At 44.5% G+C, this 121,217-nt stretch overlaps 1 protein-coding gene across 1 annotated transcript; it reads left to right on the top strand.

The window, feature by feature from the left end:
• Positions 1 to 36,860: 36,860 nt before the first annotated feature.
• On the top strand, positions 36,861 to 105,108 carry LOC120039123 (Krueppel-like factor 7). The gene is made up of 5 exons (XM_038984649.1): positions 36,861 to 36,968; positions 37,089 to 37,291; positions 90,753 to 91,392; positions 100,505 to 100,628; positions 104,426 to 105,108. Exons 2-5 carry the CDS (start codon positions 37,190 to 37,192, stop codon positions 104,475 to 104,477), a joined length of 918 nt encoding a protein of 305 aa, XP_038840577.1. The 5' UTR covers positions 36,861 to 36,968; positions 37,089 to 37,189; the 3' UTR covers positions 104,478 to 105,108.
• The last annotated feature ends 16,109 nt before the right edge of the window (positions 105,109 to 121,217 follow it).

Below are 121,217 nucleotides of genomic sequence, written 5' to 3' on the forward strand. Positions count from 1 at the left end.
ACACGTTGCTCTATGTAGTAATTCTAGTCGCTTTGGGGAGATTTGTGATGGTGGCTGCAATTGCAAACTATGATTTATACCTGAAATATGCACATTTTTCTAACAAAACCTATGCTATACAATAAATATGTTATCAGACTGTCATCTGATGAGGTTTTTTCTTGGTTAGTGGCTATCAATATCTTTATTTGGCCGAATTGGTGATAGCACCTGATGGAGTAAGAAACTGATGGAGTTAGAAAAGTGTTGTCTTTTGCTAACGGGGTTAGCTAATAGATTTACATATTTTGTCTTCCCTGTAAAACATTTTAAAAATCTGAAATGGTGGCTTTATTCACAAGATCTGTATCTTTCATTTGGTGTCTTGGACTTGTGATTTAATGATATTTAGATGCTACTATTTAATTGTGACGCTATGCTAGCGATGCTAATCAGTGTGGGGGGGGTGGGGGGTGATCCCGGATCCGGGATTGGGAGGAACTAGAAGTTAATCCACCTATCGTGTCAGATTTTTTAAATATGCTTTGTAACGAAAGCAATCTAAGCTTTTGTGAGTGTATCAATCAATGCTTGAACAGTTAGCCTTATATTAGCTTGGTTAGCTTGGTCACGAAAGTCAGAAAAGCAATAAAATTAATCGCTTACCTTTGATAATCTTCGGATGTTTGCACTCACGAGACTCCCAGTTACACAACAAATGTTCTTTTTGTTCGATAAATATTACTTTTATAACAAAAAAACGCCCTTTGGGTTGTGCGTTATGTTCAGAAAACCAAAGCCTCGTTCCGTTCGACGAAAATTCCAAAAAGTATCCGTAATGGTCATAGAAACATGTCAAATGTTTTTTATAATCAATCCTCAGGTGGTTTTTAACAAACATAATCGATAATATTTCAACTGGACCGTAACCTACTCAATAAGAGAGAAAAAGAAAATGGAGCGCTACCCTCTCGCGCGCAGAAACTAATCTGAGGACACTTGACTACTTTTGAAAAATCTCGCAAATTTTTCAAAATAAAAGCCTGAAACTATGTCTAAAGCCTGGTCACAGCCTGAGGAAGCCATTGGAAAAGGAATCTGGTTGATACCCCTTTAAATGGAAGACGGGCCAGGAAACACAGATAAAAAAATATATATATCACGTCCGGGTTAGATTTTCTCAGGTTTTCGCCTGCAGAATCAGTTTTGTTATACTCACAGACAATATTTTGACAGTTTTGGAAACTTTGGAGTGTTTTCTATCCTAATCTGTAAATTATATGCATATTCTACGATCTGGACCTGAGAAATAGTCCGTTTACCATGGGAACGTTATTTAAAAAATAAATAAAAATCTGACCCCTAGCGTCAAGAGGTTTTAAGGTAGAGAGAACATGAGGGTCAGTGTATTGTTAAGGTAGAGAGAACATGAGGGTCAGTGTATTGTTAAGGTAGAGAGAACATGAGGGTCAGTGTATTGTTAAGGTAGAGAGAACATGAGGGTCAGTGTATTGTTAAGGTAGAGGGAACATGAGGGTCAGTGTATTGTTAAGGTAGAGAGAACATGAGGGTCAGTGTATTGTTAAGGTAGAGAGAACATGAGGGTCAGTGTATTGTTAAGGTAGAGAGAACATGAGGGTCAGTGTATTGTTACGGTAGAGAGAACATGAGGGTCAGTGTATTGTTAAGGTAGAGAGAACATGAGGGTCAGTGTATTGTTAAGGTAGAGAGAACATGAGGGTCAGTGTATTGTTAAGGTAGAGAGAACATGAGGGTCAGTGTATTGTTAAGGTAGAGAGAACATGAGGGTCAGTGTATTGTTAAGGTAGAGAGAACATGAGGGTCAGTGTATTGTTAAGGTAGAGAGAACATGAGGGTCAGTGTATTGTTAAGGTAGAGAGAACATGAGGGTCAGTGTATTGTTAAGGTAGAGAGAACATGAGGGTCAGTGTATTGTTAAGGTAGAGAGAACATGAGGGTCAGTGTATTGTTAAGGTAGAGAGAACATGAGGGTCAGTGTATTGTTAAGGTAGAGAGAACATGAGGGTCAGTGTATTGTTAAGGTAGAGAGAACATGAGGGTCAGTGTATTGTTAAGGTAGAGAGAACATGAGGGTCAGTGTATTGTTAAGGTAGAGAGAACATGAGGGTCAGTGTATTGTTAAGGTAGAGAGAACATGAGGGTCAGTGTATTGTTAAGGTAGAGAGAACATGAGGGTCAGTGTATTGTTAAGGTAGAGAGAACATGAGGGTCAGTGTATTGTTAAGGTAGAGAGAACATGAGGGTCAGTGTATTGTTAAGGAAAAGGGAAGGGACTCTCTGTCGTTAGCAAAGAGGACACACTGAGTGAGTTGTATCTTTTAGTGAGAGGAGGAGCGTCGGTTGTGTTCAGGGTGGCCTACTTGACTTCCCTACAGAGATATTATCTGTTTTACACCTCATCTCTTTATCCCCTGTTCCCCTGTTGGACCTCGCTGGAGTCTCTCTATGGTACTCAACCTCTGTGTGATGGACACACACATGTTATGTGTTTATTCTGCCTCGGCATGCACTGTTTGGGCAATCCTTACTTACACTGTTTGTCTACCTGTCTGTCTGCCGCCACAACACTGGCTGAACTAAAAGCTAAAGCACAAACATTCCTAGAGACCAGGCTATTGCTTGTACCATTGCAAGACTGGAAACCAGTGATCTATATCTGACAGTAGTACATGTACATCCCACCACCAGGGATGATCAGACAGTCATTGATGAAGAGTCTCTGAACCAGGGACCACCAGGGATGATCAGACAGTCATTGATGAAGAGTCTCTGAACCAGGGATCACCAGGGATGATCAGACAGTCATTGATGAAGAGTCTCTGAACCAGGGATCACCAGGGATGATCAGACAGTCATTGATGAAGGGTCTCTGAACCAGGGATCACCAGGGATGATCAGACAGTCATTGATGAAGAGTCTCTGAACCAGGGATCACCAGGGATGATCAGACAGTCATTGATGAAGGGTCTCTGAACCAGGGATCACCAGGGATGATCAGACAGTCATTGATGAAGAGTCTCTGAACCAGGGATCACCAGGGATGATCAGACAGTCATTGATGAAGAGTCTCTGAACCAGGGATCACCAGGGATGATCAGACAGTCATTGATGAAGAGTCTCTGAACCAGGGATCACCAGGGATGATCAGACAGTCATTGATGAAGAGTCTCTGAACCAGGGATCACCAGGGATGATCAGACAGTCATTGATGAAGAGTCTCTGCACGACTACGGCAACAGCAGTTGAATTATTGATACCTGTCTCCTCTGTTCTCCCTAACGCAAGGCTTTGTCTGTGTTTCAAATGGCACCCTATTCTCTTTCTAGGGCCCATAGGACTCTGGTCAAAGTAGTGCACTATGAAGGGAATAGGATGCCATTTGGGACGTTGCCTTAGTGATCCTCAATCTTCCCATCCTAGCAGAGAAACAGGAAGAAACATGGAGGAGTGCTCACAGCCGTTTGTCATGATACCCCACTGGTCACAGGACTATACGATTGGCTTCGTGTGTGCATGCGTGCGTGCGTGCGTGCGTGCGTGCGTGCGTGCGTGCGTGCGTGCGTGCGTGCGTGCGTGCGTGTATGTCAAAGGCTCATGCAGCAGCAGCAGTAATACTATCAGTGAGCTGTCTCCCACTGAGTACTGTCTTTATGACATTACAGACTGACCACTGATGTCTAACACTGACCCATAGACTGCAGTTAACACTGACCCATAGACTGCAGTTAACACTGACCCATAGACTGCTGTTAACACTGACCCATAGACTGCAGTTAACACAGACCCATAGACTGCAGTTAACACTGACCCATAGACTGCAGTTAACACAGACCCATAGACTGCAGTTAACACTGACCCATAGACTGCAGTTAACACAGACCCATAGACTGCAGTTAACACTGACCCATAGACTGCAGTTAACCCAGACCCATAGACTGCAGTTAACACAGACCCATAGACTGCAGTTAACACAGACCCATAGACTGCAGTTAACACTGACCCATAGACTGCAGTTAACACTGACCCATAGACTGCAGTTAACCCAGACCCATAGACTGCAGTTAACACTGACCCATAGACTGCAGTTAACACTGACCCATAGACTGCAGTTAACACTGACCCATAGACTGCAGTTAACACAGACCCATAGACTGCAGTTAACACAGACCCATAAACTGCAGTTAACACAGACCCATAGACTGTTGTTAACACTGACCCATAGACTGCTGTTAACACTGACCCATAGACTGCAGTTAACACTGACCCATAGACTGCAGTTAACACAGACCCATAGACTGCAGTTAACACTGACCCATAGACTGCAGTTAACACAGACCCATAGACTGCAGTTAACACTGACCCATAGACTGCAGTTAACACAGACCCATAGACTGTTGTTAACACTGACCCATAGACTGCTGTTAACACTGACCCATAGACTGCAGTTAACACTGACCCATAGACTGCAGTTAACACAGACCCATAGACTGCAGTTAACACTGACCCATAGACTGCAGTTAACACAGACCCATAGACTGCAGTTACCACTGACCCATAGACTGCAGTTACCACTGACCCATAGACTGCAGTTACCACTGACCCATAGAGTGCAGTTACCACTGACCCATAGACTGTAGTTAACACTGACCCATAGACTGCAGTTAACACTGACCCATAGACTGCAGTTAACACTGACCCATAGACTGCAGTTAACACTGACCCATAGACTGCAGTTAACACTGACCCATAGACTGCAGTTAACACTGACCCATAGACTGCAGTTACCACTGACCCATAGACTGCAGTTACCACTGACCCATAGACTGCAGTTAACACTGACCCATAGACTGCAGTTAACACTGACCCATAGACTGCAGTTAACACTGACCCATAGACTGCAGTTAACACTGACCCATAGACTTCTGTTAACAGAGATCATGATATCTAACACTGACACGTAGGCATGGGCTTACATGCTGGGTGGGTAATGCGGCTTGCTTATTAGCCTTGATGCATAGCTTCAACACACACACAGAGGGATGCACACATACACACATAAGCACACAAGCACACACACACACACACAAGATCGCTCACATACACACACACCCTCCTCCCCAACACACACACACCTCTCCTGTATCCCGTGTGGACTGTTGCATGACCAGCGAGAGTCCCTGTTGTTTTGGTGTGAAACAGACCCCTAGGGTCGTGTGTGTGTGTGTGTGTATTGAACAGACTGGCTCTCGTTCGTATAGACGACAGACTGCCGTCTATCCAGCCTGCGTCTCCACAGGTGATCTAGTGTTGTTTACATGAGACCAGTGGGACATAGAGACAACAGACAGACAGACAGACAGACAGACAGACAGACAGACAGACAGACAGACAGACAGACAGACAGACAGACAGACAGACAGACAGACAGACAGACAGACAGACAGACAGACAGACAGACAGACAGACAGACAGACAGACAGACAGACAGATAGATAGATAGATAGATAGATAGATAGATAGATAGATAGATAGATAGATAGATAGATAGATAGATAGATAGATAGATAGATAGATAGATAGATAGATAGATAGATAGATAGATAGATAGATAGATAGATAGATAGATAGATAGATAGATAGATAGATAGATAGATAGATAGATAGATAGATAGATAGATAGATAGATAGATAGATAGATAGATAGATAGATAGATAGATAGATAGATGCAAGCAGACACACACACACATGCATGCATACACACTGAAAAAAACACACACACACACACACACGCAGATAGATGCAAGCAAACACACAAACACACACGATGGGTTTTCTCTGACTGGGCAGATCATAGAATCGATGTTGTTGCTTCCTTGTTAATCTGTAACTGCCTGCAGAGGGTATAATATATATCTCCAGCTTTGAGTGGCCAATAGGAATCAGGTCAGATGTCAGATCAACAGGGGAACTCTGTGGGTTGCTATGGTGACACTGTAGCCTGTGTGGCATCAACAAACTGAATTTGGACAGACAGGACCTAAAAAATCTGTCAAAAATATCATCATTTTATCTGAACGTTGAGACGAAACAACACCTGTTATCGTATCCCTTCCATTCGTCGTTGCCTTATCGTAGCAGCTGGATGCTTATTGTAATTCCACCCCTATGAAACCATTATGAAATTGATTGTTGAATATCCCCACCACTCATACTGTGGTGAAACCGTTACTACACAGACAGTGTAGGGTGAAGTTGCCCCTAGACGCTGATCTTGGGTCAGTTTTGCATTTCCCCCACTAATGATTGAGGTTAGAATTGGAGGAGGGCAAGCTGATCCTAGGTTTGTACCTTGGGGAAACTTCCCCCCGGAACTACATAGACAGAGGGTTGATCATATTACAAAAGCATCTGATCCTTATCAGGAAAGTCATCACAGCACTGCACCATCTGGCCAACACCCAACAACCAACCACCTATATGAAGGTGTGAGGCTGATGTCTGACTCTGAAGGAGCGATGGCTATCGGGTCGTTGTGAATGCTATCTGTGTGTGTGTTGTCTGTGTGTGCGTGTTGTGTTTGTGTGTGTGTGTGTGTTTGTGTGTGTGTGTTGTTTGTGTGTGTGATGTCTGTGTGTGTGTGTGTGTGTGTGTGTGTGTGTGTGTGTGTGTGTGTGTGTGTGTGTGTGTGTGTGTGTGTGTGTGTGTGTGTGTGTGTGTGTGTGTGTGTGTGTGTGTGTGATGTCTGTGTGTGTGTGTGTGTGTGTGTGTGTGTGTGTGTGTGTGTGTGTGTGTGTGTGTGTGTGTGTGTGTGTGTGTGTGTGTGTGTGTGTGTGTGTGTGTGTGTGTGTGTTTCACCTAGGCCTCAGACACAGATAAACAGGTAAACACAGACAGTTGTCTCTCATCTCCTCTTGGCCGTGCTGCACGACGGTGGGGTGATAACATCTCTCATGTCTGTTAGACACTTCCAACCAGGACTAAACCCCCAGATTGCATTCTGACAAGCTCCCGTCATCTCACTCCATCCCCAGAACACTGCTGAGAGGAGAGATGAGACCACCGGCTGGCTTCTTATTAAACAGAGGGAGAGATGAAGAAGGGGGTAAGAGGGGGGGTAGGGGGAGGGGGAGTGTGTGTGTGCGTGCGTGCGTGTGTGTGTGTGTGTGTGCGTGCGCTGGCGGCAGTTGGATTGGAAATGGGACATGACCAGACTTCCAGCATCATCAGACGGAGTGTAAGACGGAGATGGAAGAAGCAGGGATCGTCATTGGTAACCGCGTGTAAAACATGAGCAGATCAAACTAATGACACCAAGCTTGTAAAAAGATGTCTGTGAGTAAATTGAAAGCGCTCACAAGAGTGCTTAACAAAACAATGTGTGTATGAACCACCCTGGAAATGGAAGAGGATCAAGGCAGTGTACAGGTGTAACGTCCTGACCAGAGTTCGTATGTGTTTTGTTTGTTTAGTGTTGGTCAGGACGTGAGCTGGGTGGGAATTCTATGTTGTGTGTCTAGTTAGTCTGTTTCTGTGTCCAGCCTAATATGGTTCTCAATCAGAGACAGCTGTCAATCGTTGTCCCTGATTGAGAATCATATATAGGTGGCTTGTTTTGTGTTGGGGATTGTGGGTGGTTGTTTCCTGTCTCTGTGTTTGTGTTCTGCACCAGATAGGACTGTCTCGGCTTTCACGTTTTGTTATTTTGTTATTTGTTAATGTTCACCGTTTATCGTCTGATTAAACATGTTGAACACTAACTGCGCTGCATTTTGGTCCTCTCCTTCATCCCAGGAAGAAAGCCGTTACAACAGGTAGGAATGGAAGAGGATCAAGGCAGTGTACAGGTAGGAATGGAAGAGGATCAACAAATAAAGTGATTATTTTACTGTAATACTGTATTATCTATTTGCTCTGCAGTGATGCTCCACTCTGCTCTCTCAAAGCAGTAATCATACTCATGTGTTATGGAGTTGACAGAACTCAAATTATATCATGCACATTATACACACCCATGGGCAACTATGCCAACAGGGACAGAGAGTGTCTGAAAGACACCATATCATCAATTAGAGCTGCTAGGTCAGTGAGAGAGACACACACACACAGACACACACACACACATACACACACATACACACAGAGAGAGACACAGACACACACAGACACACACAGAGAGAGTGACACACACAGAGACACACAAACACACACAGACACACACAGATGCACACACAGACACACAAACACACACAGACACACACAGAGAGAGACACAGACACAGACACATACACACACATACACACAGAGAGAGACACCAGACACACACAGACACACACAGAGAGAGTGACACACACAGAGACACACAAACACACACAGACACACACAGATGCACACACAGACACACAGATACACACACAGACACACACAGAGAGAGACACAGACACACACAGATACATGTGTGTAAAGTAACTAAGTAAAAATACCTTGAAGCAGTGAAGTTGTTTTTTGGGGGGTATCTTTATCTGCACTTTACTATTTATATTTTTGACTACTTTTACTTTTACTTCACTAGATTCCCAAATAAATTATGTAATATTTTCTCCATACATTTTCTTTGACACCAAAAAGTACCTATATTATATTTTGAATGCTTAGCAGGACAGGAAAATTGTCCAATTCAAGCACTTGTCCAGAGAACATCCCTAGTCATCCTTTCTGCCTCTGATCTGACACTGAACACACATGCTTTGGTTGTAAATTACGTCTGAGTGTTGGAGTGTGTCGTGGTAATTTCCTGTATTACTCAATAATAAGAGCCAACCACACACAAGTCAGAGTTATATTATAAAGTCCATCTTTAATAATATATGAGCTTCACCATAGCCCTTTTTGACTCTCAGATCAATTCAGTGTCTATAAATGAATTCTCTGAGAGTGTCTACAAAACAATTCTTAGTAGCATTTATAGCCAAGATACACCCCCTCCTAACTTACATGACGAACCACAGTTCTTAGTAACAGTTCACAAAGAACCTTTTACTTGAAAGAGGAGTATCTCATAGCTAGATAGCATTAGCTATAAATTATCGTTCAGTTTGGTCTCCTAAAACGAAATTTCAATCTCGTGCTTGGTACCAAAACATTACCTCATCCAATGGCATATATCAATTGTCAATTCTAGATACTCCCATCTCAAATACACCCCCTCCTGGACAAGCTCAGAAAAGACAGTGAGCCTCTTAGGTCATATACTAGGTCAAGATAAGGGCAACCTCAGAGGGGACATACAATAGTTACAGACACATTTCCAAGCCTCCTCCTCCCCTTCTGATATTCTTCATAGCATCACATGGTTTAACAGATACATTGACATATGAAGACAAGCCTGACCTCTCCCCTCTCTGGGCCCCAAGTTACTTTTCCCTAGAGAGAAAGGCCAATGCAACTGCCCACAGTATAGTCCAAAGGGAACCATTCTAATGACAAGTATCTCACAAGCATATGATGAAAATAACATCTTATCTATCTATGTTACCTAACTAATTCTGATTCAGCCACGACAAGTGTGCCTCAGGGTACCGTAAATTACGTCTGAGTGTTGGAGTGTGCCTCAGGGTACCGTAAATTACGTCTGAGTGTTGGAGTGTGCCTCAGGGTACCGTAAATTACGTCTGAGTGTTGGAGTGTGCCTCAGGGTACCGTAAATTACGTCTGAGTGTTGGAGTGTGCCTCAGGGTACCGTAAATTACGTCTGAGTGTTGGAGTGTGCCTCAGGGTACCGTAAATTACGTCTGAGTGTTGGAGTGTGCCTCAGGGTACCGTAAATTACGTCTGAGTGTTGGAGTGTGCCTCAGGGTACCGTATCAGTATCAGTGCTGTTTCTATATCTCTGTATCAGTATCGGTGCTGTTTCTATATCTCTGTATCAGTATCAGTGCTGTTTCTATATCTCTGTATCAGTGATGTTTCTATATCTCTGTATCAGTATCAGTGCTGTTTCTATATCTCTGTATCGGTGCTGTTTCTATATCTCAGTATCAGTGCTGTGTCTATATCTCTGTATCAGTATCAGTGCTGTTTCTATATCTCTGCATCAGTGCTGTTTCTATATCTCTGTATCAGTATCAGTGCTGTTTCTATATCTCTGTATCAGTATCAGTGCTGTTTCTATATCTCTGTATCAGTATCAGTGCTGTTTCTATATCTCTGTATCAGTGCTGTTTCTATATCTCTGTATCAGTATCAGTGCTGTTTCTATATCTCTGTATCAGTGCTGTTTCTATATCTCTGTATCAGTATCAGTGCTGTTTCTATATCTCTGTATCAGTGCTGTTTCTGTATCTCTGTATCAGTGCTGTTTCTATATCTCTGTATCAGTGCTGTTTCTATATCTCTGTATCAGTATCAGTGCTGTTTCTATATCTCAGTATCAGTGCTGTTTCTATATCTCTGTATCAGTGCTGTTTCTATATCTCTGTATCAGTATCGGTGCTGTTTCTATATCTCTGTATCAGTGCTGTTTCTATATCTCTGTATCAGTATCGGTGCTGTTTCTATATCTCTGTATCAGTGCTGTTTCTATATCTCTGTATCAGTGCTGTTTCTGTATCTCTGTATCAATATCAGTGCTGTTTCTATATCTCTGTATCAGTGCTGTTTCTATATCTCTGTATCAGTATCAGTGCTGTTTCTATATCTCAGTATCAGTGCTGTTTCTATATCTCTGTATCAGTGCTGTTTCTATATCTCTGTATCAGTATCGGTGCTGTTTCTATATCTCTGTATCAGTGCTGTTTCTATATCTCTGTATCAGTATCAGTGCTGTTTCTATATCTCTGTATCAGTACCGGTGCTGTTTCTATATCTCAGTATCAGTGCTGTTTCTATATCTCTGTATCAGTGCTGTTTCTATATCTCTGTATCAGTATCAGTGCTGTTTCTATATCTCTGTATCAGTGCTGTTTCTATATCTCTGTATCAGTATCGGTGCTGTTTCTATATCTCTGTATCAGTATCAGTGCTGTTTCTATATCTCTGTATCAGTGCTGTTTCTATATCTCTGTATCATTATCAGTGCTGTTTCTATATCTCTGTATCAGTGCTGTTTCTATATCTCTGTATCAGTGCTGTTTCTATATCTCTGTATCAGTATCAGTGCTGTTTCTATATCTCTGTATCAGTGCTGTTTCTATATCTCTGTATCAGTGCTGTTTCTATATCTCTGTATCAGTATCAGTGCTGTTTCTATATCTCTGTATCAGTGCTGTTTCTATATCTCTGTATCAGTACCGGTGCTGTTTCTATATCTCAGTATCAGTATCAGTGCTGTTTCTATATCTCTGTATCAGTATCAGTGCTGTTTCTATATCTCTGTATCAGTGCTGTTTCTATATCTCTGTATCAGTACCGGTGCTGTTTCTATATCTCAGTATCAGTATCAGTGCTGTTTCTATATATCTGTATCAGTATCAGTGCTGTTTCTATATCTCAGTATCAGTGCTGTTTCTATATCTCTGTATCAGTATCAGTGCTGTTTCTATATCTCTGTATCAGTGCTGTTTCTATATCTCTGTATCAGTATCAGTGCTGTTTCTATATCTCTGTATCAGTGCTGTTTCTATATCTCTGTATCAGTGCGGTTTCTATATCTCTGTATCAGTATCAGTGCTGTTTCTATATCTCTGTATCAGTGCTGTTTCTGTATCTCTGTATCAATATCAGTGCTGTTTCTATATCTCTGTATCAGTGCTGTTTCTATATCTCTGTATCATTATCAGTGCTGTTTCTATATCTCTGTATCAATATCAGTGCTGTTTCTATATCAGTATCAGTATCAGTGCTGTTTCTATATCAGTATCAGTATCAGTGCTGTTTCTATATCAGTATCAGTATCAGTGCTGTTTCTATATCTCTGTATCAGTATCAGTGCTGTTTCTATATCAGTATCAGTATCAGTGCTGTTTCTATATCTCTGTATCAGTATCAGTGCTGTTTCTATATCAGTATCAGTGCTGTTTCTATATCTCTGTATCAGTATCAGTGCTGTTTCTATATCTCTGTATCAGTGCTGTTTCTATATCTCTGTATCAGTGCTGTTTCTATATCTCTGTATCATTATCAGTGATGTTTCTATATCTCTGTATCAGTATCAGTGCTGTTTCTATATCTCTGTATCATTATCAGTGCTGTTTCTATATCTCTGTATCAGTGCTGTTTCTATATATCTGTATCAGTATCAGTGCTGTTTCTGTATCTCTGTATCAGTATCAGTGCTGTTTCTATATCTCTGTATCAGTGCTGTTTCTATATCTCTGTATCAGTATCAGTGCTGTTTCTATATCTCTGTATCAGTGCTGTTTCTAAATCTCTGTATCAGTAGCAGTGCTGTTTCTATATCTCTGTATCAGTGCTGTTTCTATATCTCTATATCATTATCAGTGCTGTTTCTATATCTCTGTATCAGTATCGGTGCTGTTTCTATATCTCTGTATCGGTGCTGTTTCTATATCTCTGTATCAGTGCTGTTTCTATATCTCTGTATCAGTGCTGTTTCTATATCTCTGTATCATTATCAGTGATGTTTCTATATCTCTGTATCAGTATCAGTGCTGTTTCTATATCTCTGTATCATTATCAGTGCTGTTTCTATATCTCTGTATCAGTGCTGTTTCTATATATCTGTATCAGTATCAGTGCTGTTTCTGTATCTCTGTATCAGTATCAGTGCTGTTTCTATATCTCTGTATCAGTGCTGTTTCTATATCTCTGTATCAGTATCAGTGCTGTTTCTATATCTCTGTATCAGTGCTGTTTCTAAATCTCTGTATCAGTAGCAGTGCTGTTTCTATATCTCTGTATCAGTGCTGTTTCTATATCTCTATATCATTATCAGTGCTGTTTCTATATCTCTGTATCAGTATCGGTGCTGTTTCTATATCTCTGTATCGGTGCTGTTTCTATATCTCTGTATCAGTGCTGTTTCTATATCTCTGTATCAGACCTAGTGGAATGTCTCACTGCAGTGTGAGCTGTAGTCTCTTAGATCAGGAAGAGTTCAGTTCAGAGTAGTGCCCTATAGAGAGCAGAAGTACTCCAGATCAGTTCAGAGTAGTGTCCTATAGACAGCAGAAGTACTCCAGATCAGTTCAGAGTAGTGTCCTATAGACAGCAGAAGTACTCCAGATCAGTTCAGAGTAGTGTCCTATAGACAGCAGAAGTACTCCAGATCAGTTCAGAGTAGTGTCCTATAGACAGCAGAAGTACTCCAGATCAGTTCAGAGTAGTGTCCTATAGACAGCAGAAGTACTCCAGATCAGTTCAGAGTAGTGTCCTATAGACAGCAGAAGTACTCCAGATCAGTTCAGAGTAGTGTCCTATAGACAGCAGAAGTACTCCAGATCAGTTCAGAGTAGTGTCCTATAGAGAGCAGAAGTACTCCAGATCAGTTCAGAGTAGTGTCCTATAGAGAGCAGAAGTACTCCAGATCAGTTCAGAGTAGTGTCCTATAGACAGCAGAAGTACTCCAGATCAGATCAGTTCAGAGTAGTGTCCTATAGACAGCAGAAGTACTCCAGATCAGTTCAGAGTAGTGTCCTATAGACAGCAGAAGTACTCCAGATCAGTTCAGAGTAGTGTCCTATAGACAGCAGAAGTACTCCAGATCAGTTCAGAGTAGTGTCCTATAGACAGCAGAGACAGTTTCTCATGACTCCAGCTCTTCCTCTGTTCTCCGACTGTGACAAGTAATTACCACTGTCTCACATACACACGCACATGGAAGCACACATACACACACACACACGGAAGCACGCACCCACACATGGTCACACACACACAAATGGAAGCACACACTCACACATGGACGCATACACACACACCACACACACTATCAGAAATGTCGGGAAGATAACCAGAATCCCAATTACCTCATTGATGGGACATTTCACTGGGGTGGGAGCCATACTAAAAGAATGGGGAATTGGCCAAGATTTACAATGGTGGCTGGGCTGGGACATTTCCAAGATGCTAGCTAGGTTTTTTCCCACCAATTTCCACTTTACCAAATGGAAGATGGTGGAGAGATATCCCAAGTAAATTAGATGGGTTTTTTCTTTGTATAAAGAGACTGCAATCATATTGAGGTTCTCGTTCCAATCAAGAGTTGGTGTGCGTCCCAAATGACACCCCTACTACTAACATAGTGCACTACCTTTGACCAGAGCCCTATGGACCCTCATCAAAAGTAGTGCACTATGTAGAGAATAGGCTGCCGTTTGGGACTCAAGTTGGTTCGGCGTGATAGAGCGGTGATGGAGGAGAAACATTAGCATTGAGAGACAACACAGCTAGAGGAGATTCATGCTCTTTCTACAAAGTCTCTCTTATTCACATTCACATGGGAGCCTTGAACAGCATCACCCCACAGCATGTGTCTGGCCCAGCCTTGAACAGCATCACCCCACAGCATGTGTCTGGCCCAGCCTTGAACAGCATCACCCCACAGCATGTGTCTGGCCCAGCCTTGAACAGCATCACCCCACAGCATGTGTCTGTCTCAGCCTTGAACAGCATCACCCCAAAGCATGTGTCTGGCCCAGCCTTGAACAGCATCACCCCACAGCATGTGTCTGTCTCAGCCTTGAACAGCATCACCCCACAGCATGTGTCTGGCCCAGCCTTGAACAGCATCACCCCACAGCATGTGTCTGGCCCAGCCTTGAACAACATCACCCCACAGCATGTGTCTGGCCCAGCCTTGAACAGCATCACCCCACAGCATGTGTCTGTCTCAGCCTTGAACAGCATCACCCCACAGCATGTGTCTGGCCCAGCCTTGTACAGCATCACCCCACAGCATGTGTCTGGCCCAGCCTTGAACAGCATCACCCCACAGAATGTGTCTGGCTCAGCCTTAAACAGCATCACCCCACAGAATGTGTCTGGCCCAGCCTTGAACAGCATCACCCCACAGAATGTGTCTGGCCCAGCCTTGAACAGCATCACCCCACAGCATGTGTCTGGCCCAGCCTTGAACAGCATCACCCCACAGCATGTGTCTGGCCCAGCCCTAAACAGCATCAGGTTTGATTGAGTGATTGACAGTTAGTGGATTAATACCAATGTGACCATTGCGAAGGTCCGCAGTTAAGGCTTGATATCATGTGACCATTGGGAGTGTCCACAGTTAAGGCTTGATATCATGTGACCATTGGGAGCGTCCACAGTTAAGGCTTGATATCATGTGACCATTGGGAGCGTCCACAGTTAAGGCTTGATATCATGTGACCATTGGGAGCGTCCACAGTTAAGGCTTGATATCATGTGACCATTGGGAGCGTCCACAGTTAAGGCTTGATATCATGTGACCATTGGGAGCGTCCACAGTTAAGGCTTGATATCATGTGACCATTGGGAGCGTCCACAGTTAAGGCTTGATATCATGTGACCATTGGGAGCGTCCACAGTTAAGGCTTGATATCATGTGACCATTGAGACGGTGTATAGTTTGAGATTAAACATCATGTAACTATTATGAAGGTTCCTAGTCAAATCAAATTTGATTTGTCACATGCTTCGTAGACAACAGGAGAGAGAATAAAGTTTATTCTCTCTCTAACAGGTGTTGACTAACAGTGAAATGTTAGTTTAAAAAATAAAAAAAATAAAAAATGTAAATAGTGACACAAGGAATATATACACAGTGAATAATGAATTTAAAAAATAAATACAATTAATATGGCTATATACAGAGAGTACCAGTACTGAGTCGATGTGCAGGGGTATGAGGTAATTGAGGTAGCTATACACTGTACACATAGGGAAAGTGACTAGGCAACAGGATAGATAATAAACAGTAGCATCGGCGTGTGTGTTTGTGTGTGTTTGTGTGTGTGTGTGTGTGTGTGTGTGTGTGTCAGTGTGTGTGTGTGTGTGTGTGTGTGTGTGTGTGTGTGTGTGTTGGGGTGTCAGTGTAAGTATGTGTGATGTGTGGGTAGAGTCCAGTGAGTGTGCATTGAGTCAGTGCAAGAGAGTTAGATCAAAAAAGGTTGAGACTATATCATGTGACCAATGGGAGGGTCCTTCTGTTAGTGTTCCAGCGACTGTCAAGTGTTTTATGGATTGAGTGAGGTGGTTTAGATGTCTCACTGGAGGTAAGTCAGTGTGATGAGTGTGTTTGAAGTGTGTGTGTGTGTGTGTGTGTGTGTGTGTGTGTGTGTGTGTGTGTGTGTGTGTGTGTGTGTGTGTGTGTGTGTGTGTGTGTGTGTGTGTGTGTGTGTGTGTGTGTGTGTGTGTGTGTGTGTGTGTGTGTGTGTGTGTGTGTGTGTGTGTGTGTGTGTGTGAGGAGAAGAGTATGTGGTGGGAGTCTCCAGCTCATGGAAACCAGCTAATCCATCTCTCTCCCTCCATCTCTCTCTCTCTCTCTCTCTCTCCATCTCCCTCTCCACCCCTCTCTCTATCTCTCATTCCCTTCAATCTCTCCCTCTCTCCCTCTCTTTCCCTTTCTCTCTCTCCCAGCTAGCTATGTGCAGAATTACCTCCCTAATAGCCTTTCTGCAGCTTCCTGCTAACGGTACCATGGAGAACCATAGACAGACAGACAATCCCATTCAGAGGCATTCAAACAGCAGTCACATAAGATATGAGAGGACATTTTTGTAGTGTCCCACTGTGACAGAAATCCCCATCTGGATCACTGACTGAAGGTGGAACTAGTAGAGCAGTAGAGAGTAGCTATGCGCCGTTTGCCAATGCCATTTCCTTGATGGTTGGTCGTAGTAAATGAATAGTTGAAAGCAAACAGCTGTTAGTTGGTCTGTGGATAATCAGACTGTTCCAAGAGATCTATTGAAGAAACCACATAGCCCATATCATTCCACTTGTAATGGAACATCCAAAAACCAAACATGCAGGTTACATGGCACACACACACACTCACCATTAGCATCCTGAGCAGACCCATTACTCTCTATCTGTTGTATGGGCCCTAGCCATAATGATCTAGTCCCAGAGGCCTTTACTCAGGTACAGTACAGTGAAGGGTTCCTCCTGAATGGACAGCACTGGCCTCTTTAAAGGAAAGGAGAAGAATGAGGGCAGGTTATACTACCCAATATGGAGACCAGTGTTGTCTTTCAGCAGGAGCTAGCCTCACTACCCAATATGGAGACCAGTGTTGTCTTTCAGCAGGAGCTAGCCTCACTGCTTCATCCTCACAACTGACAGAACAGGGCAGAAAACATCAAATCATTTGATCAGGTCAGTCAGTAGGAGGATTTAGCTTTGCAATGACATGTTTTTGCCACGTCTTCTCCCGTCCCCCTAACCGGTGCTCCACGTCGCCAGTTTAATCATTATTACGCACACCTGCCACCATCATTACGCGCACCTGCGCCTCATGAGACTCCCCTGGACTCCATCACCTTCCTGATTACCTCCCCTATATCTGTCACTCCCTTTGGTTCTTTCCCCAGGCGTTATTAACTCTGTTTCTGTGTTTCATGTCTGTATGCTACTCGTGTTTCTTGTTTTGTTCCCTGTACTTGCTTCCCGATTCTTAGCGTACACGTTACAGAACAACGTCTCACCAAAGGAAAGCAACAGGGATTTACTGGTGACCTTGGGTCCAAGTGCCGCTGCCAAAGCAACCGGGATGCCTCAGCTGGCTCGTCAGGCTTCCATGCCTCAGCTGGCTCGTCAGGCTTCCATGCCTCAGCTGGCTCGTCAGGCTTCCATGCCTCAGCTGGCTCGTCAGGCTTCCATGCCTCAGCTGGCTCGTCAGGCTTCCATGCCTCAGCTGGCTGTCGCTCCCTTTGGTTCTTTCCCCAGGCATTATTGACTCTGTTTCATGTCTGTACGCTACTCGTGTTTCGTTTCATGTTCCGTTATTTATTAAATTCACTGTATTTGTTTCCCGATTCTTAGCTAACACGTTACAGTTTTGCCTTTATAATCACTTAGCGCCAATTAATGCTAGGAAATGTATGTGTCCTAACCACGGTTGAGATTGAACTCCAAGAGATTAAAAATATCTTTATTTCTATATTATTAAATGTAATAACTATATTGTTGTCCGTCTCCCGACAGTGAATCCCTCCTCCTGAGGGCACAGGATGGAAGGATACGTCTGCCAGCGCCGGCAGTGTCAGTGTCAGTGTCGAGGCTCCAGGCTGCCAGCTGCATCTGATTCATCCTCTCTGGTTGTAATCGGCGTAAGTCATCCTTGATTAACCCCTGCAGAATGAGTCTAATTACTTGAAATTAGCCCAGGCACAGTGGAGCCGCTCTTCATGCAGATGCAAAGTGGAGGGGTGGAGGGCACTAGCCTGCCCTGCAGCCTTATACAATACCTACCTCCTCTCCTCTCTCCAAGCCCCCCTCCTCTCCTCTCTCCAAGCCCCCCTCCTCTCCTCTGTCTAAGCCCCCCTCCTCTCGTCTCTCTAAGCCCCCCTCCTCTCCTCTCTCCAAGCCCCCCTCCTCTCCTCTCTCCAAGCCCCCCTCCTCTCCTCTCTCTAAGCCCCCCTCCTCTCCTCTCTCCAAGCCCCCCCTCCTCTCCTCTCTCCAAGCCCCCCTCCTCTCCTCTCTCCAAGCCCCCCTCCTCTCTTCTCTCTGAGAGGTCAGTCTGAACAGGCCCATTTACACCATAGAGGATGCCATAATTGTTCTAGTTTATCAGCGACGCGTTTCTATTATTCCAGCCTGATGATGTGTTTGTCTGTCTGCCAGCCCTGGACAACAAGGGTTACGTCCCAAATGGAATCCTATGCACTGCATACTCCACTTATTTTGACCAGGGCCTATAGGGCACTATGTAGTGCACAGGGGGCCATTTGGAATGTAGCCCTTGTTTGCCAGGGATGCAGAAAAGTCATTTTAGGCCCATGCCGGGGGAGCGAGACAGCGTATTCAAGCTCGGGGACGACAAATTGAAAAGGGGATTTTGTCATTTTGAAAATCAAAACAGTCCCAATAACCGTCTACCTCATTATGCAGACAGCGGAAGATGAGGCTGTTACGTAGAATGTACACTGACTACATCCCAAATGGCACCCTATTCCCTATATAGTGCACTACTTGACCTCTATCCGTTTAGCTACCAGGAAATGTACACACCAGACCAGAATCACTGAGGAAGTAAAGTACATTGTTCCTGAATGTGTCTAAGGAGTGGCGGATTGTTTGCGTTTCAGGCAATTTAATTTCTTGGGTTAATTGATAGAATGATTTTCATGTGACTATACGTACTAGTCTAAAAGTGAGTATAAGTTAAGTGAAGCCAGTTGAGAAGAAGCACGCCACTATGGTGCCATCAGCTGATCGCATCAGCGGGTATCACACCAACTGGATTCATACTACTCACATGTGCTCTATTTAAGTTGACCAGTTCTACTCACGCTTCCTCAATGGCGGATGTATCTTGCTGCCATTGCGCTGCTGCTGTAAACAGCTGTTAGTCGCTATGCTTGCTGTTTTCTGATATCCCACCACCACTGCCAGCCTCCACCTGTCTGTGTTCTGGGTTTCTTCCTCCAGGGGATTTGGTATAGAATATTGTGCTCATTGCCTGTAGATATTGTATCATCTTTATATGATGCTTGGCTCTGGCAGTGAGCTGAAGGAGCAGAGCCTAACGCCAAGCCTATGCATTGTAATCTGTTCTAGGAAATGGTTGAATGTACACATGGCGTTTCCTTTCTGAACTTGTTTTGAGGGATAACAAGATAAACGTGTCTGTCCACCGTAACTGTGCAATGACTGTTGAAAGAAAGGTGGTCACTTCCACTGTTTAGTTCACTAACAACTATTGTGTCTAAGTATTTGCCATGACTGGACATCAGAGGTGTTAGTGGAGAGGTTTACTGGTGTGGAGGTGTTAGTGGAGAGGTTTACTTGTGTGGAGGTGTTAGTATAGGGGTTTACTGGTGTGGAGGTGTTAGTGGAGAGGTTTACTGGTGTGGAGGTGTTAGTATAGGGGTTTACTGGTGTGGAGGTGTTAGTGGAGAGGTTTACTGGTGTGGAGAAGTTAGTGGAGAGGTTTACTGGTGTGGAGGTGTTAGTGGAGAGGTTTACTGGTGTGGAGGTGTTAGTATAGGGGTTTACTGGTGTGGAGGTGTTAGTGGAGAGGTTTACTGGTGTGGAGAAGTTAGTGGAGAGGTTTACTGGTGTGGAGGTGTTAGTGGAGATGTTTACTGGTGTGGAGAAGTTAGTGGAGAGTTTTACTGGTGTGGAGGTGTTAGTGGAGAGGTTTACTGGTGTGGAGAAGTTAGTGGAGAGGTTTACTGGTGTGGAGGTGTTAGTATAGGGGTTTACTGGTGTGGAGGTGTTAGTGGAGAGGTTTACTGGTGTGGAGGTGTTGGTGGAGAGGTTTACTGGTGTGGAGAAGTTAGTGGAGAGGTTTACTGGTGTGGAGGTGTTAGTATAGAGGTTTACTGGTGTGGAGGTGTTAGTGGAGAGGTTTACTGGTGTGGAGGTGTTAGTGGAGAGGTTTACTGGTGTGGAGGTGTTAGTGGAGAGGTTTACTGGTGTGGAGGTGTTAGTGGAGAGGTTTACTGGTGTGGAGGTGTTAGTATAGAGGTTTACTGGTGTGGAGGTGTTAGTGGAGAGGTTTACTGGTGTGGAGGTGTTAGTGGAGAGGTTTACTGGTGTGGAGGTGTTAGTGGAGAGGTTTACTGGTGTGGAGGTGTTAGTATAGAGGTTTACTGGTGTGGAGGTGTTAGTGGAGAGGTTTACTGGTGTGGGGGTGTTAGTATAGAGGTTTACTGGTGTGGAGGTGTTAGTGGAGAGGTTTACTGGTGTGGAGGTGTTAGTGGAGAGGTTTACTGATGTGGAGGTGTTAGTGGAGAGGTTTACTGGTGTGGAGGTGTTAGGGGAGAGGTTTACTGGTGTGGAGGTGTTAGTGGAGAGGTTTACTGGTGTGGAGGTGTTAGTATAGAGGTTTACTGGTGTGGAGGTGTTAGTGGAGAGGTTTACTGGTGTGGAGGTGTTAGTGGAGAGGTTTACTGGTGTGGAGGTGTTAGTATAGAGGTTTACTGGTGTGGAGGTGTTAGTGGAGAGGTTTACTGGTGTGGAGGTGTTAGTGGAGAGGTTTACTGGTGTGGAGGTGTTAGTGGAGAGATTTACTGGTGTGGAGGTGTTAGTGGAGAGGTTTACTGGTGTGGAGGTGTTAGTGGAGAGGTTTACTGGTGTGGAGGTGTTAGTGGAGAGGTTTACTGGTGTGGAGGTGTTAGTGGAGAGGTTTACTGGTGTGGAGGTGTTAGTATAGGGGTTTACTGGTGTGGAGGTGTTAGTGGAGAGGTTTACTGGTGTGGAGCTGTTAGTGGAGATGTTTACTGGTGTGGAGGTGTTAGTGGAGAGGTTTACTGGTGTGGAGGTGTTAGTGGAGAGGTTTACTGGTGTGGAGCTGTTAGTGGAGATGTTTACTGGTGTGGAGGTGTTAGTGGAGAGGTTTACTGATGTGGAGGTGTTAGTATAGGGGTTTACTGGTGTGGAGGTGTTAGTGGAGAGGTTTACTGGTGTGGAGGTGTTAGTGGAGAGGTTTACTGGTGTGGAGGTGTTAGTGGAGAGGTTTACTGGTGTGGAGGTGTTAGTGGAGAGGTTTACTGGTGTGGAGGTGTTAGTGGAGAGGTTTACTGGTGTGGAGGTGTTAGTGGAGAGGTTTACTGGTGTGGAGGTGTTAGTGGAGAGGTTTACTGGTGTGGAGGTGTTAGTATAGGGGTTTACTGGTGTGGAGGTGTTAGTGGAGAGGTTTACTGGTGTGGAGCTGTTAGTGGAGATGTTTACTGGTGTGGAGGTGTTAGTGGAGAGGTTTACTGGTGTGGAGGTGTTAGTGGAGAGGTTTACTGGTGTGGAGCTGTTAGTGGAGATGTTTACTGGTGTGGAGGTGTTAGTGGAGAGGTTTACTGATGTGGAGGTGTTAGTATAGGGGTTTACTGGTGTGGAGGTGTTAGTGGAGAGGTTTACTGGTGTGGAGGTGTTAGTGGAGAGGTTTACTGGTGTGGAGGTGTTAGTGGAGAGGTTTACTGGTGTGGAGATGTTAGTATAGGGGTTTACTGGTGTGGAGGTGTTAGTGGAGAGGTTTACTGGTGTGGAGGTGTTAGTATAGGGGTTTACTGCTGTGGAGGTGTTAGTGGAGAGGTTTACTGGTGTGGAGGCGTTAGTGGAGAGGTTTACTGGTGTGGAGGTGTTAGTATAGGGGTTTACTGGTGTGGAGGTGTTAGTATAGGGGTTTACTGGTGTGGAGGTGTTAGTGGAGATGTTTACTGGTGTGGAGGTGTTAGTGGAGAGGTTTACTGGTGTGGAGGTGTTAGTGGAGAGGTTTACTGGTGTGGAGGCGTTAGTGGAGAGGTTTACTGGTGTGGAGGTGTTAGTATAGGGGTTTACTGGTGTGGAGGTGTTAGTATAGGGGTTTACTGGTGTGGAGGTGTTAGTGGAGAGGTTTACTGGTGTGGAGAGGTTAGTGGAGAGGTTTACTGGTATGGAACCTTAATCGATAGTCACCAGTGGTTTTATCTGAATGGCTGACTTCTGCATGGTAGAGATTGGAGACATAGGTAAGAAGGGAGTATATGATCGTCACGCGTGGAGAGACTCGATTTACCATCAACCATTTCTTTATCTCACACTGTTAGTCGGTGAGTCTCTTATGCGTGCACGCGAACACACACATGCACTCTCTATCCCTCTCCCTCTGTTCTGTTTATCCAGATAAGGCTCTTTGAACCTCACAGTGTTAGTGTGTTCTGAGACTCTGCGGTGGCATCTGTTAATGTCAGTGGTAATGACGTACGGCCTGCTGGCTGACTGGTGATGCACCTTGAAAGAGCAGTGGGGAACTAAGGCTCAATCATTCTCACACTCTTCACAGAAATATATAAATGTATTCATGAAAGGGTGAAAAACAAAGAGCGAGAGAGTAAGAGAGAGAGAGGCTTTCAGAATCTGAGAATCTGAGAACTGCGAATGCAGACACTTCTTTTCTGGTAAATCAGTTTCACACATGCCTTTGAAATGGCAAAGCCCCTTGAAAAAGATGAGGGAAGCTCCAATATTATGATAAACAACCCAGAGATGAAAGAAGTTCATCCTTCCCCGTCACCTTTTCACCTCGGTCTATCTACTGATCAGGGATCAGGTGACAGGGTTGATGCCTCCTGCTTCCCCCCCAAGTGATTGGGGTGAAAGCAGGTTACCCAGAGAGAATGTGATCGTCAGCCTCCTGGAGATAGGAACTATGGTGAGCAGCATATCATTCCGCCTCTCGCTGATGAAGACGGCAGTTGGAAATGGTTCCAGCACCAACCTTTCCCATCTCTTTAGCAAAGAAACATTTAGCAGTTCATCAGATGATGCACGACTAATTACACTATAGAGTTACAAGATCAAAATTCTCACCAGCTACCGTCAGGGCCCAGTTTTTAAAAAAGCACTATCGGATAGGATTAAATACATAGAAATAGAATGAACAGAACGGACATATCATTGACTTGAATGGGGACTCCCGTTCTCTTCATTCTATTTCTACGCTTTTAATCCCATCCGATAGGCGAAATCCAGATAGCTAACTTTTGAAAATCTGGGCACAGATCTCACAAGCTACCCTCCCTCCCTCTCTATGTTATATAAAAAAAGTATCTATCCTACTTCTCATTAGGTTTCTGTTAATGTTATCTCCATACTGAACAGATAGGAACTAGTCTAAAGAATACCTTTTGGATTATCTTGATATACATTAACATTAATTACCATAGGATAAAACACACTTTTCCCCAGAATGATTCCAGCTGCGTCTCAGAGGGAGGGCTTTCTCTGTTCTCTGCACAGCAACACTGCTCATTGATGCAGGAGGTGTCCTGTCAATATTGGACAATTCACTACGAGCGGACACATCTCTCCTGACAGACGGCCACCTGGGTACCAAATAGGATTAAGAGAGGAAGGTACACACATTAATATACAGATGCAATACGGTCACCTCTCACATGTCTAAGCATTGTGTCCCAAATGGTATCCTATTCACTATATAGTGCACTACATTTGACCAGGGCCCTATTCACTTTATAGTGTACTACATTTGACCAGGGCCCTATTCACTTTATAGTGCACTACATTTGACCAGGGCCCTATTCACTTTATAGTGCACTACATTTGACCAGGGCCCTATTCACTTTATAGTGTACTACATTTGACCAGGGCCCTATTCACTTTATAGTGCACTACATTTGACCAGGGCCCTATTCACTTTATAGTGCACTACATTTGACCAGGGCCCTATTCACTTTATAGTGCACTACATTTGACCAGGGCCCTATTCACTTTATAGTGCACTACATTTGACCAGGGCCAATGAAGATTAGGGTGCCATTTGGGACACAAGCTAGGACAATCAGGTGAAATCAGAGGATCAAGTTGTTGAAGACACATAGCAACCAGCTAGACTAGACTATCAGACCATATTCCAATGGATCGTTCACAGACACCGACTAGGAATGCATTGCAATCACACACGCCCTGACTATCAACGGCGATACATCAATGAAAGCATATCGGAAACAGCACATTTACTTTCATATCGTATTCAATCCATTCAGATTCAATCAAATTTACAGCCCATAGAAAACGTCACGTATTAATACTGAACCAATGCAGATCTTACTGCAACCATATTGAAAATCACAACAACAAAGAAATGTAAACACAATAATCACAATCCTATTCAAAACTGGGATTGCTATGCTGGTGCACAGTGTTCTGCATATGTAGACCTATGTGCAGAGTAGTATATCTGTCCCAGGCAGTTCTCCTGTGTTTTGTGGAGAGGTGTTAGACGGTAATAAATGATAAATGTTTTTTTGCTTTGGGTTGCTCCGGGTCTTCTTCTCTCCCTCTGTGGAGGTCAATACCTGACAGCTGCTGATTGGCTGTGTGCTGTGGAGGTCAATACCTGACAGCTGCTTGGCTGTGTGCTGTTGCCATGGCTCCCCAGTGGATGGCCTAGTTTCTTTGACCTCTTGTCTTCTCTTTTCTGCCCACTCACCTCACGGAGAAGCTGCACTCAAATCACACACACAACTAGAGAGAGAGAGAGAGAGTGTGAGAGAAAGAGAGAGAAAGCTCACACGCACACACACATGAACACACACACACACACAACTAGAGAGAGAGAGAGAAAGCTCACACGCACGCACACATGAACACACACACACACACACACACACACACAGACAGACAAACATCAAAATCACTGCTTCATTTTGACAAGATAATACATGGCGTTCAGCATCTGCGGATGAATACCTTCCAGTCTCTATTCATGCTCCAAAACCAAGCGGCTATTAGAGTTTCCTGTGTCTCATCACACCTTGTCATGTTTGTCACTGAGCAGAAGACGAGTCATGAATGCCATTAGGAATTCACCCATTGAGAATTCAAAGCTACAGATGTAGGATGTTTTTTTGATCACTCTTTTGTTGCTGAGAATTTTCACTGCACCACAGGAAATGCAGATGAGCTTCGTGATTTACCTAAATTCACTGAAAACCCCCATTAACACACAGTTATATTAATTCTAACCAGCAATCAAGCAACATTATGGACTAAACATTCAAATCCTGTTGCTGCAAGAATATTTTGCTTTGACAATCAAATCAAATTCCAAATCAAATCAAATTTTATTGGTCACATACACACATTTAGCAGATGTTATTGCGAGTGCAGAAAAATGCTTGTGTTCCTAGCTCCAACAGTGCAGTAATATCTAACAATTCACAACAATACACAAATCTAAAAGTAAAAGAATGGAGTTAAGAAATATATAATTATTAGGACGAGCAATGTCAGTGGCATTGACTAAAATATAGTAGAATACAGTATATACATACAGTATGAGATGAGTAAAGTATTATGTAAACATTACTAAAGTGACTAACCTTCCATTATTAAGGTGGCCAGTGATTCCATGTCTATGTATAAATGGCAGCAGCCTCTATGGTGCAGGGTTGAGTAACCGGGTGGTAGCCGGCTAGTGATGGCTATTTAACAGTCAATACATGTCAAATTAAGATCCTACACCTGTATGACATGATATGACAAGGCTGTACCACCAATGACACAAATGGGCCCTTTCCCACTCCTTTTCATTGCCATTCCGGTTGAGGCTAGACAGACAAACCTGAATGGTACCGTATTCACACTGGCATGCCCACACAAAGCATAGTAAGCTGGCTTGTGTATTTTCATGGAGTATCATGGACATAACCTTCAACAGACTGACAGGCCCAGACCCAGACAGTGCTATAAAAAGTCTGTTTCACACTGTCACTTTCTCATTTTACTGTCACAAATCATATTTAATCAATTTAGATACAACCAATTCACACCCTACTGAAAACTGCTCCTTTTACTGTCACAAATCATATTTAATCGATGCAGATCTCACTGCAACCGATATCAAAAACCACACATTTACTTTCACAATCATCACAATCCTTTATTCAAAACTGGATCGCCATGCTGTTGAATTGCTGGTCTACTCCATTGCTTGGATAGGCCTCAGATCGACTCTGCTAGTGTGAAAAGGACATGGGTGTCTCCAATCATGGCCACACTCAGCACAGAAGGGCCACAGTATCATGGAGATAACCTTCAACAGACTGGCAGGCCCAGACAATGCTAGAAACAGTCCGTTTCACACACTGTCACTCTCTCTTTCTCTCACACTCAACGGGCTTTAATTGGTTCTAAACAGCTGGCCACGGTGGCCTTGTCTATGTTCTATTTCCGCTGCGTGTTCTGGCTTAGGAAGGACCAGCGCAGCACTAAATATCACCCAGCTAAAAGGGCACTTTCTCTGGCTCTGTCTCCCTCCCCCATCCCTGGTTCTCCATTTCAGCGACTGCGGGGGAGACTGAACCTCCGAAACCCCTAGCATTCATTATCGTTTTTCTGTTTTTCTCAGTCTGTCACTCCAAATCCCTCCAGTCCCTCCCTCCCTCCTCTTTTCCTCCCTCCTGTCTCCTTGCTCAGATGAGTAATGGAGGATGGTAGTGAGGAGGTCTGCAGCATCCAGGGCCCAAGCATAGAGTCTTAGAAAATAGTCTGAAGAGGAAAACTGTCCATTAGGGTGCTACAAAAGGCCCTAGACTTCAGCTGTGGTCTTGACTTCCCACTGCAAACTGGTAGTGCATATGTATATTTATCTATGTACATACACATCTAGGCATCCACGGTGTAGGCACTGCATCATGCTGAACCAAAGCCTGTTTCCCGTGCTGATGAACAATCTCTTCCAGTGGTGTAGTGAAGGGTATAGAGCCCCACAGTGGAGGTGTCATAATACCCATAAAACTTAGCGGCCAAACAGGGAAACGGTTCCAATCGTTTTCCCACTATTCATTTTTCCCCATAGGGGATTTTGCTAATTAGCATTTTCGATTCTGAGCGTAAATAGAGACAAATATATTGATAAAAGTCACCTTGTCCGAGAGAGATTTACATGGTTATCAAAACGTCACGCCAGGGTAAGCCTACACGAAACACAGCCCTTATTTGAAGTGTTTCTGAAATCCCCTATGGGGAAAATGAATGGTGGAAAAACGATTGGAACCATTTCCCTGTTTGACCGATAGATTTGATGGTTATTATGACTCATACTGTGGTGCTCTATATGCAGGTATACGCCCATATACACACACCTTTTTTTCAGTGGGCATTGCATATACTCACTTCATCATTCCCACTGATGTGTATCAAAGTAGTGTAGTGGAGGTATATGCTGTATCAATGAAGGCTGATGGAACAGATCAGAATGTTTAACATGTTCATAGACTATTATTTATTCACATTAAAGCGCTGCGATGTGCACGGGGCGGTTAAGCCTACATGCCAATGTTCCAAAGTGTAATTAGCTGGAAAACACTGTTCTAAAACGTACACCACACAGGCAACTGTTTTCAGATGGAGCGGCTTCCTTCTCAATTAAATGTTAACTGAAGTAGCCTATGTCCACCTGGCCAAATGATATCATGATCCAGTGGCTCTTTGTTTTGCCAGCTCCATCTCATGTTGCTACAGAAATACTGGGAACCAAACAACACTGTCTGCACACTTTAATTAAAGGGTAACGACACAAAAAAATCTACATTTTTTAGATTTTACCCAGTCCTCAAAAGTGGTCTCCTGATGTGATTTAAGCGTTGTTGTGGACTTAGAACATCCAATTTTGTTGTTTTTCTATTAAAAAAGCGTGACTTTGAGAGCGAAAACCTGAAAGAAATGGGAAAAATCAGAAACCTGTTCATTTCTGACTCAATTGACAGACTCATCTATTTTAATGGTAGTCCTACTATTAGCCTACTCCCCAGCACAGCTTGGGTTGGCCTTACTGTGAAAGACCAATATGGCATTGATCATTTTAGGTCATTCAGAGTACAATTCTCATATGATTTTTCACACATGGCGCCATTCACTCGCCGGGCGGTCCGTTTGGGAAATGTTTTGGCTAAATGAGAGTATACCCACTTCTCCAGGCACCACTACACCACTGATCTCTTCAATGAAACATCTCCATTAAAAACGCTTATTAGTCCAAGAATAGGTAGAATCTGAGTCCCAGAAACTGTCCCAGGAAGTGCAACCACGGTAACACACACACAGACATCACCACTGAAATGTGCGTTGATATGGATGCTCCACTCCACTGCAGGCTTACCATAATAGACTAGAACTAATGAACACCGAGCACAGAGGTCCCCATTAATCTCATCCTGTTTAAATACCTGAATGAGTGAACTCCTGTCAGTGACACACCCAGCCACTGCCTTCTGGGTAAAGGGCATCTGTCATTGTGCTCTCTGCTCCACTAAAGTCCATTGAAATTGTCCTGATCCATCTTCCTCAATAAAAGCCCTGCATTCAGCTGATGGGATTAGCAGCCCTGCTGCCTCATATTCCAATGATGGATCGCAGTCGTTCAATTATTTATACTGTAAAAGCACTAACTGCCAGGTAAAAGCGCTGTCAGCATCCCTATGCAACAGTGTGAGCAGAGTGGTGGACGGTGTGTTTTTTATCTATGATATGCATGCACACAGGGACTCTCAATGGTACTGACGGAAGCTTTTATGTTGCAATAGCAGCTTGTGTATGCATGCACTTTACTACTATGCAACATGGGCTGGGATGATACGGTGATACGCTGTGTGTGTGTGTTTACTGCTACACAACGTAGGCTGGTATGATAAGGTCATACTGTGTGTGTGTGTGTGTGTGTGTGTGTGTGTGTGTGTGTGTGTGTGTGTGTGTGTGTGTGTGTGTGTGTGTGTGTGTGTGTGTGTGTGTGTGTGTGTGTGTGTGTGTGTGTGTGTGTGTGATGGTAAGTTTACCCCCCAGAGATGCCCACCAGGGTCCTCACCAGCAGTTGTTAAATATTTACACCTCAGTCAACCATGCAGAGATAAGCAAAGTGTGTGTGTGTGTGTGTGTGTGTGTGTGTGTGTGTGTGTGTGTGTGTGTGTGTGTGTGTGTGTGTGTGTGTGTGTGTGTGTGTGTGTGTGTGTGTGTGTGTGTGTGTGTGTGTGTGTGTGTGTGTGTGTGTGTGTGTGTGTGTGTGTTGGTTGGTGCTACATGTCTTGGTCTGTGTTTTTGCATGAGCTCTATCATTAGTTTTTCTTTCACCTTATCTGAGCTCTCTCTCTCTGGCTCAACACGTAGGGATAACATCTTATCTGAGCTCTCTCTCTCTGGCTCAACATGTAGGGAGAACATCTTATCTGAGCTCTCAATTCAATTCAATTCAAGGGGCTTTATTGGCATGGGAAACATGTGTTAACATTGCCAAAGCAAGTGAGGTAGACAATACACAAAAGTGAAACAAACAATACAAATTAACAGTAAACATTACACATACAGAAGTTTCAAAACAATAAAGACATTACAAATGTCATATTATATATATACAGTGTTGTAACAATGTACAAATGGTTAAAGCACACAAGTTAAAATAAATAAGCATAAATATGGGTTGTATTTACAATGGTGTTTGTTCTTCACTGGTTGCCCTTTTCTTGTGGCAACAGGTCACAAATCTTGCTGCTGTGATGGCACACTGTGGAATTTCACCCAGTAGATATGGGAGTTTATCAAAATTGGATTTGTTTTCGAATTCTTTGTGGATCTGTGTAATCTGAGGGAAATATGTGTCTCTAATATGGTCATACATTGGGCAGGAGGTTAGGAAGTGCAGCTCAGTTTCCACCTCATTTTGTGGGCAGTGTGCACATAGCCTGTCTTCTCTTGAGAGCCATGTCTGCCTACGGCGGCCTTTCTCAATAGCAAGGCTATGCTCACTGAGTCTGTACATAGTCAAAGCTTTCCTTAAGTTTGGGTCAGTCACAGTGGTCAGGTATTCTGCCACTGTGTACTCTCTGTTTAGGGCCAAATAGCATTCTAGTTTGCTCTGTTTTTTTGTTAATTCTTTCCAATGTGTCAAGTAATTATCTTTTTGTTTTCTCATGATTTGGTTGGGTCTAATTGTGCTGTTGTCCTGGGGCTCTGTGGGGTGTGTTTGTGTTTGTGAACAGAGCCCTAGGACCAGCTTGCTTAGGGGACTCTTCTCCAGGTTCATCTCTCTGTAGGTGATGGCTTTGTTATGGAAGGTTTGGGAATCGCTTCCTTTTAGGTGGTTGTAGAATTTAACGGCTCTTTTCTGGATTTTGATAATTAGTGGGTATCGGCCTAATTCTGCTCTGCATGCATTATTTGGTGTTCTACGTCGTACACGAAGGATATTTTTGCAGAATTCTGCATGCAGAGTCTCAATTTGGTGTTTGCCCCATTTTGTGAAATCTTGGTTGGTGAGCGGACCCCAGACCTCACAACCATAAAGGGCAATGGGCTCTATGACTGATTCAAGTATTTTTAGCCAGATCCTAATTGGTATGTTGAAATTTATGTTCCTTTTGATGGCATAGAATGCCCTTCTTGCCTTGTCTCTCAGATCGTTCACAGCTTTGTGGAAGTTACCTGTGGTGCTGATGTTTAGGCCGAGGTATGTATAGTTTTTCGTGTGCTCTAGGGCAACGGTGTCTAGATGGAATTTGTGGTCCTGGCGACTGGACCTTTTTTGGAACACCATTATTTTGGTCTTACTGAGATTTACTGTCAGGGCCCAGGTCTGACAGAATCTGTGCAGAAGATCTAGGTGCTGCTGTAGGCCCTCCTTGGTTGGTGACAGAAGCACCAGATCATCAGCAAACAGTAGACATTTGACTTCGGATTCTAGTAGGGTGAGACCGGGTGCTGCAGACTGTTCTAGTGCCCGCGCCAATTCGTTGATATATATGTTGAAGAGGGTGGGGCTTAAGCTGCATCCCTGTCTCACCCCACGACCCTGTGTGAAGAAATGTGTGTGTTTTTTGCCAATTTTAACCGCACACTTGTTGTTTGTGTACATGGATTTTATAATGTCGTATGTTTTACCCCCAACACCACTTTCCATCAATTTGTATAGCAGACCCTCATGCCAAATTGAGTCGAAGGCTTTTTTGAAATCAACAAAGCATGAGAAGACTTTGCCTTTGTTTTGGTTTGTTTGGTTGTCAATTAGGGTGTGTAGGGTGAATACATGGTCTGTTGTACGGTAATTTGGTAAAAAGCCAATTTGACATTTGCTCAGTACATTGTGTTCATTGAGGAAATGTACGAGTCTGCTGTTAATGATAATGCAGAGTATTTTACCAAGGTTACTGTTGACGCATATTCCACGGTAGTTATTGGGGTCAAATTTGTCTCCACTTTTGTGGATTGGGGTGATCAGTCCTTGGTTCCAAATATTGGGGAAGATGCCAGAGCTAAGGACGATGTTAAAGAGTTTTAGTATAGCCAATTGGAATTTGTTGTCTGTATATTTGATCATTTCATTAAGGATACCATCAACACCACAGGCCTTTTTGGGTTGGAGGGTTTTTATTTTGTCCTGTAACTCATTCAAGGTAATTGGAGAATCCAGTGGGTTCTGGTAGTCTTTAATAGTTGATTCTAGGATTTGTATTTGATCATGTATATGTTTTTGCTCTTTATTCTTTGTTATAGAGCCAAAAAGATTGGAGAAGTGGTTTACCCATACATCTCCATTTTGGATAGATAATTCTTTGTGTTGTTGTTTGTTTAGTGTTTTCCAATTTTCCCAGAATTGGTTAGAGTCTATGGATTCTTCAATTACTCTCTCTCTCTGGCTCAACACGTAGGGAGAACATCTTATCTGAGCTCTCTCTCTCTGGCTCAACACGTAGGGAGAACATCTTATCTGAGCTCTCTCTCTCTGGCTCAACACGTAGGGAGAACATCTTATCTGAGCTCTCTCTCTCTGGCTCAACACGTAGGGAGAACATCTTATCTGAGCTCTCTCTCTCTGGCTCAACACGTAGGGAGAACATCTTATCTGAGCTCTCTCTCTCTCTCTCTCTGGCTCAACACGTAGGGCGAACATCTTATCTGAGCTCTCTCTCTCTCTCTCTGGCTCAACACGTAGGGAGAACATCTTATCTGAGCTCTCTCTCTCTGGCTCAACACGTAGGAAGAACATCTTATCTGAGCTCTCTCTCTCTCTCTCTCTGGCTCAACACGTAGGGAGAACATCTTATCTGAGCTCTCTCTCTCTGGCTCAACACGTAGGGAGAACATCTTATCTGAGCTCTCTCTCTCTGGCTCAACACGTAGGGAGAACATCTTATCTGAGCTCTCTCTCTCTGGCTCAACACGTAGGGAGAACATCTTATCTGAGCTCTCTCTCTCTGGCTCAACATGTAGGGAGAACATCTTATCTGAGCTCTCTCTCCCTGGCTCAACACGTAGGGAGAACATCTTATCTGAGCTCTCTCTCTCTGGCTCAACACGTAGGGAGAACATTTTATCTGAGCTCTCTCTCTCTGGCTCAACACGTAGGGAGAACATCTTATCTGAGCTCTCTCTCTCTGGCTCAACACGTAGGGAGAACATTTTATCTGAGCTCTCTCTCTCTGGCTCAACACGTAGGGAGAACATCTTATCTGAGCTCTCTCTCCCTGGCTCAACACGTAGGGAGAACATCTTATCTGAGCTCTCTCTCTCTGGCTCAACACGTAGGGAGAACATCTTATCTGAGCTCTCTCTCTCTGGCTCAACACGTAGGGAGAACATTTTATCTGAGCTCTCTCTCTCTGGCTCAACACGTAGGGAGAACATTTTATCTGAGCTCTCTCTCTCTGGCTCAACACGTAGGGAGAACATCTTATCTGAGCTCTCTCTCTCTCTCTCTCTGGCGCAACACGTAGGGCGAACATCTTATCTGAGCTCTCTCTCTCTCTCTCTCTGGCTCAACACGTAGGGAGAACATCTTATCTGAGCTCTCTCTCTCTGGCTCAACATGTAGGGAGAACATCTTATCTGAGCTCTCTCTCTCTGGCTCAACACGTAGGGAGAAAAATAGACAGGGAGAGGTGTAGAGAGGAGGTAGAGAGAAAGAGGCCGTGTGGTTACGTGTGTGCATACGTGTGTTTGTCTGTGTCTCTGTGTCTGTGAGAGAGAAAAAGAGAGACAGAGAGAGAGTGAGACAGAGTGAGAGCTGAACGAGTCAAATGGATAAATGTCAGTCAGTGCTTCATCAGCTCGCAGCGTGCTCTCTCTCCCCAAATGCCATGTGTAAGTCACACATCCAGGGCCGTCAGCCAGCCTCCCAGAACACTGTAATACGATTACGGCTCTGCTGCATGCCACCGTGTGTGTGTGTGTGTGTGTGTGTGTGTGTGTGTGTGTGTGTGTGTGTGTGTGTGTGTGTGTGTGTGTGTGTGTGTGTGTGTGTGTGTGTGTGTGTGTGTGTGTGTGTGTGTGTGTGTGTGTGTGTGTGTGTGTGTGTGTGTGTGTAAGGTAACTCAGTATAAACTAGACTGACACAAATCCAGGCAAATAAGCTCTGTTACTCACAGAAAAACAGATGAGGTGAAACTAGGCATCAGAATAGTTTTAGTCTACTTGTTTTTAGTCTCCTGAGTCAATATATATTAGGACAGCCTCAGTCTCATATACACTACCGGTCAAAAGTTTTAGAACACCTACTCATTCAAGTGTTTTTCTTCATTTTTACTATTTTCTACATTGTAGAATAATAGTGAAAGACATCAAAATTATGAAATAACACATATGGAATCATGTAGTAATAACCCTTTTACATTGTCACCTGGAATGCATTTCAATTGTGCCTTCTTGAAAGTTAATTTGTGGAATGTCTTTCCTTCTTAATGTGTTTGAGCCAATCAGTTGTGTTGTGACAAGGTGGGGGGTATACAGAAGATAGCCCTATTTGGTAAAAGACAGAGTCCATATTATGGCAAGAACAGCTCAAATAAGCAAAGAGAAAAGACAGTCCATCATTACTTTAAGACATGAAGGTCAGTCAATGCGGAAAATTTCAAGAACTTTTAAAGTTTCTTCGAGTGCAGTCACAAAAACCATCAAGCGCTATGATGAAACTGGCTCTCATGAGGACTGCCACAGGAAAGGAAGACCCAGAGTTACCTCTGCTGCAGAGGATAAGTTCATTAGAGTTACCAGCCTCAGAAATTACAGCCCAAATAGATGCTTCACAGAGTTCAAGTAACAGACACATCTCAACATGAACTGTTCAGAGGAGACTGTGTGAATCAGGCCTTCATGGTCGAATTGCTGCAAAGAAACCACTACTAAAGGACACCAATAAGAAGAAACGACTTGATTGGGCCAAGAAACATGAGCAATGGACATTAAACCGGTGGAAATCTGTCCTTTGGTCTGGAGTCCAAATTTTAGATTTTTTGGTTCCAACCGCCGTGCCTTTGTGAGATGCGGTGTGGGTGAACGGATGATCTACGCATGTCTATTTCCCACCATAAAGCATGGAGGAGGAGGTGTGATGGTGTGGGGGTGTATTGCTGGTGACACTGTCTGTGATTTATTTAGAATTCAAGGCACACTTAACCAGCATGGCTACCACAGCATTCTGCAGCAATACGCCATCCCATCTGGTTTGCGCTTAGTGGAACTATCATTTGTTTTTCAACAGGACAATGACCCAACACACCTCCAGGCTGTGTAAGGGCTATTTTACTAAGAAGGAGAGTGATGGAGTGCTGCATCAGATGACCTGGCCTCCACAATCACCCGACCTCCACACAATTGAGATGGTTTGGGATGAGTTGGACAGCAGAGTGAAGGAAAAGCAGCCAACAAGTGCTCAGCACATGACTGTTGGAAAAGCATTTCAGGTGAAGCTGGTTGAGAGAATGTCAAGAGTGCAAAGCTGTCATCAAGGCAAAGGGTGGCAAAAATATATTTCGATTTTTTTTCACACTTTTTTTGGTTACTACATGATTCCATATGTGTTATTTCATAGTTTTGATGTCTGCACTATTATTCTACAATGTAGAAAATAGTAAAAATAAAGAAAAACCTCTGAATGAGTAGGTGACTGTATGTTTGTATTACGGTGTCCATATTAGGACAGCCTCAGTCTCAGCAGGACTTTTAAGTAAGATGCCAACAATCTTGTCTACATAGACTTTAAGAAAATGTAGGTTCTGGGGGTGAAAGGTTGAGTTAATTCTCACATGGGGAGTCTTCCTTCACGTCCTCTTTCAGAAGAGGTCATAGTGACAAGCACCCCTAACACGCAATGTTAGTCTATTGTCAAACGAGAGTTATGTTCCATTCACAAACTTTGAGGCATATTCCAACAACATCATTGCACTGAAGGATACTGTTAAATACACTATATCCTGTTTACCTCACATAATGGGCCTTGTGTAAATTGGTGACCCCAAATGGGAAAGACACAGGGTATATCCTACATGAACTGCACAATGTTGGTTCCTTCAACAAACTCTCCCAGTCTCACGTCACAATTAGACTTTCATCATTTTGAAGTTGTTCCAAACGCACCATTTTGAAGTGGTTAAGGTTAGACACTAACTCTGAATGATTATGGGTAAAGGTTTGAGAGGCTTAAAACAAAAATCTCAAAAACAACTTTATCATTGGATTCGAACATGCAACCTTTCGCACTAGAGGGAGGTTAGTCATTAACTCCAAATGGTTAACGTAAGGGTTAAGGTTTGGGACAGGCTTAAAACAAAAGTCTCATAAATTGCTTTTATCACTGGATTCAAACATTCAACTTTCTGCACAGTAGCAGATGCTTACATCTTACATTCTCCATCCCCAACACCTAAACAAAACGAAACCTACTTAAAAGGTAACAGCGCTCACAATTGCCCCTAGTGGCCTTTTTCCACGTCATTTCCTGACTTCCTCAGACATGGATGGATGTCGAATACTGACTTGTATCATGGGTGACCTGGTGCCTTCAAAGCACACTCCAAGGTCTGTGTTTGTCTTTCTAAATTCTTTGGTCTACTACTTTAGTCACACGTAGAGTATATGGTTATTGTGTAGGCCTATAACCGAATATAGCCTGGTTTCCCTGTCTATTCGAGGAGCCCACGAAAACGACTAGACGTTTGTGCTCTAACTTTTTTTAGTAGACAGTCCGAGATGAGCCGCTTACAATGTCTATTTAGCCTCGGATAAATAGCTCACCTTTCAGACGTATATATGGCTTGAGTGAGAGGGAGGGAGAGCCTATTGAGGTCCAATGATTTGCATATCCCCTCCTCTTACACACCTTAACCTGTCAAATCTCCACGTTGGCGGGATCGTCAAAGCCATTTACCTTATATAGCCACGCACGAAGTTGATTGACAGTATGTACACGCCCCTCCACTCGCTACTCTCCTCCCCGTTTGTCTTGCGATGCCTGTAGCCTACTACCATCCTGCCCGAACATGTTCCTACGGAAGCGGAGCGCTGGGGAAAAGCGTAGTGGGGATGAGCAAGGTTACTACCTAGCAATAGCCTACGGATACACATGGAGCCTCCATCATCTCTGCAGGTTTGCGTCTCTCACCAAGTCTAAACTCGTTCATTAGAGTCTGCAGCAAATAGTGAAACTATATATTTCCTTCTTTCGGATCAGTTTATGTTTCTTTCTATGTATTATATTTCCTGATAGGACTGGCATGAACGTGGATTTGGACATTTGATTAGGCACAGCCGGATTCCTTTTTTTCGTGGAACAGTCTCCTTTCTGCGCTCCGCACACAGAGCATCATCATGGACGTTTTGGCGAATCACGGTATTTTTCAGGAACTCCAGCTCGTGCATGACACCGGCTACTTCTCTGCGATGCCTTCGCTGGAGGAGCACTGGCAGCAGGTGACTATAGAGTTTCGATCGTTAGCTATATCAATCGTTAACTGTAGCTATATTGCTGATGGTGGTTTGGCAAAGCCACCGAAGTGCGCTCGAATCACTGACATAGGCGTCAACTTTCCTCCAATACCTTGCATCACAAGTTCAGAGAGAGAGGTACTATAGCCTACATGTAATAGTAACTTGTCAAATAGATGAGTCTATTGCAATTAAATCTTCATACTAGGCAATTAAATCTGCACTGATGTATTGTTACGCTATTGTTAAGAATATTACCCTGTGTGATTAACTTGAAGCATGGTGTCTAATATGAACAGTGTCGCAATGTAAACTTGTACTAAGTATGATTGTGTTATGATATTAGATCCTACCAGCGGAGTGCTGTTCTGTGTTGAGCCGAGCCCAGGTTGTTATTCGCTGCCGCTAATGTATCCTTCACCGGTGCGCATGGTCTCAGCTGTCAAAAGCAATTAGGGAAAAGCGGTCATAATTTCGACAGGGAAGATGTCGATCTCTGAATAATAAAAACAGTGCTTTGTACATAAATAATACATCTGCTTCCGTCGGATTACTTGTTTTGAAACCCTCGGCGGCATGAGGCGAGGAGGTTCCCCATTCAAATGCATAATGTATTAACGCAGATGTATAGGGTTGCCGTTCGAGATAAGCAAGTGGTCTTTTTACAAGATGCTGTGGAAATGGGGAATAAGAAGAGGGGGATTATAATGAGGGAATGATATGGTCCAGGAGTCAAGCCTCGGGGTTTCCGAGTCACATTGTGTCATAGTTTTTATTACACAGGCTCTATGGTGAAATGTCACGCCGGAGGACACATGGTGAAACCAATGTACTGCTCTGCTCTCCGTAGGGCTGCGGGCGTTATTCAACACTGGTCTGGTGGGAAGTAAACGGTTTCACTTACTATGCAAGACAACATATACACGTTCAGTTTTCTCTATATGCACAAAATCTCGATGTTTCTTGTTTTACGCGGTGCGTGTAAAGGCATTTAAAGAACCACGCGGTTTCCATGCGGCATGCCATCCACCTGCACTGATGGAAGCGGTTTGGGATGATCATTTTCGCCACCAGCATCGCTGGGCTGCAGGCAACAGCAGTGCATGGTAATTTGATGCCGGCTACTTGTGCCAGTAGAGTTGTTGTGTGTAAATGAAGGATAGTGGTCAGTCAGTGGTCCATGACCATGGCTCTACCCTCTCTAGTCACCTTCTTAATTGGCTTCCCGCTGTCAGCTACTCAAACATCCAGACTTAACTCAAGATCACTGTCCAGTCACACACCAGATATTACTGCAGTCAGTTGAAATACTATGTAACCATTGATAAATGTCATATTACTGTATTACTGACATGGCTCTGCCCTGGCCTGGAGAATAAAACCTGTCATCAATCTGGTAGAATCCTGGCCTGGAGAATAAAACCTGTCATCAATCTGGTAGAATCCTGGCCTGGAGAATAAAACCTGTCATCAATCTGGTAGAATCCTGGCCTGGAGAATAAAACCTCATCAATCTGGTAGAATCCAGGCCTGGAGAATAAAACCTGTCATCAATCTGGTAGAATCCTGGCCTGGAGAATAAAACCTGTCATCAATCTGGTAGAATCCTGGCCTGGAGAATAAAACCTGTCATCAATCTGGTAGAATCCTGGCCTGGAGAATAAAACCTGTCATCAATCTGGTAGAATCCTGGCCTGGAGAATAAAACCTCATCAATCTGGTAGAATCCTGGCCTGGAGAATAAAACCTCATCAATCTGGTAGAATCCTGGCCTGGAGAATAAAACCTGTCATCAATCTGGTAGAATCCTGGCCTGGAGAATAAAACCTGTCATCAATCTGGTAGAATCCTGGCCTGGAGAATAAAACCTCATCAATCTGGTAGAATCCTGGCCTGGAGAATAAAACCTGTCATCAATCTGGTAGAATCCTGGCCTGGAGAATAAAACCTGTCATCAATCTGGTAGAATCCTGGCCTGGAGAATAAAACCTCATCAATCTGGTAGAATCCAGGCCTGGAGAATAAAACCTGTCATCAATCTGGTAGAATCCTGGCCTGGAGAATAAAACCTGTCATCAATCTGGTAGAATCCTGGCCTGGAGAATAAAACCTGTCATCAATCTGGTAGAATCCTGGCCTGGAGAATAAAACCTCATCAATCTGGTAGAATCCTGGCCTGGAGAATAAAACCTGTCATCAATCTGGTAGAATCCTGGCCTGGAGAATAATACCTGTGTTACGGCTGTCTAATGCCTCCTCCTCGGATGAGGAGGAGGAGTAAGGGTCGGACCAAAATGCAGCGTTGAATGTAGACATAATGAATTTATTAAACAAGACGAACACTGAAAACTCTTACACAAACTACAAAACAACAAACGACGTAGACAGACCTGAACTTGAGAACTTACATATAGACACGAAGAACGCACGAACAGGAAAGACTAGCCAAACGAACGAACAAACGAAACAGTCCCGTGTGGTGCAACAGACACAGGAACAATCACCCACAAACAAACAGTGAGAACAGCCTACCTTAATATGGTTCTCAATCAGAGGAAACGTAAAACACCTGCCTCTAATTGAGAACCATATCAGGCAACACATTCAACCCAACATAGAAACACATAACATAGACTACCCACCCAGCTCACATCCTGACCAACTAAACAAAGTAAAACAAAGGCAAATAAGGTCAGGAACGTGACAACCTGTCATCAATCTGGTAGAATCCTGGCCTGGAGAATAAAACCTGTCATCAATCTGGTAGAATCCTGGCCTGGAGAATAAAACCTGTCATCAATCTGGTAGAATCCTGGCCTGGAGAATAAAACCTGTCATCAATCTGGTAGAATCCTGGCCTGGAGAATAAAACCTGTCATCAATCTGGTAGAATCCTGGCCTGGAGAATAAAACCTGTCATCAATCTGGTAGAATCCTGGCCTGGAGAATAAAACCTCATCAATCTGGTAGAATCCAGGCCTGGAGAATAAAACCTGTCATCAATCTGGTAGAATCCTGGCCTGGAGAATAAAACCTGTCATCAATCTGGTAGAATCCTGGCCTGGAGAATAAAACCTGTCATCAATCTGGTAGAATCCTGGCCTGGAGAATAAAACCTCATCAATCTGGTAGAATCCTGGCCTGGAGAATAAAACCTGTCATCAATCTGGTAGAATCCTGGCCTGGAGAATAAAACCTGTCATCAATCTGGTAGAATCCTGGCCTGGAGAATAAAACCTGTCATCAATCTGGTAGAATCCTGGCCTGGAGAATAAAACATGTCATCAATCTGGTCGAATGAATGACAAATCCAGGCTGACACAGGCCTAGTGTAGTTTCAAAATGTTGTACTCTAGTGACACAGCCTATTGTACTTACAATGTATATGCTTGCAATATTTCCTAGATGTTTGTGTGAGTGAATGAAAAATGTCTCAAGGTCTCGAGTTGACATCCCCAGACCAGATAAGTCATTATAACAGACCTGTCTACCTGACGTCAGCCACTCAGGGACAAGTGACTGGCATTGTCCACCTCCATGGAGAAATATTGCCTGTATAAAACACATAAAACTCTGCCTGACACACGGAACAATGCTGTCTTAATGCTGTGGCCCACAGTGGAGATGTGATGCTTTACGTGATGCTGTGATAGAACCTTGGTATTAAAGGGCACCACTGGCGTTGTCGTGGTGTTCCCTCCTCCCTGTCTACAGGGCATCAATCAGATGGTTATGGCATCAGCTGCTCGGCCTACACGAGGTGAGACTGCCCGACCATAGAACATGAATAGGATGCGCAATACAAAACACAGATTCAGCACCCAACCATAACCTGAGTAGGAGCACATTGCCTATTTTGTCACATGACTGACTGACCAGCTGCCTTGATAGAATTTGCAGAGTGTTTTGTTATTCCCTGTATACCCAGTTGGTAGATGTAGAATTATCACTGGCCACATCACATGGACCTCATGGCTACACTGTAATACTACAGCCACAACACAAGGGCTGGCTGACATTGACCTACAGACACAGTCTGTCTGCCCTCCAACACACTCACTTTGTCCTTCAGGGTTCACTCACAATAAGGGTTGTCTAGTCAGTACTCAGGCAACATGGCTGAATATCACTCTACCGTATCAGAGATGTGCTAGGTTTCTAAATGGAGAGAAAGGGATATAGCATGTCTGTATAGAGGAGCTGCGTGTGTGTGTGTGTGTGTGTGTGTGTGTGTGTGTGTGTGTGTGTGTGTGTGTGTGTGTGTGTGTGTGTGTGTGTGTGTGTGTGTGTGTGTGTGTGTGTGTGTGTGGAGATCTTCAGCAACCTGGCAGGCAGCAGTGGTGGTTGATGAAAAAGAGAGGGGAGGGAGGGGGAGAGAGAGAGAGCAAGAGGAGCGAGGAGAGGAGATGAGGAGAGGGCAGGAGAAGAAAGCAGAGAGGAGAGGAGAGGAGAGGAGAGGAGAGGAGAGGAGAGGAGAGGAGAGGAGAGGAGAGGAGAGGAGAGGAGAGGAGAGGAGAGGAGAGGAGAGGGCAGGAGAAGGGGAGAGAGGAGAGGAGAGGGCAGGAGAAGGGGAGAGAGGAGAGGAGGGAACAGGAAACGAGAATAGGAAACGAGAAGGGAACAGGAAAGGAGAGGAGAGGAGAGGAGAGGATGGAAGAAGAGAGGAGAGAATAGGAGGAGAGAGGGAGAGAGAGTAGAAGAAAGAGGCGCGAGGATAGGAGGAGAGGGCAGGAGAAGAAAGCAGAGAGAAGAGAGGAGACAAGAGGAGAGGGAAGGAGAGGGGAGAAACGAGAAGAGAACAGAACAGGAGAGGAGGATAGGAGAGAGAGTAGAAGCAAGGAGAGAGGGTAGAGGCAAGAAGAGGAGAGAAGGGAAAAGGAGGAGAGGAAAAACGAGAAGAGGAAAGGAGAGGAGAGAAGACGAGGGGAGGAGAGGACTGGAGAGGAGAGGAGGAGAGAGTAGGGGGAGAGAGAGTACAGGCAAGAAGGAGAGAGGAGAGGAGGATAGGATAGGAGAGAGAGTAGAAGCAAGGAGAGGAGGAGAGAGAGTAGAGACAAGAAGAGGATGGGAGAGGAGAGAAGGAGAGTGGAAAGGAGAGAAGAGAGAAAAGAAGAGGAGAGGAGGACAGTGAGATGGAGGAGTGAAGTGCCAAGCATGCACATTTGCTACTGTAGGGTTTCACATTTCACAGTCCACTGGGCCACCAAGCCTGCAGTCCTCTCTAACTTATTCTATATCTGTCTTCACCACCAAGCCTGCAGTCCTCTCTAACTTATTCTATATCTGTCTTTACCACCAAGCCTGCAGTCCTCTCTAGCTTATTATATATCTGTCTTCACCACCAAGCCTGCAGTCCTCTCTAACTTATTCTATATCTGTCTTCACCACCAAGCCTGCATTCCTCTCTAACTTATTCTATATCTGTCTTTACCACCAAGCCTGCAGTCCTCTCTAGCTTATTATATATCTGTCTTCACCACCAAGCCTGCAGTCCTCTCTAACTTATTATATATCTGTCTTCACCACCAAGCCTGCAGTCCTCTCTAGCTTATTCTATATCTGTCTTCACCACCAAGCCTGCAGTCCTCTCTAGCTTATTATATATCTGTCTTCACCACCAAGCCTGCAGTCCTCTCTAGCTTATTCAATGTCTGCCTTCACCACCAAGCCAGCAGTCTTCTCTAGCTTATTCTATATCTGTCTTCACCACCAAGCCTGCAGTCCTCTCTAACTTATTCTATATCTGTCTTTACCACCAAGCCTGCAGTCCTCTCTAGCTTATTATATATCTGTCTTCACCACCAAGCCTGCAGTCCTCTCTAACTTATTCTATATCTGTCTTTACCACCAAGCCTGCAGTCCTCTCTAGCTTATTATATATCTGTCTTCACCACCAAGCCTGCAGTCCTCTCTAACTTATTCTATATCTGTCTTCACCACCAAGCCTGCATTCCTCTCTAACTTATTCTATATCTGTCTTTACCACCAAGCCTGCAGTCCTCTCTAGCTTATTATATATCTGTCTTCACCACCAAGCCTGCAGTCCTCTCTAACTTATTATATATCTGTCTTCACCACCAAGCCTGCAGTCCTCTCTAGCTTATTCTATATCTGTCTTCACCACCAAGCCTGCAGTCCTCTCTAACTTATTCTATATCTGTCTTCACCACCAAGCCTGCAGTCCTCTCTAGCTTATTATATATCTGTCTTCACCACCAAGCCTGCAGTCCTCTCTAACTTATTATATATCTGTCTTCACCACCAAGCCTGCAGTCCTCTCTAGCTTATTCTATATCTGTCTTCACCACCAAGCCTGCAGTCCTCTCTAGCTTATTATATATCTGTCTTCACCACCAAGCCTGCAGTCCTCTCTAGCTTATTCAATGTCTGCCTTCACCACCAAGCCAGCAGTCTTCTCTAGCTTATTCTATATCTGTCTTCACCACCAAGCCTGCAGTCCTCTCTAACTTATTCTATATCTGTCTTTACCACCAAGCCTGCAGTCCTCTCTAGCGTATTATATATCTGTCTTCACCACCAAGCCTGCAGTCCTCTCTAACTTATTCTATATCTGTCTTCACCACCAAGCCTGCAGTCCTCTCTAGCTTATTCTATATCTGTCTTCACCACCAAGCCTACAGTCCTCTCTAGCTTATTATATATCTGTCTTCACCACCAAGCCTGCAGTCCTCTCTAGCTTATTCAATGTCTGCCTTCACCACCAAGCCAGCAGTCTTCTCTAGCTTATTCTATATCTGTCTTCACCACCAAGCCTGCAGTCCTCTCTAACTTATTCTATATCTGTCTTTACCACCAAGCCTGCAGTCCTCTCTAGCTTATTATATATCTGTCTTCACCACCAAGCCTGCAGTCCTCTCTAACTTATTCTATATCTGTCTTCACCACCAAGCCTGCAGTCCTCTCTAGCTTATTCTATATCTGTCTTTACCACCAAGCCTGCAGTCCTCTCTAGAAGGGCCATGTTTCCTGGCGGATTCTGTTCTGATGCTGAAAGGTTACTGGTATAGGAGCAGTCTTCATTTCAGCCATTCACTTATGGAGGGATTCATTCAATTCAATTATAGTATTTTTCCATACATTTTTCATTCATTTCCCCATTCGTAGTGAGAAAAGCCTGAAATATTGTCAGACGTGCAGTAACTTGTATGATAAATCACTATGGTTATCTGATAGGATCCAGATCTCTACTTGTATGATAAATCACTATGGTCATCTGATAGGATTCAGATCTCTACTTGTATGATAAATCACTATGGTCATCTGATAGGATCCAGATCTCTACTTGTATGATAAATCACTATGGTCATCTGATAGGATTCAGATCTCTACTTGTATGATAAATCACTATGGTCATCTGATAGGATCCAGATCTCTACTTGTATGATAAATCACTATGGTCATCTGATAGGATTCAGATCTCTACTTGTATGATAAATCACTATGGTCATCTGATAGGATCCAGATCTCTACTTGTATGATAAATCACTATGGTCATCTGATAGGATCCAGATCTCTACTTGTATGATAAATCACTATGGTCATCTGATATGATCCAGATCTCTACTTGTATGATAAATCACTATGGTCATCTGATAGGATCCAGATCTCTACTTGTATGATGAATCACTATGGTCATCTGATAGGATCCAGATCTCTACTTGTATGATAAATCACTATGGTCATCTGATATGATCCAGATCTCTACTTGTATGATATATCACTATGGTCATCTGATAGGATCCAGATCTCTACTTGTATGATGAATCACTATGGTCATCTGATAGGATCCAGATCTCTACTTGTATGATAAATCACTATGGTCATCTGATATGATCCAGATCTCTACTTGTATGATAAATCACTATGGTCATCTGATAGGATCCAGATCTCTACTTGTATGATAAATCACTATGGTCATCTGATAGGATCCAGATCTCTACTTGTATGATGAATCACTATGGTCATCTGATAGGATCCAGATCTCTACTTGTATGATGAATCACTATGGTCATCTGATAGGATCCAGATCTCTACATTTCAAAGTCATGAAGCGACGTAATAGCAACTGTATCAAACCATCTCAAAGGAATCGTCAGGAAGAAAGAGGTTGGTGAGCAAAGCTTTGCTCCAATCACAGGAATCCAATAGATAATCATCATGTGGATGGAGAGGACAGAGATTGTCCTGAGCTAACATCACTCATGACACACGGTTTATGAAAGGGACCTTCATGTGGATGGAGAGAGGATGGAGAGGACAGAGATTGTCCTGAGCTAACATCACTCATGACACACGGTTTATGAAAGGGACCTTCATGTGGTTGGAGAGAGGATGGAGAGGACAGAGATTGTCCTGAGCTAACATCACTCATGACACACGGTTTATGAAAGGGAGCTTCATGTGGATGGAGAGAGGATGGAGAGGACAGAGATTGTCCTGAGCTAACATCACTCATGACACACGGTTTATGAAAGGGACCTTCATGTGGTTGGAGAGAGGATGGAGAGGACAGAGATTGTCCTGAGCTAACATCACTCATGACACACGGTTTATGAAAGGGAGCTTCATGTGGTTGGAGAGAGGATGGAGAGGACAGAGATTGTCCTGAGCTAACATCACTCATGACACACGGTTTATGAAAGGGAGCTTCATGTGGTTGGAGAGAGGATGGAGAGGACAGAGATTGTCCTGAGCTAACATCACTCATGACACACGGTTTATGAAAGGGACCTTCATGTGGTTGGAGAGAGGATGGAGAGGACAGAGATTGTCCTGAGCTAACATCACTCATGACACACGGTTTATGAAAGGGACCTTCATGTGGTTGGAGAGAGGATGGAGAGGACAGAGATTGTCCTGAGCTAACATCACTCATGACACACGGTTTATGAAAGGGACCTTCATGTGGTTGGAGAGAGGATGGAGAGGACAGAGATTGTCCTGAGCTAACATCACTCATGACACACGGTTTATGAAAGGGAGCTTCATGTGGTTGGAGAGAGGATGGAGAGGACAGAGATTGTCCTGAGCTAACATCACTCATGACACACGGTTTATGAAAGGGAGCTTCATGTGGTTGGAGAGAGGATGGAGAGGACAGAGATTGTCCTGAGCTAACATCACTCATGACACACGGTTTATGAAAGGGACCTTCATGTGGTTGGAGAGAGGATGGAGAGGACAGAGATTGTCCTGAGCTAACATCACTCATGACACACGGTTTATGAAAGGGACCTTCATGTGGATGGAGAGAGGATGGAGAGGACAGAGATTGTCCTGAGCTAACATCACTCATGACACACGGTTTATGAAAGGGACCTTCATGTGGTTGAGCGTCATTTATCAGGAGGGCGTTACGCAGCGCTCAGGAGCCACTATTTTATGACTGAGCGGCCATTTCTTAGAAAACAGGAGGACAGAATTCAAGAGGAAATAGGCTTAGGGGGCCTGGAGCAGAGTAAAAGAAGAATTTCCATCTCAGATGGACTAATAATGTTATATTCTGTTTGCTGTAGCTAAGTCTAATAAAGTTCTATTCTATTTGCTGTAGCTAAGTCTAATACAGTTATATTCTGTTCTATTTGCTGTTGCTAACTCTTGTACCGTCGTCAGACCATACACTGGCATGACAATGAATTGACAGAGAGGAGCTGGCTAAACCTAACATAGACTGGACCACCAGGCTAATATAATGTATATAAACTAACACAGACTGGACCACCAAACTAATCTAATGTATCTAAATTTAACACAGACTGGACCACCAGGCTAATCTAATGTATATAAACTAACATAGACTGGACCACCAGGCTAATCTAATGTATATAAACTAACATAGACTGGACCACCAGGCTAATATAATGTATATAAACTAACACAGACTGGACAACCAGGCTAATATAATGTATATAAACTAACACAGACTGGACCACCAGGCTAATCTAATGTATATAAACTAACATAGACTGGACCACCAGGCTAATATAATGTATATAAACTAACATATACTGGACCACCAGGCTCATCTAATGTATATAAACTAACATAGACTGGACCACCAGGCTAATATAATGTATATAAACTAACACAGACTGGAACACCAGGCTAATATAATGTATATAAATCTAACATAGACTGGACCTAATCTAATGTATATAAACTAACATAGACTGGACCACCAGGCTCATCTAATGTATATAAACTAACATAGACTGGACCACCAGGCTAATATAATGTATATAAACTAACATAGACTGGACCACCAGGCTAATATAATGTATATAAACTAACACAGACTGGAACACCAGGCTAATATAATGTATATAAATCTAACATAGACTGGACCTAATCTAATGTATATAAACTAACATAGACTGGACCACCAGGCTCATCTAATGTATATAAACTAACATAGACTGGACCACCAGGCTAATATAATGTATATAAACTAACATAGACTGGACCACCAGGCTAATATAATGTATATAAACTAACACAGACTGGAACACCAGGCTAATCTAATGTATATAAACTAACACAGACTGGACCACCAGGCTAATATAATGTATATAAACTAACATAGACTGGAACACCAGGCTAATCTAATGTATATAAACTAACACAGACTGGACCACCAGGCTAATATAATGTATATAAACTAACATAGACTGGAACACCAGGCTAATCTAATGTATATAAACTAACATAGACTGGAACACCAGGCTAATCTAATGTATATAAACTAACATAGACTGGAACACCAGGCTAATCTAATGTATATAAACTAACACAGACTGGAACACCAGGCTAATCTAATGTATATAAACTAACACAGACTGGAACACCAGGCTAATATAATGTATATAAACTAACATAGACTGGAACACCAGGCTAATCTAATGTATATAAACTAACACAGACTGGAACACCAGGCTAATCTAATGTATATAAACTAACACAGACTGGAACACCAGGCTAATATAATGTATATAAACTAACACAGACTGGACCACCAGGCTAATCTAATGTATATAAACTAACATATACTGGACCACCAGGCTCATCTAATGTATATAAACTAACACAGACTGGACCACCAGGCTAATATAATGTATATAAACTAACACAGACTGGAACACCAGGCTAATATAATGTATATAAATCTAACATAGACTGGACCTAATCTAATGTATATAAACTAACATAGACTGGACCACCAGGCTCATCTAATGTATATAAACTAACATAGACTGGACCACCAGGCTAATATAATGTATATAAACTAACATAGACTGGACCACCAGGCTAATATAATGTATATAAACTAACACAGACTGGAACACCAAGCTAATCTAATGTATATAAACTAACACAGACTGGACCACCAGGCTAATATAATGTATATAAACTAACATAGACTGGAACACCAGGCTAATCTAATGTATATAAACTAACACAGACTGGACCACCAGGCTAATATAATGTATATAAACTAACATAGACTGGAACACCAGGCTAATCTAATGTATATAAACTAACATAGACTGGAACACCAGGCTAATCTAATGTATATAAACTAACATAGACTGGAACACCAGGCTAATCTAATGTATATAAACTAACACAGACTGGAACACCAGGCTAATCTAATGTATATAAACTAACACAGACTGGAACACCAGGCTAATATAATGTATATAAACTAACATAGACTGGAACACCAGGCTAATCTAATGTATATAAACTAACACAGACTGGAACACCAGGCTAATCTAATGTATATAAACTAACACAGACTGGAACACCAGGCTAATATAATGTATATAAACTAACACAGACTGGACCACCAGGCTAATCTAATGTATATAAACTAACATATACTGGACCACCAGGCTCATCTAATGTATATAAACTAACACAGACTGGACCACCAGGCTAATATAATGTATATAAACTAACACAGACTGGAACACCAGGCTAATATAATGTATATAAACTAACACAGACTGGAACACCAGGCTAATCTAATGTATATAAACTAACACAGACTGGAACACCAGGCTAATCTAATGTATATAAACTAACACAGACTGGAACACCAGGCTAATCTAATGTATATAAACTAACACAGACTGGAACACCAGGCTAATCTAATGTATATAAACTAACATAGACTGGAACACCAGGCTAATCTAATGTATATAAACTAACACAGACTGGAACACCAGGCTAATCTAATGTATATAAACTAACACAGACTGGACCACCAGGCTAATATAATGTATATAAACTAACATAGACTGGAACACCAGGCTAATCTAATGTATATAAACTAACACAGACTGGAACACCAGGCTAATCTAATGTATATAAACTAACACAGACTGGACCACCAGGCTAATATAATGTATATAAACTAACATAGACTGGAACACCAGGCTAATCTAATGTATATAAACTAACACAGACTGGACCACCAGGCTAATATAATGTATATAAACTAACATAGACTGGAACACCAGGCTAATCTAATGTATATAAACTAACACAGACTGGAACACCAGGCTAATCTAATGTATATAAACTAACACAGACTGGACCACCAGGCTAATATAATGTATATAAACTAACATAGACTGGAACACCAGGCTAATCTAATGTATATAAACTAACACAGACTGGAACACCAGGCTAATCTAATGTATATAAACTAACACAGACTGGACCACCAGGCTAATATAATGTATATAAACTAACATAGACTGGAACACCAGGCTAATCTAATGTATATAAACTAACACAGACTGGACCACCAGGCTAATATAATGTATATAAACTAACATAGACTGGAACACCAGGCTAATCTAATGTATATAAACTAACACAGACTGGAACACCAGGCTAATCTAATGTATATAAACTAACACAGACTGGAACACCAGGCTAATCTAATGTATATAAACTAACACAGACTGGACCACCAGGCTAATATAATGTATATAAACTAACATAGACTGGAACACCAGGCTAATCTAATGTATATAAACTAACACAGACTGGAACACCAGGCTAATCTAATGTATATAAACTAACACAGACTGGACCACCAGGCTAATATAATGTATATAAACTAACATAGACTGGAACACCAGGCTAATCTAATGTATATAAACTAACACAGACTGGAACACCAGGCTAATCTAATGTATATAAACTAACACAGACTGGACCACCAGGCTAATATAATGTATATAAACTAACATAGACTGGAACACCAGGCTAATCTAATGTATATAAACTAACACAGACTGGACCACCAGGCTAATATAATGTATATAAACTAACATAGACTGGAACACCAGGCTAATCTAATGTATATAAACTAACACAGACTGGAACACCAGGCTAATCTAATGTATATAAACTAACACAGACTGGAACACCAGGCTAATCTAATGTATATAAACTAACACAGACTGGACCACCAGGCTAATATAATGTATATAAACTAACATAGACTGGAACACCAGGCTAATCTAATGTATATAAACTAACACAGACTGGAACACCAGGCTAATCTAATGTATATAAACTAACACAGACTGGACCACCAGGCTAATCTAATGTATATAAACTAACACAGACTGGAACACCAGGCTAATCTAATGTATATAAACTAACACAGACTGGACCACCAGGCTAATATAATGTATATAAACTAACATAGACTGGAACACCAGGCTAATCTAATGTATATAAACTAACACAGACTGGAACACCAGGCTAATCTAATGTATATAAACTAACATAGACTGGAACACCAGGCTAATCTAATGTATATAAACTAACACAGACTGGAACACCAGGCTAATCTAACTTATCTAACATTGAACAATAGAGTTCAGAGTGCAATTCAGACCAGATACAATGACTGACAGCAAGGAGATTCTTAATGAGATTCCTATTGCACTGTCAGGGAGAAAAAATGACATGCATACAAACATTTTAGAAGGCTGTTTCTAAAAGCAAGCCCTCATTATTCAACTGGCATTCAAGCACTCCACTGTGAATAATTTCATAATCATCATTTTGTGTGTGTGTGTGTGTGTGTGTGTGCTTGTGTGTGTGTGTCTGTCTGTGTCACCCTCTGACCTCAGAACACATCTTTTAAGTGATCGGACCACAATGCACTCTGCCTGCTCCGCCAAGAGGTGAGCTCGTCATTCAACAAGCGAGAAGATGATGATTGCGAGTGATGGGTGGGTGATGCATTGAAAAGGAGGCGACGGAGAGGTGGAGTGTTGATGAAGTAAAGAAGAGGATGGAGGGAGGAGACGATGCATTCATTTGTCTGGCTCGTCTCGCTCGGAGGAGTGACTGTCACGTCAGTAGCACCCGCTTGGAGAGACGAGGAGAGGGGAGAAGAGGGGATGAGGAGGAGGAGAAAAGGGGAGGGAAAGCACATCTTTATGTATGGTTTCTGTCATCTCCGCGCTGGACGAGCACGTCGAGCATATCTGGCAACCCTGGGGAGATTTGATTAACAGTGGGGAGAGGGAGCCAGTCATTTATTCTCACACCAGACTCACACATGGCCAGGCAATGACTTTCACATCATTTGAGTGGAGATGGGAAGCTGTTACAGTGCTTTAGAGTGATCCGACATGCCTCGTCGCAATTCATCCTGGCATTGCAACCAGAGAGAGAGAGGGCTCAGACATTTCCGACATGTCCTTAAAATGTGGCATTTTGGCAATTCTTCTATCCTCTCTCGGTCTCGGTCTGTCTTCCTGCCTGCCTGTTTGTCTGCCTGTCTGACTGCCTGTCTCTGTTTCGTTCTCTCTCCCTGTCTCTCTCTCACACACTCAGCATCGGTGAGGAACTGGAAGACTGAGAAGGTTCATCATTGTTGTTATCTAAGACCATGGAGTTTTGTTCCAACTGAACACAGTGTACCAAGGATACATGGTACTTTACTTGTCTGCCCTATTCTTCTATAACCTTTTACCCCAGACACACGTCAATGGAAGGTGTCCAAGCATGCCAAATCAATGATCAACCACTGTTGACAACCAAACACAAAATCAACCTCAGATCTCTCTAGTCTAGCAACACCTGTTGCTAAGCAGCCGGCACCGAGCACCAGGCAGGCTTAGGATCATTTGTTTGTTTAGTCTGGAACGATAATCCCACCTGCCCATGGAACATCGAGGTCTAGAGAAGGGAGATGTCCAATCTGTTTTCTCCATCCTCGTTTATTCCATTCCTCATCTTTCTGGTAAAGTGGATTGGAGGTGAGGATCCCAGGACCCTGCCCTCTGACCTCCTCCTCCTATGCTCTTTGAGAGAGAGGAGAGGAATGGAGGAAACAAGGACGGAGGAAGCAAGGATTGACGTCTAGTAACAACCAAAGAGTCCTTTACTGGGACGTGGAAGGAGAGAGTTAAACAGTAGTGCACTTTAGATCAGAAGTAGTGCACTATATATGAAAAAGGATGCCCTTTCAGATGCACCCAGAGACAGAATGGGGAAGCCTTACAGACAGGAACGTAGTGCAGGATAAACTTCTGTGGCTTAGGCACGGTTCAGCCTCTGTCATATTGGTATTTACCCATGGATGACGGTGAGGGAGATTGGGATATATAGTTACCCATGGATGACGGTGAGGGAGATTGGGATATAGAGTTACCCATGGATGAGGGAGATTGGGATATAGAGTTACCCATGGATGATGGTGAGGGAGATTGGGATATAGAGTTACCCATGGATAACGGTGAGGGAGATTGGGATATATAGTTACCCATGGATGACGGTGAGGGAGATTGGGATATAGAGTTACCCATGGATGAGGGAGATTGGGATATAGAGTTACCCATGGATGACGGTGAGGGAGATTGGGATATATAGTTACCCATGGATGACGGTGAGGGAGATTGGGATATAGAGTTACCCATGGATGAGGGAGATTGGGATATATAGTTACCCATGGATGACGGTGAGGGAGATTGGGATATATAGTTACCCATGGATGACGGTGAGGGAGATTGGGATATAGAGTTACCCATGGATGACGGTGAGGGAGATTGGGATATAGAGTTACCCATGGATGAGGGAGATTGGGATATAGAGTTACCCATGGATGATGGTGAGGGAGATTGGGATATAGAGTTACCCATGGATGACGGTGAGGGAGGTTGGGATATAGAGTTACCCATGGATGACGGTGAGGGAGATTGGGATATAGAGTTACCCATGGATGAGGGAGATTGGGATATAGAGTTACCCATGGATGATGGTGAGGGAGATTGGGATATAGAGTTACCCATGGATGACGGTGAGGGAGGTTGGGATATAGAGTTACCCATGGATGACGGTGAGGGAGATTGGGATATAGAGTTACCCATGGATGAGGGAGATTGGGATATAGAGTTACCCATGGATGAGGGAGATTGGGATATAGAGTTACCCATGGATGAGGGAGATTGGGATATAGAGTTACCCATGGATGATGGAGATTGGGATATAGAGTTACCCATGGATGATGGTGAGGGAGATTGGGATATAGAGTTACCCATGGATGATGGTGAGGGAGATTGGGATATAGAGTTACCCATGGATGACGATGAGGGAGATTGGGATATAGAGTTACCCATGGATGAGGGAGATTGGGATATAGAGTTACCCATGGATGAGGGAGATTGGGATATAGAGTTACCCATGGATGAGGGAGATTGGGATATAGAGTTACCCATGGATGAGGGAGATTGGGATATAGAGTTACCCATGGATGAGGGAGATTGGGATATAGAGTTACCCTTGGATGAGGGAGATTGGGATATAGAGTTACCCATGGATGAGGGAGATTGGGATATAGAGTTACCCATGGATGAGGGAGATTGGGATATAGAGTTACCCATGGATGAGGGAGATTGGGATATAGAGTTACCCATGGATGAGGGAGATTGGGATATAGAGTTACCCATGGATGAGGGAGATTGGGATATAGAGTTACCCATGGATGACGATGAGGGAGATTGGGATATAGAGTTACCCATGGATGAGGGAGATTGGGATATAGAGTTACCCATGGATGAAGGCGATTGGGATATAGTTACCCATGGATGATGGTGAGGGAGATTGAGATGAATGAGAGAGTGAGGGACTGATCACATGAGAGTACAGTGCAGTAATGGGAACATGGAGGCATGTGGTTAGGTTCAGAATGTAAAGTAACCTTGGCTTCCTTTACTGTGTCTTCATAGATGGAAGGAGACACAGGGAGAGACAAGGACCATTGACCAAGTGTAAACACTGAGGGTTGTGTTTGTTAATGTCAATCTCATCAATCACAGGCCTGAAGAGCCTCACGGTGACGACAGCAAGGACACAGACGTACGGCTCCCTAAAAGGACTGTCAGGGATGAAGAACCAACGCATATGGTTGTTTAGAGTAGAAAATAACTTTATTGTCTATATGTTACAGCGAACAACAGAAATGTCTTCTGCTCCTTTCTCAACCCCCCAACCTAGCATGGGGTGAAGTGGAGAGTTCCATTATGTTGATTAGAGAAGTGTGCCATTACGTTTTAGGGATGTCGCAACCCATCATGTGGTGTTCAGGGTAGTCTTGGCACTGAGAAGAGGTTTGTTGTAGGATGCTGAAGATGTGGTGGTTTTGAGTTGCCCAATAAGAGCAGGGCATGCATTTTGTGTGTGTGTGTGTGTGTGTGTGTGTGTGTGTGTGTGTGTGTGTGTGTGTGTGTGTGTGTGTGTGTGTGTGTGTGTGTGTGTGTGTGTGTGTGTGTGTGTGTGTGTGTGTGTGTGTGTGTGTGTGTAGGCCTGTGTGTCTTCAGCTCTGTGGCCCAATATGCAAACCCAGCGGTATTTCCATATGCTCTGAGTAATCATTTCCTCAGTTCCAACACGACCTGGCCGCTCTCCAGTCAGCCAGTGTGTGTCAGGACCTCGATGTAATGTCCTCCCCCCTCCCTCTGCTGTCTCTCACTCAGAGCAATGCAGGCTGCTGGCTGGACCCGGCTACTGGAATACAATATGCACCATCAGCTGTAGTGCATCAGCCGTGGTTAGGCTACGGCTATACTATAGACAGTAATGCCCAGGCTTTAGCTCAGAGGGCTAAGTTCAGACCTAGATTTGAACCCCGGTCAGTTACATTGTGGTTCACCAAACCACCTATGTTACAATAGCAGCTACAGGCTAACTCTGCTGGGATTGGAGGAGAGGAGGGTGGCTAGTTTTACAGAAACGAATGCTAGGCTGCTGAACTGGCAAATGGTCTCAATTTAGTCTCCAGACTATCTTCTCAAATCAAATCAAAGTTTATTTGTCACATGCGTCGAATACAACAGGTTTTTCCGCTTACAGTGAAATGCTTACTTACCAGTGGTAAGTAACCAATGGTGCGGGAAAAAAAGGTGTGCGTGTGTGTGTGTGCGTGTGTGTGTGTGTGTGTGTGTGTGTGTGTGTGTGTGTGTGTGTGTGTGTGTGTGTGTGTGTGTGTGTGTGTGTGTGTGTGTGTGTGTGTGTGTGTGTGTGTGTGTGTGTGTGTGTAGGTAAGTAAAGAAATAAAACAACAGTGATTTGATGAATCCTGGGGCAAGTCATTCCTCACTGTCTTGTTCTGACATCAGTGGCATGGTTTGATCAGTACTATTGGTCTGTCTCATTGCACTACCAGTATAGACCTATAGAAGGCCTATATTTGGCCAAAGAGAATATCCTTCAAGCAGTTGATCCTATTTACTGTAATCTTGTGACACCAGTTCCTGTCCTGCAGCCATTTTAGAGAAAATGTATATCTATGATGTTCTGTCTCTCAGGCAATATACAATAGACTGTATCCCCCACCTCTCCCTGGCCCACTACTGTACACTCTCGGCCTAGATAGGCCATAAACATTTGGTTATAAAAAGGAGGGAATTAATTACCCAGTCAAACAAATGGCTTTGGTGTAACGATGGGCGCCTCAGACAGTTCCAGGGGGGAGTTATTTGGGTCGCTAGCTATTTTAGTCCCGGTGATGTTGCCGGGAACACCTTAGGGAACAGACGGTGTTTTATAAGAGAGCACATCAATAATGTTGGACTGTGTGTGTGTGTGTGTGTGTCTGGAGGGGGAGGTGTGTGTGTGTGTGTGTGTGTGTGTGTGTGTGTGTGTGTGTGTGTGTGTGTGTGTGTGTGTGTGTGTGTGTGTGTGTGTGTGTGTGTGTGTGTGTGTGTGTGTGTGTGTGTGTGTGTGTGTGTGTGTGTGTGAGAGAGAGCGGGAGCTATAGCAAGGCAGTGATCTGTGTACATTATTACCTGTATGCTTCTACATGCCCTACTGTATAACGATGTGTTCTTGTCGTAGCCGGCTGGGACCACTCTCTCTGTGAGGTTCAGTGGAGCAGGTCCCATGTGTCTGCTGGGACCACTCTCTCTATGAGGTTCAGTGGAGCAGGTCCCATGTGTCTGCTGGGACCACTCTCTCTATGAGGTTCAGTGGACCAGGTCCCAGGTGTCTGCTGGGACCACTCTCTCTATGAGGTTCAGTGGAGCAGGTCCCAGGTGTCTGCTGGGACCACTCTCTCTATGAGGTTCAGTGGAGCAGGTCCCAGGTGTCTGCTGGGACCACTCTCTCTATGAGGTTCAGTGGAGCAGGTCCCAGGTGTCTGCTGGGACCACTCTCTCTGTGAGGTTCAGTGGAGCAGGTCCCATGTGTCTGCTGGGACCACTCTCTCTATGAGGTTCAGTGGAGCAGGTCCCAGGTGTCTGCTGGGACCACTCTCTCTATGAGGTTCAGTGGAGCAGGTCCCAGGTGTCTGCTGGGACCACTCTCTCTATGAGGTTCAGTGGAGCAGGTCCCAGGTGTCTGCTGGGACCACTCTCTCTATGAGGTTCAGTGGAGCAGGTCCCAGGTGTCTGCTGGGACCACTCTCTCTGTGAGGTTCAGTGGAGCAGGTCCCAGGTGTCTGCTGGGACCACTCTCTCTATGAGGTTCAGTGGAGCAGGTCCCAGGTGTCTGCTGGGACCACTCTCTCTATGAGGTTCAGTGGAGCAGGTCCCAGGTGTCTGCTGGGATCACTCTCTCTATGAGGTTCAGTGGAGCAGGTCCCAGGTGTCTGCTGGGACAAGTCTCTCTACGAGGTTCAGTGGAGCAGGTCCCAGGTGTCTGCTGGGACCACTCTCTCTATGAGGTTCAGTGGAGCAGGTCCCATGTGTCTGCTGGGACCACTCTCTCTGTGAGGTTCAGTGGAGCAGGTCCCAGGTGTCTGCTGGGACCACTCTCTCTATGAGGTTCAGTGGAGCAGGTCCCAGGTGTCTGCTGGGACCACTCTCTCTACGAGGTTCAGTGGAGCAGGTCACAGGTGTCTGCTGGGACCACTCTCTCTATGAGGTTCAGTGTAGCAGGTCCCAGGTGTCTGCTGGGACCACTCTCTCTACGAGGTTCAGTGGAGCAGGTCCCAGGTGTCTGCTGGGACCACTCTCTCTATGAGGTTCAGTGGAGCAGGTCCCAGGTGTCTGCTGGGACCACTCTCTCTCTCTGAGGTTCAGTGGAGCAGGTCCCAGGTGTCTGCTGGGACCACTCTCTCTATGAGGTTCAGTGGAGCAGGTCCCAGGTGTCTGCTGGGACCACTCTCTCTCTCTGAGGTTCAGTGGAGCAGGTCCCATGTGTCTGCTGGGACCACTCTCTCTATGAGGTTCAGTGGAGCAGGTCCCAGGTGTCTGCTGGGACCACTCTCTCTATGAGGTTTAGTGGAGCAGGTCCCATGTGTCTGCTGGGACCACTCTCTCTATGAGGTTCAGTGGAGCAGGTCCCAGGTGTCTGCTGGGACCACTCTCTCTACGAGGTTCAGTGGAGCAGGTCCCATGTGCCTGCTGGGACCACTCTCTCTATGAGGTTCAGTGGAGCAGGTCCCAGGTGTCTGCTGGGACCACTCTCTCTACGAGGTTCAGTGGAGCAGATCCCAGGTGTCTGCTGGGACCACTCTCTCTACGAGGTTCAGTGGAGCAGGTCCCAGGTGTCTGCTGGGACCACTCTCTCTACGAGGTTCAGTGGAGCAGGTCCCAGGTGTCTGCTGGGACCACTCTCTCTGTGAGGTTCAGTGGAGCAGGTCCCATGTGTCTGCTGGGACCACTCTCTCTGTGAGGTTCAGTGGAGCAGGTCCCATGTGTCTGCTGGGACCACTCTCTCTTTGAGGTTCAGTGGAGCAGGTCCCAGGTGTCTGCTGGGACCACTCTCTCTACGAGGTTCAGTGGAGCAGGTCCCATGTGTCTGCTGGGACCACTCTCTCTATGAGGTTCAGTGGAGCAGGTCCCAGGTGTCTGCTGGGACCACTCTCTCTGTGAGGTTCAGTGGAGCAGGTCCCAGGTGTCTGTTGGGACCACTCTCTCTATTAGGTTCAGTGGAGCAGGTCCCAGGTGTCTGCTGGGACCACTCTCTCTACGAGGTTCCGTGGAGCAGGTCCCAGGTGTCTGCTGGGACCACTCTCTCTACGAGGTTCAGTGGAGCAGGTCCCAGGTGTCTGCTGGGACCACTCTCTCTACGAGGTTCAGTGGAGCAGGTCCCAGGTGTCTGCTGGGACCACTCTCTCTATGAGGTTCAGTGGAGCAGGTCCCAGGTGTCTGCTGGGACCACTCTCTCTACGAGGTTCAGTGGAGCAGGTCCCAGGTGTCTGCTGGGACCACTCTCTCTACGAGGTTCAGTGGAGCAGGTCCCATGTGCCTGCTGGGACCACTCTCTCTATGAGGTTCAGTGGAGCAGGTCCCAGGTGTCTGCTGGGACCACTCTCTCTACGAGGTTCAGTGGAGCAGATCCCAGGTGTCTGCTGGGACCACTCTCTCTACGAGGTTCAGTGGAGCAGGTCCCAGGTGTCTGCTGGGACCACTCTCTCTACGAGGTTCAGTGGAGCAGGTCCCAGGTGTCTGCTGGGACCACTCTCTCTGTGAGGTTCAGTGGAGCAGGTCCCATGTGTCTGCTGGGACCACTCTCTCTGTGAGGTTCAGTGGAGCAGGTCCCATGTGTCTGCTGGGACCACTCTCTCTTTGAGGTTCAGTGGAGCAGGTCCCAGGTGTCTGCTGGGACCACTCTCTCTACGAGGTTCAGTGGAGCAGGTCCCATGTGTCTGCTGGGACCACTCTCTCTATGAGGTTCAGTGGAGCAGGTCCCAGGTGTCTGCTGGGACCACTCTCTCTGTGAGGTTCAGTGGAGCAGGTCCCAGGTGTCTGTTGGGACCACTCTCTCTATGAGGTTCAGTGGAGCAGGTCCCAGGTGTCTGCTGGGACCACTCTCTCTACGAGGTTCCGTGGAGCAGGTCCCAGGTGTCTGCTGGGACCACTCTCTCTACGAGGTTCAGTGGAGCAGGTCCCAGGTGTCTGCTGGGACCACTCTCTCTACGAGGTTCAGTGGAGCAGGTCCCAGGTGTCTGCTGGGACCACTCTCTCTATGAGGTTCAGTGGAGCAGGTCCCAGGTGTCTGCTGGGACCACTCTCTCTACGAGGTTCAGTGGAGCAGGTCCCAGGTGTCTGCTGGGATCACTCTCTCTATGAGGTTCAGTGGAGCAGGTCCCAGGTGTCTGCTGGGACCACTCTCTCTACGAGGTTCAGTGGAGCAGGTCCCATGTGTCTGCTGGGACCACTCTCTCTACGAGGTTCAGTGGAGCAGGTCCCAGGTGTCTGCTGGGACCACTCTCTCTCTCTGAGGTTCAGTGGAGCAGGTCCCAGGTGTCTGCTGGGACCACTCTCTCTGTGAGGTTCAGTGGAGCAGGTCCCAGGTGTCTGCTGGGACCACTCTCTCTACGAGGTTCAGTGGAGCAGGTCCCATGTGTCTGCTGGGACCACTCTCTCTGTGAGGTTCAGTGGAGCAGGTCCCAGGTGTCTGCTGGGACCACTCTCTCTATGAGGTTCAGTGGAGCAGGTCCCATGTGTCTGCTGGGACCACTCTCTCTATGAGGTTCAGTGGAGCAGGTCCCAGGTGTCTGCTGGGACCACTCTCTCTATGAGGTTCAGTGGAGCAGGTCCCATGTGTCTGCTGGGACCACTCTCTCTACGAGGTTCAGTGGAGCAGGTCCCATGTGTCTGCTGGGACCACTCTCTCTACGAGGTTCAGTGGAGCAGGTCCCAGGTGTCTGCTGGGACCACTCTCTCTCTCTCTGAGGTTCAGTGGAGCAGGTCCCATGTGCCTGCTGGGACCACTCTCTCTCTCTGAGGTTCAGTGGAGCAGGTCCCAGGTGTCTGCTGGGACCACTCTCTCTCTCTGAGGTTCAGTGGAGCAGGTCCCAGGTGTCTGCTGGGACCACTCTCTCTGTGAGGTTCAGTGGAGCAGGTCCCAGGTGTCTGCTAGGACCACTCTCTCTATGAGGTTCAGTGGAGCAGGTCCCAGGTGTCTGCTGGGACCACTCTCTCTGTGAGGTTCAGTGGAGCAGGTCCCATGTGTCTGCTGGGACCACTCTCTCTATGAGGTTCAGTGGAGCAGGTCCCATGTGTCTGCTGGGACCACTCTCTCTATGAGGTTCAGTGGAGCAGGTCCCATGTGTCTGCTGGGACCACTCTCTCTATGAGGTTTAGTGGAGCAGGTCCCATGTGTTCACTTAAATGGCAACTAGTCTGAATTATTTAAGCCTGAACTGGTGCAACCAGTGAACCCACAGCCAAGGGTCTGTGGGCTGGTGTTTTCCTCTGAAACAGTCCCCCATAGCTCCAACCAACCAGTGAACCCACAGCCAAGGGTCTGTGGGCTGGTGTTTTCCTCTGAAACAGTCCCCCATAGCTCCAACCAACCAGTGAACCCACAGCCAAGGGTCTTTGGGCTGGTGTTTTCCTCTGAAACAGTCCCCCATAGCTCCAACCAACCAGTGAACCCACAGCCAGGGGTCTGTGGGCTGGTGTTTTCCTCCGAAACAGTCCCCCATAGCTCCAACCAACCAGTGAACCCACAGCCAGGGGTCTGTGGGCTGGTGTTTTCCTCTGAAACAGTCCCCCATAGCTCCAACCAACCAGTGAACATCAAGCACACCTCTGCACACAGTCCATTATGGGAAGCGTTCATTCAAACACTCCCTCAAGCACATGTGACTGATCTCTGTGTGCAAAGTGAATGGCGCTCTCTCGGTAAGTGGTGAACAAACACAGGTAATACTAGCCCAGATATGGCTCGTCGAAAGGTGAGTTGGGGAAAGGTTGTGTTTGGGTTGAGATGAGGTCGTGTGCTACATGACTAATGTGGAAACTAACTATAGGGTAACAAAAGATCCCTGTACCATGAAAGGTTGTGTTTGGGTTGAGATGAGGTCGTGTCCTACATGACTAATGTGGAAACTAACTATAGGGTAACAAAAGATCCCTGTACCATGAAAGGTTGTGTTTGGGTTGAGATGAGGTCGTGTGCTACATGACTAATGTGGAAACTAACTATAGGGTAACAAAAGATCCCTGTACCATGAAAGGTTGTGTTTGGGTTGAGATGAGGTCGTGTCCTACATGACTAATGTGGAAACTAACTATAGGGTAACAAAAGATCCCTGTACCATGAAAGGTTGTGTTTGGGTTGAGATGAGGTCGTGTCCTACATGACTAATGTGGAAACTAACTATAGGGTAACAAAAGATCCCTGTACCATGAAAGGTTGTGTTTGGGTTGAGATGAGGTCGTGTCCTACATGACTAATGTGGAAACTAACTATAGGGTAACAAAAGATCCCTGTACCATGAAAGGTTGTGTTTGGGTTGAGATGAGGTCGTGTCCTACATGACTAATGTGGAAACTAACTATAGGGTAACAAAAGATCCCTGTACCATGAAAGGTTGTGTTGTCTGGAGATGTGAACCTGTGCTTTAGATTGGATGGGGCTCTGGGACTGACTTTTCTACCTAATATGATTTTATTAATGGATAGATCAAATCCAAATCAAATTGTATTTGTCACATGCGCCAAATACAGGTGTAGACCTTACCGTGAAATTCTTACAGACAAGCCCGTAACCAACCATGCAGTTCAAGAAATAGAGTTAAGAATATATTCGCTAAATAAACTAAAGTAAAAAGTAACACAATAAAATAACAATAACAAGGCTATTTACAGGGGGTACCGGTACCGAGTCAATGTGCGGGGATACAGGTTAGTCCAGGTAATATGTACATGTAGGTATGAGTAAAGTGACTATGCATAGATAATAAACAGCGAGTAGCAACAATGTAAAAACAGGGGGGTTGATGCAACCGGTCAGGACGGTGCAGCTGTAGAAAATGATCTTTATAATCTGGGGACCAATGCCAAATATTTTTTGTCTCCTGACGGGGAAAAGGTTTTGTTGTGCCCTCTTCACGACTGTCTTGGTGTGTTTGGACCATGATAGTTTGTTGGTGATGTGGACACCAAGGAGCTTGAAACTCTCGACCCGCTCCACTACAGCCCTGTCGATGTGAATGGGGGCCCGTTCGGCCCTTCATTTCCTGTAGGTCACAAACAGCTCCTTTGTCTTGATCATGTTGAGGGAGAGGTTGTTGTCCTGACTCCACACTGCCAGGTCTCTGACCTCCTCCCTATAGGCTGTCTAAGCACGCACGCCTGAGGGGCCCCTGTGTTGATGATCAGTGTGGCAGATGTGTTGTTGCCCTTATCAGACAAACTCTTCAGTCTCATCTTTCATACTATACTGCAATAATTTCCTTTTAAATGGGACCTGCCTGCCAAGCCTGAACCAATCAAATACGAGCTTACAAAACAGGCTTCCAGGCCTGAACCAATCAAACACCGGCTTACAAAATAGGCTTCCAAGCCTGAACCAATCAAATACGGGCTTACAAAACAGGTTTCCAAGCCTGAACCAATCAAATACAGGCTTACAAAACCGAGATCCAGTCTCTTGTTTATTACTATAGTGTCTGACTCATACTATGCCCTGCGTCCATGTGACAGACAGCTCACAGGTGCACACACTCACTCACACAACACACACACACACACAGAAGCAAAAGTCTGGTTATAGTGCTTCTTTCTTCACTAAAAAGAGGCTCAGTTGTTAAGAAGAGACTCAGTTGTTAAGAAGAGGCTCAGTTGTTAAGATGATTCTCAGTTATTAAGAAGAGGCTCAGTTATTAAGAAGAGGCTCAGTTATTAAGAAGAGGCTCAGTTATTAAGAAGAGGCTCAGTTGTTAAGAAGAGGCTCAGTTGTTAAGAAGAGGCTCAGTTGTTAAGAAGAGGCTCAGTTGTTAAGAAGAGGCTCAGTTGTTAAGAAGAGGCTCAGTTGTTAAGAAGAGGCTCAGTTGTTAAGAAGAGGCTCAGTTGTTAAGAGGCTCAGTTGTTAAGAAGAGGCTCAGTTATTAAGAAGAGGCTCAGTTGTTAAGAAGAGGCTCAGTTGTTAAGAAGAGGCTCAGTTGTTAAGAAGAGGCTCAGTTGTTAAGAAGAGGCCCAGTTATTAGTAGAGGCTCAGCTATTAAGAAGAGGCTCAGTTATTAAGAAGAGGCTAAGTTATTAGTAGAGGCTCAATTATTAGTAGAGGCTCGGCTATTAGAAGAGTCTCAGCTATTAAGAAGAGTCTCGGCTATTAAGAAGAGTCTCAGCTATTAAGAAGAGTCTCAGTTATTAAGAAAAGGCTCAGTTATTAGTAGAGGCTCAGTTATTAGTAGAGGCTCAGTTATTAAGAAGAGGCTCTGTTGTTAAGAAGAGGCTCTGTTGTTAAGAAGAGGCTCAGTTATTAGTAGAGGCTCAGTTATTAGTAGAGGCTCAGTTCTTAAGAAGAGGCTCAGTTATTAAGTAGAGTCTCAGCTATTAAGAAGAGTCTCAGTTATTAAGAAAAGGCTCAGTTATTAGTAGAGGCTCAGTTATTAGTAGAGGCTCAGTTATTAGTAGAGTCTCAGCTATTAAGAAGAGTCTCAGTTATTAAGTAGAGGCTCAGTTATAAAAACAGGTTTAGTTATTAAGTAGAGGCTCAGTTATTAGTAGAGGCTCAGTTATTAGTAGAGGCTCAGTTATTAGTAGAGGCTCAGTTATTAGTAGAGGCTCAGTTATTAGTAGAGGCTCAGTTATTAGTAGAGGCTCAGTTATTAGTAGAGGCTCAGTTCTTAAGTAGAGTCTCTGTTATTAGTAGAGGCTCAGTTATTAAGAAGAGTCTCAGTTATTAGTAGAGTCTCAGTTATTAGTAGAGACTCAGTTATTAAGTAGAGGCTCAGTTATTAGTAGAGCCTCAGCTATTAAGAAGAGTCTCAGTTATTAAGTAGAGGCTCAGTTATAAAAACAGGTTTAGTTATTAAGTAGAGGCTCAGTTATTAGTAGAGGCTCAGTTATTAAGTAGAGTCTCTGTTATTAAGAAGAGGCTCAGTTATTAGTAGAGTCTCTGTTATTAAGAAGAGGCTCAGTTATTAGTAGAGACTCTGTTATTAAGAAGAGGCTCAGTTATAAAAACAGGTTTAGTTATTGGGAGGAAATTGGGATTAAAGTGCTTCACTCTGTTTCAGCGTTTCACTGAGGCAAACTCTGGGCAGAGAGGGGTGAGCAGGTTCAAGCAGAGTTGCGTGCTTCCTTCCACGGCACAGTCCTCAATCAGCACAACACTAAACAGCCTTTTCTTCCATTCTATCTTGGAGGAGAGCCTACTGCAGTGGCAACAGAGAGGTATTTTGTTCAATATTTAAGCAGCTTGGCTAATCTGTGTTCCTGAGGTTTGTTTTAAAAGCGTTCCTGTGTGAATGAAGACAGGGGAGAACGACACATTGTATCTTTCTTCTGGTTTATACACCCACCCAGTTAAACCCGCGGGAGGTAAGTTGCGCTCACACACACACGTGTAAACAATTTTGACATCATGAACTTTAACCCCGTCACCTGAGGCCCTAGCAGGGTGTGGTAACCTGCTTTCGAAAGATCCTGCCTTTTTCACTCTTGACCCCTATTTAACCTCAGTGGGGGCATATCTCAGTTGTAATCCGTGGTTGGTGGAGTTGACCCTCTGGACCCCTAGATAACTTCAGTGGGGGCATATCTCAATGCTGTAATTAGTGGAGATGACCCTCTTGACCCCCAGTTAATCTCAGTGGGGGCGTATCTCAATGCTGTAATCAGTGGTTGGTGGAGTTCACCTTCTTGACCCCCAGTTAACCTCAGTGGGGGCATATCTCAGTTATAATCAGTGGTTGGTGGAGTTGACCCTCTTGACCCCTAGTTAACCTTAGTGGGGGCATATCTCAGTTGTAATCAGTGGTTGGTGGAGTTGACCCTCTTGACCCCTAGTTAACCTTAGTGGGGGCATATCTCAGTTGTAATCAGTGGTTGGTGGAGTTGACCCTCTTGACCCCTAGTTAACCTTAGTGGTTAGCAATAATCAGTCCCATGACTGGCTGTGAAATAGCCTTTCACAACCCCTTTCTTCAAACACTGCATATCTGTAGACGTCACACCTCAGCCCTCACTACCGGACTGTGTTTGACCATGGCAAATCGTTTACATGTTAGTCCTTTAGCAGACGCTCTTATCCAGAGCCACTTACAGGAGCAATCAGGGTTAAGTGCCTTGCTCAAGGACACATTTACAGATGTTTGACCTAGTCTGCTCGGGATTTGAACCAGTGACCTTTCTGTTACTGTCCCAATGCTCTTAACCGCTAAGTGCCCTGCCGCCCGTAGCACCGTGCAGCAGACAGAAACAAACCCTAACAGTTCATATCTGTACAGACCCAGTTTAGCCTGTTCTCCATTCTGGACGACGTGACTTGGGTGCCCATTCTGTATCTGCACCAAGCCTGTATGAAGAGGAAGCCGACTTTTTCCGGTTCGCTGTTCCCTTTATCTCTCCCCTCTCTCTCCTCTGCCTCTGTTATTCCCCCCCCCCCCCCCTTTCTCTCACAGCTCTTTTGTTTCGCCAAACTAATTTCCAGCCGAGTACCATTCTCTCTGCCCTGTCATTGTGTGTGGTAATGAAGATTAGCTAGCTTGTGGCTGACAATGGGGTGCCCAAATCCACCATACAGACGACTCCAAATCCCCCCGCTAACTGTTAACCCTGGTGTAAAACGCTTGTCTCCCACCCAACCCCTATCCTAACCCACTCCAACCCTTTCTGTGAGCGTGTGCAGTGGGGGCGGGGTGGTAATACTCTTCGGCCGGTTGACTGGTTGAATGGGAATGACTGTTTCCTGATTAGATTAGCGTGGATTTGGCCGGTGAGAGGGAAAGTCGCTACACCGATAAACAGCAGCTCAACTAAAGCCAGTTAAAGAGACAAGGATCTTCTCCCCAGTGAGCTCCACTACCGTCACTCTAGTCTCTCCAGTCACTGGAATAATCCACTGGGCTTGGCTCCTCTCCCCACAACTACCTCCTCTCCTCTTTTCTCCTCTCCCCCTTTCTCTCTCTTGTCTCCCTCCTCCTCTCCTCTTTCTCCTATTTCCCTCTTCCTCTCCTGTCTTCTAATCTCTCCTCTTCTCTCAAGTCTTCCCCTTCTCATCTCCTCTCATTGTCACCTTTTCCTCTCGTCTCCTCTCCTCTCAACTCCTGACACTCTTCCCCCTTTCCTCTCTCCTCCTCTCCTCTCATTTCCACCCTCTGTTCTCACTCCTCTCCTCCTCCCTTCCTCTCATCTCCCCTGTCCTCTCCTCCTCCCTTCCTCTCATCTCCCCTGTCCTCTCCATCCTCTCTTCATTGCCAGGACACACAGGTGTTTTCACAGCACGTCACAACCAAATTAGACTGCTGATCAGTAGAATACTTTTGGTTTACTTTTCTGAGGCACTGCATGATTTTGCCTCAGCCATTCTCCTAATCTTTAAATACTTTTCTCCTAGAAGGATTTGCATCTCGAAGCAGTCTGTCCATTTACTGTAGAATGTGTCAGAACGTATACTGACAATCAGTTGTATACTGACAAACAGTTATATACTGACAATCAGTTATATACTGACAAACAGTTGTATACTGACAAACAGTTATATACTGACAATCAGTTATATACTGACAAACAGTTGTATACTGACAAACAGTTATATACTGACAATCAGTTGTATACTGACAATCAGTTGTATACTGACAAACAGTTATATACTGACAAACAGTTATATACTGACAAACAGTTATATACTGACAAACGGTTGTATACTGACAAACAGTTGTATACTGACAAACAGTTGTATACTGACAAACAGTTGTATACTGACAAACAGTTATATACTGACAAACAGTTATATACTGACAAACGGTTGTATACTGACAAACGGTTGTATACTGACAGTTATATCCTGACAATCGGTTGTATACTGACAGTTATATCCTGACAATCGGTTGTATACTGACAGTTATATACTGACAAACGGTTGTATACTGACAGTTATATACTGACAATCGGTTGTATACTGACAGTTATATACTGACAAACGGTTGTATACTGACAGTTATATACTGACAAACGGTTGTATACTGACAGTTATATCCTGACAAACGGTTGTATACTGACAGTTATATCCTGACAAACGGTTGTATACTGACAGTTATATACTGACAAACGGTTGTATACTGACAGTTATATACTGACAATCGGTTGTATACTGACAGTTATATACTGACAAACGGTTGTATACTGACAAACGGTTGTATACTGACAGTTATATACTGACAAACGGTTGTATACTGACAGTTATATACTGACAAACGGTTGTATACTGACAGTTATATCCTGACAAACGGTTGTATATTGACAATCGTTGTATACTGACAAACGGTTGTATACTGACAGTTATATACTGACAATCGGTTGTATACTGACAAACGGTTGTATACTGACAGTTATATACTGACAATCGGTTGTATACTGACAATCGGTTGTATACTGACAGTTATATACTGACAATCGGTTGTATACTGACAAACGGTTGTATACTGACAGTTATATACTGACAAACGGTTGTATACTGACAGTTATATACTGACAGTTATATACTGACAAACGGTTGTATACTGACAAACGGTTGTATACTGACAGTTATATACTGACAAACGGTTGTATACTGACAGTTATATACTGACAAACGGTTGTATACTGACAGTTATATACTGACAATCGGTTGTATACTGACAGTTATATACTGACAAACAGTTGTATACTGACAGTTATATACTGACAAACGGTTGTATACTGACAAACGGTTGTATACTGACAGTTATATACTGACAATCGGTTGTATACTGACAGTTATATACTGACAATCGGTTGTATACTGACAGTTATATACTGACAAACAGTTGTATACTGACAGTTATATACTGACAATCGGTTGTATACTGACAGTTATATACTGACAATCGGTTGTATACTGACAGTTATATACTGACAAACAGTTATATACTGACAAACGGTTGTATACTGACAATCGGTTGTATACTGACAGTTATATACTGACAATCGGTTGTATACTGACAATCGGTTGTATACTGACAGTTATATACTGACAAACAGTTGTATACTGACAACGGTTGTAAACTGACAATCGGTTGTATACTGACAGTTATATACTGACAATCGGTTGTATACTGACAATCGGTTGTATACTGACAGTTATATACTGACAATCGGTTGTATACTGACAAACGGTTGTATACTGACAATCGGTTGTATACTGACAATCGGTTGTATACTGACAGTTATATACTGACAATCGGTTGTATACTGACAATCGGTTGTATACTGACAGTTGTATACTGACAAACGGTTGTATACTGACAATCGGTTGTATACTGACAAACGGTTGTATACTGACAGTTGTATACTGACAAACGGTTGTATACTGACAGTTATATACTGACAATCGGTTGTATACTGACAGTTATATACTGACAATCGGTTGTATACTGACAATCGGTTGTATACTGACAGTTATATACTGACAAACGGTTGTATACTGACAATCGGTTGTATACTGACAAACGGTTGTATACTGACAGTTATATACTGACAATCGGTTGTATACTGACAATCGGTTGTATACTGACAGTTATATACTGACAATCGGTTGTATACTGACAATCGGTTGTATACTGACAGTTATATACTGACAATCGGTTGTATACTGACAAACGGTTGTATACTGACAAACGGTTGTATACTGACAGTTATATACTGACAAACGGTTGTATACTGACAGTTATATACTGACAATCGGTTGTATACTGGCAGTTATATACTGACAAACGGTTGTATACTGACAGTTATATACTGACAAACGGTTATATACTGACAGTTATATACTGACAAACGGTTGTATACTGACAAACGGTTGTATACTGACAAACGGTTGTATACTGACAGTTATATACTGACAAACGGTTGTATACTGACAGTTATATACTGACAAACGGTTGTATACTGACAGTTATATACTGACAAACGGTTGTATACTGACAGTTATATCCTGACAAACGGTTGTATACTGACAGTTATATACTGACAAACGGTTGTATACTGACAGTTGTATACTGACAAACGGTTGTATACTGACAGTTGTATACTGACAAACGGTTGTATACTGACAGTTATATACTGACAAACGGTTGTATACTGACAGTTATATCCTGACAAACGGTTGTATACTGACAGTTATATACTGACAAATGGTTGTATACTGACAGTTATATACTGACAAACGGTTGTATACTGACAGTTATATACTGACAAACGGTTGTATACTGACAGTTATATACTGACAAACGGTTGTATACTGACAGTTATATACTGACAAACGGTTATATACTGACAGTTATATACTGACAAACGGTTGTATACTGACAGTTATATACTGACAAACGGTTGTATACTGACAAACGGTTGTATACTGACAGTTATATACTAACAAACGGTTATATACTGACAGTTATATACTGACAAACGGTTATATACTGACAAACGGTTGTATACTGACAGTTATATACTGACAAACGGTTGTATACTGACAATCGGTTGTATACTGACAGTTATATACTGACAAACGGTTGTATACTGACAGTTATATACTGACAAACGGTTGTATACTGACAAACGGTTGTATACTGACAATTGGTTGTATACTGACAGTTATATACTGACAAACGGTTGTATACTGACAATCGGTTGTATACTGACAATCGGTTGTATACTGACAAACGGTTGTATACTGACAAACGGTTGTATACTGACAGTTATATACTGACAAACGGTTGTATACTGACAAACGGTTGTATACTGACAGTTATATACTGGCAAACGGTTGTATACTGACAGTTATATACTGGCAAACGGTTGTATACTGACAGTTATATACTGACAAACGGTTGTATACTGACAGTTATATACTGACAAACGGTTGTATACTGACAAACGGTTGTATACTGACAGTTATATACTGGCAAACGGTTGTATACTGACAGTTATATACTGACAAACGGTTGTATACTGACAAACGGTTGTATACTGACAATCGGTTGTATACTGACAGTTATATACTGACAAACGGTTGTATACTGACAGTTATATACTGACAAACGTTTGTATACTGACAGTTATATACTGACAAACGGTTGTATACTGACAGTTATATACTGACAAACGGTTGTATACTGACAGTTATATACTGACAAACGGTTGTATACTGACAATCGGTTGTATACTGACAAACGGTTATATACTGACAGTTATATACTGACAAACGGTTGTATACTGACAGTTATATACTGACAAACGGTTGTATACTGACAAACGGTTGTATACTGACAATCGGTTGTATACTGACAGTTATATACTGACAAACGGTTGTATACTGACAGTTATATACTGACAAACGTTTGTATACTGACAGTTATATACTGACAAACGGTTGTATACTGACAGTTATATACTGACAAACGGTTGTATACTGACAAACGGTTGTATACTGACAGTTATATACTGACAAACGGTTATATACTGACAAACGGTTGTATACTGACAGTTATATACTGACAAACGGTTGCATACTGACAGTTATATAATGACAAACGGTTGTATACTGGCAGTTATATACTGACAAACGGTTGTGTACTGACAGTTATATACTGACAAACGGTTGTATACTGACAGTTATATAATGACAAACGGTTGTATACTGACAGTTATATACTGACAAACGGTTGTATACTGACAGTTATATACTGACAATCGGTTGTATACTGACAAACGGTTGTATACTGACAGTTATATACTGACAAACGGTTGTATACTGACAGTTATATACTGACAATCGGTTGTATACTGACAGTTATATACTGACAAACGGTTGTATACTGACAGTTATATACTGACAATCGGTTGTATACTGACAGTTATATACTGACAAACAGTTGTATACTGACAAACGGTTGTATACTGACAAACGGTTGTATACTGACAGTTATATACTGACAAACGGTTGTATACTGACAAACGGTTGTATACTGACAATCGGTTGTATACTGACAATCGGTTGTATACTGACAATCGGTTGTATACTGACAGTTATATACTGACAATCGGTTGTATACTGACAATCGGTTGTATACTGACAGTTGTATACTGACAAACGGTTGTATACTGACAATCGGTTGTATACTGACAAACGGTTGTATACTGACAGTTGTATACTGACAAACGGTTGTATACTGACAGTTATATACTGACAATCGGTTGTATACTGACAGTTATATACTGACAATCGGTTGTATACTGACAATCGGTTGTATACTGACAGTTATATACTGACAAACGGTTGTATACTGACAATCGGTTGTATACTGACAAACGGTTGTATACTGACAGTTATATACTGACAATCGGTTGTATACTGACAATCGGTTGTATACTGACAGTTATATACTGACAATCGGTTGTATACTGACAATCGGTTGTATACTGACAGTTATATACTGACAATCGGTTGTATACTGACAAACGGTTGTATACTGACAAACGGTTGTATACTGACAGTTATATACTGACAAACGGTTGTATACTGACAGTTATATACTGACAATCGGTTGTATACTGGCAGTTATATACTGACAAACGGTTGTATACTGACAGTTATATACTGACAAACGGTTATATACTGACAGTTATATACTGACAAACGGTTGTATACTGACAAACGGTTGTATACTGACAAACGGTTGTATACTGACAGTTATATACTGACAAACGGTTGTATACTGACAGTTATATACTGACAAACGGTTGTATACTGACAGTTATATCCTGACAAACGGTTGTATACTGACAGTTATATACTGACAAACGGTTGTATACTGACAGTTGTATACTGACAAACGGTTGTATACTGACAGTTGTATACTGACAAACGGTTGTATACTGACAGTTATATACTGACAAACGGTTGTATACTGACAGTTATATCCTGACAAACGGTTGTATACTGACAGTTATATACTGACAAATGGTTGTATACTGACAGTTATATACTGACAAACGGTTGTATACTGACAGTTATATACTGACAAACGGTTGTATACTGACAGTTATATACTGACAAACGGTTGTATACTGACAAACGGTTGTATACTGACAGTTATATACTAACAAACGGTTATATACTGACAGTTATATACTGACAAACGGTTATATACTGACAAACGGTTGTATACTGACAGTTATATACTGACAAACGGTTGTATACTGACAGTTATATACTGACAAACGGTTGTATACTGACAGTTATATACTGACAAACGGTTGTATACTGACAAACGGTTGTATACTGACAATTGGTTGTATACTGACAGTTATATACTGACAAACGGTTGTATACTGACAATCGGTTGTATACTGACAATCGGTTGTATACTGACAAACGGTTGTATACTGACAAACGGTTGTATACTGACAGTTATATACTGACAAACGGTTGTATACTGACAAACGGTTGTATACTGACAGTTATATACTGGCAAACGGTTGTATACTGACAGTTATATACTGGCAAACGGTTGTATACTGACAGTTATATACTGACAAACGGTTGTATACTGACAGTTATATACTGACAAACGGTTGTATACTGACAAACGGTTGTATACTGACAGTTATATACTGGCAAACGGTTGTATACTGACAGTTATATACTGACAAACGGTTGTATACTGACAAACGGTTGTATACTGACAATCGGTTGTATACTGACAGTTATATACTGACAAACGGTTGTATACTGACAGTTATATACTGACAAACGTTTGTATACTGACAGTTATATACTGACAAACGGTTGTATACTGACAGTTATATACTGACAAACGGTTGTATACTGACAGTTATATACTGACAAACGGTTGTATACTGACAATCGGTTGTATACTGACAAACGGTTATATACTGACAGTTATATACTGACAAACGGTTGTATACTGACAGTTATATACTGACAAACGGTTGTATACTGACAAACGGTTGTATACTGACAATCGGTTGTATACTGACAGTTATATACTGACAAACGGTTGTATACTGACAGTTATATACTGACAAACGTTTGTATACTGACAGTTATATACTGACAAACGGTTGTATACTGACAGTTATATACTGACAAACGGTTGTATACTGACAAACGGTTGTATACTGACAGTTATATACTGACAAACGGTTATATACTGACAAACGGTTGTATACTGACAGTTATATACTGACAAACGGTTGCATACTGACAGTTATATAATGACAAACGGTTGTATACTGACAGTTATATACTGACAAACGGTTGTATACTGACAGTTATATACTGACAAACGGTTGCATACTGACAGTTATATAATGACAAACGGTTGTATACTGGCAGTTATATACTGACAAACGGTTGTGTACTGACAGTTATATACTGACAAACGGTTGTATACTGACAGTTATATAATGACAAACGGTTGTATACTGACAGTTATATACTGAGAAACGGTTGTATACTGACAGTTATATACTGACAATCGGTTGTATACTGACAAACGGTTGTATACTGACAGTTATATACTGACAAACGGTTGTATACTGACAAACGGTTGTATACTGACAGTTATATACTGACAAACGGTTGTATACTGACAAACGGTTGTATACTGACAGTTATATACTGACAAACGGTTGTATACTGACAGTTATATACTGACAAACGGTTGCATACTGACAGTTATATAATGACAAACGGTTGTATACTGGCAGTTATATACTGACAAACGGTTGTGTACTGACAGTTATATACTGACAAACGGTTGTATACTGACAGTTATATAATGACAAACGGTTGTATACTGACAGTTATATACTGACAAACGGTTGTATACTGACAGTTATATACTGACAATCGGTTGTATACTGACAAACGGTTGTATACTGACAGTTATATACTGACAAACGGTTGTATACTGACAGTTATATACTGACAATCGGTTGTATACTGACAGTTATATACTGACAAACGGTTGTATACTGACAGTTATATACTGACAATCGGTTGTATACTGACAGTTATATACTGACAAACAGTTGTATACTGACAAACGGTTGTATACTGACAAACGGTTGTATACTGACAGTTATATACTGACAAACGGTTGTATACTGACAGTTATATACTGACAATCGGTTGTATACTGACAGTTATATACTGACAATCGGTTGTATACTGACAGCATGTTTCAAGTGGAAGTGTGTAACTCCCTGCTGTTTTTATTGGCATTGAATTATGATGTAGGCCTAACTGTGAGGTGGGGTTGTTGCAGCCAGAGAACACTGGCCCCCTGTCCCAAATGGCACCCTATTCCTTATGTAGTGCACTACTTTTGACCAGGACCCTATTCCCTATGTAGTGCACTACTTTTGACCAGGCCCCTATTCCCTATGTAGTGCACTACTTTTGTCCAGGACCCTATTCCCTATGTAGTGCACTACTTTTGACCAGGACCCTATTCCCTATGTAGTGCACTACTTTTGACCGATACCCATAGAGAATAGGGTGCCATTTGGGACGCATCACAGGTTTGCAGCCAGCTGAAATGAGCTGCCATGCTGGATCATTGGCTGAAGAAAGATGTGTGGGGGTAGTAGCGGTGAGCAGCTAACAGTGTTGAAAAGCAATGGGAAATGTCTTTCCACTCCGTTTAGACGAGGTCACCAGGTCTGAGATCTCTCTGCACCCTGTGAGCGGTGGCCTTTCCCTGGAGGAAAGAGGGCATGCTGATGGGCTTTGTACTTCCCTGCTCCTTCCCTCCATGACTGATTGTCATAGTTTAGAGATGTTTGGTGGTGTCGTCTTTTTGTGTGCCTCATAAGAGGCCTGAGTTTGTCTCTGACATCTAAACTGGCCAGAAAATGTGGGGTCCGTCTAGTATAGCAGGAAGCTTGACCTCAGCTCCTTCCTTGATTGAAGATCCCATTTCTTTACTCTCAGTGCTGACTGCACTTCACTGTCAACGTTTTGGATTGGCTGCACCAGAAAGAGAAGGCCAGGTCACTCCTGTTAGCTCCACACGTTGGTCCCTGTCTGACTGGTGGTATAACTCCTGTTAGCTCCACACGTTGGTCCCTGTCTGACTGGTGGTATAACTCCTGTTAGCTCCACACGTTGGTCCCTGTCTGACTGGTGGTATAACTCCTGTTAGCGCCACACGTTGTTCCCTGTCTGACTGGTGGTATAACTCCTGTTAGCTCCACACGTTGGTCCCTGTCTGACTGGTGGTATAACTCCTGTTAGCGCCACACGTTGTTCCCTGTCTGACTGGTGGTATAACTCCTGTTAGCTCCACACGTTGGTCCCTGTCTGACTGGTGGTATAACTCCTGTTAGCTCCACACGTTGGTCCCTGTCTGACTGGTGGTATAACTCCTGTTAGCTCCACACGTTGGTCCCTGTCTGACTGGTGGTATAACTCCTGTTAGCTCCACACGTTGGTCCCTGTCTGACTGGTGGTATAACTCCTGTTAGCGACACACGTTGGTCCCTGTCAGACTGGTGGTATAACTCCTGTTAGCTCCACATGTTGGTCCCTGTCTGACTGGTGGTATAACTCCTGTTAGCTCCACACGTTGGTCCCTGTCAGACTGGTGGTATAACTCCTGTTAGCGCCACACGTTGGTCCCTGTCTGACTGGTGGTATAACTCCTGTTAGCTCCACACGTTGGTCCCTGTCTGACTGGTGGTATAACTCCTGTTAGCGCCACACGTTGGTCCCTGTCTGACTGGTGGTATAACTCCTGTTAGCTCCACACGTTGTTCCCTGTCTGACTGGTGGTATAACTCCTGTTAGCTCCACACGTTGGTCCCTGTCTGACTGGTGGTATAACTCCTGTTAGCGCCACACGTTGGTCCCTGTCTGACTGGTGGTATAACTCCTGTTAGCTCCACACGTTGTTCCCTGTCTGACTGGTGGTATAACTCCTGTTAGCTCCACACGTTGGTCCCTGTCTGACTGGTGGTATAACTCCTGTTAGCGCCACACGTTGTTCCCTGTCTGACTGGTGGTATAACTCCTGTTAGCTCCACACGTTGGTCCCTGTCTGACTGGTGGTATAACTCCTGTTAGCTCCACATGTTGGTCCCTGTCAGACTGGTGGTATAACTCCTGTTAGCTCCACACGTTGGTCCCTGTCTGACTGGTGGTATAACTCCTGTTAGCTCCACACGTTGGTCCCTGTCTGACTGGTGGTATAACTCCTGGTAGCTCCACATGTTGTTCCCTGTCAGACTGGTGGTATAACTCCTGTTAGCTCCAAACGTTGGTCCCTGTCAGACTGGTGGTATAACTCCTGTTAGCTCCACACGTTGGTCCCTGTCTGACTGGTGGTATAACTCCTGTTAGCTCCACACGTTGTTCCCTGTCTGACTGGTGGTATAACTCCTGTTAGCTCCACACGTTGGTCCCTGTCTGACTGGTGGTATAACTCATGTTAGCTCCACATGTTGGTCCCTGTCTGACTGGTGGTATAACTCCTGTTAGCGCCACACGTTGGTCCCTGTCTGACTGGTGGTATAACTCCTGTTAGCTCCACATGTTGGTCCCTGTCTGACTGGTGGTATAACTCCTGTTAGCTCCACACGTTGGTCCCTGTCAGACTGGTGGTATAACTCCTGTTAGCTCCACACGTTGGTCCCTGTCAGACTGGTGGTATAACTCCTGTTAGCTCCACACGTTGGTCCCTGTCTGACTGGTGGTATAACTCCTGTTAGCTCCACACGTTGGTCCCTGTCTGACTGGTGGTATAACTCCTGTTAGCTCCACACGTTGGTCCCTGTCTGACTGGTGGTATAACTCCTGTTAGCTCCACACGTTGGTCCCTGTCAGACTGGTGGTATAACTCCTGTTAGCTCCACACGTTGGTCCCTGTCAGACTGGTGGTATAACTCCTGTTAGCTCCACACGTTGGTCCCTGTCTGACTGGTGGTATAACTCCTGTTAGCTCCACACGTTGGTCCCTGTCAGACTGGTGGTATAACTCCTGTTAGCTCCACACATTGGTCCCTGTCTGACTGGTGGTATAACTCCTGTTAGCTCCACACGTTGGTCCCTGTCTGACTGGTGGTATAACTCCTGTTAGCTCCACACGTTGGTCCCTGTCTGACTGGTGGTATAACTCCTGTTAGCTCCACACGTTGGTCCCTGTCTGACTGGTGGTATAACTCCTGTTAGCTCCACACGTTGGTCCCTGTCTGACTGGTGGTATAACTCCTGTTAGCTCCACACGTTGGTCCCTGTCTGACTGGTGGTATAACTCCTGTTAGCTCCACACGTTGGTCCCTGTCAGACTGGTGGTATAACTCCTGTTAGCTCCACACGTTGGTCCCTGTCTGACTGGTGGTATAACTCCTGTTAGCTCCACACGTTGGTCCCTGTCTGACTGGTGGTATAACTCCTGTCTGTCTGAAATAGATCAGCATGGTTGAGGAGGTAGGGAGGATACGTGTGGGACATCATTGGTTCTTGTCTCGTGTTGCTCTCTCTGTGAGCTTCTCTGTGCAGACGTATGATTTCTTGATTAGCACTGAAGTATCTATGGACATTATTCAGACCAACCTGGTAAGCAGGTTTCAGGGAGAGGCCCCAAATCGACATTTTAATTGCACCAAATGAATGTTCAATGTTGTTGACTGATCCGGGTACACGGGGTGAGCGCTTTGGCTTGAACAGCCAGCTGAAGTGTGTCTTATCATCAGGAACCAAGCTTGCCAAGCCCTTTAAACCTTCCCTGAATGATCTGGAAGCAAAGCCCTTTAAACCTGCCCTGAATGAGTTGGGAGCAAAGCCATTTAAACCTGCCCTGATTGAGTTGGGAGCAAAGCCCTTTTAACCTGCCCTGAATGAGTTGGGAGCAAAGCCCTTTAAACCTGCCCTGAATGATCTGGGAGCAATGCCCTTTAAACCTGCCCTGAATGAGTTGGGAGCAAAGCCATTTAAACCTGCCCTGAATGAGTTGGGAGCAAAGCCCTTTAAACCTGCCCTGAATGATCTGGGAGCAATGCCCTTTAAACCTGCCCTGAATGAGTTGGGAGCAAAGCCATTTAAACCTGCCCTGAATGAGTTGGGAGCAAAGCCCTTTTAACCTGCCCTGAATGAGTTGGGAGCAAAGCCCTTTAAACCTGCCCTGAATGAGTTGGGAGCAAAGCCCTTTAAACCTGCCCTGAATGAGTTGGGAGCAAAGCCATTTAAACCTGCCCTGAATGAGTTGGGAGCAAAGCCCTTTAAACCTGCCCTGAATGAGTTGGGAGCAAAGCCCTTTAAACCTGCCCTGAATGATCTGGGAGCAATGCCCTTTAAACCTGCCCTGAATGAGTTGGGAGCAAAGCCATTTAAACCTGCCCTGAATGAGTTGGGAGCAAAGCCCTTTTAACCTGCCCTGAATGAGTTGGGAGCAAAGCCCTTTAAACCTGCCCTGAATGAGTTGGGAGCAAAGCCCTTTAAACCTGCCCTGAATGAGTTGGGAGCAAAGCCATTTAAACCTGCCCTGAATGAGTTGGGAGCAAAGCCCTTTAAACCTGCCCTGAATGAGTTGGGAGCAAAGCCCTTTAAACCTGCCCTGAATGAGTTGGGAGCAAAGCCCTTTAAACCTGCCCTGGCGGATCTGGTAGCAAAGCCCTTTAAACCTGCCCTGAATGAGTTGGGAGCAAAGCCATTTAAACTTGCCCTGGCGGATCTGGTAGCAAAGCCCTTTATACCTGCCCTGAAGGATCTGGGAGCAAAGCTCTTTAAACCTGCTCTGAAGGATCTGGTAGCAAAGCCCTTTAAATCTGCCCTGAAGTATCTGGGAGCAAAGCCCTTTATACCTGCCCTGAAGGATCTGGTAGCAAAGCCCTTTAAACCTGCTCTGAAGGATCTGGTAGCAAAGCCCTTTAAACCTGCCCTGAAGTATCTGGGAGCAAAGCTCTTTAATCCTGCCGTGAAGGATATGGGAGCAAAGCCTTTAAACCTGCCCTGAAGGATCTGGGAGCAAAGCCCTTTAATCCTGCCGTGAAGGATATGGGAGCAAAGCCTTTTAAACCTGCCCTGAAGGATCTGGGAGCAAAGCCCTTTAATCCTGCCGTGAAGGATATGGGAGCAAAGCCTTTTAAAACTGCCCTGAAGGATCTGGGAGCAAAGCCCTTTAATCCTGCTGTGAAGGATATGGGAGCAAAGCCTTTTAAACCTGCCCTGAAGGATCTGGGAGATTATATTGTGAGGGTAATGTGTGTGTAATTATCTCACATCTCTGCTCTGCTTGGCAGCACCGGTCTCTAACGCCTCTTAAGTGGTGGCAGAAGGTGTTAGATCTCGCTGAACCTAACCTCTACCACCCCATGGATCCCGAGTGGCGCAGCGGTCTAAGGCGCTGCATCTCAGTGCTAGAGGCATCACTACAGACACCCTTGTTCAAATCCAGGCTGTATCACAACTAGGGTTTGCACATTTTGGGGAACATTCAGAGGTGGAAACTTTCTGTGGGAATTAACGGGAATATATGGTAATTAATGGAAATATATGCTAATTAATATTAATACCATTTAAATGTAGATGTTTTTTGCATTGGATATATTTACCATATCATATGGAGACAGAAACATAAACATTTTACCTTGTCATAAGTAGACATATTTGCAAATGATTAAATCCTTCCAATAGAAATATAAAAACTGTTTAGTTAAGAATTTAACTTTAATTAAATGAGTTGACTCTTCACATGGGATGATTTCACTTTACAAAAAAAAGGGAATATTGAATGATCCCCAAATATCCATCGCATCTCCCAAAAACATTTTCAACATACATCTGTAAAATGATTGTCTAGAAACTAAAGCTTTGGTTATCTTCCTCTCAGGCTTCCATGTCTTCTCCCTGGACCTCCTCAATGTCCACCTCTTGAACATCAGACTCTGAGGCCTCATCTTCACTGTCACTTTCCAACCTTGTTGAGGATGGCTCGTTGTCAGGCTCAAAAAGCCTAAAATTTGCCCGGATGGCCACCAATTTTTCAACTCTTGAATTGGTCAGCCTGTTGCGTGCTTTGGTGTGTGTGTTCCCAAACAAGAACCAGTTGCACTCTGAGGTGGCTGATGTTTGTGAGATTTGGAGGATGATGGAGGCAACAGGGGAAAGAGCCTCAGATCCACAAAGTCCCTTCCACCAGGTAGCTGATGAGATATGTCGGCACGGCTGCCATATTGCATATGGCATATCTCCATCCCAAAGCCCTTGCTTTCCCTCATCCAGGCCAAGGTGGCGAGATATGGTAGTGATGACACCATAGGCCTTGTTGAGCTCTGCACCAGACAGGATGCTCTTGCCAGCATACTTGGGGTCCAACATCTACGCTGTGGCGTGCACGGGCTTCAAGCAGAAGTCTTCACGCTTTTTGATGTATTTCAGAACTGCAGTTTCCTCTGCTTGGAGCAACAGTGAAGTGGGCAGGGCAGTACGGATTTCTACTCTTACATCTGCAAGCAGAGTCTGAACATCAGACAGGATGGCATTGTCTCCCTCAATCTGTGCAATGGCTACTGCTATAGGTTTCAGGAGTTTCAGGCTGCTTACCACTCTCTCCCAAAATACATCATCCAGGAGGATCCTCTTGATGGGGCTGTCCATATCGGCAGACTGTGATATGGCCATGGACTGTGATACCTAACCATTTCCTTGGCTCTCTTGTAGAGTGTATCCATTGTTTTCAGTGCCATGATGTCCTTGAGGAGCAGATTCAATACATGAGCAGCACAGCCAATGGGTGTGATGTGAGGGTAGGACTTCTCCACTTTAGACCAAGCAGTCTTCATGTTCGCAGCATTGTCTGTCACCAGTGCAAATATACCTTCTGTGGTCCAAGGTCATTGATGACTGCCTTCAGCCCATCTGCAATGAAGAGACCGCTGTGTCTGTTGTCCCTTGTGTCTGTGCTCTTGTAGAATACTGGTTGAGGGGTGGAGATGATGTAGTTAATTATTCCTTGCCCACGAACATTCAACCACCTATCAGAGATGATTGCAATATAGTCTGCTTTCTCTATGATTTGCTTGACCTTCACTTGAACTCTCTTGAACTCTGTTGAACTCTGCATCCAGCAAATGAGTAGATAAAGCATGTCTGGTTGGAGGGGTGTATGCTGGGCCAAGAACATTCAGAAATCTCTTCCAATACACATTGCCTGTGAGCATCAGAGGTGAACCAGTTGCATATACAGCTCGAGCAAGACATTCATTAGCATTTCTCTGACAACGTTCCTCCATTGAGTAAAAAAAAGTCTGATTCCAGGAGGACCATGAGCTGTTGCTATTGATAAGGTTTCTGATTCATAATTTTCACCTCGAATAGAAGTAGAGGGACTTTTGTCAGAGGTTGCTTGTTGTGAGCGCTGAGGGAACTTTATGCACTTGGCCAGATGATTCTGCATCTTTGTTGCATTCTTCACATACGATTTGGCACAGTATTTGCAAATATACACAGCTTTTCCTTCTAAATTAGCAGCAGTGAAATGTCTCCACACATCAGATAGTACCGTGGCATTTTCTTGTAAAGATTAGGAAAAAATTAGTTTTTAAAAAACCATACAATTCCATGTACAGATAAATAGTTAAACAGTTAGATTAAACAACTCCTTTGTAAGATAAATGTTTTAAATGAAACATGTATGGAAACAGGTGAATTAACACTCCTCAGTTAGCAGGCTCAAGCAAGCTAAAACCCACATGGTAGCAAAAACAACTAGCAGAAATTGTAAACAGTTAGAAATGATTTAAACACACTTTGCTGTAGGCTACTATATACGAGTTAACAAAAAATCATGTATGTCATATAAAATATATTCACCCCACCCAATATTGTAATCAGAACTTACCAGAAAGCATGTAGTCCTTGGCTCTGACAATGTAGTAGTGTGGGCTCAAAAGCATCTCATTAGTGTGCAAGATTTTGAGAATCAGCTGTACATGTGATGGAAGAATGCACTGTGCATGAAAAGGGTTGCAATTCCATTGAATTGGGGATAGTTTAACCAAAATATGAAATGAGACCTAGAATTTTCCGACCCTTTGCAGCCCTAAACCCTTTGCAACCCTAATCCCTTTGCAACCCTAACCGCCATAGGGCGGCGCATAATTGGCCCAGTGTCGTCTGGGTTTGGCCGGTGTAGGCCGTCATTGTAAATATACATTTGTTCTTAACTGACTTTCCTAGTTAAATAAAGGTTACATAAAATAAATGTGAAATATTTGTTTAGGCTTGGCTCAGTAGTTTAAAAATGGTAATAGACAGAGGCTATAGTCTAAGTGTTCTCTCAATCCGATCAGTATGGAAAATCGAGTACTGTCTTCTTCCCTGTGAACAGTCAAGTCAGTCAGGCCTGTGCTGCTGCTAGTAAACTATATTTACAAAAGTATGTGGACACCACTTCAAACTAGTTGATTCAGCTATTTCAGCTGAAATCGAGCACACCGCCATGCAATCTCCGTAGACAAACATTGTCAGTAGAATGGCCTTAATGAAGAAATCAGTGAATTTCAACGGGGAACCTTCATTGAAGGTCCCACCTTTCAATGAAGTCAGTTTGTCAAATTCCGTCCCTGCTATAGCTGCCCCGGTCAACTGTAAATGCTGTTATTCTAGAAACGTTTAGGAGCAATGTCTAGGAGTAGAAACATCTAGGAGAAACGTCTAGGAGCAACAACGGCTCTGCCGCGAAGTGGTAGGCCACACATGCTCACAGAACAGGACCGCCGAGTGCTGAAGCGTGTAGCGCATAAGAATTGTCTGTCCTCGGTTGCAACACTCACTACCGAGTTCCAAACTGCCTCCGGGAGCAACGTCAGCACAATAACTGTTCATCGGGAGCTTCATGAAATGGGTTTCCATGGCCGAGCAGCCGCACACAAGCCTAAGATTACCATGCACAATGCCAAGCGTCGGCTGCCATTGGAGTGATGAATCACGCTTCACCATCTGGCAATCCGACAGATGAATCTGGATTTGGCTACCTGCCCCAATGTATAGTGCCAACTGCAACGTTTGGTGGAAGAGGAATAATGGTCTGGGGCTGTTTTTCATGGTTCGGGCCCCTTAGTTCCAGTGAAGGGAAATCTTAACTATACAGCATACAATGACATTTTAGGCGATTCTGTGCTTCCAACTTTGTGGCAACAGTTTGGGGAAGGCCTTTTCCTGTTTCAGCATGACAATGCCCTGATGTAAAAAGCGAGGTCCATACAGAAAGAGCAGGAGGGACATTTCTAAGTATTGCTCAGCGAAGTCATAAATGACCCTCTGGGAGGGTGACGAGGGCCTCGGCTGATGAGATCGCACACTGCCGCATCATTTCACATCGATTTGGTGTTGTGACTTTGCGCACACACACACACACACACACACACACCCACACACAGGGATGGAGCCAGGCGACCAAACGATTCTGCTTGAGTCAGGCTGCTGGAGAATGGTCATTTGGCTGGTGTCACCTCAGAGTGAGGCAGCACATCAAAGCTTCTCATTGGTGGACAGAACAGGCACCTGACTTGACAGATGACCCATGTCGCTGCAGATTTCATGGAGCTAATAGTGATGCCACTACACTCAGAGGCCAGTTTATTAGGTACACCACCTTGTTCACGAAAATGGATCTCTCCCACGGACTCTCTAGAGTTTACCAAAAATGGTGCAACAAACAAAAAACCTCCAGTCAGCGGCAGTCCTGTGGGTGAAAACAGCTCGTTGATGAGAGATCGAAGGAGAATGGCAAGAATAGTGCAAGCTAACAGGCTGGCCACTAACTGGCAAATAATTGCACAGAAGCAACAGGATTAAATCTTCACAACATTAATGACCCATATCCACCTTATCATCTCACTTAAGTGTCTTGTGTTCTGGCCTCAAGTCAGGGGTCTATGAAACCTGTGTGTTTTTATAGGCTAACCTCTGTTTTTACCAGCCTCTCCAGCAGTTAGCCAGGCAGCCAACTGTGGGTGGTAGCTTAGCTAGCACTTTGATACTAATGGCGTGCTGTGTGCTGGGCTGAGGGGAGGGATGCTAAAGGGGGGAGGGGAGGGATAGCGTGTGTTGGCAGGCTTGGTATCTGCAGGGAGGGCACTAGTGGTGCCCATGTGGGTGGGAATGAATATTGGGGGAAGGCTGTGTTGAGATAGATGGGGTAACAGTTGTACTGCAGTGGTAGAGGCTGAGACAGAGGCAGGATACTGTACTATATGTAGAAGTTAGATAGGATATATATAGGGGAAGAACGGTGTTATCTGTGTAGTTCACCCCAGCCTGACGGTCGGCTCTGTGGTGTTTTGTTCTCTCTGCCTATTTCACTCTGCTATTCTGAGCTGCTCTCACTTCAGCGTGTGACACATGACTCACTCTGTCTGGGTAAACCACTGACTAGCTTGGTGTGAGAAGGAAAACAAAAACTACTATTGGAGAGGGCCTCTGTCAAGCATAAGAATACTAGATAGCCATTGAGGGGTTTGTTCAACACGTTTTGCCATGGGGCAGAGAGAAACATTTGCAGTTTTATCATGCTATTCTTCACATTTTGTCATGTGACTGAGAGAACATTTAGCCGTTTTAAAGCGAATTTCCTGCATGGCTTAGAACATGTTTGTATGCTATCTGGGGGGCCCCGACCGGAAAACTAAATCTTGACGCTTGGAAGTCGAGGGCCCCGGGACACATGCCTTGCGTGCCCGGTTCATAAATCCCACCCTGGGAAAGTGTGTACATACGCCCATGTAAAATTATAGTATGTGTGTATGTGGGGAGTGTGTGTATGTGGGGAGTGTGTGTGTGCTTGGACCGATAATCTGCTTTGTCTGCGTCTGTGGGTCCCCTCCTATCTTTGTTTTGTGAGGTGTGTGTGTGTGTGTGTGTGTGTGTGTGTGTGTGTGTGTGTGTGTGTGTGTGTGTGTGTGTGTGTGTGTGTGTGTGTGTGTGTGTGTGTGTGTGTGTGTGTGTGTGTGGGGGGGGGGGCAGGTCAGTTCTCCAGCCATAAATAACATCCCTGGTGGCTTGGTGACTAACTCACTAACACACAGCTCAGCTCCGCCCAAAGGCTTTGTTATCACAGCAGCAAAATGTCATATCACTGAACGTTTGTTTGCCCAACATGCTGACTGACAGGGTTATGGCTGAATCCAACTGTTGGCTGTGGGCATGTCTTCACTGTTAGCACTAAATGGACCGCCAAGTTGGAGTGGAAAGATCCCTCTTTGGACGACTTTGCTTGTGCAGCAGGTCATTGGATAACTTCTCCTCAGTTCCGCTCCAAAGAGGGTCTCTCTTTTCTTTTAAGTCATACATAGAAAAGGAGTCTGCTTTAAACCTGAAAGACTTAGACATCTTTGTGTGGAGATGATCCATGTTGACTTTTTAGATCAGTGTCAGTCAATTACTCTGTCAGTCCAAGTGGCCTGTTAAGTCCTCTTTATGTTTACCTTTATTTAACTAGGCAGGTCAGTTAAGAACAAATTCTTATTTTCAATGCTGGCCTAGGAACAGTGGGTTAACTGCCTTGTTCAAGGGCAGAATGACAGATTTGTACCTTGTGAGCTCGGGGATTTGATCTTGCAACCTTTCGGTTACTAGTCCAACGCTCTAACCACTAGGCTACCTGCCGCCCCATCTTGCCCTTTAGGAGAAATCAGCCTCCGAGGGATGCTAGAGCACTGCTTTTAAACCTGACAGAGGAAAAGAGAGGAGAGGAAGAGAGGAAAACCACACACATTGCAGAGAAAGATACACAGACAAGTGAAGAAAATTCTGAATAACTCCTCTTGAACAATATTCTTTTAGTGAGAGAGATAGAGTCTGCTGTCTCTCCCAGCCCTCCATCTTCTCTCCATCTTCTACCTTCCAATAAACCCCTCAGACACCCTGTCTGCATCACAATGCTCTAGCCCTTTGACTAGTGTGCCCTGTTCACTTCCCTTCCTGGGTTTAAAAGGAAAGTTGTAAGAAATATGGTGGAAAGTCCTTCTAGCCCACGCTTATCTTACACCAATCCACTGCCTTTAAACCTCTCCACTGCCTAACACTGTCCTCCACAACACAGGTCACCTGACATCACTGACCTGCACTCACATTCAATACATCCAATGTGTTTCATGAAGCCCTTTTTACATCAGCATACCGGGTAGAGAGGAACCAGTCTCAGAGGGGTGGCCAGTCCTCTTCTGGCTGTACCGGGTAGAGAGGAACCCATCTCAGAGGGGAGACCAGTCCTCTTCTGGCTGTACTGGGTAGAGACCTACACTTACTGATACGGAACCGCTACAGTGCAGTCTCATCTCTCCTTTCCCTGAGGTGGGTATTCAGAGTGCAGTCTCATCTCTCCTTTCCCTGAGGTGGGTATTCAGAGTGCAAGGCTCATCTCTCCTTTCCCTGAGGTGGGTATTCAGAGTGTAGTCTCATCTCTCCTTTCCCTGAGGTGGGTATTCAGAGTGTAGTCTCATCTCTCCTTTCCCTGAGGTGGGTATTCAGAGTGCAGTCTCATCTCTCCTTTCCCTGAGGTGGGTATTCAGAGTGCAAGGCTCATCTCTCCTTTCCCTGAGGTGGGTATTCAGAGTGCAGTCTCATCTCTCCTTTCCCTGAGGTGGGTATTCAGAGTGCAGTCTCATCTCTCCTTTCCCTGAGGTGGGTATTCAGAGTGCAAGGCTCATCTCTCCTTTCCCTGAGGTGGGTATTCAGAGTGCAGTCTCATCTCTCCTTTCCCTGAGGTGGGTATTCAGAGTGCAGTCTCATCTCTCCTTTCCCTGAGGTGGGTATTCAGAGTGCAGTCTCATCTCTCCTTTCCCTGAGGTGGGTATTCAGAGTGCAGTCTCATCTCTCCTTTCCCTGAGGTGGGTATTCAGAGTTCAAGGCTCATCTCTCCTTTCCCTGAGGTGGGTATTCAGAGTGCAGTCTCATCTCTCCTTTCCCTGAGGTGGGTATTCAGAGTGCAGTCTCATCTCTCCTTTCCCTGAGGTGGGTATTCAGAGTGCAAGGCTCATCTCTCCTTTCCCTGAGGTGGGTATTCAGAGTGCAGTCTCATCTCTCCTTTCCCTGAGGTGGGTATTCAGAGTGCAGTCTCATCTCTCCTTTCCCTGAGGTGGGTATTCAGAGTGCAGTCTCATCTCTCCTTTCCCTGAGGTGGGTATTCAGAGTGTAGTCTCATCTCTCCTTTCCCTGAGGTGGGTATTCAGAGTGTAGTCTCATCTCTCCTTTCCCTGAGGTGGGTATTCAGAGTGCAGTCTCATCTCTCCTTTCCCTGAGGTGGGTATTCAGAGTGCAAGGCTCATCTCTCCTTTCCCTGAGGTGGGTATTCAGAGTGCAAGGCTCCTGGACGTATGTTAGCTAGCCTGCTGTGAGGATACCGTTACGGTGAATGTCACAGGCCCGGGATTGGTTTTACTTCCCACTGTGAGAGCCAAGGCAAGCCCTCGCTCCCTCTCTCCCCTTTTTTCACACCTTCGCTCACCCGGTTATTCTTGGTCTTCCTCAGCCCCTCCTTCACTCTCCATCCATCTGTTTCTCTTCCATACCTAATTTCTGTCCCTCATGTCTCTCTCTCCATCTCTTTTCCCCTCCTCCCTCTCCAGCCATCTCTCTTCCTCGTTCATTTTTACTTCCCCCTCTTTCTTTACTCATAACCCCATGAGTAGGGAGGGAGGGAGAGAGAGAGAGAGAGAGGGAGGGAGGGATTGAGAGCAATAGCTTGAAATGAATCATGAAAGCTGAACATGTCCACATCATGAACTATACACTGCATGAGCATATTGAGCTCACTAGTGTTAGCAGACTCAGACGGTGACCAATGGCTGTATTGATGATTGTTCTCCCTTTTGAATTCAGTGAAGATTGAAGCATACCATTTTCTTATCACTTCTTAATGTCGCCAACACTTAAATTGCCTCTCTCGTAAATTCAGTTCATTCCAATTACATTTTACAATGACCGCAGCAATCAAGGGAGCGGTAAAACCACGGAAAAGGTTATTTTTTAAAAGCATCTTAAAATAAGTCCCCATTATAACAGGTAAGAAAGACATTTCCGCAGCATTTCTCTATTGACACACTCTTGGGGGTGCTTACAATTGTACGTTAATATGCTAATTAGTTTAACAGCCCCCCCCAAAAAAGAAAGTATCACCTAGCAACAGATGCGAATAATAAAAAACTGTAGTATTTCTAGAGTGCAGAACACAGAAACAAGAGGGGGGGGGTAGTTATATGAACTTCATCTGTCAGATGAATGCCGTCTGTACACCCTCCACCTCCATAATGGAGCTGTCTGTCATTCTCCTCTGGCTCAGGTGAAATGGTTAGTATAAGGGCCCTGCGGCACTGCTGTTTTCTCCCGTTGCCACTGTCAGAGTACTTTAGCCTCTACATGCCAAACACAACTCACAGCTATCAGAGAGAGAGAGAGAGCGGGGGAGAGAGAGCGGGGGAGAGAGAGAGAGGGAGAGAGACAGAGACAGAGAGAGAGACAGAGACAGAGACAGAGACAAGAGAGAGAGAGACTAGAGAGAGAGAGAGAGAGAGAGAGACAGACTAGAGAGAGAGAGAGAGAGAGAGAGACAGACTAGAGAGAGAGAGAGAGAGAGAGAGACAGACTAGAGAGAGAGAGAGAGAGAGAGAGAGACAGAGAGACAGACAGGATAGCGCTGCTGTGCTGAACAGCGTCCCTACAACCCAACACGTCCCTCTTGAACAGAGCCAGGCTTTGTCTGATGGAGTTGGTCTACTAGGTATATGCAGGAGGTTTATGATGGAGTATTCTGTTATTTTAGCATACGGCCAAACCAGAAGGAAATCCCTAGACTGATGACTTAATAAATCTGTCCTCTCCCCTATCTGAGGGTTGTAAAACTGCACGCATGGCTTATCTGTGCTCAATAAAGAGAGACCTGTGCTTGTGTGTGAGAGAGAGAGAGAGAAAGGTTAGTCGGTTCAGGGCTCCTCCCCACTCCAGCCATTGTAATCAATCTGTGTGTAATGAGCCATCTCTGCAGAGCTGCCAGGCCTGGTAATGTGGGGCTGGTTCTACCATCTACTATCCTCCCTGGGGTTCTAAAAATACAGCAGCAGTCTTTCTCCACGTATATAAAAGGTATGATGGGTCCGCACTCAAAAAGATGTCGCATAAAATGTTTTTTTTTTTATTATTTTCACTGCATCAGGGAATAGCGCACACAGACGTTTCGGCTCTGCAGCCTTCTTCAGTGTGTAGGTACAAATCAGTTTCTTTCAGAACAGCATTTGGAGGGAACACAGGTGAACAACCAATGAGCAGCAGGTGCTTCTAATCAGGGTGGTCACTCATCTGCCAATCAGGAATGTGTCTTCTCTGATCTACCTGTATACAGTCACAAAGACATACAGAATGATAGGGTATGGGAGTGGGCTCCACAGGAGGCTGCTGTGGGGAGGACAGCATCAAATGGAATGACATCCATGTGTTTGATGTATTTGATACCATTCCACCTATTCCGCTCCAGTCATTACCACGAACCCGTCCTCCCCAATTAAGGTGCCAACAACCTCCTGTGGTGGGCACGAAGGGCAATTGAGGGCATCAGGGGTGAGCTATTCATCAATCAATTGCCTTAGTTGCCCGCTCACTTGGATACATTATATCAGTTGATGAGAGAGCTCCACATATCACCCAGCTCTGACTGGTGTAGTAATTATGTGAGTTGTCAGGTTTTTTTAATTGAATGATGTGATCTAGTGAACAAATCCGAACAGGAAATATCCACTCAGCTTTAGAGGGATGTTCACCATCAGCAGCACAGTATTCCACTGAATCTGCACTGTAGTGATTCTATGTAGCATGTGCTTCAGCCAAGGTTATGAGTACACCAGTCTGGGAATACCAGTACCACTATACGAGTACCTGAATATCAGTGTTAAGACATAGGGTTTATGTGTGAGTCTGTATGTTGACCCCTGTCTCCTCTCTCTTCTCCCTTCAGACATGTCTGGAGTTGGAGCGTTATCTACAGACGGAGCCCAAGAGGCTGTCGGACCTCTTTGACGAGGAGCTTGACTGCCTGCTCACCCCGGCCTACCTGAAGGAGGACAGTGAAGAGGAACTACTAGACCCCCTCCTCCCCAGCCTCCCGGACCCCCCCAGCCCTCCTGTACCTCCCCTGCTCTGCCCCTCTCGGAAGCACCTCTCTGGGGCCTTGAAGTCTGCCAAACTTAGAGACGGGATGGGGTTAGGGTCTGGAGGGGGAGGGGTACACCCAGCCCAGTTGAGCGCCGTCACCTCCCTGACGCCGCCCTCGTCCCCGGAGCTGGGACGCCATCTAGTCAAGCCCGACCCCCACCAGACTCTGACGGCGTCCGCGGACGGCACGCTCACTCTCAAACTGGTGGCGAGGAAGGTGGGGCTGAGCGCCGCCGTGTTGGCGGCGACAAACGCGCCAACCCTGCCCACAAGGCGTGACACCACAGGCGGGCACAGCGACGGCGAGCAGGGGGGCGCGTGTGTGATGGGCGTGGGGGGTATCTCTGAGAACAAGAAGAGGGTCCACCGCTGCCAGTTTAACGGCTGCAGGAAGGTCTACACCAAGAGCTCCCATCTCAAGGCACACCAGAGGACGCACACAGGTGACACTGCAGTCTACAGCACAGTTGGAATTGCATTGGTTTTTATTTCAGATACTTTGAGCATCAGATTGAGCCTGCCTTGAATACCAGATGGACGGCACTTTTGGGACTATTCTGTTCCATCCCATTGTACTAGACAAGCTTAATTAAGTATGTGATAGGAGATAAATATCAGGAAATAAATTGCTCACTATTTCTCAGGGAAATACTGCTCACTATTTCTCAGGGAAATACTGCTCACAATTTCTCATGGAAATACTGCTCACTTCTGCCCAGGGAAAGTCACTTAATCTGAAAAGATAAGTATAATTTATCAAAGAGGTAGATCATCTGAGTCGTTAACAGGCAGGGCTCTCAGACAGACTCTACAGACCACCAGACCAACACCATCAGAACTACTACACATCATACATTACCTTCTTAGACGTCCCTCGTCCATCCATGTTTCATGTTCCTTACTTTTAGCTCAGGTTCTCTTTAATCATACCTGGTACTCATCATGGCCTTTTCTGGTAATGGAGCCTCATTTATCAATTAAAGAACAGATCCACAGATCTTCTTTATCATCCTCTACCTCCTACTCAGCCTCTTCATCCTCTTCCTCGTCTAACCCTAACCCTGGGCCAGTGCTCACTGGCTCCTCAACTGTTCAACTGCTTGAGTACCAATTATAGAATATTGGCCCTAAAATATAATTACCACCTAAACTTAGAGTGCTGGCACCAGCACCCAAAATGAGTACTTCAGTACTCTTCAGCGCTGCCTGTACCCTCAGTATATTCTGCTATCACTATTCCTCCTCAAGGTTACCACACTACTTCCTCAGCAGATTTCCGGAGGGGGAAATGGCCATAATTCTCACTCTCCTCAATCTCAATCCCAAACCACTCACACCTCTGTCAGGAAACTGTCCGCTGAGTGACTAACTGCCCCGTGATTGATGGATTGACCTGGATAAGCCGTGGTTTCCCAGTTTATTCTAGTCTGCCGCCTCGTATCCCTCTACGTACTCTTTCTATAGGCTAAGTCTGGCACTTCTCAAACACCTCTATTCTAACCAGGTTTGGGGTCAATTCCATTTAAATTCCAGTCAATTAAAAAGTAAACCAAACCAATTCAGATTTTATTTATTTTTAATCTTATTGAAAGGCATTGAGGAGAATTTGAATTAGAATTTTTGTTCACTTCCTGAATTGAAATGGAATGGGCCCTGACTCTAACGCTCCATGTCAGTTCTACAGCCTCAACAGGTCTGCTCCAATATCCACACTAGCTTCCCATTTAGAATGAAACAATGCATCGGCCATGCATTTTGAGTAGTATGTGGTCAATGAAACACCTGAAAGAGAGTGAGGGATATAGCTGGAACAAGTGAAAGAGAGTGAGAGATATAGTTGGAACACGTGAAAGAGAGTGAGGGATATAGCTGGAACACGTGAAAGAGAGTGAGGGATATAGCTGGAACACGTGAAAGAGAGTAAGGGATATAGCTGGAACACGTGTAAGAGAGTGAGGGATATAGCTGGAACACGTGAAAGAGAGTGAGGGATATAGCTGGAACACGTGAAAGAGAGTGAGGGATATAGCTGGAACACGTGGAAGAGGGTGAGGGATATAGCTGGAACACGTGAAAGAGAGTGAGGGATATAGCTGGAACACGTGAAAGAGAGTGAGGGATGTAGCTGGAACACGTGAAAGAGAGTGAGGGATATAGCTGGAACACATGGAAGAGAGTGAGGGATATAGCTGGAACACGTAAAAGAGAGTGAGGGATGTAGCTAGAACACGTGAAAGAGAGTGAGGGATATAGCTGGAACACGTGAAAGAGAGTGAGGGATATAGCTGGAACACGTGAAAGAGAGTGAGGGATATAGCTGGAACACATTGAAGAGAGTGAGGGATATAGCTGGAACACATGGAAGAGAGTGAGGGATATAGCTGGAACACGTGAAAGAGAGTGAGGGATATAGCTGGAACACGTGAAAGAGAGTGAGGGATATAGCTGGAACACGTGGAAGAGAGTGAGGGATATAGCTGGAACACATGGAAGAGAGTGAGGGATATAGCTGGAACACGTAAAAGAGAGTGAGGGATATAGCTGGAACACGTGGAAGAGAGTGAGGGATATAGCTGGAACACGTAAAGGGAGTGAGGGATGTAGCTAGAACACGTGAAAGAGAGTGAGGGATATAGCTGGAACACGTGAAAGAGAGTGAGGGATATAGCTGGAACAGTTGTTTTAGAGACCTAAAGCACCAAGACAGTGACAGAGTGAGGAGGAGAGTTAGAAACATCTCAGTCCACCTGTTACCTGACATGCTGGCTCTAAAAGCGCAGGGTCAGTGTTATAGCTAGCTGAAATAGTTACTTTAGCCACTGACAGCACCAAGACAGTGACCGAGCACTGAGGAGGAGAGGTAGGAACATTTCAGTCTGAGACATAGTGCCATGGGCCTCCACTCGTTCAATCATCAGGGCATGACTTAAGAGACGGTGTTACTCAAACCCCTCTTTTCTTCACTTGTTATTCCCATAAATGACTGACAGAGAAGAGATTAACAATAGAGCTGGACACGAGCAGACTTTGTGGAAATTACACGTCCCTGCAGTGAGTTTTATGAATGGAGGTTTGAACGCAGATAAGGAATTGTGCAATTCGATTTTGAAGAGAGGAAGAGTAAAACACGTCTCTCTCTGTCCTGCCTCCTCCTCCCCTCCTCTCTCTGTCCTGCCTCCTCCTCCCCTCCTCTCTCTGTCTCCTCCTCCCCTCCTCTCTCTGTCTCCTCCTCCCCTCCTCTCTCTGCCTCCTCCTCCCCTCCTCTCTCTGTCTCCTCCTCCCCTCCTCTCTCTGTCTCCTCCTCCCCTCCTCTCTCTGTCCTGCCTCCTCCTCCCCTCCTCTCTCTGTCCTGCCTCCTCCTCCCCTCCTCTCTCTGTCCTGCCTCCTCCTCCCCTCCTCTCTCTGTTTCCTCCTCCCCTCCTCTCTCTGCCTCCTCCTCCCCTCCTCTCTCTGTCTCCTCCTCCCCTCCTCTCTCTGTCCTGCCTCCTCCTCCCCTCCTCTCTCTGTCCTGCCTCCTCCTCCCCTCCTCTCTCTGTCCTGCCTCCTCCTCCCCTCCTCTCTCTGTCTCCTCCTCCCCTCCTCTCTCTGCCTCCTCCTCCCCTCCTCTCTCTGCCTCCTCCTCCCCTCCTCTCTCTGTCTCCTCCATCTCTCCCTTTCTCTCACACACTCTCCCTCTCTGCTCATATAAAGGAAGCCAGCATTGACTAGTGTAACAGTAAAAGTGTAGGAGTGAGTAGTACTGGTCTGTAAAGTGCTTTCCCAGTGCCCCCATAACATAATGACCTCAGAGACCACGATACCCCGGTCCATCTCCAGCTAATGGAGGAAATGCAGTTAACCACAACTCAGGCACCTGAGAGGCTGGGTCGTGTGTGTGTGTGTGTGTGTGTGTGTGTGTGTGTGTGTGTGTGTGTGTGTGTGTGTGTGTGTGTGTGTGTGTGTGTGTGTGTGTGTGTGTGTGTGTGTGTGTGTGTGTGTGTGTGTGTGTGTGTGTGTGTGTGTGTGTGTTAGTTCCTAGGCAACCATAGCCTATCAATGGAGGAGTGTGGAGCTGGAGTGGTTATCTGCTGTGCTCTAGGCACTGGTCTCAGCCTGTATCGATGCTGTCTCCACTATGTCCCCCCCCTCACAACCACCACACCCCCTACCCCAACCAAGAATGTACAGCGTTACAGTGCAGGTTGCTAGGCAACTGCATTCTCCTCTGCCAGCGTGAGTGGTAATTGGCTGGTGGCACAGCGGCATGTGCTGCCAATGCCAGATCCAGCCAGCTGCACTAGCTGCCTCCTCGTGTTTCATCCCTTACCCCGTTGCTAGGAGACTGAGTCAGGCATCCATGCCTCCCGGGACTATAATTGGCCGGTGTGAGGGAGGGAGGGAGGGAGTGGGCCAGACCTAAATCTGCCTCTCTTGTTTTTAAGGCTAGAGGAGAGGAGAGGGGAGGATATGGCTAGAGGAGAGGAAAGGACAGAGGAGAGGGGGGGATGGGGCTAGAGGAGAGGAAATTACAGAGGAGAGGGGAGGATTGGGCTAGAGGAGAGGAAAGGACAGAGGGGAGGATGGGCCTAGAGGAAAGGACAGAGGAGAGAGGAGGAGAGGACAGAGGAGAGACGAGGATGGGGCTAGAGGAGAGGAAAGGAGAGAGGAGAAGAGGAGAGAGGAGTATGGGGCTAGAGGAGAGAGGAGGATGAGGCTAGAGGAGAGGGGAGGATAGGAGAAATGTGAACCCGTGTTGGGGAATGAGTTGGATGTGAGTGATAAGTACTCTGTTACACACCTTGTACCTCTGTTACCCACCACCAAGCTAGCCTCTAAAGATAAGAATGGCCTCTGTTACCTACCACTCAGCTAGCCTCTGAATATAAGAATGGCCTCTGGTATTTTAAGTAGTTGAGTAGTGAATTCCTTATGGACAACATCAGCATAACACCAAAGAAGGCTGGCCCAAGGAGGAAGTCCTCCTAAAAACATCTTCACCTGCTGACACGTGTCATCCCATTTGCTTTATTATGGTAATGTACCTTTTCCGTTCTTCAGCAGCTCGGTTGGAGAGATAGCAGGCAGGTCATTATAAAAGCACTGCAAACCACAAAATGCTTCCTTCCTTTCTTAATTGCATTCTGAAAGCTGATGAAGCAAGTGTTATGTGGATTGGATGGAGCTCTTGAAGAGAGATATGAAACGTGTGACAACTGCTGGTACAAACCGTGCATCATTAAACCATCCAAACACACTGGGGAGCTATTATATAGGTTATATTATATAAGTTATATTATAGTATATAGGTTATATTATAGTATATATATATTATATAGGTTATATTATAGTATATTTATATATTATATAAGTTATATTATAGTATATATATTATATAGGTTATATTATAGTATATAGATGATATTATGTAGGTTATATTATATAAGTTATATTATATAAGTTATATTATAGTATATAGATATTATATAGGTTATATTATAGTATATAGATGATATTATGTAGGTTATATTATATAAGTTATATTATAGTATATAGATGATATTATATAGGTTATATTATATAAGTTATATTATAATATATATATTATATGGGTTATATTATAGTATATATATTATATAGGTTATATTATATAAGTTATATTATAGTATATAGATGATATTATATAGGATATATTATATAAGTTATATTATATAGATGATATTATATAGGTTATATTATAGTATATAGATGATATTATAAAGGTTATATTATATAAGTTAAATTATAGTATATACATGATATTATATAGGTTATATTATAGTATACAGATGATATTATATAAATTATAGTATATAGGTTATATTATAAGTTATATTATAGTATATAGATTATATTATATTATACAGGTTATATTATAGTATATATATTATATTATAGTATATATATATTATATTATAAAGGTTATATTATAAGTTATATTATAGTATATAGATGATATTATTGTAACGGCTGTCGTAGTCGTTCTCCTCCTCAGACGAGGAGGAGCATGGATCGGACCAAGATGCGGATTGGTAAGTATTCATGTTTTAATAGGAAAACAACAAACACTACAAAATACAAAATACAACAACCAACAAACGTGACTAACCTGAAACAGTCCTGTGTGGCCCAAACACTGACACAGGAACAAACACCCACAAAACACAAGTGAAACCCAGGCTGCCTTAGTATGATTCTCAATCAGGGACAACGATTCACAGCTGTCTCTGATTGAGAATCATACCAGGCCGAACACAAAATCCCAACATAGAAAATAAAACCTAGACCAACCCACCCAACTCACGCCCTGACCAACTAAACCAAATACATAACAAAGGAAAACAGGTCAGGAACGTGACAATTATATTATACAGGTTATATTGTATAAGTTATACTATAGTATATATATATTTTATTATAAAGGTTATATTATATAAGTTATATTATAGTATATAGATGATATTATATAGATTATATAATATGTTATATTATAGCATATAGATTATATTATATAAGTTATATTATCGTATATAGATTATATTATATAGGTTATATTATATAAGTTATATTAGAGTATATAGATGATATTATACAGGTTATATTATAGTATATACATATTATACAGGTTATATTATAGTATATATATATATTATATATACCAATTGGATATCAGGAAATTGGGGAGTTATACATTGCGTAACTCCTCTACAGCAAAACATTTCTGATTGGACAATGAAGTTATGTGAATCTGTTCAGTTGTTATGATCATATCTGAGGAGGTTGCAATGGGAAGACTGTATTTAGTCTGGCGTCTCTATGAGACTGTATTTAGTCTGGCGTCTCTATGAGACTGTATTTAGTCTGTGGTCTCCGAGACTGTATTTAGTTTGGCATCTCTGAGACTGTATTTAGTCTGAGGTCTCTATGAGACTGTATTTAGTCTGGCGTCTCTATGAGACTGTATTTAGTCTGGCGTCTCTATGAGACTGTATTTAGTCTGAGGTCTCTATGAGACTGTATTTAGTCTGAGGTCTCTGAGACTGTATTTAGTCTGCGGTCTCTGAGACTGCATTTAGTCTGGTGTCTTTATGAGACTGTATTTAGTATGAGGTCTCTATGAGACTGTATTTAGTCTGGCGTCTCTATGAGACTGTATTTAGTCTGGCGTCTTTATGAGACTGCATTTAGTCTGGCGTCTCTATGAGACTGTATTTAGCCTGAGGTCTTTATGAGACTGTATTTAGTCTGATGTCTGTGAGACTGTATTTAGTCTGGTGTCTTTATGAGACTGTATTTAGTCTGAGGTCTCTATGAGACTGTATTTAGTCTGGCGTCTCTATGAGACTGTATTTAGTTTGATGTCTCTGAGACTGTATTTAGTCTGAGGTCTCTGAGACTGTATTTAGTCTGGTGTCTTTATGAGACTGTATTTAGTCTGGCGTCTTTATGAGACTGTATTTAGTCTGACGTCTCTATGAGACTGTATTTAGTCTGATGTCTGTGAGACTGTATTTAGTCTGGTGTCTCTATGAGACTGTATTTAGTCTGAGGTCTCTATGAGACTGTATTTAGTCTGGCGTCTCTATGAGACTGTATTTAGTCTGGCGTCTCTGAGACTGTATTTAGTCTGGCGTCTCTATGAGACTGTATTTAGTCTGGCGTCTCTATGAGACTGTATTTAGTCTGATGTCTCTATGAGATCGTATTTAGTCTGGCGTCTCTATGAGACTGTATTTAGTCTGGCGTCTCTATGAGACTATATTTAGTCTGGCGTCTTTATGAGACTGTATTTAGTCTGGCGTCTTTATGAGACTGTATTTAGTCTGAGGTCTCTGAGACTGTATTTAGTATGCGGTCTCTGAGACTGCATTTAGTCTGGTGTCTTTATGAGACTGTATTTAGTCTGAGGTCTCTATGAGACTGTATTTAGTCTGAGGTCTCTGAGACTGTATTTAGTCTGAGGTCTCTATGAGACTGTATTTAGTCTGAGGTCTCTGAGACTGTATTTAGTCTGACGTCTCTATGAGACTGTATTTAGTCTGAGGTCTCTGAGACTGCATTTAGTCTGGCGTCTCTATGAGACTGTATTTAGTCTGGCGTCTCTATGAGACTGTATTTAGTCTGGCGTCTCTATGAGACTGTATTTAGTCTGGCGTCTCTATGAGACTGTATTTAGTCTGGCGTCTCTATGAGACTGTATTTAGTCTGGCGTCTCTATGAGACTATATTTAGTCTGGCGTCTTTATGAGACTGTATTTAGTCTGGCGTCTCTATGAGACTGTATTTAGTCTGGCGTCTCTATGAGACTGTATTTAGTCTGAGGTCTCTATGAGACTGTATTTAGTCTGATGTCTCTATGAGACTATATTTAGTCTGGCGTCTCTATGAGACTGTATTTAGTCTGAGGTCTCTATGAGACTGTATTTAGTCTGAGGTCTCTATGAGACTATATTTAGTCTGGCGTCTTTATGAGACTGTATTTAGTCTGGCGTCTCTATGAGACTGTATTTAGTCTGAGGTCTCTGAGACTGCATTTAGTCTGGCGTCTCTATGAGACTGTATTTAGTCTGGCGTCTCTATGAGACTGTATTTAGTCTGGCGTCTCTATGAGACTGTATTTAGTCTGATGTCTGTGTTATGCGGTCTAGTTGGGATGATTGGTGGATGTGTGTGACATCTCCTTAGAGAGGGAGGCAGCTGGCAGATTGTAAATATAGAGTAACTCCCATTAAGCAACACCACTGGCCTAATTACTACACACATGCACATACACACACCTCCCACCAGTATCTCTGCCCCTCTCCTCATCCTCTTCTCCTCCTTTTCGTTTCTGCCCGTTCAGCAGGATAAGAGACCACTGGGAACCCCTCCGCATCCATGAAAACACACTACACACACACCTAACATGTCTCTCTCACTCCCACACACACACACACACACACACACACACACACACACACACACACACACACACACACACACACACACACACACACACACACACACACACACACAGGGGCAGACTGGAACCAGAATCAGCCATGGCGTTTCTAACATAGAGGCTCATGTTTTCCTTAAGACGCCCATTATTTGACAAATTATAATTTTGCGCAAGTCAGACAGGCCCAATGGGCAAAAAATGGACCAGCCCTTCTGGCATTTGCCCTAAATGCCAGATGGCCAGTCTGCTGCTACAGACACACACACCGCCTCCTAAATGGAAGTCTCCTATCAACTTAGCTGCACGTGAAACACAGTACGGTGGGAATATACCCTCCATCTAGTTGACTGAGCCCAATGTTAATGTTTGATTTTATGTAGCCATGCAGCTGTTCTGTACAACGTCGGTCCTGTTTATCATAAACTCTAATGGTTATATCAGTTTACCGAGGTGGTAATAATCAGGCTCTAATACGTGAGATGGGGGGGTGGGATTGGTGGATGCTTGCTATAACCATCCGTATGATTGGTGGATAAGTGTTAAACATGCGTGTGATTGGTGGATGAGTAATAAACAGGAGTGTTTGTTTCTGTCCTCAGGTGAGAAGCCCTACAAGTGCTCATGGGAGGGCTGTGAGTGGCGGTTCGCCCGGAGCGATGAGCTGACGAGACACTACCGCAAACACACGGGCGCAAAGCCTTTTAAGTGTGACCACTGTGACAGGTATGTCAAACACAATCGCATCACACACACACACACACACACACACACACACACACACACACACACACACACACACACACACACACACACAGCAACACAAGCCTGTTAAGTGTATCGACTCTGAAGGCGAGGCATGACTCAAGGCTCAGTGTTTGGCAAGGCAGTTACAGTACTTAACAGACTGATGCAGCCAGCCCTAGTAAGCAACACTAGTACAGGGCATATAGTACTCATGTTAAGTCCGGACCATAAAGATCAGAAAGGCACATGTCATGTTGGGAGGACTTGAATGCCTTAAAAGAGGCCTAAAAAAAAGCCTACAAAAATGAACTTTACTGAGAAATTCATTGCAGGGTCCCGTCTAGATTCCAATGTGTTTGCATTCTGCACCCAACTGTTTGATTCGTTTTTATAAGGATGTATTTTAGCCCACCAAGGGCTAGTCTTCCAGTCCTTAAGAAATGTAAAGACACACAGAAATGTAGAAAAATAACAGAAGCTGAGTAAAAACACAAACACAGATCCACTGTCCAACTGTTCAGAAACCCCAGGTTATACTGTTGTCTATAGGAGCCTATATTACCATGACAACTGTTCAGAGCCCTCAGGTTATACTGTTGTCTATAGGAGCCTATATTACCATGACAACTGTTCAGAGCCCTCAGGTTATACTGTTGTCTATAGGAGCCTATATTACCATGACAACTGTTCAGAAACCTCAGGTTATACTGTTGTCTATAGGAGCCTATATTACCATGACAACTGTTCAGAGCCCTCAGGTTATACTTTTTTCTATAGGAGCCTATATTACCATGACAACTGTTCAGAACCCTCAGGTTATACTGTTGTCTATAGGAGCCTATATTACCACGACAACTGTTCAGAACCCTCAGGTTATACTGTTGTCTATAGGAGCCTATATTACCATGACAACTGTTCAGAACCCTCAGGTTATACTTTTTTCTATAGGAGCCTATATTACCATGACAACTGTTCAGAAACCTCAGGTTATACTGTTGTCTATAGGAGCCTATATTACCATGACAACTGTTCAAAACCCTCAGGTTATACTTTTTTCTATAGGAGCCTATATTACCATGACAACTGTTCAGAAACCTCAGGTTATACTGTTGTCTATAGGAGCCTATATTACCATGACAACTGTTCAAAACCCTCAGGTTATACTGTTGTCTATAGGAGCCTATATTACCATGACAACTGTTCAGAACCCTCAGGTTATACTGTTGTCTATAGAAGACTATATTACCATGACAACTGTTCAGAAACCTCAGGTTATACTGTTGTCTATAGGAGCCTATATTACCATGACAACTGTTCAGAACCCTCAGGTTATACTGTTGTCTATAGGAGCCTATATTACCATGACAACTGTTCAGAACCCTCAGGTTATACTGTTGTCTATAGGAGCCTATATTACCATGACAACTGTTCAGAGCCCTCAGGTTATACTGTTGTCTATAGGAGCCTATATTACCATGACAACTGTTCAGAACCCTCAGGTTATATTTCTTTCTATAGGAGCCTATATTACCATGACAACTGTTCAGAACCCTCAGGTTATATTTCTTTCTATAGGAGCCTATATTACCATGACAACTGTTCAGAGCCCTCATGTTATACTTTTTTCTATAGGAGAATTTATTACCATGACAACTGTTCAAAACCCTCAGGTTATACTTTTTTTATAGGAGACTATATTACCATGACAACGTGTGAGGAGTTTGGGGCACCAGTGTTTACCTCATCTTGTCTTAGCTGTACAGTAATACAGTATGTTCACAACAACACCTCATCTGTGCGTCACCTCACCTCCCTGTCCTGTGTGTGTCCAACATCTCCATTCATCCAGACGTATGAGTCAGACAGGGACCTGTGTGTGTCCAACATCTCCATTCATCCAGACGTATGAGTCAGACAGGGACCTGTGTGTGTCCAACATCTCCATTCATCCAGACGTATGAGTCAGACAGGGACCTGTGTGTGTCCAACATCTCCATTCATCCAGACGTATGAGTCAGACAGGGACCTGTGTGTGTCCAACATCTCCATTCATCCAGACGTATGAGTCAGACAGGGACCTGTGTGTGTCCAACATCTCCATTCATCCAGACGTATGAGTCAGACAGGGACCTGTATGTGTCCAACATCTCCATTCATCCAGACGTATGAGTCAGACAGGGACCTGTGTGTGTCCAACATCTCCATTCATCAGACGTATGAGTCAGACAGGGACCTGTGTTTGTCCAACATCTCCATTCATCCAGACGTATGAGTCAGACAGGGACCTGTGTGTGTGTCCAACATCTCCATTCATCCAGACGTATGAGTCAGATAGAGACCTGTGTGTGTCCAACATCTCCATTCATCCAGACGTATGAGTCAGACAGGGACCTGTGCGTGTCCAACATCTCCATTCATCAGACGTATGAGTCAGACAGGGACCTGTATGTGTCCAACATCTCCATTCATCCAGACGTATGAGTCAGACAGGGACCTGTGTGTCCAACATCTCCATTCATCCAGACGTATGAGTCAGACAGGGACCTGTATGTGTCCAACATCTCCATTCATCCAGACGTATGAGTCAGACAGGGACCTGTGTGTGTCCAACATCTCCATTCATCAGACGTATGAGTCAGACAGGGACCTGTGTGTGTCCAACATCTCCATTCATCCAGACGTATGAGTCAGACAGGGACCTGTGTGTGTCCAACATCTCCATTCATCCAGACGTATGAGTCAGACAGGGACCTGTATGTGTCCAACATCTCCATTCATCCAGACGTATGAGTCAGACAGGGACCTGTGTGTGTCCAACATCTCCATTCATCAGACGTATGAGTCAGACAGGGACCTGTGTGTTTGTCCAACATCTCCATTCATCCAGACGTATGAGTCAGACAGGGACCTGTGTGTGTCCAACATCTCCATTCATCCAGACGTATGAGTCAGACAGGGACCTGTGTGTGTCCAACATCTCCATTCATCCAGACGTATGAGTCAGACAGGGACCTGTATGTGTCCAACATCTCCATTCATCAGACGTATGAGTCAGACAGGGACCTGTGTGTGTCCAACATCTCCATTCATCAGACGTATGAGTCAGACAGGGACCTGTGTGTGTCCAACATCTCCATTCATCAGACGTATGAGTCAGACAGGGACCTGTGTGTGTCCAACATCTCCATTCATCAGACGTATGAGTCAGACAGGGACCTGTGTGTGTCCAACATCTCCATTCATCCAGACGTATGAGTCAGACATAAATATGTCTTTATTTGTAGCAATGAGGAAAGTAAAAAATAAAAAGTTATGAATATGATCAAATAAAATATTCATATTTGGTACATAATGTGATTTCATGTTTTACTCTGTTGATTTTGGTCTCGAACAAATATGAGTCCAATTTCAATATGTTCTACTAATTTAGTTGTAATGTTGTTTGTGTGCATTTCTTCTACATGCAGACAGCTCAACTAATTGTGCCTTAATGGTAGAACAAACGCTGTTTGTGTTGCTTTCCCACCAGTGGATCAACAGATCATCTACAGCTTCCATTCCTATTCATAATGCAGCTGCAGTCATTACCGGCCCTGTTGAAAATGTTGATTGAAATGTTGATTATGAATTAGTCATACATGTTTAATTGCATGTGCATTAGAATTGCCTTGACGCACTAGCGACTAGCTAACAGCAGCAGTTAGACTGTTGACTCAACAATAGTTCCTCCTACCATGGCAACAAGCTAACGACGATCATTTCTGTCCGTTCTGCAGATGTTTCTCACGATCGGACCACTTGGCGCTACACATGAAAAGGCATATCTGAGGAGGTGGAGGGAGAAGAGGAGAGCGAGAAGAGGAGAGGTGAAGATGGAGGTGAACATCACGCCTGCCTCTGTTGTGTTGAAAAGGGTACTGAGAGAGAGAGTTCAATCAAAAGCTTGGTTACATCAGATCAAGGATCGGATCAGCCTTGGGAGACATGGGAGAGCAAGACAAAAGGACAGTGTCTGTAGGGCTGCATTGGGCACGTAATCATGGTGTTTGTGTACAGACAGACAAACAGACAGTCTGGTCTTATGTTGTTCCCAAAGCAGCTCTGCCTCACCCGAGTCCTGGAAATCTGATACTGCCAGATTGGGATTCTGCCTGGAGACAGTAACACAATACCGACTGACGCTTGTGTCGTGTAAAGAGGAAAAGAGTTGTCGTCCCATTTTCTGTTGCTCTTTCAAAGGTTATCTTAGAGTTTGGACAACTGCAAACAACCACAGGACAAGGCTACTTTGCAAAGCCAACCCAGTCAAACTCATCTTGTAAGGAGTCAAAGGTCAACCCGAAGACATTGACCCAGTCCCTGGTCAGACAACTGATGACCACATTGAACTATAATATTCATACTCCTATTCTCTGCCTCCTCTCTGCCTCCTCTCTGTCTCCTCTCTGTCTCCTCTCTGTTTCCTCTCTGTCTCCTCTCTGTCTCCTCTCTGTTTCCTCTCTGTCTCCTCCCTGTCTCCTCCCTGTCTCCTCCCTGTCTCCTCTCTGCCTCCTCTCTGGCTCCTCTCTGCCTCCTCTCTGCCTCCTCTCTGTCTCCTCTCTGTCTCCACTCTGTCTCCTCTCTGTTTCCACTCTGTCTCCTCCCTGTTTCCTCTCTGTCTCCTTTCTGTCTCCTCCCTGTTTCCTCTCTGCCTCCTCTCTGTTTCCTCTCTGTCTCCTCTCTGCCTCCTCTCTGTTTCCTCTCTGTTTCCTCTCTGTGCCCTCTCTGTTTCCTCTCTGTCTCCTCCCTGTTTCCTCTCTGCCTCCTCTCTGCCTCCTCTCTGTCTCCTCTCTGCCTCCTCTCTGTTTCCTCTCTGTGCCCTCTCTGTTTCCTCTCTGCCTCCTCTCTGTCTCCTCCCTGTTTCCTCTCTGTCTCCTCTCTGTCTCAGCCCTGTTTCCTCTCTGTCTCCTCTCTGCCTCCTCTCTGTTTCCTCTCTGTGCCCTCTCTGTCTCCTCTCTGTTTCCTCTCTGTCTCCTCCCTGTTTCCTCTCTGTCTCCTCTCTGTTTCCACTCTGTTTCCTCTCTGTCTCCTCTCTGCCTCCTCTCTGTCTCCTCTCTGTTTCCACTCTGTCTCCTCTCTGCCTCCTCTCTGTCTCCTCTCTGCCTCCTCTCTGTTTCCTCTCTGTGCCCTCTCTGTTTCCTCTCTGTCTCCTCTCTGTCTCCTCCCTGTTTCCTCTCTGTCTCCTCTCTGTTTCCACTCTGTCTCCTCTCTGTCTCCTCCCTGTTTCCTCTCTGTCTCCTCTCTGTTTCCACTCTGTTTCCACTCTGTTTCCTCTCTGTCTCCTCTCTGTCTCCTCCCTGTTTCCTCTCTGTCTCCTCCCTGTTTCCTCTCTGTCTCCTCTCTGTTTCCACTCTGTTTCCACTCTGTCTCCTCTCTGTCTCCTCTCTGTTTCCAATCTGTTTCCACTCTGTTTCCACTCTGTCTCCTCTCTGCCTCCTCCCTGTTTCCTCTCTGTCTCCTCTCTGTTTCCACTCGGTCTCCTCCCTGTTTCCTCTCTGTCTCCTTTCTGTCTCCTCCCTGTTTCCTCTCTGCCTCCTCTCTGTTTCCTCTCTGTCTCCTCTCTGCCTCCTCTCTGTTTCCTCTCTGTTTCCTCTCTGTGCCCTCTCTGTTTCCTCTCTGTCTCCTCCCTGTTTCCTCTCTGCCTCCTCCCTGTTTCCTCTCTGCCTCCTCTCTGCCTCCACTCTGTCTCCTCTCTGTCTCCTCTCTGTTTCCACTCTGTCTCCTCTCTGTTTCCTCTCTGTCTCCTCTCTGTTTCCACTCTGTTTCCTCTCTGTCTCCTCTCTGTCTCCTCCCTGTCTCCTCTCTGCCTCCTCTCTGCCTCCACTCTGTCTCCTCTCTGTCTCCTCTCTGTTTCCACTCTGTCTCCTCTCTGTTTCCACTCTGTCTCCTCCCTGTTTCCTCTCTGTCTCCTTTCTGTCTCCTCCCTGTTTCCTCTCTGCCTCCTCTCTGTTTCCTCTCTGTCTCCTCTCTGTCTCCTCTCTGTTTCCTCTCTGTTTCCTCTCTGTGCCCTCTCTGTTTCCTCTCTGTCTCCTCCCTGTTTCCTCTCTGCCTCCTCTCTGCCTCCTCTCTGTCTCCTCTCTGCCTCCTCTCTGTTTCCTCTCTGTGCCCTCTCTGTTTCCTCTCTGCCTCCTCTCTGTCTCCTCCCTGTTTCCTCTCTGTCTCCTCTCTGTCTCCTCTCTGCCTCCTCTCTGTCTCCTCTGCCTCCTCCCTGTTTCCTCTCTGTGCCCTCTCTGTTTCCTCTCTGTCTCCTCTCTGCCTCCTCTCTGTCTCCTCTCTGTCTCCTCCCTGTCTCCTCTCTGCCTCCTCTCTGCCTCCACTGTGTTTCCTCTCTGTCTCCTCTCTGTCTCCTCCCTGTCTCCTCTCTGTCTCCTCTCTGTCTCCTCCCTGTTTCCTCTCTGCCTCCTCTCTGCCTCCTCTCTGTTTCCTCTCTGTCTCCTCTCTGTCTCCTCCCTGTCTCCTCTCTGTCTCCTCTCTGTCTCCTCTCTGTCTCCTCTCTGTCTCCTCTCTGTCTCCTCCCTGTTTCCTCTCTGCCTCCTCTCTGTCTCCTCTCTGTTTCCACTCTGTCTACTGCCTGTCTCCTCCCTGTTTCCTCTCTGCCTCCTCTCTGAGTTCCCCTCCACAGCTGCGCAGCGACACTTTTGAAACTTTTGTAAAAAATGTAATTTGTAAACCCTTCGGTCTTGAACTGGAAAGTCTTGAAACTCACCAAACGTTGGCTTGGACACATACTGTTCTAGTGTGGACTGCCATATGCACAAGCGAAAGACAAGTAGCAAAACAGCTACCGAAGCACAGACTGCAAAGGATATCGTAAATGATGTGTACAGGTTTCTTCATTTCTTTTCTAAAATCTCTTCCCTTTCCCTGTATGTTTTGCTGAGAACAATTCATTTCGGAGCGCACAGATCCTGAACAGCACCTCACCATCAAAGTACCAAACCTATGAGTTCTTCAACATGCTTGAAATGATACATTGGTCTATGAGAGTACTTGGCCAACCCCCTACAGAACTACAGAGTGCAACTACCAGACAAACAACAAAACTAGAGCCAGAGTCAAAAGCATACAGACAGAGACTTTGTCGGCCCCTCGCATTTCTAACAGAATTCTGCTCATGTCCACAGTTCATTTCAATAGGCCGAGATGCTTCTACTCAAGGTGGGATGTGGGAAATGTATTTTATGTTGAGGGAGGATTCTTCTTCTTATGATTCAAGGTTTTTTTGGAGGGTGAGTGAGTAATTGTGAATGTACTGTTGTCTGTCTGTGCATGGCATTAGCACCCAGAAAGGACTTGGTCAGTGGGATTGTTGTGCAGTCATATAGGTGGTACTGGTAAGCACAAGCCAGGCATTGCGATTCACTTTCATTTGTAGTCTTCTCTTTACCATTATCATCACCATCGTCTTTCCTCACCCTGAACTGTCTAAGAATCGGCAGGTGCAGAAACGCACACATCACTTGGCGAGAAGACAGACAAACCTTAGCTCTCTCTTGACATGTTTTTGCTAGCCCCTTGCCAATTGCCATCTAGACATCTGCTCCGTTAGCTGTTAGCATCATCCAGGGCTAGCCCCTCAGAGCTGCCCACTGACTTGGCTGACATTGGCCAATGGGAGGGCACGTTGACAGCAGGGTCATCGAGGTAATGAAGAGTGAATTCTGTTCCCTTAGCAGTGCTGGTCAGCGCCGGTCAGCCCTCTAACGGGACTCAATGGAGTGAGACTTCCCAACTACTCTATTTCTCTCTCACTCCCTCTATTTCTCTCTCCACCTCTCTCTCTCTTTCTCCCTCTATTTCTCTCTCCACCTCTCTCTCTCTTTCTCTCTCTCTCTCTCTCTATTTCTCTCTCCACCTCTCTCTCTCTCTCTCTCTCTCTATTTCTCTCTCCCCCTCTCTGTGACCATACTATTGAGAGGTCACATACATTGCCCCACTGACCGACACGGCCCGATTCCCAGCCCCGGCATTAGTTTGCTAGAAAGTGTCAGCCTCCTGTCCTGCTACTCGCAAATACCAAGGAATACAAACTCCTGGGTCATGTTCAGTAGGGAGGAAATTAATGTGTGAAATGAGTGAATGAGTGAAACAAGCTACCACCTGAACGTACCGCATGGACGTTTTAAAACCTTTTGCTACAGTGGTCCTGGATGAACACAACCCAGCCCTCCAGGCCCATCTAGCTTAGCTGTGCACAAACACACGCAGGGAGGTTGAATGCATTGCACACGACATCTCAATGATTTGTATAAACTACTAGGAAGAGACCAAAAGAGGAACCTGGTGATAATGTTCTGTGTATATCAAACCTTTACCACACTCTCCCTTGAGGCTTACTGTCCAATATCCATGTGTCTGATTGGTTCCAATAAACCAGCATGAAAGACCAAAAATGCACAGACAACGGTGGTTGATCCGAATCAAAACCCGTTTTATTGTAGGAAACACAGCAAGAAACAAGCAACATCAAAGGTTTTAGAGTAGTTGGGACTGTGATTAATGTTTCCTCAATTGGCAGCTCGCTGTGTTCAGACCTTTCAGTATTCCAGGGTGAAACCATCAAGACAACAACTTAACTAAATGGTCTCATGTAAGTTTTCTCTGTAAATGCTAGCTACCAGTTGATTACTGAGATGTTGATTGTGATATAATCATTTTTTTATCGTACAACAAGATTCACTGTGTACTTGAACAGAGTTCTTTTTTGGGGCGGCTTATCCAAAGCGGAGTCAAAATTAAGCTTCATTCTGGCCTGCCGAGTGGAGCTGCAGTCTAAGGCGTTACTACAAACCCGAGTTCATTCCCGGGCTGTGCCACATCCGGCCGTGGCCGGGAGTCCCATAGGACTGGCAACAATTGGCTCAGCATCTTCCGGGTTAGGGGAGGGTTTGGCCGGGGGAGCTTTACTTGGCTCATCTCTAGCGACTCCTTGTGACGGGCCGGGTGCCTGCGGGCTGACCCCGGTCACCAGTTGGAAGGTGTATCCTCCGACACATTGTTGCAGGCTGGCTTCCGGGTTCAGCTGGCGGGTGTTAAGGAGCGCTGTTAGGCGGGTCATGTTTCGGAGGACGTATCATGACTCCACCTTCGCCTCCAGAGCCTGTTGGGAAGATGCAGCGATGAGACAAGATCAAAATTGTAGAGAAAAAGGGAGGTAAAATTTACAAAATAATTCATCACCTCATCTCTTCAGTCGGTATAATTCAGCACTACAATTTGTTACGACATTTCAAAGTGACAGAAAGACAGGCATTGTGATTGTTTTACAGTTGTGGGTAGCTATACACTGCATCTTGATGTACTGTATGACAGGTGTTTGCTGTGCCCTCTATCCTCATCTTCAAGCCCACTCCCATGTCAGCTGTCTGACCACCACATGAACTTTGGATGTTACGTCCCTAATTCGGCTCCCTGAAACATCATGATGCACACACCAGTGTTGATGTATTTCCTGTTTACAGTTTCCTGTCAGAGACGCATCATGTTTCCTGTTTGTGATCAGAGACACATCATGTTTCCTGTTTGTGATCAGAGACACATCATGTTTCCTGTTTGTGATCAGAGACACATCATGTTTCCTGTTTGTGATCAGAGACACATCATGTTTCCTGTTTGTGATCAGAGACACATCATGTTTCCTGTTTGTGATCAGAGACACATCATGTTTCCTGTTTGTGATCAGAGACACATCAGTAAGTCAGTAAAAACATTCACAGAGAACTACTGAAACAGAGAAAACACTTCACATTTACTTTGTGTCTGCAGTCTACACGTCATTTTTACTTGTCTTTGTGCATCAGAACTTGGTTATACAACAATGGCTTTCACTGCTTTGTGTGGGAGTAAATCACTGCTTTGTGTGGGAGTAAATGAAAATGTATTGTACACCATCCTTAGTGAAACAGCACTTCAAAAAACGTTCCCTTTTTCTACCAGCGCCCCCCTCCCATATTCCTAACTGTACTCTCTCTCTCTTTCTCTCTCCTTTTCTTTGCTGTACAAAGTGTTTTCAAAATTATTATTTGTATGATGTTAGTATGACGATGTTCTTTATTATGGAAAAAGGAAAGATTTATTTTTGTTACTGGTTTGTTTCATAATTCTTTTTTTAAATTGGTATTGTAATATCTCTATGCAAGAACTGTTGAGTGAATCATTTGTATTTAAGAATGTAATATGTGTAATAAATAGTAGAATCACGCTGGCCAGTGGTGTCTCTTTTCTTGGCTCATCCCTGTAAATACATTGGGGATTAATTTTTTCAGAGAAGAAAGGTTGCACCCTGTTGGAGTCATGTCTAACCGGGACATCAGCAGGGATCAGCCAATCGTGAAGAAGAAAATGTACTGTCACAGACGTCATAATGGCACAGATACAAAGATGAGTCTTCTATCTATGCTCACACCTTGGCGGCCATTTTGGTTTCTCTTCCTAATCACGTACTCTCACCTGCTTACAGTGACAGGTTCATTATTTGACCAATCAACCATCAATATGGGAGTAGGCCTACATGCACTCTTTCATCAGTTCATTTAATTTCTCATTCAATGTGGAGACGTTGCAGTCCATTGTCTTGTTGAAGCAATGGAAATTAATTTAGTTCTACTTTCAACCCAAGACGCACACTGAGACCCATGATGGATGAATTACGACTGTTAGTCAAGGTGATGACATACCCGCCATTTCTTCTCCTTTTGACTGTGACTAAATGATAAAAGGGTACTCAAATTACTAAATGGTTAATTAGGGTGCAATTAACATGCTAGTTAATGAGCCTGTGCAGTGTATTAATTCTGCTTATGTCTGGCAGGGAGCTACTCTATAAGGTTTTCTCATTTAATGTCCTTAATTGAAATGGGCACCCTCATCAAGCAGCCTCCGTGTATCTGTCAGACTTAATGTGCCTCTATGTGTAATTACAGACCATCACCACACACCCCTCGTACCTACTACCCATTGTACCTACACTAGATCAATCTATCGGACAGGTTATGAAATTAGAAATGAGAGAGCCATTTTTCCCCCACCGTCCCTCATATCCCATGAGTCGTTTTTAATATTGAGGGATACCCCTATCATGTCATAAGACTCCTAGTGATGAAATGGGAATGACAATGTGTGTTTATGTTAATAAAAGAGGGGGAAAGATACATACAGTCGCTAGTGAAAGTCTACACACCCCTTTCACATTCTGCTGCCTACATCTTAAAAGGGATTAAAATTGACATTTTTCCTACAGATCTGCACAACCTACTCCACATTTCCAAAGTGAAAGAAACTTATAGAAACTGTTCCTAATTAATACACATTAAAATAAAATGTATTTTTATTTAACTAGGCAAGTCAGTTAATAACAAATGTTTAGTTACAATGACGGCCTACCCCGGCCAAACCCTAATGACACTGGGCCAATTGTGCGCTGCTCTTTGGGACTCCCAATCACAGCCATTTGTGATACAGCCTGGAATCGAACCAGGGTCTGTAGTGATGCCTCTAGCACTGAGATGCAGTGCCTTAGACCGCTGCGCCACTCGTCTCTGGTCTCGGATTGCATGTCTTCATACTCCAGACTTAATACTTGGTGGAAGCATCTTTGGCAGCCATTACAGCTGTGGATCATTCTGAATAAGATTCTAGCAACCTTGTACAACTCTTATGTCAACACACATGTATCCAAGAGGTGTTGAGTGTTCCTGAGGGGTCCAGTCTCAATCCTGACTGAAATTTGCTTGAAAATCTGAGACAAAATTTGAATATTGCTTCCATCAATGACTCCCAACCAAATGTAATGAGCTTGAGCAATTTTGACAAAAACAATGTATGTATGTTGCCATAAGAGGTTGGTAGAATCTTATTCAGAATGATTCCCAGCTGTAATGGCTGCCTAAAAGACTTTCAACAAGTAGTAACTCTGGGCTGTGAAGACATACGCAATCAAGAGTGGGGCCTCCCGAGTGACGCAGCGGTAGAGGTGTCACTACCGATCCGGGTTCGAGGCGCTGCACAATTGGCCCAGCATCGTCCGGGTTAGGGGAGGGTTTGTCCAGCTGGGATGTCCTTGTCCCAGCGTGCTCTAGCGACTCCTTATGGAGGCCGTGGGCATGCACTCTGACTTCGGTCGCCAGCTGTACGGTGTTTCCTTCGACTGGTGCGGCTGGCTTCCGGGTTAAGTGATCAGTGTGTCAAGAAGCAGTGCGGTTCGGCGGGGTCAGTCCGTGCAGGAGATGCAGCGATGGGACAAGACTAACTACCGATTGTATATCCCGAATTTGCGGAGAAAAAGGGGTAAAAAAATAAAATAATAATAATTTGTCAATCAAATCGTGAGTAGGTTGTGTAGATCTGTAGGGGAAAAATAAAATCCCCCAAAATGTGAAGACAAGGTGCAAGGGGTGTGTAGACTTTCACTAGGCCCTGTAGATGTGTGAGATATCCCAAGATGTAACAAACATTGCCCCGGGCTGGACAAGACAACCCGTGAGATAAAACAGTTTGTTCCAGTTGAGAATGCATCAATGTCATTTTCCCACCAACACACATATTCCCTCCCTGCCTCACAGAACGGAACAGTCAGATCCTCAATGACAAACACAGAGGCTTCCAAAGAAGTGTTTTTCACCACCCAGTTTACCCTGCAGTCCTTCTGCAGTTCTCTAATGGTGTCTGGCAGCTTGGGGAAACAAGCTAATGCATCGAGGCATGGAGAGAAACAGAGGTGGATTCCATCTCCAGCTTATTGAATTCAAAGCTGGGGATTCCTAATTGGCAGAAATGCATTATCTATACGTACACTACCGTTCAAAAGTTTGGGGTGACTTAGAAATGTCCTTGTTTTTGAAAGAAAAACAATTTTTTTGTGTCCATTAAAACAACATCAAATTGATCAGAAATGTAGACTACAGTGTAGACATTGTTGATGTTGTAAATGACTTGTAGCTGGAAACGGCAGATTTTTTTATGGAATATCTACATAGGCGTACAGAGGCCCATTATCAGCAACCATCACTCCTGTGTTCCAATGGCACGTTGTGTTAGTTAATCCATGTTTATCATTTTAAAAGGCTAATTGATCATTAAAAAACCCAGCAATAAAACTGTCCTTCTTTATACTAGTTGAGTATCTGGAGCATCAGTATTTGTTGTTTCGATTACAGGCTCAAAATGGCCAGAAACAAAGAGTTTCTTCTGAAACTCATCAGTCTATTCTTGTTCTGAGAAATGAAGGCTATTCCATGCGAGAAATTGCCAAGAAACTGAAGATCTCGTACAACGCTGTGTACTACTCCCCTCACATAACAGCGCAAGCTGGCTCTAACCAGAATAGAAAGAGGAGTGGGAGGCCCCGGTGCACAACTGAGCAAGAGGACATGTACATTAGAGTGTCTAGTTTGAGAAATAGTCCTCAACTGGCAGCTTCATTAAATAGTACCCGCAAAACACCAGTCTCAACGTCAACAGTGAAGAGGCGACTCCGGGATGCTGGTCTTCTAGGCAGAGTTGCATTGAAAAAGCCATATCTCAGACTGGCCAATAAAAAGAAAAGATTAAGATGGGCAAAAGAACACTGGACAGAGAAAGATTGGAAAAAAGTGTTATGGACAGACAAAACTAAGTTTGAGGTGTTCAGATCACACAGAAGACCATTTGTGAGACGCAGAAAAAATGAAAAGATGCTTGACGCCATCTGTCAAGGATGGTGGAGGCAATGGGATGGTCTGGGGGTGCTTTGGTGGTGGTAAAGTGGGAGATTTGTACAGGGTAAAGGGGATCTTGAAGAAGGAAGGCTATCACTCCATTTTGCAACGCCATGCCATACTCTGTTTGGAATCAATTTCAACAACTGGACAATGACCCAAAGCACAGCTCCAAACTATGCAATAACTATTTAGGGAAGAAGCAGTCAGCTGGTATTCTTTCTATAATGGAGTGGCCAGCACCGTCACCGGATCTCAACCCTATTGAGCTGTTGTGGGAGCAGCATGATTGTATGGTACGTAAGAAGTGCCCATCAAGCCAATCCAACTTGTGGGAGGTGCTTCATGAAGCATGGGGTGAAATCTCTTCAGATTTCCTCAACAAATTGACAACTAGAATGCCAAAAGGTCTGCAAGGCTGTAATTACTGCAAATGGAGGATTCTTTGACAAAAGCTAAGTTTGAAGGACACAATTATTATTTCAATAAAAAAAAACATTATTTATAACATTGTCAACGTCTTGACTATATTTCCTATTAATTTTGCAAATCATTTCATGTATGTTTTCATGGAAAACAAAGACATTTCTAAGTGACCCTAAACGTTTAAATGGTAGTGTAGCTACATGACTTTGTGTCCTTAATACTTTGGTGTTGTTGTAAAGAAGACGGCTATAGCATAACGTTGTCTGAAGCGAGCAGTCAGCCTGATGTCAGAGCTGTACATCAGGGAATGCCCACCTTAACCCCAGAACACCAGACCAGGGACCTTATTCACATTGGTCAATAGGCTACATGATGAATATTTCCTAGTTTGATCGATGAGTTGATTGAAGAAGAGTTTAATTGATAAAGTGTTTAATTGATGAAGTGTTTTTCACATGGACCTAGGTGTGTGTGTTCTTCCTTTTCACTTGTCTGTCTGCCAGGCTGTATACAATGTGACAGGGGGAAAAAGCTAGCCAGCTAGTGTTTACCTCTCCCAGTCGTTCCTTACCTGCGGGCATTTTGGCTCGTGTGTGACTCATCCTGTGTCTAGACCGGACTATTCAACACACCAACACCCCAGGACTGTATTGGAAATGTTGACATCGATACAAGACAGGCTGCCTGATCACAGTTCTCAGCCACTGAGAAAAGGCAGCTTAAACATCTACGTGACAGATGAAACTATTCCCTACATAGTGCACTACTTTGGGTGAAAAGGATGCCATTTGGGATGCAGAAGTCTGCAATGTGCATTGTGGGAAATTCTGAATGATCAGAATGAGTAGTGTGACTGTGGTAGAGACAAGCTAGAGAAAGAGTAAAATAATACACTACAAATCTACAAAGACATCCCTGGTAAAAACAACAAATTGTTGTATCCCTGATACAAACCCTATTGGCTGTGCAACAGAACAATCATTGAGAGGTGCCAGGTGTCTGCAGGATGTTGGCAGCGCCAGCGGTTTAGGGGACATTATTGTCACATCTGGCAGTGTTGATCAGCCTACCAAGTGGGAGGTGGAGTTGAGATTTCCCCTCCCTGTAGCTCCTTCCATGTTACAGCTTCCTTATGTCCTGACACTGGTGTTCATTATGCTCTCACACTGGTGTTCATTATGCTCTCACACTGGTGTTCATTATGCTCTCACACTGGTGTTCATTATGCTCTCACACTGGTGTCTGGTGTTCATTATGCTCTCACACTGGTGTTCATTATGCTCTCACACTGGTGTCTGGTGTTCATTATGCTCTCACACTGGTGTCTGGTGTTCATTATGCTCTGACACTGGTGTCTGGTGTTCATTATGCTCTGACACTGGTGTCTGGTGTTCATTAAGCTCTGACACTGGTGTCTGGTGTTCATTATGCTCTCACACTGGTGTTCAATATGCTCTCACACTGGTGTCTGGTGTTCATTATGCTCTCACACTGGTGTCTGGTGTTCATTATGCTCTGACACTGGTGTCTGGTGTTCATTATGCTCTGACACTGGTGTCTGGTGTTCATTAAGCTCTGACACTGGTGTCTGGTGTTCATTATGCTCTCACACTGGTGTCTGGTGTTCATTATGCTCTCACACTGGTGTCTGGTGTTCATTATTCTCTGACACTGGTGTCTGGTGTTCATTATGTTCTGACACTGGTGTCTGGTATTCATTATGCTCTCACACTGGTGTCTGGAGTTCATTATGCTCTCACACTGGTGTCTGGTGTTCATTATGCTCTGACATTGGACACTGGTGTCGAGATGATTCGCTGGTGAAAAGTACCATTAGGCCTGTAGGGAAAAATAAATATAGCATTATTGAAAAGGATGATGTACATGAATGAGCTGTCTCATAAATGTATTGCATTAAAACATGCAACAAACATACGTACAAGAATAAACTTCTTGGCTGCCTGTCTGTGACCCCCGCTTAGGAAGTCTGTGAGACGGTCATCCTCCCCACCTCACAGCTTTGGATTTCATCACCGACTCCAATGGATTATTTTGTGCCCCGCTCGGGGCAACGGGAGCTCTTAGACATATCCAGTTATTGGGAATATGTCAGCGTGGCCCTCGGTAATTAAAGCCTAATCATCCCGGTGAATTCTGAGCGTGGTCCTCATCAACGTTTGATTAGTCTCCACCTGGCTCTCCGACGCCCCTCGCCAGCCCTCCTCATTCTGCTGCTTTAAACCTGCAATATGTCACTTTTTGGGCGATCTGACTAAATTCACATAGAAATGTGAGTTCTAGATCTATCATTCTCATTGACAGCAAGTCTAATAAGCGATAGATTTGTTCTATGTGCACTATTTCTATGCTTCCCTTTCATAAGTTTTGTTTTGACTTTTGGTTTTGTACACCAGGTTTAAACAGCTGAAAATACAATATTTTTGGTTATTGAAAGGATATTTCACAGCGGTTTATCAATCAAATGTATTTATAAAGCCCTTTTTACATCAGCCGATGTCACAAAGTGCTGTACAGAAGCCCAGCCTAAAACCCCAAACAGCAAGCAATGCAGATGTAGAAGCACGGTGGCTAGGAAAAACTCCTTAGAAAGGCAGGAACCTAGGAAGAAACCTAGAGAGGAACCAAGCTCTGAAGGGTAGCCAGTCCTCTTCTGGATGTGCCAGGTGGAGATTATAACAGTACATCGACAAGATGTTCAAACGTTCATAGATGACCAGCAGGGTCAAATAATAATCACAGTAGTTGTAGAGGGTGCAACAGGTCAGCAGCTAAGGAGTAAATGTCAGTTGGCTTTTCATAGCCAATCATTCAGACTTAGTGACAGCAGGTGCGGTAGAGAAAGAGAGTCGAAAACAGCAGGTCTGGGACAGGTAGCACGTCCGGTGAACAGGTCAGGGTTCCATAACCGCAGGCAGAACAGTTGAAACTGGAGCAGCAGCACGACCAGGTGGACTGGGGACAGCAAGGAGTCATCAGGCCAGGTAGTCCTGAGGCATGGTCCTAGGGCTCAGGTCCTCGGGGAGGGAAGGGAGAGAGAGATAATTAGAGGGAGCATAATTAAATTCACACAGGACACTGGATAAGACAGGAGAAATAGTCCAGATATAACAGACTGACCCTAGCCCCCCGACACAAACTACTGGAGCATAGATACTGGAGGCTGAGACAGGAGGGGTAGAGAGACACTGGATGTGCAGTAGGAGTTGGTAGCCACCTGGATGTGCAGTAGGATATGGTAGCCACCCGGCTGTGCAGTAGGATATGGTAGCCACCTGGACGTGCAGTAGGAGATGGTAGCCACCTGGACGTGCAGTAGGAGATGGAATCCACCTGGATGTGCAGTAGGAGGTGGTAGCCACCTGGATGTGCAGTAGGAGGTGGTAGCCACCTGGCTGTGCAGTAGGAGATGGTAGCCACCTGGATGTGCATTAGGAGCTGGTAGCCAGCTGGATGTGCAGTAGGATATGGTAGCCATCTGGATGTGCAGTAGGAGCTGGTAGCCACATGGATGTGCAGTAGGAGGTGGTAGCCACATGGATGTGCAGTAGGAGGTGGTAGCCACCTGGACGTGCAGTAGGAGATGGTAGCCACATGGACGTGCAGTAGGAGCTGGTAGCCAGCTGGATGTGCAGTAGGAGATGTTAGCCACCTGGATGTGCAGTAGAAGTTGGTAGCCAGCTGGATGTGCAGTAGGAGCTGGTAGCCACATGGATGTGCAGTAGGAGGTGGTAGCCACATGGATGTGCAGTAGGAGATGGTAGCCACATGGATGTGCAGTAGGAGATGGTAGCAACCTGGATGTGCAGTAGGAGATGGTAGCCACATGGACGTGCAGTAGGAGATGGTAGCCAGCTGGATGTGCAGTAGGAGATGTTAGCCACCTGGATGTGCAGTAGGAGGTGGTAGCCAGCTGGCTGTGCAGTAGGAGCTGGTAGCCAGCTGGATGTGCAGTAGGAGCTGGTAGCCACCTGGATGTGCATTAGGAGCTGGTAGCCAGCTGGATGTGCAGTAGGAGCTGGTAGCGACCTGGATGTGCATTAGGAGGTGGTAGCCACCTGGATGTGCATTAGGAGCTGGTAGCCAGCTGGATGTGCAGTAGGAGATGTTAGCCACCTGGATGTGCAGTAGGAGGTGGTAGCCAGCTGGATGTGCAGTAGGAGCTGGTAGCCAGCTGGATGTGCAGTAGGAGCTGGTAGCCAGCTGGATGTGCAGTAGGAGCTGGTAGCCACCTGGATGTGCATTAGGAGCTGGTAGCCAGCTGGATGTGCAGTAGGAGGTGGTAGCGACCTGGATGTGCAGTAGGAGGTGGTAGCCACCTGGATGTGCATTAGGAGCTGGTAGCAACCTGGATGTGCATTAGGAGGTGGTAGCCACCTGGACGTGCAGTGGGAGATGGTAGCCAGCTGGATGTGCAGTAGGAGATGTTAGCCACCTGGATGTGCAGTAGGAGATGGTAGCCACCTGGATGTGCAGTAGGAGATGTTAGCCATCTGGATGTGCAGTAGGAGCTGGTAGCCAGCTGGGTGTGCAGTAGGAGCTGGTAGCCAGCTGGATGTGCAGTAGGAGCTGGTAGCCACCTGGATGTGCATTAGGAGCTGGTAGCCAGCTGGATGTGCAGTAGGAGGTGGTAGCAACCTGGATGTGCAGTAGGAGGTGGTAGCCACCTGGATGTGCATTAGGAGCTGGTAGCCAGCTGGATGTGCAGTAGGAGGTGGTAGCCAGCTGGATGTGCATTAGGAGCTGGTAGCCAGCTGGCTGTGCAGTAGGAGATGGTAGCCACCTGGATGTGCAGTAGGAGGTGGTAGCCACATGGATGTGCAGTAGGAGATGGTAGCCACCTGGACGTGCAGTAGGAGAGCTGGTGGGTTGGTGGATGAAGACAAGGCAGTGCTGCTGCACTGTGGGGCCGCCTGGCCTTCATGTATTATGTAGGACTCTGTCGCCATCTCACCACCTCTCCCTCTGTCTCTCTGCAGTAAAAATAGATCAGCGACTGTCTTTTTCTCCCACCACCTCTGTCTTGACTCTTTCCCAGGTGTAGCAGGCTATGGCTGTTAGGCCTACCTCAAGAGCTAGGTGATTGTGGTCATTTCTCCTCTGCATTCTTATAGTGTTATTAGGTAAAGCATGCACACATGTTTGTGTGTGTGAGTGTGTTCCAAATTAAGCGAATGTGGAACATTTGACAACAATTTATGGATTTAAGATTTCAAGCATCATCCAAACAATAAAGTTAAGTTATTTTTAAGGTAAACCTTTCATTTCCCGTAGGCTCCTCTTTTTACAATGAGTGTACTTTGCGCAGTAGGCAAAGTCTATAACAGCACAGATAAAAAGAGCAGACTGGCTTCATGCTGAAGGATACAGTATTGCTGAGTGTTGGAGTGAAGGCAAGAGGGAGTTCACACAGGAACACAAACACGCCCTCCTGGAGGAGCTGCACAGTGGGGGGCTCGTCAGAGAAACACTCCAGTCTTCCACTCACTGCCAGCTCAAGGTCAGTCACTGTTTGCTGAATGCGTGTGGGGGTGTATAGACTATATGGTTCGATCTATTTAAGAAAATCATTTTTAAAGCTAATAAAGATGATTGTCATAAATTGGTTTGAAGTGTAAGTTTCCCTTAGGATTTGCACCAGCTGCCAAAGCTGAGGGTTAATAAATTTTTTAACACAGCTAATTTTGTGTCTGCAATAAAGGGATGTTTTTTTTATGGCTTGTGTAAGTTGGAGAGGAATACTAGACAGATAAAGCAAATGAAATGGGCATCTTGAGCATTATAAAATGAACAGAAACTCAATAACCTCAGCACAGCATTTCCCACAATACAAGATCAGGGTTTTCTCTGTTGTAATACCAAAACATGCCTCCTTTCTGCCTCAACGTGATCACTAATCAGAGATAAGTGAAAGTACCTAGCCAATAATCACAATAACACTATATTGGGTATTGCTTTAGTGGAGACCTTAATCAAAACCTATCCCTTTCTTTCAAAAGGGAAGATGGAAGTATGTATTTTTGTATGTATTCCAACAGGGCCCAGATTGTAGAAGCTTCCTATTGCTGATTTGCAGCTTGAGTGTGGCAGGAGATCTATACAGCATGCTCACAGACAGTGTTCTACTGCCCCCACCTGAGACTCCCTAAAAACACACCCCTTCGATACAGCTACGACCAGAAGTGACTTCTCGTAGCAGGTTAGGATGAAAAGTCCTAACCTTAACCTAATTCTCCTAACCTGCTATGTTAATTATCCTAACCTGCTGCGTACGTTCTCTTAACCTGCAATGAAAAAGTAATTTCCGGTTGTAGCTGTATAGCACCCTCATAGATATCATCCTAACCAACCTGCCCTCCAAACACACCTCTGCTGTCTTCAACCAGGATCT

Source organism: Salvelinus namaycush, unplaced genomic scaffold (assembly GCF_016432855.1).
Source record: "Salvelinus namaycush isolate Seneca unplaced genomic scaffold, SaNama_1.0 Scaffold255, whole genome shotgun sequence".
In the NCBI taxonomy this organism is placed as follows: domain Eukaryota; kingdom Metazoa; phylum Chordata; class Actinopteri; order Salmoniformes; family Salmonidae; genus Salvelinus; species Salvelinus namaycush.

Coding starts and splice junctions, on each gene's coding strand:
- LOC120039123 (XM_038984649.1), top strand. CDS start 37,190: ATGGACGTTTTGGCGAATCACGGTATTTTTCAGGAACTCCAGCTCGTG. Junction 37,292..90,752: donor TGGAGGAGCACTGGCAGCAG/GTGACTATAGAG, acceptor TTCTCCCTTCAG/ACATGTCTGGAGTTGGAGCG. Junction 100,629..104,425: donor AAGTGTGACCACTGTGACAG/GTATGTCAAACA, acceptor TCCGTTCTGCAG/ATGTTTCTCACGATCGGACC.